This window comes from Amphiprion ocellaris, chromosome 10, assembly GCF_022539595.1.
Source record: "Amphiprion ocellaris isolate individual 3 ecotype Okinawa chromosome 10, ASM2253959v1, whole genome shotgun sequence".
NCBI classification, from domain to species: Eukaryota; Metazoa; Chordata; class Actinopteri; family Pomacentridae; genus Amphiprion; species Amphiprion ocellaris.
In genome coordinates this window covers 13,466,363-13,587,542 of record NC_072775.1, presented here as the reverse complement: position 1 = coordinate 13,587,542, position 121,180 = coordinate 13,466,363, and the positions used below count along the sequence as shown (strand labels likewise).

Below are 121,180 nucleotides of genomic sequence, written 5' to 3'. Positions count from 1 at the left end.
CCCTGTGATGAACCATATAGGATCCAGTCCTCTGCAACCCTCTAGAGGGTAAAGCGAGTATAGCTTAAGGATGAATCAATTACTTTGTTTTATTGTTTTCAGTTTAGTTTGAGATTTTTTGTTAACGTTTATTTTACTTTTATTGTAGTTTCAGTCTATGTGTAGGTATGGCTCAAACACTAGAATTATGTCCATATACTAAAATTTGGTCCCAAAAAAGGGCAAAACTGTTAAATGTCAGTTGACCCCCAGTATGCTGCAAAACACAATTTATCCTTTTAAACACCCACACTGTAAAACAAACAAAACAAATAAGCAAAAAAAAAAAAAAAAACACAAAAAGACGCTAATATTCCAGCTGGTGGGGTGGCTAAAAATACTGCAAAAATAATTTAAAATAAACATCTCATTAAAATATAATAATTTTCCATGACTGAAATACATAGGCTTTTCATTGTTTAATGACCTTTATGTACATGTGTAAAAAACAATAAAAATGACCTAATACATAAATATTTTTCCTCCTTTTCTGTTAATTGTCAGCATTTGTACTCAGATTTAGAAATATATTCATGGTAATACACTCGAATGTCACAGGAAATATTTATGATATTCTGATGAATTTGGAAATGTATTTTAACAATCTGTATACACACACACACACACACACACACACACACACACACACACACACGCACACACACACACACAACCGTTCAAAAGTTTGGGGTCACCCAGGCAATTTCATGTTTTCCATGAAACCTCACACTTTTATTCATGTGTTAACATAATTCCACAAGGGTTTTCTAATCATCAATTAGCCTTTCAACACCATTAGCTAACACAATGTAGCATTAGAACACAGGAGTGATGGTTGCTGGAAATGTTCCTCTGTACTCCTATGGAGATATTCTATTAAAAATCAGTTGTTTCCAGCTAGAATAATCATTTACCACATTAACAATGTCTAGTATTTCTCATTAATTTAATGTTATCGTCACTGAAAAAAATGTTGTTTTTTTTTTTTCAAAAATAAGGACATTTCTAAGGGACCTCAAACTTTTGAACGGTACTGTATCTATAAACAAGTTTGCTAAAACACAATCAGTTTTTAAGGTCAGTCACAGGTACAGGTTATTTTATGCTACATCAAGATTCATAGTCTATTTCCATAACATTATTAATGCTATAAGAAATTTCAGACATTCAGACAATCTAAACATGCACATCATTTCATATACTGAGAAAACAGTTTTTGTCAACTATAAGGTTTCACATTTTGGATAAAGGCAGTTTAAATTTCCCACAGACTGGTCCTGTGGAAGTTTGTCTTAATAACAGCAACAACAGACCTTTTTCACAGAAGAACAACAGCACAGCACAACTGATAATGATAAAAAACCAACTGCATTCCATTTAGGAGAGCTAGTATCAGAGTCTGAGCATGCTGGCTCACTGCCATTCTTCCTACAGCACCATTGTTAATGACATTTGTTCTACTTCTGTTTTCCTGCTATGACAAATAAAAACATCTCTGCTGGTAAAAATCGCTTATGAGCTCCTTCAGTGCTTCTTTTGGGGGGGGAAGTATGAAAACCATGAGTGTTACTAACAACATGTATTACAGCTCTGTTCTATTCAAGCAAATGACAATATTTGCACGTTCCTCTTTCTCAGGAACCTAGTTATCCATATTCCTGATTAAATTATCATTACAGCACACAAGTTTCTGGCTGTCTGTGTTAAAGTGCTTCGCTTCCCAACATCTTAACCACCACTTATTTCTGTGCCAACGCTGTTTACAAACTATTTAGAGTGAATAAAGGAGAGTTTCTGCCTGAAATGGTTCTTGATCAGATTAACAACAGAAACTAAGAGTGACAAACTGATTTTTCCATGAATAATGTACTTACTTCAGCATGTTGATAATAATTACACATTTTATTATCCTCTTTTTTTGGTTCTCTAAGACCTGCATGAGTTGAAGACACAACTGAACCCACGGCAGCAAATGATCAGAAACCGAGATAAGAGACCTCCGGGAAGCATACCCTGATCAAGACAAGGATAAGAGCCTTGCAACTCGAAAAACCTGATCATAACAAGGATACTCCTGCCCATGTTTATCTGGACATAAATATCTCTGTCATTCCTCCTGGGCAACATGTATGGTCTCAGGATAGAATATGTAGCAACATGGAATTCGGTCATCCTCAATTTTATTATCTATTTTTGTGTCAAAATGTCTTCCATGAAACTGGAATATTGCTTATTAGTCTAAACCTTCCCTGTCTGAGGAAAAATAATGACCATTAAAAGTCATATTTGCCTCCACAGGTTGTGTTCCATCCCTGCATATACTGAAAACAGCTGTACAAAAGAGTAACAGTCACTGAGGAATCAGCGGCTCAAAGGACCAGAAACCTGATGACAGCAGTTCTAAGTGATCCATATGTATGACAGCAAAGTCTAAATCGCTTTTCATATTCTGCTTGATCTCCGCCACTCTATCCATATAAGGCATTAGGCGAGCAAGAAATGATGGAGCTTCGAGTTGGGCATCTCTCCGTCCTGTCTTTGCCAACAGACTGTCACAGTTTGGGCATGCTCCAATTCATCATGATGACTCCATCTTTCCTTTTATCCATCCATCCCTCTCTCTTTTAACGTCTTTGATATGATGCGACACTGGCAGGAGCGAATAACATAAACCTCCCGACTTGATAACATTAATTTTGCAGCCGACATAAAGACAGATATTTGCCTTTACGAGGAGGGGGGAGGGTTTTGCGAATGACCATTTTCTGGTATTCAAATTATTGTTCCTCTAATCTCCACAAGTGAATCTGCATGTTTTCTCATCATTGGCTAATAGGTCAGCTCCAGCGGGAACGTGATACAGGAAGGCAAGGTCAGTTTTCATTGATTGTTAAATCGTTCCTCTGTTTGAGAAGGACATGATTGAGATGGTAAGACACTGACTGCTCTTCCCCAGCAGACTTACGGTAAATATCCTTTCTCTGGGCTCAGCTACTGTATATGCCAGACAACATTCACTTTGCCTACGAGTCAGCAGTTACTCAACGCGCGTGAGTGTGTGTGTGTGTGTGTGTGTGTGTGTGTGTGTTAGAGTGTGTGTGTCTGTGAGTGTGTAGTAGTGGATGCACTCAATAATTTGGTCGGCAGCTACCAAAAAAACAATCAGGTGTACAAGTACAGGCCAAATGAGAAGACACTTGGAACAGTGTGAAAATCCTCCTCTCTGCCTTTCTATTTGTCTGTCTGTCTGTCTGTCTGTCTGTTTGCCTCTCTGTCTGCAAAGCTGGCGTCAGTCTCAAGGAGATCCTCCTTCTCTCTCCTGCTCCCTTTTTGTGGGCCGAGCTGGCAGACACAAGCAGATTTTCCTCCCTGAATAGCTGTTTTTATCTCTTTCTCCCTCCCTCTGTCCCACAGTCTCTTCCTCCCTCTATCTCTCTGGCTGAATGGCTGTCTGGACTGAGTTAAAGGTTTTTTTCGGGGGGCTTCAGAGGCCTGATGTTGAGATATTTTGGCACGCTATCTATGAACTTACATACATTTAGGATCGGCGGCTTGAGTAAAAATCCCTCCTGGGTGTGTTAGTGTTAAAGCCCCAGCTAAGGTGCACTGCATCATAAAATGAACAAGTAAGCTGGAGATACGGAAGGATATATCTGGGTTTAGGGAGAATGGTTGTGTTTTTGCAGATAGGGGCCTCGGATGCTGCAGGGTGGGGGGATGCTGAAGGAGCTCTCGACTCGCGTATGCAACCGAGACAGTGAGACGTACGGGGGCAGGGAGGGCTTTGTGCACCAGCCCTTTCCCACACTCCCTTTCACCTTTTGTTGTATGGCAGCACCAGGGCTCTGACATGACGAATCGCTCTGCCTGCTTAACTGAGACGGTGGCGGTAGGAAAGTAATAGAAGTGAGGTGGAATGATGTCTGTATAAGTGCATAAATATATCAGCATATACCCATATATACAGTATGTGTGTGTGTGCGCTTGTTATTTGTCTTTGGTACCTGAAACCACCTCTCCCTCCCATTCCCAGACTTGCAATTCTCTACAAGTTTGTCACCGATCTGGAGCTGAAAACTCGCTCAGTGCTTCAACCTCTTCATGAGCAGATTCCACAGTGGATGAGCCAGACAACAGCCACACACACACACACTAACACACATGCTCATATGCACACACATGCCTCTGCCCAAATGCCAGCACCAAGCTGTTGCCCATAAAGCGTTCAGGCTGTCACAATAGAGACATTACCACATGAGTGAGTGGCTTTGAATAGGGCTAAGGGTGTGTGTGTATATAAAGTGTGGTGGCTGAGGGGGGAGTTCCTGGCAAGGCAGACGACCCTGTCATCACCTCTGAACCTTGTCAGACAAGTGATCGCCACCAATGGCACATGCATGCAGCACGCACACACTTGTGCACGCTGCCGCTGCGTCGCCTGGTGTGCTTATCCAAGTTTATAACTGTCCTTTATTAGAGAAGAAGCTCTGACTCTGCGCAATGTGTTTATTTGTTAGTGAGGGAATAACAAACAGAAATAGGTTACTTGGTTAGAGAACCACTGTGGAGAAAGTGAAAGGCTGATCCAGAGAGGCCAAGCAGGGTGAGGAGGTGAAACTAGAGGTCAAAAGAGGAGGATAAACGAATGAAAGAAGAAATTCTTTGAAGATAGATTAAATGTTAGGAAGAAATCAGTGCTTCCTTGTGGAAATGAATCTGCAGAAGGACCGAGGCAGATAAAGTTATGAGCACAAAGGCATAAGGAAACACATGACACATATCGAATGCTTGCTAGGCTACTGTCACTCAGCTCTGTCAGCGAATTGTCACTGCATGTGTTTGTGTAGCCTTGAAATGTCATTATGCAAAACCAGTCTCTTCCACAAGGTATTGCAGGCTGTGTGTGTGTGTGTGTGTGTGTGTGTGTGTGTGTGTGTGTGTGTGTGTGTGTGTGTGTGTGTGTTTGGGTGCATGCATGCATGTGTGTGGTGAAGGGAATGACAAGGGTTTAAGGGGCCGTGTCACTCTGTCGCCGCTGGAATGCATGACAGCAATGTTTTGTCACCGCATGGATGAATGCAGCATCATGGCAGCAGAAGAAGAAGGAGAAGAGGAGAAAGAAGGAAGAAGTGAGCATAGAGGGAGGAGAAGAAAAGAGGAGTAGTAGTTTTTTTTTCTTCCCCCCACACTCAATGAGGAAATTAGGTCATCCAAGTAAAGCCATTGCAGGGAACAAATCATCATCATAATTGGACCCTTAACAAATGTGTGGAGGTGGCTGCTTCACACACACACAAGGAAAAAAACACAAAATCACACTTATATAGCTATACACATGGCCGGGAGGGGGTAAAACAGAATTTCAGCATAAATCAGGGTATGTCTGACAGTTTTATAGCTCTTTCAGGAGCCTCATTTGGGACGGAAGCGTGATAGAAGAACGTTACTCGTGGCAAATATAATTGTGGTCACGATCTTTCCATAAATCATGGCATGGTAACGCTGTATTTTGCTTGGTGGCTGCTGGGGGGAGAAAAAAAAAATCCCAGTTCATCAGGTGACCTATGAGAACTCTTTATGCATTCTTTCATTTTTCTCACTGGGCATTCACAGCACAGGAAAAATGCCAAATTAAATATGAAAATGGGCTTAAATTTCTAGACATTAAAGTAGGCACTCAAATGTTAGAATCAAAGAAATAGTCTTACATTCAGACGAATATGGTAATTCTCTCTCTTGCTGAGGGTTAGATGAGAAGAGTGATACTACTCCCATGTCTGTACAGCCAAAAGATGAGTAAAAAGCCTGAAAACATAGAAATGGCGAGCCTGGCTGCATCCAGATGTAATAAAATTCTAATGTTAGCACTTCTAGAGCTCGTCCTTGTTTATAGTCTTTATCCGGAGTTAAGCATACAAGCATGAGAGTGGCATCAGTCTTAACTTGTGGTAGGAAAGCCAGTGGGCATATTTCTTTAAAGCTAAATAAGAAGAAAAAAAATGATTTAAAAAACATTAAATAAAGCCTCCTCTCAGTGTTCTGCTGCTTTAATGAACTGAATGGGTCAAATGAATCATGAGCCTCAGTTAACTGCCAGGAGCAATTTTCTACAAGCCCAATCCCTGTGATTTGTTGGTGGTTTTTCACCGCTTGTACATATGTATGTTAAATCATAATTTATATTCTAATGTACCTTCTGTATCTGTATACACATGCACACACAAAACGTGTCTTTTCCCATCTGGGCCAAAGGTTTCACCACACCAGCTGTGCCAGTGGTCCGTGTTAAAGAAGTGAGAGATTGGAAGGTTGACCTTGCTCACTCTCAGCTCCTCTTCACACATTTCTCATGACAATCTGCACACATTTCTTATTCATGTTTAAAGACAGCCTTCTTGAGACATGCCAAAAGCCACAAATTCACCAGAACACATGCAGCACAAAGCCCACACATACATGTGATATAGGCTGAATAAATCTCCATAAAGTGTCAGATTGAAATCTGTTGTGCGTGTCAGCGTTGTCTGCTGCTGTTAGCATCCAAAGGAACGACATCAACAACTGGGCAAAGACAGAGAGAGAGAGAGACAGCCTCGTGTCACTTATCAAAATAATTGACAATATTTTCTACAGTGAGATGGAAGCGCCTGTCCTGGTGTTATCCAGACTTTGGATTCCAACAACTGGATCACTAATGAGAAAGCTGCCTTTGTTTTGGTTTGTTCTGGCAAGGCATGTTGGTTCTAGGTTTTTTTTTTGAAAAAAATAAATCCTTGAATGACTATCTCACCTGGATGTAGGCGCAATGTGAATCACTTCAGTCCCTGAATGTGGAATATTTTTCGATTTGGCTGGAGGTCATTGTTAAACTAGCTGCATTCCTCTCTAATAGTGTCACTCCTGCAGTATCAGATGTCAACTGATTGCATTTGTTCTACATATAACTGAGCTACAGATTAGATCCAAACTTATCTTTGCAATAAATGCATGTTCTTTAAAATGATCTGCAAACTTAGAGAGAAGTTTGCTTTTGCTGCGTCATTTAAATCCTGTTATTGCATTTAAAGCTCCACTGCTTTTCAATGTGACAGCTTTGGAAGGAAGAGATTCATTTTTATGTCCTTGAAGCACTGACAAATGAATGACGGCGTTACTGCTAACATTCTGTGAGGCTGAATCTTTTGATCAGATGTTTATTTTTTTGCAGTGTAATCTAGTCTCCGCAGGCCTCTACATCACCCCCGGAGCCAGGCGGCTGATTGACAGGCCTTGGCTGACTGGACCCTCCTTCCCAGCTTCTCCTCCTCCTCTCCCTCTCTCTCTCTCCTCGCCTGTCCTCTCCTCTGCTCCCTCTCTCCTCAATCGCAAGGCTGCGCTCACCGACTCGACACCGCCAACAGGGATGCAGCGAGGGCGCAGCGCAGCCTGAAAAATGGCACCACCACGCGTCCTGTGGATCTATCCATCCCTCTCCCTCCTGTCCTCCCTGCTTCTTTTTCACGCGTTGTCGCCGTGCCGAGCCTTACGGAATTACCCGGAGAATGAAGGTGAGTGAAGCCACCTTCAAGTGTGGAGTTGGATGACTTTGGCGGTGCGTTGTTGTTTAAAGGCGGACGAGGGGAGCTCCACATCACCCATCCCGCGGTTCCCACTTTGCCGGGAAAAAGGAGCGCAGCGCAGCGGCGGAGACTCCCGTTAAGTGCTCGGCTCTGGTTATGAATCATGCATAGAGAAAAAGCGGAGAAAGGGGAGTGAGAGAGGCAAAAAAAAAAAAAAAAAAGTGTTCGTCACGTTTTTCTTTTCCCGACATTAAAATTGTATGACAGATACACACGGGCAGACCTTGGCACAGCAGAGAAGGCTGAGGTCGACGTTTCACTTTGTGACATCGGGAAATCCTTCTCATGTGCATGTTATGAATCGGTTCTTGCGTTAAAGTAGCTCAACTTATTATGATTATGCCAAAACAACATTGACATCTCTGTCCAAATCCTTCTTAATTACTGATATCTCCACGATTACGCACTGATAAATGCTGTTTTTATGTGGAGCCTCTTGCTTCTGTGTGCAAATGAGGAGCAGCAATTACATTAAATTTGTCACACGCTGCTGCTGAGCCTCTCTCAGTTATTGTATTAACATCGATGCTCAGCCTGAAATGAGCCAATGAATTTACTTACTAACTACTCCTGACTGTTTGGTGGCCTGAAACATGGGAGCCTGTTTAATGGGAAGTTGGGAAAAAAATGCAGAAACCCCCCTGTGCACAAGTTGTAATTAGTTTATGGAGCAAGTTATTTGAACAGAATTGGAAAAGTGTTTGAATGTCTGACTGGGGATGGTGCAGCTGTCATTTCTGTGAATCATTTCATTCAGTTTCCCACCGAAAACAGCTCCAGTCAGTCATGTTCTGAAGCTCAACAAAGCTTTCCATCTCTATGATTTGTCTTTCATTGATATTTTCTCAGTTTTTTCCTCAATCACTGCCACACAGACTTTTAACTCCAGGCTTACAGAAGACAGATGAAACAGTGGGATGATTCAGTCACACCATGACAGGCCCCACTAAGGTTTTTAATCGGACCTCCTGTTTCTGGCTGACTTAACTGTATAAGCTGTGTGTACATTGTCCTGAATGTATATCACAGCCCCGAGGAGTTCACACAGAACAAAGGCTCTGGAGGTATAGATAGGCAGCCGGAGAGTCAGGAGAGAGTAGAGGAGGAGGAGGAGTGTTCTAACAGCAGGAGACAATGCATGTGAGGGAGACACTAACACACTGCTGAAATATTCATTGAAATGAGCATGAATGATGAAACCAACTGGAAGCCAAAGGAAACTCCTGTTGATTTAGATAAATGCGCAGAGGCATGTGAGGTGCTGCAGATGTTTGTTCACGGATCATGTTGTACTTGAGGATTTTTGAGGTGACCGACGGGTCAGATGAGGTTCTCATTTGCTAATACGCACTTTCCAAACAATGATCCAGATAGTGTGTGTGTGTGTGTGTGTGTGTGTGTGTGTGACTCATTTGGTGTTTTATCCTCCAGTTCAATCCTTGCTGTTTCAGTTTATTGTCATAATTGGCACCTTAAGCCCACTGCCCAGCTTGTGTATACGTGTGTGTGTGTGTGCCAAAGGGACAGTAATCCAATGAAGATATTTTTGTCAACCACTCCATGCTTTGCTTTTACCTTTCGGCCTGCCAGTTTTCCTGCTGCGACCACACACTCAGCTGGGGGATTGCGCTTCTTCATGCCAGTGTGTGTGTCTGTCTCTGTGTCAGTGTGTGTGTGTGTGTGTGTGTGTGTGTGTGTGTGTGTGTGCCTTGTTTTTGCCTATAAGTGTGCATATTCTCCACCCACGCATCTCGGTAGTCGTGTTATTCCAGGAAATCCTCCCTCTGAGTCTGTCTAGTAGCAGAAGCGAGGCTGTCATAAAAGCAGAGATACGACTCTCAAGGCTCAATTAAGAGCACAGTCCTTTGATAGAGCCTGATAGCGTTAGCAGGAAAACAGTGTTAAGCTGTCAACAAGCTTAGTTTACTACCAGAGCTATTGATCTGCTCCAAAATTGTTTGGCATTTACAAGAAACTCAGTTGTGAGGGTGGACCGGCGGTACGGAGTGCTTCAGCGGAATTGATAGAATTGCTTGAAATTGTTGCCATAATTGCTCCTGCACTGGCAACACGGTGGAAATGGGTTCATTCATAAGTTGTTGGAAAACACTGTGAAGGTCTTTGTTATCAACGGTAATGGGAAGAAGAAGAGTGGGTGAGTTTTAGTCCACCAGCAGAGGGAGCCCAACACAGCCTCTGTCTGGACCCTGAGGGCAAACTGATGTAACAGCAGGGTGGATGCTCACAGGTCTCCCCTTGGTTCCTTTTTGTCGCGTTGTCTTCATCCCTTCCTTACTTTCCATCTGTGTTTTCTTTCTGTTTGTTGTTGCTTTGATCCTACTTCCCCTTGTACTTCTTTTGTTTTTTACCGCATCCTCCTTGTGCAGAATTGTCCCAGGGAAAAGAGCAGACTAGTTCTATTTTTGCGCCCTCCCACTGTCTCTAAATTTACCTCCTCAATCCTCGAAAATATGGCGCCCTGTGTTTCCTTCTACCTCATATGGATGTTGATAAGGAGTATGCTAATAGGGGCAAATGAAAGATTTGATGCCAAATTCTGGCTTAAATCCCTGTGCAAATGGATATAGGATTGCATTAATGGGTAGGAGGGTGGGAGAAAACATCAAAACTTGGAAAAAAATGTGACTCATCTGCGGTTTACAGTAATCTGTAAACGCTCTTGGAAATACGACCCACTTTGAGCTTTTCATTGACCTTAGGGTGCTGAGGGAAATTGCCATATTACTTCTTAAGGTTAACATGAGGGTGAGCAGTTAGTGCAGAGGCAAGCATATGTAAAGCATGCCCTCTACTTAGACACACACACACACACACACACACACACACACACACACACACACACGCCTTATGATTCACACAAGATCCTGACTGCGGTATAATGTTGGGTCAAAGGCCTCATCTGGTTTAATTGCTTTAATCTATAATGGCTGCTTGTAGTTATCGGCAAAGCCATACCTCAAGACGTGTGTGTGAGTCCAAGAGATTGCTCTGCTCCCATGTAACAACCATGACCTTGGACTGAAGAGGATATAGATCTCGGCTCTCATCAGAGAGCAGCAGCAAGTGCGAGCACCCTCCTGTTTTTCTTCTCTACCTCCACTCCGATCGCTCCCTAATCCCTTTCTTTTATAGCTGCCCTCCTCTGTTTTCTATCAGCCTCCCTTGTGTCTTCCATCTCCCTCTCCATGGCTGCTTTTATTCTGTTTGTCTTCTTCTTCGCTGACCTCCAATGCAACAGTGGGACAAGAGCTGGGAGCCACTGTATATTTTCTGTAATGAGGTCCAGCTCCTATATCTGCTTACCACAGGCCCATACACTAGCACAAATGGATGCACATGCACACACACAGACACACTCCCATGTACGCTTTATCCTATCTTAATGTATGGCTGGGGGGCAGTTTGGTGGTCTCAGTCCAGAGAATAGTGTCACATATCAGGGGGGCTGCTTGATAGATGGGGTTATAAATACAACCCAGTGACAGAGAATGATTCTGCTGTGAGGGCTTCACCTCATGGATTCATTGTGAGTGTGAGTGTGTGTGTGTGTGTGTGTGTGTGTGTGTGTTAATGTGAATGTGTGTGTGTGTGTGTGTGTGTGTGTGTGTGTGTGTGTGTGTGTGTGTGTGTGTGTGTGTGTGTGTGTGTGTGTGTGTGTGTGTGAGAGAGAGAGAGAGAAACCGTGAGCGAGCAACAGGGGAGGAGAGACTGAAATTATAAATAAAAGACAAATCCACAAGAGAAAATCTGTGAGACAAAACAAAAGTGATAAGAAGAAGAACAAAGACAGTTCAAAATAAACTGAATAGCTCAACCCTTTCTCTGTGCTCCGATGTATCCATAAATGCACCCACAGAGCCTTTGTGCTGTTTTTAATGGTAGTCAGCAGTTGCTAAATATGCCTTTGTGTTCAGCCCTACCAATTCAAATCATTTCATTTGTGTTTCATATTCCGTTTTGGTGTGTTGAAGGTAGTGGGGGTTACACATTTTTGGTTGCTTTGTTGCCGAGAGGTAAATGAGAAGACCAGTCTTATGATGTCTATGTCGTAACTATGAAGAGACAATTGGAAGGTGGTTAGCTGAGCAAAAAGACTCATCAAAGTCTCATCATCATTTTGAGGTCAGTGTGTTGAGCCCAAAAGTAGTATCACACAATGCTCAACATTAAGTGGATGGCTCCTCTTTTAAACAAGACATAAAATCTTCGTTAGTGACCTCCATCACTCAGCCACAACATTAAAACACCAACAACTGAAGTGAGTAACACTGGTGGTCATGTTGCAATGCAATGTTCTGCTGGGAAACCTTGGGCACTGGCATTCGTGTCCATCCTACTCTGACACGTAGCATCCATCTAAGCATTGTTGCAGACCATAACAATGGTATTTCCCAATGACAGTGACTTGAGGAACAAGACAAAGAGCTTAAAGTGTTGATCAGCATCCAAACTCCCCATATCGCAGTCCGATAGAGGATCCATGGGATGCACCTACTGCCAATGTCCCAGAACCCAACATCACAGGACACCTTCAGAGGTCACATGTCCATGGCTTGATTACTTGGAGCTGTTTTGTTGGCACAAAGGGAATGTACACAATATTAGACATTTGGTTTCAACGTTATGGTTGATTATGCTATGCTCAGCTTTGTATTTACGACACAACCATCAGGGTGGTAAGCATCCTTATCTTACTCTCAGACACAAATGGAAAAAGAATCCTCAAAAATGTTCAACTATTCCTTTAAAGTGAAAAAAAAATTCATGGTAACTTTGTTGATACAGCACTTTTAAAAAAGTGCTGTATCAACCCAGAAGTTAACATAATAACAATTAAGGAACAGTTAAAACAAGAAAACAACAGAAGCAAGATTGCAAAATGCAATACGTCAATATTAGTAAAGCCGCTGTTATTTATATAGCACATTTAAAGCAGCAGCTGCTAAGCCAAAGTGCTTTCCAGTGGAGAAATAAGATTTATGAATTTCCCCTATGAGTTTGAATATCAAGGTTAAGACAATACAGTGTTGTTTGCTATAGAAATTTACCTGAGTAAATTAAATAAAAGTAACTATTACTGCATCATTCATGCCACAATTCCATTGATTTCACCAAAAAACAAACTTACTGAGTCAATTAGGCTAATCTGTATACTTTGGATTTCTTAAAGGGACAAAACAGTTATCTACACTGCATGCATATTTACAGTTTATGCATAAGTTTGTTTCTTCCGTGTAATGTGAACAAATGTAAAGCTACATGAACTACAGTGCAGCCACAAATTATATTACTTGCACATAGTATGGATCTTTTTTTTTTTTTACTTTGTCTGTAGCGTGTGTTTAAATTCATTTTACGTCCTCCCACACATTGATATACAAGACAAAACTTATTTTTTACTGGCCGTGTTATTTCAATTCCCACCATGACGGTGAATAGGGGTGTGCCTTGTGTGCTACAGCTGAACTTGAACAGTTTTTAGGCCTGAATGATTCCCGTCAGATTCTGAGTTCATTAATGTCAGAGGCAGCCTTCCTTAGTGTGTGATGTCTGATGGCTGTAGTAAAGTTTGGGCATAAGTGGTCTCTCTCTTCCCTCAGCACCACCGTGTCTGCTGACCCCTTCCCCCTCCGAACAGGCCCTTAACTGCCGGTCAAATCACTGATCACTGGGCCTTGACCGGTGTCTGCTCTGACCTTTTTTGGCTAAATTGAATTTGGTTGTTTCCTTACCTCCACCCATTTCTCTCGCTCTGTTTCTCCTGTAATTTGATGTATTTTTACAGCTTTTCAGATGCCTTGCAAGCCATAAATGAGAATATTTTTTGTTCTTTGTTGACACTTTGCTGAGAATTTGTGTGATTTGTAGACCTGTGCCTATGGGTTTTGAAGTGGTTTGTCAGCTAACAAACAATTTATCTGTTGTTTTGGGGCATTTTGCTAGAATAATTAGCTCATGAACATATTTCCTTTGTCATACATTTTAACTGCAGTTTAGTTATGCTCATTCTGTCTCCATTTATAAGATATCGGTGGCTAAATAGGTGTAAATCATTTTAAATTTGATGTAATGGAGGCACCAGGGCAGACAAACAAGCTGTTAGACAGTCTTTTACTGTAGGTGTGTATGTGTATATAATATTGAGTGCATCAGCTGCAGAAACCTGTCTAAGTACACTTTTATCTGACATGTGATTTCCTATCCACCGCTGAGGCTCACTCCTGAGGTTCCAGGCCAATTTACCCTCCTGTGACCAACCACTGTGTGACAGCTGCATGTGCGTTTATGCTCTTGGCTTAAGAGTGAAGAGAGCACGAAAAAGGTCAAGAAGAAGTAACAAAAGAGAGTAATATGCATTTGCAGTGGGAGAATTTAGAGGCTTTCCTGTGTTTTATTTAGTAAAAAAAAAAAAAAAAAATAAATCACCTCTCATTCCCTTTATTCATGGAGCTGGTTAAATGCAGCTCTTTAAATGAATGCTGGGATACGTCACAGTTTCAGTGTTTTGGTGGAAGTGCATGTGCAGAGGCGTATGTGTCTGTGGTTGGTATTGCAGGTTATTCTCAATTCTCAAGGTCTGTGTGTGCACATCATTATGGTTGTGTGTTGTGTATGTGTTTGTTGTTCTTTGGCCTTGATGAGTTGGTTGCATTACTGGTGGAAGAGGCTTATTAAAAAACAAGTGTCTGGATCTGACTGGATGTCACAGTTCAACACTGTAAGCACTCAACCAGCATACACAGACAAACCCATGCAAACACACACACACACACACACACACACACACAGGCACACACACACACATAGACTTCAGAGCCTCTTCAAGCGACAAACTAGGGCAGTGCTCCTGTCACAGTCTGTCAGAATATCATCTTTTCTGTCCTGCTAGTGCTGCCAGTGTATGAAAGAGCAGAGTAGGCTAATGTGCCTTCTGCTACAGTGGAAGTCCAAAAGTGCAAGCTCAACCCGCAACAGTTCATCACATACATGAATCTTTTTATAAACATTTCGAGCATTGTGCACCATCTGCCTTTTAGATTGCCGCCTTTTCTCATATGCATCAAAAGAACACTAAAGTGACTGCACTGGAAAAATGTCTTCTTAGCAATCATTGCATTTTGACTGCCTCGTAGAAAGCTGTTATTTTGACATATATTTTTACCTGCTGTATTCTGGAAAGTCCTGCCTCACAGTTTACACACACAGTCAGTCTTAGGTAAATAATGTAGGCGTTTTGCTCTTTGTCAGGTTTCATTTTGCTGCAGAAGGCTTGTCTGGTTGATCTGAGTAGGCTTGGTGTTTGTATCAATTTAACAAAGAGATGAAGACAGAGTGGGTAGATACCATGTCTTGTTTTGCCACGTCAAATGACACTAATCCCAGTTTATTTTACTCAATGTGCCTTGCTGTAAAGTGCCTTAACTGCCTATTTCATACCATAATATTATGTGAATCATACATGATTATAGTCCAGATGTCTGATTGTCCGTGTCATCCTTTGATTCCTCGGCATTCCTGCCAGTTTCTGTTATTTCTGTAGCAAATGAGGCACCAGTTGAGTATTTACCTACTTTACTTTGTGGCTTCCTGGATGCTGCTGCATTTTCTGCTCTGTTGGATTTTGGTTTTTCCATCTTATCTCAAGGGAAGCAACAGGCTGTAATCAGTTAAGCCTTTGCATTTCTGGTGTCTGACTTTTCACTTTCACTTCAGTGTGTGTAAAACACATGCACAGACAGAATGGGATCAGAAGCCTCAATGACTTGTGTTGAAAGACGATTTTCATCGGATCAGATTTGTTTATACAAAGTAATTCATGTCAAAACAAGAGCAAATGAATCCAATCAATCACATTTTTATTAATTTTTAGGGAGCAATTTAAATGCAAATTATAGTTATGATTTCTATTATATTCGAATGGACTCTTTTTATCATTTAATTTGTGTACTAAAGGCCAGACAACCGATGATTCAGACACCAAAACATTTAACCATGCATGTTAAAAGCTAATTGAATCTTATTTGTTTTGCAGAACCAGCTTTTACCTTCAGTTATCTGTTCCAATCTATTACTCATTTGAATAGTTATGGGCTCCTGCAAACTAATCTGGGATGATGCTGAACATAACTGATTTTAATCAGTGAAATTCAGTCCAGCTCAAAGTGGAATTTAATTTTGTGCTTGTTGAAGTGCAGTGGATCAACATAACATATTTGAGCAGAATGGGCAGAGAGAAGGCAGGGGCAATTGGACTGAATCAAAGAAGAATTAGGATTACAATTTAATTTAAAAACATTGAATTATTCATAGATACATTCAGCTTGCAGACGGCTATCACAGTCAAAGAATAATAACATTTTCCCTCTCGTGCTTGACTCCACCTCCTCCCAAAAGAAAATATCTCACATACAAAAAAGAAATTAAAAATACTGCAGGATTGGATATTCCAGCTTCAGGGGAAACATATCCTACATACTTAAACAGCACATAATATTCTGTGAAATGTTGTGAAGTCTAAATGTTCCATATAAAACTCAGTGTATACAGTTATGAAGGGGAGTATTCTTTAAATTTATAGGGTTAATACAGCCTTTAGTGGGAAGTTGAATGATATAATGTCTTGGCGTGGCTGATTACATTAAAAAAAACATTTTAGATGGCATTGAAACCAATGGAAAGCTGCCTTCACTGCTGCTGATTTTATTGTTCACATACATGCAAAGGTGCTACCTAACCTCACCTAACCTGACTGATTAATGCATCCATTTATTCCTCCAGAAGTGGATGAATGAATTAAAGCACCTGTGAGGGAAAAGCAGAGTTTGTGTATACCATAGAAGCAGAAATAAGATTAAAAGTTATGAAGGATATACAGTAACACTCAGCTTCAATAAAACGACATTAACGGAGGATGAGAGCGCAGATAGGGAGAGAAAACTAGAGGACTGATTGAGAGCCTCCGGTGGTTTGTGGATGAGTGGAGAGAGGACTGATGAAAAGGCAGCACATGAAGCAAATCCTGGTACGGTGCCAGTTTGTTCCTAAAGTTCAGGGCTCAAGTCTTCCCACTCCTTCATCCTGCTCTCCGTCAGCTCATTTGTTGCCCTGACAACGCTCTCACTCGTTGAACTGCACTCTCAGTGGAGTGGAAGCAGAGGAAGGTCTGAGTGTGTGTGGCGGGACTAATACTGACGGACTGGGAGTGTGTGTGTGTGTGTGTGTGTGTGTGTGTGTGTGTGTGTGTGTGTGTGTGTGTGTGTGTGTGTGTGTGTGTGTGTGTGTGTGTGTGTGTTTGTGCTGGTACAGTGTTGTAAAGCTGTCTTATTTGTTGCATCTGCTGCAGAGATTTGTCCTGCTAGAGGTGGATTTTGCATTTTCTTGTTCACATTTGCAGCATTATTGACTTGTTGATGAACTTAAAGGAGTAGTTCAACATTTTAGGGTACCTGTTTCTGCATTTTTTCAGCCTTTACTCGACTGGTAATGGAGTTGCAAAGTGGGGCAGCTGTTTCCAGTCTTTCTTTAAAGGATATCCTTGATGTTACTGCACAAAGAAACACAGTACTGTCCTCAATATTAAAACACTACTATAGATTTATTTGCAAAAATCATTTATTGTCCTTCATTTTGACACTGATCTTTGAGTGCTATTGCCATAATTAAGAGGAAAATGGGAAGTAGTTGTTGCTAAATTCTATCAAACCTGGCACAGAATTCAAAAATGAACCAATTTAAGCTATGTTTAAGTGTTTTCAGCATTCGTGGTGGTGCCATCTTTAGCTCTTGCCTGTCGTTAGCGGCTCAAATTAACAGAATTTTAACAGACTCATATTTGGTAGTCATAATTATCTTCTTCTCTTTGTGACTTCTCTTTTTAAAATGTCATGTTTGATGAAATCTTTATCCAATAATGAGATACTTGGTAACACAGTCTGTCAGAGGACCTTGGGTTTTTATTTTTTATGTTGTATTGGTTATGTGATGCTCCAAGAGGGCAAGAGAGAGAAAATGATGCAGGATATTTGCAACTGCTTCTGTCTGATTCCACACAAAAGAAGGCACAAACTGACACACATTAATGTATTTTGTATGTCTCTAGCCCACTAAAAGAAAGCCCTTTTACTTATCAAGCCCATCTGAGGTGCCTGGAGCTGGATTTATATGCAGTTTTTCTGATTTGTAATTCTTGTGGCCTCCTTAATCATTATTTCCTTTTATGAGTGGCGGTGGTTTGAGGGACACCAGCAGCGCTCCTGTCACTTTACTCCTTTACAGCTGCTAATCACGTGGACTCATGATTTAAACAACATGATGAGAGTTTCATTTTGATGCAAGCGTTAGAGAGGCTCCAACTGTGAGTCACCTAACACCACCACGGGCCCCAGAATAGCTCCTCCAACTCTACACCTTCATGTTTAGCTAAAGTGAGTGGGATCAATCTTCTCATGTAACTGTCAGCAAGAAAGTGAATAAGCTGCAGAGCACACGTCTTAATCGTGAAATAAAGCTTTGGTTATGGATATGAATGCATGAAAGTGTACAGCGGATTTTCTATTATGAGAAAGAGTGCAACTTATTATCATTTTGATTATTTCTTGTTATTTTGTCCTCCTGGGTGTGCGGGGCTTAACTGAAAAAAAGCCGGCGAATAAACAAATTTAGTGGGGTTTATTTTGAATAGCAATAAAAAGGTGAACGTCAGGTTGAAAAAAAAAAGATGGAAAATCAGGGTGAAAATTAGACTTTGAAGAAACACTGTTTACAACACAACCACTGCTGTGCTGCAGTTTATCTTAAAAGGAATGATCAGCATCTCATTTGCATTTTCGTCCAATTTTTATGTTTGTCACTAGAGGACCTTGATTACCGTAAACTGGAATCAGCATTTTCTTGCAGCGAGAAAAACAACTTCTTGGTGTGTGGGGACACTCACTGAAAGTTGAGTCTCCAGCTGCAGGAAAAATAGGAATAGAGCCTGCATGAAATTTAGCTTTTAACAGATCTAGTCCTTTTCAAAGGGTTTTGTATTTGAAGAAAAAAGGAAAACAATGAGCTATCAGCATGTTGAATGTCGTGTCAGCGTATCCTCTCAACATCTGCTTCATCTACCAGTTTCAGTTTATTCGTTGCGTTCTGAGATAAAAGATCTTATGAACTTATTATGTAGTCACATATTGTACTCTGTATCGAGTCTTTGCGCTGGTCTTTTTGTGCAGCCTTTTTCTTTGTGGCACATTCTTAAAGTGTGTGTGTCAGTTTTGTGTAGTGACTCGATGTGTGTACGCGCCCCGGTCTCTTTGTGCGCCAGTCTGGCTGTTGGCAGCGCTGTTTGATTCTTGGCAGGTGGCTCACAGCTTCTTGCAGCCCAGCTGAAGCAGTGGATACCGTCCAGCAAGAGAGCGGCAGAGAGACGTAAAGAGAGACAGAGAAGAAAAAGGAGAAGAAGCAGGAGAGGGACAGACACCCCAGAGGGAGGAAGCAGGAGTGCAAAGAAAAATAGACAGACACGGAAAGACATGAAGAGACAAAGAGATGTTTTGTGTTCACTTCACATGGCTCTATAAGTAGTTTCAGCATTTTATGGCACTCGTACAGGAATTTCTGATTCATAAGCTAACACCTTCCGCTGCCACCTTCTCCTCATCTTTCACTCTCACAATGTAAACCTCACAGTTTGGAGCTGAAAATCAATAAGTCAGCTTGTCTCTCTGTAACCAAACAACCCTCACAATGATCAGGACACGTGCATGACTGTGAATGTGTGCATTCGTGCTCTAACCTAACATTAGAGCAACATTTGAGTTAACATTGCTATAAAAAAGGTATATTTTAAGCTAGAAAGTCTGTAAAAAGCCTTGATCATAGATATAGTTTTGCAGGTAAAGCGATCATATTTCGAAGATGTGACGTGTCATGTGTAGCTGTTTACTAACCAGTGAATTGTGTGTCTGAATGTGTGTGTGTGTTCGAGAGAGAGACTGGTCATTAGATTGAACATGAGCCTAGTCTGAGTGACTGAGTGATGAGCTTGGTGTTTTTATTCTGGGCCAAAGCAGGCCTGGCCCAGGCTTAGATTTCACACACACACAATTTCGCCAGTTCCCTTGAGAAAGACAGGAGAAAGAAGAGGAAGACAGGGTGAGAGCATTTAGAGATGGATGGACAGAAAGATAGAGGTGTGGCTTCATGTTTGTTTGTGGAAGAACGCTACGTTTTTCTCACAATTTCACTGTTTTCTCCTCGTCTTTAAACACACACTCAGATACACACACAGATACTGCATGTGTCAGCAGACGGGAAACTAAAGCTAATACATAATTGATGAGTCCAGCCATTGATTACAAGTGATAAGTAGTATTGACAGGAGGTGTGAGGAGAAGAGAAAAAAGTGTTGATATGTAGCTTTATGTATCTGTATGTTTTCCCAGCGGGCTGCAAAATGGCTTTAGAATATGTAATGACTTCAGTAACACATTAGCTTAGGAGACATTTTTAAGATGATTTACTGTCAGAAGAGGAAACGCAGTGACTGCAAAAGTCCCCCCCCCCCCCCCCCCCCCCAATTTATTTATTTTTTTTACTGAACTCAGGTAGTTTTGGTTTTATTTATTCAGGTTTTCAAGTCTCAATGAGATTTTGCCTCCACCCTGACACAGTGGGGGGATGGAATTTCATTCATGGTGCGTACAATTTTGGAGTACAAGAAATAGCAAAAAGTTCTAAAAAAAAAATCTGGAAATCTCATTTTCTGCTGAGAGTTAGATGAGAAGATCGATACTGCCGTCATGTTTGTGTGTCAAGCACAGAGCTGGAGCGTGATTAGCCTGAATGATAACTTTCTGTGGACAGGCCAAACAAATGAGATATAAGTAGAGCTTCAAAAGTGATGGAGTGCAAGGCTAGCTTCAACCACACATCAGTTTTTACAGCTAACTGTCAGGCAGAAAGAGATTCACATACTCCCTAAAGTATTGAGCTTTAAAAAAAAAATCTGCACCAAAAGTCTTTCTGAATGTGAAATGCAGCAAAGAAAGGCTCGGGGGAGTTGACAATATTACAAGTTGAGGTGAAAATTTGGGTTTATACTAGTGGTTTATTGCGAAAACTTTATAAACACACAGAAAAGAGAGGAAAAAGGAGAGTAACACTGCAGGAAAATGTCAGTGAGTTTGAGATAAGTTCAGACCATAAGCAGACACCCAGTGCATACGATGGTAGTGAGCTAACAGCCAACATGTGGTTATTCCAAAAAACTGAGTGTTTGAAGTGAGTGGAAACAGTTCAGCAGTCAAATTCACACAAATTACATGAGGTAAAAAACAGTCACGTCTAAATAAAGTAGTATCGGTAACAGCTATTTTGGTCCACTGGGCAAAATGTACTGTTTTTACTAAAGGGGCTGAAAACTGTGAGATGCTAGCCTAGTATTGGTCCCATTAACAACACAGAAAATAACTGATGCATTATGTTTAGTGTTTGCATGGGTTTATTTGAACCCAAAGTTGGATGTTCTCCTAAACCTAACCAAGTAGTTTCAGTGCCTAAACTTAAACAAGTATCGTCATTCAAAAAAAAAGCAAACAGTGACTGAAACTGACAGAAAATGCTGTCTGAAAATGCAAATAAACAGCACAAAGTAGTTGTCGTATATGGGACACAAACCTAGGCTCTGGGTGAAAATCTTGTCATTTATACCACCTGCACCCTTTCAGGCTCTTTAAGTCCTGATTATACTCCCTTATAGATGCACATATGAACAGCATGGACACGTGAATGCTGTTGTTATACTACTTGTCTTGTCCACAGAACTCTACTTGTAAGACTCTGTTTTATATATGTGTAGTAGGTTGAATCTTTGTATTAGGTGCACCAGTCTGTGTAGTTTGGACACGTGTGGACTCTTGGCTAGAAATGTATGTGTCAGACTGTCATATTCACAGACATGCAAAGTGTAACAGCAGCCTTATGCAGACTTTGTTGCTCTTTTTGTGTTAAAATGAAAGAAATTTGTAAGTCACATGACATGGATGCATGCCAAAATTGCAGGCATCTCACAATTTTATGGCCTTTACTGTGAAACTGATACATTTATGTGCTGTGGACCAACGTAGCTATTGCGCATTTTGGTGTGAGACAGTGCTGTGAAAATTCACATCCACAGAACACATCATCTACAATCTACAGCTGGGAGTCTGATCTGTGGTCTTTCCTTAGTAGAAAGCAATTCCTGAGAAAAATTACCACAGTGAGGCCTGTGTATCATTCACACAGAGTAACTTGGACTTGGGTTCGGAGGAGACACACTGATGCTGCATTTAAGCGGAGCTATTTTAAAATGTAGCCACTTCATATTCCATTCACCTCCATTGTGCTTGGATGGAAGTTTAAATCTCAGTGTCAGATATGTCAGAACTTTGACAAAGAAACAATATCCTGAGAAAAGATGCTTTTTGTAATTTGGGTGAATTGTCCCTTTGAAAACTGTCAAGGCTGCACTTAGTATACTCTCTGTGAAATGCATTAAACAGTGTAACATTAAGTGAATCAGAGTGAATATCATTTTCGTAACTGGATGTATTTGAAACTTCTAAATTCCCCGAACCTTGTTGATAGGTGGCTTTTATCCCTGCTCAGAGATATAAGTGTGTGTGAAAAAAGAACGTGTGTGTGCGTCTCTCCGTTGGGTCCTGAAATCATATATTATTATACTATTATGTTCCATTTCTGTATGCCACTCAAAAGCCCATGAAGTGAGAAAAGCAGTCTAAATGGTCTTTAGTTTCTGTGAATACACGCACAGGCTCTGACCTTTAGCTGCACAGCACCTCTCCTCCACTGCCTCTGTCTCATCCCTCTCATTTAATCTATGTCTCCCTCACCTCGGCTCCGCTGTGCAGCGCCTCGTTCTCTGCTTCATTATATCGTGTGCACTATTTTCTCAGTGGCTTTTTTCCTCCTCTCTCTCTTGCTTAGACACCGCTTTTGTGCGACATTGCGCAGACACACGCAGATATGTGTGCGCATATACACACATACGCTAATACAGCATGACATGCCTCCCCGCTGTCACGGTGTGCTGAGCTGAGGAGAACGGCTGGGATTCAGTTAGGGCTGGTGAACAGCGTGAGCGCGAGAAGAAGAGAAAGACAGGGAAAGATAGGAAATGAGTAGGTTGGACCAATTTTACAGTCCCTTTGTTATACCTAGCAGCAGTATGGATACACAGAGGGGCTTGTAAACAGACACTTTCAACCCACAATTCAGTGATTAATCTTATTTGCATTCAGAAGAGCAAACTTTCTAGTACAACTAAATAGTTTTTCCAGGTCAGTGCTGCTACCTTATACAAACTGGAGTGAAAACCAAAAAAAATGATGCAGTCAGTTTGAATTGTGTCAGGTCAACAATGCACACGTCTGATTTGGAATCTGTGGATTGAAAGCAACGATTTCAACCTGCAAGAGCCACAATGAGCGTGTGACTGAGAAAGGAGAAGAAAGAGAGAAGCAGCAGTCTCTGCAGATGGATGCTGATTAAATATTGATAGTCAGCCGTGTTGAAGGCTTGATTAGGACATGAGTGAGCCAAGCCTGAGCAGGCCCACACACCTACGCATGCCGTAAGAACTGACAAACACACACAGGTGGAGAACCTTCCTCCACACTCTGAGCAGGTTTTCATTATGCCTCCTGCTGGTCGACCTGCCACTTCCTCCCCTCACTTTTCACTCTCACCTTTGTGCATCCGTCCCCCACTTCCTCCTGTCACGCAGGGATCACACGCTAGAAACAACATGTGCAAATCAGAGTGCAGTGTATACACTCATTATTCTGTTGCACTTTGTCCTTGATGAAATTCGCCAATTAAAGTGATAATCCAACAAAATCCTCAAAGTGTTAGCTATGGATTTCCATACAATTTGAGTTAAAGGATCGCAATTCTTGCAACCTAACATCAATTCTGTGTCTGTTTGTGGACTTAATGAGGTCATGCATGAAAGTTAAGACCGAAGCAGAGTGCTAAACCACCGTTACTTTCAGATTTTCAAACATACTGAGAATACAAATGAACACCAGAGTAGCTGATTATTATGGTTTGAAGTTTTCTTTAACTTTTTGATAGGTTTTATGTGCCAAGTTGCATTTGTCACTGTGACAGGGTTCCTTTCACCTTAAAGAACACAAACTTCAGATGTTTAACCACCACTTTTCAAGCCCCGGAGGTTGAAACTCAAAAGAGAGGTTTTGGATTGGATGTCGAGTATCACTTTAATGTCTAAAAAGTCAAATTTAACTGTAAAATATAGTTTCTCCTCCACATCTTGATGCCGTTTCACTGACTGACTTTGTGTCTGTCCCCTTGAACCGTAACAGCTGCAGCACAACCACAGTAATCTTACAGTTGAAATTATAGGTTTACCCACTCCTTGTGATTCCACTGTTGGTGTACTCCAACAAAACAAAAGACACACTTGTATGAAACATGAAAACATCTTGGGAGTTTCTCTGCGGAAGGTTCACAGTGCAACATGATGTTATACGATACATTCAAGACATAAACAGACCACATTTTAAGTGGAAAGTATTATCCTTTCCTTGAGGGAAATGTGGATTGAGAAAGGAAATGCCTTGGAAATAATCTGTCTTTGTGTGTTAACTTGTTTGTTCTTTGTCTCTCTGTGTTGCAGTTACATTGCTGGACTCCATGTCAGCCTTGGCCGACCTGGGCTGGGAGGCTTATCCTAATGAGGGGGTGAGTATCTGCAGTACAGCACACACACAAACAAACAAAAGCCATCCTGTCTTCATGCTGGAGCTGACACTAAAAGCATAAATCTGATCAGAACTAGCAGGTTGTGTTGACATGCTTTATTTTCAGGGAACAGGCAGGGACCCAGAGTTAGCAGCAGCGCTGGAGTGTGTGTTTTAGAGAGCACTGGGTTCTTCAGCGCTCATTGCTAAATCGGGAGTCTGCAGGGGGAATTTACAAATTATTTCTGCTGTGCTGAAAACGCTGTGCCACTGGAGCTTCCATTTATTACGGGTTGCGATTTTTTGTATTTTTTTGTGGGGATGGAGTGAAGGGACATGGTGGAGGAGTAAATATTCTTATGTAAGAGGAGATGGCGCATTCTTGCTGGCATTATTTGCATGTGTGTGCATGTGTGTCAGGGGGTGAGGAGGGGTGAGGTAGGGGGTAGAAGGTTGCATAACCAGCCTTTTGCAGGTATAGGGACCGAGGGAGTCTGGAGTGCAGCCGCCATGAATCAAAAAATGACACCAGAGAAGTGAGGAGAGGAAGAGGGTGAGAACGTAGAGAGGAAGGACGACAAAAGTGCATTCAATAGAGCGGCTTCTGTATGTCACTGTAGTGCAGGAGCTGTTGAATGGCACTGAATTAATTCTATTTCCTCTTGAGTCACACTCCTCTCTCCTTTCCCTCTCCACTATTCAGCATCAGTGTGTTAAATTGCAGGATGCCACACGCGGTTTCATGGTTGTGTGCAGCAGCGAGGCAGCTCAAGTGAACAGAGCTAAGCAAGGTTGTTTTCTCAAGCAATCAAGGGTATCAAGTTCACTTAATTGAAACGCTCCGATTGTGTGGTCATACTCTGGATGTTTGTGTAGGTTACTTTTTTTCACAGGGGTTCTTATAGAAGAGCAGAACGTATTCCATCTGTGGCTCAGCTGAGAGGTTCAATTTAATTTTGTGCACAAGCTACTTTTATTGAACATATGGTTCAGGTGGCTTCCTCGTGGTCCAGAAGAGCACATGTGTTGCTAGTTTGCCCTCAAAGAAATGTGCTGGCTTGAAGGTAAAGAATATATAATGAGCTCCATCCGTAATATCTTTATTCGTGGACTGTCAACACAGTGTGCATCTGGCATCTCCTCCCTGAGTTTGTACAGAAACTTAGAGGAAATTGGTTCTATGGTCCTCCATGCATCTTCTCTGTCAAATACATACTATAAATAGATCTTTTATAATATCAACTGAGACAGTGTGAAAGTAAAATTGTTTAAAGTGTCCTTACTTTAATGCTCTGGGCCCCAAAACCCACCAGTAGGTTTATATTTTAAATCCCTAAAGTTAGACCATTTATCAGAGCCAAAAACTGTAAAAGCGGAAAGAATTGTCGGATTTTCAGCAATCAATGCAAAGTTCCAAATCTAAGCTTAAAACCGTTACAGTTTATCTAAATCGCTTTTCTCTAGCAATGTAAGTCCAAATCATTTGCAGCAACAAGACTCTGTAAAGCACCTAAAAATTCTGCAATCCATGGTGCAACTGTGAAGCCATTGGTGACTCAGCTGACACTGACAGTCACAAGACATAAATTCAAGGACTTTTCAGTTGACCTGGAGGCTGCGTTTACACAAAACAAAACTCTCCATTATGTAGAGACACCATTTTTTCCAGTCTTGGTAACACCTGTGGGCACTTGAGGAAATTAAAAACATTTGAATTCCAAGTTTTTAAAAAATCTTTGTAAAGTAAATAATGAAAGAAATTTAACTTCATTTTTTCATTTTTTTTTTGAGTTTTTGAAAACTTATAAAACTACTTCTAGTCATGGTTGTAGTGTTTCCACAGAGGTGAAGGACTTTATATTTTAGTGAAAAATGAGCCCAAAGTGAATAAAAATGTGTCAATAGCCAAAAACTGCTTGGAGTTGAAAGGGTTAAACTCGGACACAAACTCTGTCGTTCGCTTTATCTGACCAAGACAATAATTGAATTGGTTAAAGCTAATAAAGACTTCCCATGAATGGTCTTGGCTTCTGGACTAAATGGATTCGTATGTTTGTCATTATGTATGTTTTCGTGGACATGCTTCAGTCTGCTTTGATCACACAGGACCGATCTAAAGCCTTTACTCTGTGGCCTTACACGGAGGACAGACAGGCCCACGCTACTATTGTGAAAATACAATGTATTTGTCACGGAGTTAGCAGAGCTGTTTTGTGATGCTACTCATAGAAGGAAAAATGCTTTTACCTTGTCGCCTTGCCTGAGGAAAACCACCGTGCCAGCATGACTTGAATCTTCACTGTGGCTCGCGGCTCAGCTCGGCCAAGTATCCTAACCTGTGTCAAAAAACAGCAGTAGACGATTATTCTGGATGCAGGATGCTGTCTGGTTTTGTGAGGCGAAATGATTGTTGCCAAAAGAGAACGTGCTACTACTTGACATTCCTGGATAGACAACACTTTTTTTGTATCATGATTAAAGAAAAGTCTTGTAAATGTGTCCGTTTTTGTACCATGAAATAATCCAGGACATTTCTATTAAAGCTCACCAGGTGGCATAGAGCATAAAAAGCAATATAGAGACTAGCAGAGGCTGCCAATCCAGTTGGCAACAGCTCTGTTAACTGTGATTATCCATATGTATCAGAATTAATGTGGTAGTGTAGTAATTTATCAATGCTTTGTCGATGTAATGTGAAGGAGGAGAAGTGGGGTAGAGGGTGATACGAGAGTGATATACTGTGAGAGGAAAGGTGCCAGGGCTGTGAGAAGATCTTATATTTCATATCGAAGGATTATCTAGTTGACCTTCCAACTTTAAACCTGAGGATTACTCTGACTGAGAGGCAATTCCCACCAATATGAGACCACTGTCTACCAGAATTAGTCCAAAATGACACTTGACCCCCACAGGTCAGCCTTAATCCAAGCCGTGCAGGGCCGGATGTGGCAGAGACTGAGTGGAGCGACCCACTTCTGTCACCATACAGGGGTGTTCCTCGAGAGGGACACAAAACAGATCTGTCTTAATGATGTTTGAAAATGGGAGGCCCCGCAGCCTCTGAACTCCCCCAGAGGCTCCACAGCACTCACTACCTTCCTCCCCTCCACCATCTTTTCCCATCTTCCATCTCTGGTTCTCCCCTACCTTCTCCTTCTCTATCCCTCCATCACTAAGCCAGAGCTTGTTTCAGAATTTGGAGGCCAATTATGTCCCCGTAGGTGTACCCATCAGATGATTGCAGAAGGAGGGATATTATGTTAAGCTGGTGAATGGTTGAACTTAAGCCCCAATCCGACGTCTCTGCTTCACTTCAAAGCAATCAAGCAGGCTCCGTGCTGATTGGCCAAGGTGATTGAGGGTTCAGGGAGAAGGGTTCCTTTCTGAATGTTAATTAGTGCTCAGACTGAACCAACACAGCCCTGGCAACAGTTACAGCTGTGTGTGCGTGCATGTTTGTGCACGTGTGTGTTGAACAAGAAACTCTTGAGCCTATCCAAACATTCTCCTCGTCGTAATTTCAGTAGGCTTTCTCTCAAGCGACTGCCGTATCATTAGCAGATATGGAGGAAAGCAGGTTGTTTTCATGTTCTTAAACACACCTGTGCTTTGCAGCAGGCAAAAGTGACAATGAACAGACTCGCCAACTGGGGAAATAAGTCACTCACCAGGAAGTGGCAGTAATCCAGCCACTCCAAACTTTGCCTACAAAGAAATAAACAAAGACATCATAAAGCCCTCTTTATCCCTCAATGACTATTCCCATAAATGCTTTAATCACCACTCCCTGGGGACTTAGCTTTGTGTGTTTGTGTGGGTGGGTGTGTGCGACCGTCCTGTGATGTCCGACTGGTCTCGGCTCTGCACAGATGGGTCTATTTAGCTGCCAGGCGTGCCTGTAATTTACCAACATTCATTCCCCCTCTCTCCGCTTCTCTCTCCCTTTCTCCCTCAGTCTTGGGTTTTGTTCTTTTAATTGAATTGAGTGAAGCTGATCACAATGACTCTCAGTTGCTGTGTGTGTACATTGTCGAACAAGGCTCCAGTGATACATCCTTTATACTGTATGTAATCTTCCAATGCTAAACTGTCTGTCAGGGACGTTTGTGTCAGCTGCCTGCAGCAGCTTAAACAATCTTCTGCCTCCCTCTTCTTTGTCTCCTGTTTATTCCTGCTTCTTTCTCTCAGTTTCTTTGTTGAAGGACTGTTGGGTCGGGATCAAGAAAGAGCTGGTTTTGTTCGAGCTCCAACTCATACACAGTAGACGAGGCTGTGGAGATTAAAAGCATCTGAGTGTGCGGGAGAGCTGGAGAGTGTGCGCAAGTCTATGTGAGAATGTGTGTTTTTATGTGGATCTGTTTTAGTGCTCAGGACTTAGAGGTGAAATGCGTCAAGCTTTTGCCGGGTTGTTGGGCTGTCACATCAGATTAACCTCAAGAATTCAACCTTAGCTTGGACTCGGCTTGTCTGAAAGTTTCTCTTTGCATTTTTACTGCTTTCTTCATTCTTACTGACCTGTTTTTTTCGTTCTCTCTTTGCATTTTGGGACACTTTAAAGTTGGCTGGTAGTTACTTTGGTGGGTCAGTTCATGCAGGTGTAAACACGTGTGTATCCTGTGTGCTCACACCATGCACCTACTGTATGCATTATGTGTTTACATGGTTGGGAAAGTGTAAGAGGATATGTGCTCATCAGTCTGGAGCTCAAAGCTTCAGTCTGAAGATGATGACAGGAGCTAAGAACAAAGATGGTGGTCTTCTCATCCCTCGCCACAAACTAGAACTCACCCAGTTTGTGTGTGCATGGATTTTGGTGTGTGTGTCCCAGAAAATCCAGTTAGCTTCCTCTTGAACGGATCAGATATCTTGAGACACTGAAACCACACTGGTTTATTTTCCTTCTCTTTAAGGAATAGAAATGTTCTTTCTCCTTGTGTGTGTGTGTGTGTGTGTGTTAATGGTATATTCATGTGTGTACGCCTGTCTATGTGTGTGTGTGTAGATAGAAATGTTTTCCTGCTCATGCGAGAAGTGTTCTCAATTACAGCCTTAGTCAGAAGTGGAAACAGATGGTAGCAGATGACGGGATACAAAGTAGCTCTGTCCTACCTACTCGTTCTCTCTCTCTCTTTCTCCATCCTTCTCTCGGTGACTCTCTCTCTCTCATGCACACACTTCTACCTCTTAAGTGCTAAATCACGCATTCATTTTAGAAAAACATGCACATGTGCAGCACGGACAAAGACAGTCCTTCAGTCATCTTGACACAGATCATCACTCATATTCACTGAGACATGAAAACACAACACGCAGGCTTAGTGTTGGTTTGCACTAAACCACAGTTCACTGAACTCGGGCCCAGTTTCCCCAAAGCCAATCTTTGAACTAAGATCTTCTTTGTCCATTGCCTAATGCTGAAATAAGATGATCTTACAGCTGAGCGTTGCTGTTCTCATGTTGGCCCTGAGCTGCTGAACATCACTCCACTTCAGCTTCACATCCACTCTGTCTTTGATTTGAAATTTATGTTCAAGATTTCCCCTACAAAGCAAATGTTTCTCTACAGCTCACACCCCTTCTATTTCCCTTTCTCCGTCTCCTCATCACTCATCCATTTACTCTCCCATACATTCCCGTCTTCATTTCTCTTTCCCCTCTTATTTATTACTTTTTTCACACCTCTTTGTTTTATTAGCGATTTTCTTCCCTCCTTTGCTTTACGTTCTCCTTCCACTCACCCTCTCAGCTTCCCCTCTGCTTTCTACCATCTTCCTTCCTTTCATCCCAGTTCTTGCTCTTATCTAAAAATGTTTAGTGTCCTTATTTGAACCCTCTGAGCCCCAAAACCCACTTTATTACGGTGTTCTCATGTAAAAGTTTGCAAAAAATAAACCATTTGTAGTAACCTGATTCTGTAAAATAAATAATTCTGCTATTCTTGGTGCAACTGTGAAGCCAATAGTGACTCAGCTGCAACTGACAGTCAGGAGATATAAATTCAAGGCCTTTTCCATTGAACAAGGATGAACTGCAGATTGTGTTTACACAAAGCAGAGAAGACACAAGCATGGAAACAAATTAAAAATGTGTGTAGTAAAATATCTACAGTAGGTGGAGCCACCATTTTTTCCCAGTCTTGGTAATACCTATGAGACATAGTGGGGAAAAAAATACACATTAAGTCCAATTTAATTTCAATCTTTATAAAGTAAATAATGAAAGAAATTTTACTTTATTTTTTTTTCTTTTATAATGATTTTTTGCATTATAACAAAATAAATTCTTCAGTTCTCTCTACTTCTAGTCATGGTTGTGCTGTTTCCATAGAGCTGTTAGACTTTGTATTTCAGTAAAATAAAAGGAGACCACAGTGCATGAAAATGTAAAAATAGCAAAAAATGCCCAAAAAGTGCTTAGGATTCAGAGGGTTAAGGTGGTACACAAACTCTATCAGCTGCTTTGTCTGACCAAGGAAGTAATATAGTTGGTTCTTCCATCGCTTCATCCTGGTTTTTGCTTTCTATAAAAAATGACATTGAATAAAAACGGAATCTGCCTCTATAGCTTTATATGTGAGACAACAAGGTAACGTATTGCATTGCATTTGTCATCCTCAGTGGGAGGAGATCAGTGTGATGGATGAGAGGAACACCCCGATGAGGACCTATCAGGTGTGTAACGTCATGGAAGCCAATCAAAACAACTGGCTGAGGACGCGCCACATCAGCCGGGAAGGAGCTCAGCGCGTCTACATTGAGATCAAGTTCACCCTGAGAGACTGTAACAGCCTGCCCGGCGTTCCTGGCACCTGCAAAGAGGTCTGCATCATCATATATACTGTTAATCACACACAGGCAAGCTTTTGAACTCATAAGCAGCATGGGGCCTTAGTGGTTAGATAACAAATACCCTTGCAACTGGTGTGTGTGTGTGTGTGTGTGTGTGTGTGTGTGTGTGTGTGTGTGTGTGTGTGTGTGTGTGTGTGTGTGTGTGTGTGTGTGTGTGTGTGTGTGTGTGTGTGTGTGTGTGTGTGTGTGTGTGTGTGTGTGTGTGTGTGTGTGTGTGTGTGTGTTAAAGCCCTCCTGTTGCATTTGTGCTGCTTGTTTGTTCCTCATGGTGAGCAAAACATTGAATTTTCGCCTCATGGGTGCAGTTGTGTAGCCTTCTGCACTTTGAAATCTTTTTGGAATGACGCAAGTAAAAAAACATGCTCCTTTCTTTTGGAGATCAATAGCACCGCAGTAAGTTAGATTTGAAACATGGTGGAAGTTGAAATAGTTTGGAGCGCGGGGTTTATTGCAGGAAAATCATTTCTGCAATCTAACTGAATATCCTCTGACTACGCAGCACTCTTAGACTTTGAAATACAACAAGTTAACTAGAAATGCAATCAGTATTTTCTTTCACTTTTTAAGTTGCAGTTTTAGATAGAGACATATTGAATTTCTAATGAAAATGTCAGATTAATTGGAACACAAAGTAGGACATTTACAAACTGAGACAAATTGTTCCCACAGCACATGTAATGGTAATTTATTGTGTTGTGAACTGCAAGAAACCAGTTTACACCAGTAAATGAACATTAAATAAGTAATAAGGAAAGATTTGTGTCCCCACATTTTTGTAGAATATTAGATTAGACAATGGCAGCATTCTGCATGTTTTGCTGTTTTCAGATGTCAACATATTTAGCAACATCAGGCCTGTCTAAAGCTAGTAGGTATTGTTTGGAATATTATTATAGCTTGCATGAAATCAGAGCTTCTTTTGAACATTCTAATCCATTTTACCGCAGGGCAGGCAAAAGACCATTTTAATTATCCGTTTTATTATTTTATTATCCTGCCTTTTTTAATACACGCACAGCACAAACACACACAGACTGAAGCTCACTTTGATGGATTATGAATAGATGAAAAGACAAGAGGCAGGAAAAGAATGACATGAGAGGATAGCTGCAAAATGAAACAAACGATCCTCTCGAGGCTTTTGTGTCTCCTCATATATTTTACCATCTGATATATTTTTTTACTGTCCCCCATTCTCTTATATCAGCCTGATAACGCTGCTCCTCTGTGCTCATTTCTCTCTACTACACCCTGTTTGCTCTCATTACATCTGCAGACTGACTAGTGGACTTAATGTGACACAATGTAGAGCTGCACTTTCACGAAACTGCAGACAGTGTTGCTGACTGGTCATCCAGACAGATGGACTGAGATTTGAAGAGAAGCAGCTACAGAGCAGTGGAGGCCTTGTTAACATTCCCATCGGATGGGCCCTCTTATATCTGTTTTGTTAACTGTGCATTGTTCTGTTTTGTCTGATAACTTGCATTTTTACAGCCTGAAAACTAATGGACGCTGTTTGTTTTGCAGACATTCAACATGTACTACTATGAATCCAACAATGCCAATCTGTGGTTCATCAAAGAGAGCCAGTATGTGAAGATTGACACTATTGCTGCAGATGAAAGTTTTACACAGGTATGAACACTCACAATCACACACAAGCACTTAAAATATACAGTACACAACAGAAGTGTGTACCCTACTGTGCAAAATCACTTAAATAAAAATCGAAGAGATGGGTATTTTCTCGTGTAACATTAAAAACCACCAATTTATGTTACTATATTAAAAGAACAGGTCCCACAGTCTCAACTCAGTGCAGCAAAAGTCAGAGATTAAAATCTTTTTGTTGATCTTTATTTTTGGAGGATACAGATTTTGTAGAGAGCGGCTGACATTCTTCAGAGACTGTTATTTTGAGCTGCTCTTTGCTGGAGGGGTTGCGTTGCTTTACCTTTCTTTTTAAAATACTACAAAGGTGTTAGATTAGATTCAAGTCAGGCGACAGACCTGGTCAGGTCATGGTTTTCACTTTTTTCTTCCTGAGAAACTCTTGAGTAAAGCCTATTCTGCCAGGCTTTTACAGACTGGGAGTCATCTTGTCAGCCAGTATTTTCGTATATCCACTGGTATTCATGGAACCATCTATAAATGTCAAACCCCCAACACCTTTTGCACTCATGCAGCCCTATTTTATCTCACTCCCACCTCTGTGCTTCGTTATCAGGAATTTGCATTCACTGTGGTAGTCCTGGCCTGGTTTATCTTGGTCTCATCTGAACAAAGAATGTGCTCCCATTATTGATCAGGCTTCCTTTTATTCATTTATTTCAGTTTAGTGATGACAAGCAAGTAAGGGTATTCTCTTGGATGCCATTTATAGAGGTTCACAGTATGTACTATCCTTCACACTGTCTGAGCTGTCACAGAAACTCAAGTTTTAACTGATAACTTCTGTGCCAAGTCTGAAGCACGTTTGTTTTTCACAGCTAGATTGTGAAAGTAGTGCACGTTTAGAAGGATGGCCACTGTAGCTCTGATTACTGTTACTATGGTTTGTTCTATACCTCCTGATTATTGCTATAACTGTGTTTATCCTTATTTTTAGTTTTCACATTTTTTTTCTGCATTCTTTTCAAATATTGTAAAGTCACACAATAGGATTTTTTTATTCTTTTGGCTTTTTTTCATGTGGAGTCATGCTGGAGAAATGCAAATAGACATAGCCTGTAGTTACAAAACTGAAAGTTCTTGTCTTCATATCACAGCTGTACTCAATGTTGTTTCAGTGATTGCAGGTTTACTAACTTATGTGTCAGTGATCACAAGTGTTTCCACTTTTGCTGCACTGAGTCTCTACTTTAGAGGCTATCTTAAGTATATGTTTTTGATTACGCATGAGATGAAATATTTTATTTGTCAGCTTAGAAATGATGCAATTATTGAGAGGTGATTCAATTTGAAGGCTTTGACATTTAGTTGATTTTGCACAGAGGTGCACTTATTTCTGCTGGATACTGTGTATGTACATACATTGTTAAACATTCACATATGTGTGTTGTGTAAGCACGAACAACACAAAATAGGGTAATGCAAAATACACAATAATGCAACAAGTTAATAATAAAGGATCCCAAATTACCCTTTAAGTATCACTGAACTGAATGTGATCAAGCTTTGATCATAAAACTATTTTTATTTGATTTCAATCAATATTCTGCATCCTACTTCTTTACAAGGACTGAAGCAATGGTTCGAAGTGTTTCCCCATGCAGCTGTATACTGACTTTCTCATACTTTTTATATAAAGAGATTTTTTACTGGTCTTACCACTAAGCTCCATCTGTTTGTATGTGGTCTTATGATTGTCTTAAAAGTGGCATTCCAAAATTACATCACTTCCTACCAACTAAATTAAATCTGGGTTTGAATGTGGATTATATTTTAAATTAGTTTATTCTATTTTCTTGCCAAATTGTCAGGACAGTGTTATTTTTGTCTTGGAAATGCCGTTTCCTTTCAGGTAGATCAGATTAAGTTTGAATGTTCTGATTAAATGAACTAAGACATATAAAATATGTCATTTCCACAGGTGGATGTTGGTGATCGTGTGATGAAGCTGAACACGGAGGTGCGGGACATCAGTAACCTGAGTAAAAAAGGTTTCTACCTGGCCTTCCAGGACCTGGGTGCCTGCATCGCTCTGGTTTCAGTTAGGGTCTTCTACAAGAAGTGTCCGCTCACTGTGCTTAACTTGGCCCAGTTCCCCGACACAATAACGGGTGGAGACACGGCGCTGGTCGAGGTCCATGGTGTGTGTGTGAATGCCTCCGAGGAGTTTGAAGCTCCCAAGATGTACTGCAGTGCAGACGGAGGCTGGCTGGTTCCCATCGGGAGGTGTGTGTGCAAACCGGGCTTCGAGGAAAACAAGGACGTCTGCCAACGTGAGTGGGGGGGTGGGGGTCTGGAGGCATGTGTGGGCTGGAGTTGTAAGTGTGTGTGAGGGTGACAGACAGACAGACAGACAGACAGACAGACAGAGAAGGACGAATGAGGAGAGTAAGAAGTGTGTGTGGTGCAGTCATGTTTTAAAGCTTGTGTGTATTGAAATAAGCATTGATGCCTTCTGAAATGAAAAAAAAATGTCTCAAAGTATGTGAGAACTCTCAACAAGAGAAAAGGAAGGAGCATATACAGACAAAAAAGGCCGAATTATGTCCACTGCTCTATACAACATGAATATACCTTGGAGTAAAGAGTGAATATCTAAATATATAATGTGTGTGTGTATGTATATGTGCATGTGTGTCTTTCTGGAAGTGTTCGCAGAGACATTTTGGTCAATTTTGCTGTGAAACTGAGGATAAAATGATGATGACTGTGTATTTACGGTAGGTCATGGATGGACTTTGTGTGTATGCACGCGTGTCATCACTCCCAACACTGCAAGGACAGCTTTTTCATAGGGAAGGGTATGAGTTGCTTTAGGGCATCTCCTCTTTTTATTTTTTTGTCTGAATATCTCATGTTCCCTTGTGCGTAGAGCAGAGCAGTGTGAGAAAGTGCTTATTGATGTGTGTTGCGTTGTAGGAGGAGAGGAAAAGGTATGCCTTAGGAAGCAGATTATTGAGTTGTAAAACTCCCCAGATGGTGTGTGTGTGCAGTATGTGTGCATTTGTATGTGTACTATGCATGCATGCACCTGGGTGAGCGAGCTGTATTAGGCTCACGCTGTCACCTGTCCCTACGGGCTCGCTTCCTCCCCGAAAAGAAAATGGAATCACAGATATTCATCGCCGCAGACTTGAAATCGGTGCACATAATGCAATTTCAGTTCTTTTGGAGAATCAGCAGCCAAGATGCCCAGAAAACTTGGCAGTTGGGCCTTGGAGACAAGGGAATAAGAACAAGCTGTACTCTGCAGTTTGCAGACTGGTAATGTGCACAGATTGTGGCAGAACTCTGGCTGCATCTCAATCATGAAACACAGACTGTTGAGCTATACGTCTGTCTTGCAAACTGACAAGCTGTGGTTACTTGACAGGTGATCTCACTGACAGGTTTTCAAATGATTGCGCTGCCTACACTGCGCAGGATGCATTCTTTGTAGTAAAACTTTATTTAAAGTCGGTCTGACGCAGCAGAGCGGCTGACCTCAGTGATCTCTATGACCTCATCAGTCTGCTCCCTGAGTCTTATCACTCCAGAGAGAATAAACAGAGCAATGCAAGAGCGTTTAACAAGCTGGCTTTAACTCAGTAACAGTATGCATGTGTGTGTGTGTGTGTGTGTGTGTGTGTGTGTGTGTGTGTGTGTGTGTGTGTGTGTCTGCTTGTGCTACAGTCATGTGCAGAGGTAATGATGGAGTTTTACTGACAGTCTGAGGTCAGAGGTCAGGAAATATATGTGTCCCTTGTCTAATAAGTCATGGTCACTACCTGCTGCAGACATGAAGGCAAAACAGGTGTCCAGTGTCTTTAACACAGTAAGGAAGGTTTCCAGTTCATCTGAAGATGTATTTTGTGGTGTAGTAATTATTATGGAAGCAATCAAAAACATTTTTTAATAGAATTGAATTCCTTTGTGGTGAACTGAAGCCTCCCTGCTGCAGGGATGTCTGCACCACCTACTCAGCATTAGGGAAAACATTTTTGTGGGATCTTGGAAAGGATTTGCATAGCAATGAAATTTCCTTCTCATACAGCAGGAGAATTTGCTGTCCCACGTATGACAGCCAAACATATCTCATGTTTGTTTGCTGCCTGCGAAATAAAGCCAGATTTACACTCTGGAAAACTGGCTTTCTTTTGTTTAAAATGACTTTAGTGCTTGTGCTGTTTTTGCCTCTATTTTGATATTGTTTCCCCCTCCTTTGTAAGAATTCACTTAGCCGGCTAATGCACCAAATCCGTAATCAGCTTCATTTTAACAGGCAGATTCATGAAAAACATGAGAGGACACAGAGAAGTACAACAACACAGTGCGTTGCGCTTTAATGTGTCCCTGAGAGAACAAGGGCCAGGCTTTTAAAGAGTCCTCTTAGCGCTCGGCATCAGCTCCAAACAAAAGGTTCCTGCCCTGACACAGTCTGAGGTCTTCCATAGGGAAAACGCACTCCGCTAATGCATTTAAATCATCCTCTCTCGCTCGCTGTCACACAAAGAGATGAAGGGGTGAGGTGGGTGAGGGAGAGAGAGCTACAGAAAGGACTGGAGGGGAATTTGTAATTGTCATCATTGTGCAGGTGAGCAAGTCATTTAATGGACGCCTTAGATTCACTTCCTCTTGTTCTTTTTCTGTTGTGCTTGTTGTTTTTTTGGCCATTTAGCTGCTCGCTGTTGTCTTCTAATGCTCTATGTGAATCTTTTCCTGCTCTTTGGGCCTCTCATTCCTCTTCTTTTTGTTTCTGTGTCACTCTCCCTCTCTCCTCTGCCTCCCATTCTCTCTGTGTCTCTCTCCCTCGGTGTGAAGCGCTAATGGAATCATTACTAGTCTCTCTGTGTTAGACAAACACCAGACACCTCCAATTACAGCCTTTTTTTCACAATCTCTGCCTCTTTCCCCTCCCCTCTGCTATTTTCTAACCTTGCTCTGGTGTCTGCTTCTATAATGGGACTGTTCTCCACCTCTCGCACTCTACCAGCCACCCATTTTGCTCCTCACCCATTTCTGCTGGTATTGTCTTCCTTTTCACTATTTTTCCTTCTGTCTCCCTTCTCCTCCTCCTGGCAGCCCTTATCTCCTCTGTCTGCACTCGTTAAACATTTATAGATCATGGGTTCATCTTTCTCCTTTTCCCTCTTCCAACTCAGTGCTTCTTATTTCCTGAAGGATGCCTGTTTAAATGTGCATGTATGTTTTCATGTTGTTATTGGTGGACACTCACTAGATTAAATCTGGTCAGTTATTTTGTGGCAAAGGGGGAAGATGCTTAGAGAGACTGAGGGACACTTTTCTTCTAGTATAAACAGAGCAACTATCAAGAGACTGTGAAATGAGACACAATCAGATTTATGGGAAATGAGTAAGTGAGTAACTTAAACACAAACACACTTCTAGGTTGAGACGGAAACTGTTGTCTAATGTGACGATTGTGATATATTAGTTCTTCGTATTGAAATCTTATTAAAGGAACAAATCAAATAAAATTCTTTAAAAAAGAGGCCATAAATCTATAATCTTATATGCTCAAAGAGTTCCTAATAATTTGCTAGAACATTTTGTGGAAGAAAATTGTACTTTAAGATTATTTATTGGGAAAAGACCCTGCTCTTACAAAGCTGACACTGTAAGTAGCACTTCTTTAACTTGTGTTTTGAATAAAGAACAAAGAAATATCCACAAACATTACATAAACTAGCAGGTATTTGTTTGTTAGGCAGATTAAGGCTCATTTGTTTCCTCAGTGATTTTAGGATGCAGCTGAACATGTATGTGGGATTCAGTCAAAACAAACTACTTTATTACCTTTTCATTGGATCAATTCTTTATTGGTTTCGGTCTTTCTATGGATTTATTTCTGTAAAATGAATAATACAGAATGTCAGTGTTTAACCCATGTTTTCTTTTATTCGCCTCGATGTTATTCTGTCACTTTAGTTTTTTTCTTTTCGTGTACTGAGCCATGCACTAAACACACTGTTGCTCCAATGACCATGACTGCTCTGCTCAGTCCCATGAAATCATACTCATCGGCCTTGTCACCAGTGCAGTTGCATAATCTCTCTCTCTCTTATACAAACACATACTCTCTCTCCCCTCCTCTGTGTCTCTCTGTCACTTTGCACACCCTTGTCACTTCTCCTCCATCTCCCTCTCCCCCATGCTGAGGCTTCTGTCTATGCAGCCGAAGCCCCCCGCCTCGCTCCTTCCCTTGATTTCTTTACTCTCTGTGTCTTTGTCTCTTGTGTATTCTGTTCCTGTTTGCCCTCTCTGTTTCTGTCTGCCACTGTTTCCTCTAACCCCTCCATTTCCACCTCGTACTCCCCTCGCTCTCTGCTGCTGTCTGCGTCTCTCACAGCTGGTAGGGAATGTAGTGAATACTCCTCTCAAACCTCTCCTGCTTTAAGCCCTAGGGGTACATGCTGAAGGGCAGAAGTGTGTGTGTGGGTGTATGTGTGGCTATGACTGGGTGTGTGTTTGTGTGTTCTGTCCTTCTCTGTGTGTCTGACAGCACCAATTACTGCCTCAGATGCCTGAGAGATGGAGGAGACCGAGTGAAGAAGGACAGACACCTGTCACCTCAACACAAATTCTCTTGCTCTCATCTCCTCTCTCCTTCTGAGCGGGCAGAAGTAATATGGGTCAGCATGACATGTCTGCCTGTCTACCTGCTGGCTATACCTTCCTAATGGTCTGCTTCTTCTTCTTTTCTTCTTATTCATTTGTCTGTTTGACGCTGCCAACATGAAGCGAGAACTTAGTTTACAAGAGGAACTTTTCAAAGTCACACCACACTCATACTGATTCCACTTAGCTCTCCTGCTGTTCTTTTCACTTCTCAAATTGGGTCGAAACCAAAGTGTGAATCACTGAGGAACAAGTCTAGTGTGCATCTGATCCGGTGTGAATTGTCCGATCAGCTATGAGCTCATTCGCAACACTGAGAACAATAGATTTCAACTCTTAACTTTTGCAGGCTGCTACGTGACTTAAAGTAATACTTGATAGAATAAAGTAGATGAGCATTTTCAGAAACATGTTTGGTTTTTTTTGCTCTTTCTGACATCAATCTCACTTCTCTGTTCTTATCCTGTGACCCCCAGTCAGTTTTTCTACTGCAATATAAAGTCATGAACCTCTATGGAAACAGCACAGCCATGGCTAGTTGTCAGAAATGTCATTTGTGCAGTATGAAAAAGTTGCATTGCCATAAATCACAAAAAAAAAAAAATTGAAAGCAAAAGTTGGATGTCTTTGATTCAGCTGAAAAATCCTGGATTTTTGAGATCTGACTGTTGGTAGCAGCTGAGTAACTAATAGCTTAATGGTTGTGCCTATAACTGCAGATTTGTTTTGTTTGCAAACGCTTCATTTTTGGCAAAATTTGAAATGAAACATGCAGAATGAAGTGAAATGACTGAACAGCATGTTCCAGATAAGTGTAAGGACTCTCTAAAAACTGAAAATGTGATGATTCTTTCTGTTTTCACAGTTTCTGGTTGTGATAATTGGTGTAATTTTGGCAATTTTTCAATATAATAAGTCGTTCAGAGGGTTAAAATCATAGTTTAACATTTGAAAGATCTGTTTTGGTAAAGCCATTTTTGGAATATATTTTAATAGTTTTCCATATAAATGAAAAAGGCAAACAGCCCACGACTGCTTTACTTAACTTGGCATAAGAACTAGAAACCATTCAAAGATAATGAAATCCACCTACGCGCACCACTAAAAGTTCACTAATTACCATGCTGTGTCTCAAAATCTGCACACAAATCAACAGTAAAAACATGTCACACACTATTTCTGGTCTGGGCACAGTAACTTTCTCATATGCGGCTGCCAGATTTGGTATCATTAAGCTCAAAGATCAAAACTAAAATCTGTGCTGGGGCAACTGTCAACAAAAGATGCAGCACAGAAGTACTAGCAAGGAAACATCAACTTTTGTTATCCATGAAAGAGCTGCCAATGTTGAATTTGTCCTTTAAGGCATAGAGATGTACAGAAACCAGAGAAACAGCACACCACAAGCAGCAGTCAAAGGCCTCCAGCTCAGCTGTTCAGTCAATCAGACGTGGCACTGACCACAGCCCAGCAGGAAATAAATTAAAAAGCCTTTGTTCTCGGCAAGAAACCTTGCATTCGCGACAGAAAAATAGTGCAACTTGTGCTGTAAGGGTTCCATAAAGATATGCTCTCAATTGCATTTAACGAAAAGAAACACTTGAGTCGTGCATAAGCACTCATAAGACCGGATGACATGCATAGACATGCACACAAAAGAATTTTAAACTTTATATCTCATAAGAGGATTGTTGTATCTCTTCATAATGAAAGGTCTGGGCAGACGTAGGAAAAGGATAATCTTCACACCTATGTGAGATCTTTGTGTTTGCACTGAAAGCTCAGTGGACTTTGTTTGCGTCTATCCTTAACAACAGAAGTGTGTGTGTTGTGGACAGTGGAGGCAGTGGGTAAAGTGAGCATTTTTATGTTGATCAGATACAGACTTTTGAAGGTCAAGGCCTCCCTCCTGTAGTATGTTCTTCCTCCCTCTCCCACACAAACGTTTTCTCATTTCTTTGCTCCTCTCGAGGTGGCAGCTCGGGGAGCTTGACAGCTCAAAGGTGTGGGTAGCAAGGTGGTGGGTGGCTAACAGAAGGATTTAGGCAGCTAGTCCAGAGATTTTTGTGTAAATACAGTTCATGCAATTTGTGAAAGGATGTGTGTGTGTGTGTGTGTGCACTGCTGCAGGCATTAGGGCATTAAGCTGCTGAAGTGTCAGGCAGCAGGGTGTTATTACAAGCCAGATGTTCTTAAAGGACAAACGGATATATGGGCCAAGTAAAGGCCAATCATCTGTCCTTTTACCTGTCTGTGCGAGTGTTTGTCTTCTTGCTGCTCTGTCTGACTTCACTTTTCATTTATTTGGGTAATGACAGCCACCTTTTACTTCATTTCTCTTTTATTCTCCTTTATCTGCTCTCTCACATGTTCGTCCTAAACTCCATCCCCTTTTCCCTGTCCCTCTTTCTCATCTCCTCTCTTTTGTGTTGGAATAAATGACACAAAATCACAAAGGCTTAGGCTCTCGCTATATCCTCTATACCACGTAGTCCCCGTCTACATACCCACACAGCACTGACCCAGATTATGTCTATTCACACAGAGTCTCCACGCACAGTTCCTCTCTTGCCATGGCCGATCATCGTCGACACACAAGCTGAGTTGCCAAAAGCCACCTTAGCACCAAGATGGTGTTTGCACCAAGGAGGTGTTAGACACAACAAAACCTGAGGACATAAAGGTGACTTTGGAGTGACAGGACCTTGTGTGGCTCGGCTGAGTCTGGTGCAGTGGGTTGAGCTGTGTGAACAAACCCTAAGAGAACAGAGGGAAAGCAGGCCAAGGACTGAGAAACTGTTAATGCATGTTTCAACTCCTCACATCCTTATATAGCACTATTCCTCACAGACAGAGGCGGTGAGAGAGGAGAGAGGTGTAGAGGGGAGAGCGTGTCTCCTTTGGGTACAGTTCCCATTAATTGGCCGTGTTCCATATGCATTTGAGTTCCAGTTAGGGATAAACATGTGCGCTCTCATGGGAAAGTTCATAATCTTCACATTTCCATAGGGTTGAATTCTCTCCATTTAAAATCTTAAAGTTTCAAAAGAGGTAGAACAGAGGAGCTGTGCAGGCAGCCAGTGGGTCTGCAGAACAGGAAACATGGCAACAGGAAGGCAGCCATTGACCCCTTCCCCTTATCCCCTCCCCTTCTCTCTTTCTAGTTTATGGATGGCTTCCAGATGTACGATCAGCCTGTCAGGCTGATTGGGCTGCTGCTGCATAGGCATTATTGCTCAGCGCCGACGTACAGATGTAGTCGTGGTTGAAATCCAATTTGTTGCTGCTCTTGTATGTATTACAGCTGCGCTATTGTACTGGAACCAAAAGGAACCATTCACAAAATTCAAAATGACTTTTCAATCTGTGGTGTGAGCCAGAACAAAGACCAAAGTTACACAGAACCCTGTTGAGAGATGTGACAGATTCTGATTCATTTTTAATCATCTCTGTTTAGACCAGCTGCTGTGGTATTAAAAGCTATAGATGGAAAATATCAGCAGTGCCTGTAGGCTCGAACGACGCCTCGCATCAGGAGCAAAACATGTTTACTTGTGAGCATGTGTGTGTGAGTTGCATTTTGGCCCGCTGGTTTGGCCTGCTAATCAACATGGTCAGCTGCCAGTTGAGTGGCAGTTATGGTACTTAAAAACCCTTAACATCTGATCGACACAGTTAGCGGCAGAAATCACTGAGTCAAATATCACAGATCTGCACAGATTTTTTACATTCTGTATCTGTCCTCTGAAGGCAAACATCAATAAATCTTATCAGTAATCATAGCAGACAAGATGCTCCTTGTAACTCTAGACCTTGCCTGATACTAATGTTTCAAAGCTTTCTAAGTGATCTGTACTTGACAGCATGACACACCTACACAGACAACAACAATTGCTAATAGCTAAATCATGATATTTTTAATGATGTCAATTTGCCAAAAACTAATTTTTTATAAGGGGTTTTAAGGTGGTAACGGGGAAGATCTGAATAGCTTAAAAAATATGATTTGCAAATTCTGCTGATTAATGCCTGATATGTTGTGCCGCATTATTATTGAGCAACAAGAAAACAATATATTCTGTAAGTTAAACAAAATATGCAAGTTTTAGGAAATAAACTCTTACTTAACACAGCTCATGCAAATATAGAGCCTGACTATTAATCATTTTAAATGTAGCTGAGAGTAAATGGGGCCAAGAATAGCAGCATAAATCATAAAGTCTATGTCAGACACTAAGATCTCTCTTTAAGTTTGCTACCCAGCTGCACTGCTATGCTAAAGGGCATCACTGAGGTCTATGAGTGTCATTACCTTTCAAGGCTGCTTCATAAGCAGGTCTGTGCATAGACCTAATTTTTTGTCGATATGTATTCACATGAAAAGCTCCTGCGAGACTGAGTTTTTCAGATTTTGTTGTAGAGAAGTCAAAGGGGACCCGGCGTGGCAATTTTCCCAAGTGGGAACTCTTTTGTGTGTGACGCCCTCAACTTCCTGCATGCTGAGTAGGTGCAGAGGTCTCAAGGAGGTATGAAAGGGGGAGTATTATTTATGGAATTGCAAGGCAATTCTGTATCTGTCAGTTGAAGGATGCCACTTGAGGCGTACACATGCACACACATAAATACTTATATTCATTCATAGAGTTGTGTACACACTCAGAAACCAACTGAACTCGACTCCTTTAGAGTCTACCGTGACCTTGAGCGAGGCAGCAATCCTAAGCATCTTCTTCAGCGCCTTCTTCAGTGTTTTTAAAAAAATAAATCCTGACTATGACGTGTCCACTATAGATAAGGATAAAACATGCGAGAGGAGAGTTCACCGCGGTTTCAAGTCAATTTGCTGTGAGTTTGGTTGACAAAGTCAGCCACTGCCCACCCACAAAATAAAGACAGCAAGAATACGGCCTCCCACTTGACAGGTACATCTGCGAGAGTGTGTTTGTGTGTGTTTGTGAGTGACAGAGAAAAAGGCACGGGGCTCTCCTTTCCATCTCTGCCTGAGAGGATGAATTATTGAGAGTGATGAACTGAAAATAACGTGGGTGAGGAAAGGAGGTGCACCGCTCCTCCTACACACACTCTGCTGGTCACGGGGCCGAGGCTGATGTGGGCACGTTTACTGCCGCGATGTGTGCGGAGGCTACATCAGTGTGTTTGTAATGTGTTAAAGCTCTGTGGGCTTAAGAAGATGTTTAAGCTATGTGCGTCCAGGGAGAGAAAGTGTGTGTGGGAATAGTAAAAGTGTAAATCTGCATATGGAAACTTGTGCTGTGGTGGTCCGCCTGGCTAAAGGGAGATGGTGAATCCTTGCGTTCCTCTGGCCTTGGTCTTGATAGCAAAACAGACAGAAGAATAAGTTATTCAGACTGTGAACCAAACTCCCAACAGACTTCTATAGGCCTGTCATGCTCTCTCCCTCCCTCTCTCCCTGTCCGTCCCTCGCCCATGACCTCTTTCAGACAGAAACACACATGCACCTGGTATCTATTTAATCTGTTTTTAGACTGCAAGATAATCACACAGGCTCAAAATTAGTGAGCCATCAGCTTGGGTTACCACTGGAAAAGTGTGCGTCTGTGTGGATGTGTGTTTGCTTTAATTGCACTGAAATTGAGCTTGTTCTCTTTCCCTGTGATTTTTTTTCTTTTTTTTTTTTTTTGAAAAGGGGTTTGTGTATGTGTGTGTGCCTGTCAGCGAGAGAGTAAATATTTGTGCAGGAGCTCTGGAGAAGGTCAGGGTCAAAGTATGACAGACAGCCCATTGGGAAATAAAGACACACACATACAAAGGCAGACTCACTCACACACACACACACACAAATAAAGAGAATCAAGCAGAGATGGTGAGAAAGGAAGACAGAGACAGAAAAACAGAGACAGACAGACAGGAGGGAAAATAAGAGATAGGGGAAAAACAGACACCAGAGAAAAACAGAAAATGGAGAGAACAGGAAGTGGGAGAGCCTCGTCCCATAGTTCCCCTTGGCCGCTCTCAGTAATTGGCTGGTATCCAGAGGACAGAGAGTAGATCAGAAAGCAGTCTGAGTGTACTCATGTGCTTCATGTAGTGGACATCACAAACCATTTCAGATCTGCTGACCGTGTTCATAAGCATGTGTGTGTAGGTCAGAGGAGTCATGAGACGCCATAAACAAAGTGAGGGTCTGTCCTAAGGTGTCAATCATGGAGGTCTATGTGGTCACGGCTCATGCCTCATGGACGCTCTGCAAACACGTGATCCAGACTGGTCTTCTTCTAATAATAATCTCTTAAAAATAATTGCTGCTCTATGAGTCTCAAAAGAATACATCAGAGTTTGAGGACATAAGTCCCTGTGTTGTCTGATCTCTTGTGTGATGAACAGTGGTGGCTGATTTAGGAAAAACTGGTGTCAATTATGCAAAGTAGTTTTAGAATATAAGACACACACAAATCTTTTTGAAGTTAACAAAATTCTACTTTTTTTAAAAAAGGATTCTTTCAGTCATTTTTTTTAATATGCCCACACATACAACAGGATCACGCACAGGCACATTTGAAAATAAATGTGTTAATCAAAAATTTGTTAAAAGGTTTTTTTTTTTCCCCACATGTTACAGAAAAAAGATGCTTTGGAAAATTTAAAATTTGAGTCATCACATAGTTTATCCAGTAGAACGGCTCTAACTCCATTGTTTACAACACTCTCAGCACTGTCTGCAGCACATGTAGCAGAGTACATAACATGGAAGTGGTACGGAGTCAAGCAGTGTCTTGATAGGAAGTGGCTGACTACTTTAAGATACACATTGGTAGAGAGATGAAGGATGAACATCTACATAATTTTACCTTTTCAATAAAGCTCAACCAAAATGTTACAAAACGTTGGTTCTATAGTTAAATGACTGTACAGTAAATAACTTTATTTCAGGCACCAGTGCATCCTGTACATTTCCTAATTATAATTTAAGTTCATTTTTATATCCTTCTTCTACTAAAACAGCTCAATTTCTGCATGTCTGATGTAAATACGGCCAAACACTGAGACTGCAGATACTGGAATGAGTCATGAAAGTGTTTTTGTAAGCAAACATTCTCATAAGATTGCTGTAAATCAACTGGCGTTGCAAGTCAGTGTATGCACACTGACATGCAAATTATGATTACAGGAGACATGTAATATTAATGTGTTACTGCTTAATTAATGTGTAAATGTGGTAAACTTGACTGAACATAACCTAACCTACTATTTTTAAACAATGTGCATTCCTTCTTTCTGATGTATGTTTATTTTCTCAAAAGAAAAAAAGACAGAAAGAAAGAAAAGAAAAGAACAAACGCAACATCACTGGCTTGCTCTGGAATTGTGTGTGCGTGCGTCTGTGTGTGTGTTTCACAGGATTAGTAGTAATGGTGAATATTATGGTGTTAAAGGTTGTTATGAACTCCGATTAGGGATTAAAGGATCTCAGCAGGGGGCTGGACTTTGATGCTGACATCTTTATCCCACACAAACCTCTTCATTACCACACATGCAGACGCTCACACACATTTGCTCTCTGCTCTATAAACACAACCTCATATCACACACAAAAACACACACACACACATATTACTTCCACTTATCAACGAAGGAAATTGTTAACAACACAAACACACATCTAATAAAGCCACATGGGTCGCAATCTTATGCAGCTTTTAAAAGCGACACTTTGGTGTGCTGAGGTAACACACTATTGTACGTCCAGTTAAGGAATTTAAAAGGTTTTGTTTATATTGTAAAATACTATTAACACAATGATTTCTCGGGACCTTTATGTGTATGCTTTCACACACCAATACGGCATTTCTTTAATGTCTGTCACGACTTTGTTTAGTATGACAACATGTGAATTCGACCGAAAGCGTGTTTCACGGACATGTACACATGAGGACAAACACACACACACACACACAGATGCGACCCCGGTGGCCGTTAAGGACGTCAGATTCAATCTTGTCAGATTTCTCCACTGACGCTTGATGTATCAATTTTTAAGTAGCTTGCCTCAACTAACGTCCGTATACACACACACGCAGACACACACGCAGACACACACGCAGACACACACGCAGACACACACACACACGCACACAGGCTGCTCTGTGCTCCAGGAGCTGTGGCACTCGAGGGGTACTCGAAGGGTTCCATCTTGAAAGCCTGTTGCCATGGTGACCATTATGGAGCTCATCTCCCGTGGGCCAGCAAGCTTTACACAACTTCCCTCCCTTCCAACTCAACACACTTATTCACGCACGTGCACACACACACACACACACACACACACACACACACACACACACACACACACACACACACACACACACACACACACACACACACACACACACACACACACACACACACACACACACACACACACACTCACGATACCCCCCACCCATCCACGAATACACACACAGAGTTTTCTCCTCTTTGTGCCCTTTATGGTAAAGCCGGCGGGGAGCCAATGTTTGACTTGAACCAAGTGCGACAGAGAGCAAGAGAACAGAGCAATTAGCAGTTAAACTAGTAAGAACGTCTGAAAGGGAAGCGGAGGAGAAGAGAACGCTCACAGTCTTGTTTCGGAAAAATGCAGCTAACGTGATTTTGAAAATGTGCAGAGCTGCCTGGATGAATATAATTAGAATGTAATGACTTTGACTGTGAGATATCGAGTTTGTGTTTCAAGAGTGTGTACTTGTGTCTAAGTCTGCACGGGCCCCATTGAGCATCAGCTGAATACCTGTTCTGAAGTCTCACAATCAGCAGCTTCTGTTATTCACACAATCAATTAAACATTGCTTAAGCATGATGTAACCGCTCATATGTAAACGCAGCTGAAGTCTTCTAGCGTGTCCTGAACTGACTGGCGGGTTCATCGCAGATCCAAGGAATTGGAGGTGTCATTCACTGCATTAACTAAAACATTATAATTTTCCACAGTATGCAAGTTTCTGCCATTAGTTCAGAGGTTTTCCTGTTTTGCTACCTCATTTACTCAAGCATAACAGACACCGGCTCATTTAACAGTCACAAGTAACAGGATACATAGGTTTCTGTCAAGTAAGGTACCACAGACTCATTACCTTTACTGTATGCACACCCATCATACTTACTGTCATGCATAGTCACCCCCTGAAGGCCAGTTGTAAGCCAGGAAAAGCCCTGTAGTGCTCCTGCAATGAACAGCTACCTCATACTTCTACATGACCCCTGCACAGTATATTTCAAATGAACTGTAAAGGCTACATGTGTAAAAGTGCCTTGTAATATAGAAGGAGGTCACACCCCTAAAAAGGTTAATATATCACATTAATGCCATGCTTCCTGTTAGAGAACACGTATAATAGAATTCGTTGACACTGCTATTTTGATAATGATTTAATCTGGTGGGTCATTAATCAAGACAAAATGACGAACATTCACAGGTCCCAGCTTCTGATGTGTGAAGATTTGCTGCTATTCTGTCTTTTAAGTGATTTTACATAAAAAGACAAGTTGTTTTTTTCCTGCTTAAGTCAAAAGCAGAAACAGCTGTACTTAAGTCTCCCTCCAATTAAAATCAAAAATTTTTTTTTTTGTTTTGTTTTGACCTTATTAATATGTCCATATGGTATCATTTTAATGTTAAAAGACGTGTCATAAGCAGCCAACGCCATGGCTGAGCGTTGCTGCCTTTAAACTGGAGTGTACGGATGACGCACGCAAACACAGATTCAGACTTCTGGGGTTTCATATGTAACAAATCCAAGGAACCAGCCCTGTCAACTCACAGGATGGGGCTTTTTGTGTCATTATTAGTCTTTAGGATCAGTTTCCAGTTCATACACGTATATATGTCTGAATTATTCCAATATTACAACTTGCTATTGTGTGGTATAGAGTAGTTTCACAGTGTTTAAGCATAGTGAGCTGCTCTGCTTGAACTGCAGCAAGCAGAGAAGAATATATGGACTTCATAGAGCATTCTGAAGGAGGCAACAGTGCTGAGTTTACATCAGAGCCATTTAAAGGCACAGGGGGTTTTTATGGGAAAAAAAAACATCTCAGCATATGTAATTCTGATACACAGACATGGGTTTTTTGGTACTTAATCAATGACTGAAGTCATTTTTATTTTTTGGTCACTTAATAAGTGAACCAAGCTGTAAACACAACAGTGACAGGTAAACCCTTTAAAGTTAACATGGCTGACACTCTTGCAATCCTCTGACTTTTTACACATCCAGCAGAAACTTGGATTCATTTGAAACTGAGATGCAAGTTACCTGATGAATGCTTAAGGTTTCCTTTACCTCTGGTTTGCTTTCCACCACTTCAGCTCCTAAATGCTTCACTAGTTTGACAGCTGGATTCTAACTCTCTGTGTTTTGGTGCTGTGCAGGTAGCTTTCAGTGGGTCAATAAAAACTTTTCACCTGAAAACAGTTGCCTGCTATGGTGGGTAAACACTGCTAATGTGTGCTGAGATGGAACCAGAAGCTGTGAGACGTAAACCAAAACAATCAGCTAAGAGCTGTTGGGTTCATCAGTGCAACTGACTCTATACATGTGGTCATCTGATCCACTGATATAAATATATTGATTAGTACAGCATCTCTGTGATTTGGAAAATTGTAATGGGCCTATTAAACTCATTTCTGACATTTTGCATTAGATTAATGGAAATAAGTGTTGGCAGACCTAGAAAGAGTAATGTATAGAACATAATACTACTACACAATAAAAACAGAAGTGAACAGAACTAAATCAGCTCTTGTGTTGTCTTTTCCCAGAGGAAGAGGTTGGGCTGTTCCCTTCTCAATCAGTGGTGACTGAGGGTGTGTCTTGAGTAGCAGTACTATATCATATCTAAGAGCTATCGATTGGCATAAATACACTGACTCTCTCTGGTGACCAGATGAATAATTAATAAGACACTGGATCTGAGGCCACTCTTTATCTTTAGGAGAAACACATACACACATCTCAAACACACCTTATGTACAGCACTGTCAACCCAAGATAATACAAATCTGCAGTTAGCTCGTAGTTGCACAACATAGTTTTTGAGTCTAAACTTTTGCTCTCAAGTGTGTCTGCTTTGTGTGCAAGTGCATGTTTATGCGAGCACTGTCTCACTGCTTCAGCCTTCTCGTCCCTTTTTCATATCTGTGGTAAATCATTAATCATAAGGGAACCAAGTCAAGTAACACATTTCCCATGGGGCAGACACTGGGAGTAGCTTGAGAAAAAAGAGGCAAGAAAAGCAAGCGAGAGAGAGAGAGAAAAGAGAGAGAAAGAAAAAAATGGAGTGAGAAAGAGGTGGAAAAGCAGAGTAGAAACCAGCAGATCAGGAGAAGGAAGCTCTACTCCCATTAGCCGAGCCCCTGTTCTCGCTGAAAGTTTTTGATCAGGCAGCTGTACATATGCCAGGCCTGGCACCGGGTGCCCCGTCTGTCCTCTAGCATCGAGGTCCTTTGTGCCTCTGTGGCTGGCCAGCGCCCGAAGCCAGGACTCTCCGGATGCAACATCCCCGGAGAAAAGCTGCTTTTCCACTCTGCTTCTACAACCCAGCCAACAGGAACACACACACAGTCTCCACAGCACAGCACCATAGGCACCCATTACCTTGGAACCTGACAGGAAGGAGAGCTGAAACCCTTTGAGAATTATCACTCCCTTTCATTTCCTTGATTTTCTTTTCTTTCTTTCTTTCTCTTTCACACCTACACACACGCTTACTTTTTTTTTTCCAGTGTTCTCTCGGGTCTTTGGGGGATTGTGCTAGTGGACTTTGCTCCCCTATGATGAATGATTTGCCTAAAAATACTGTCTGTATGCGAGCGAGCACAGCATCCAGGTGGAAGAACTTACCTCCACAGTGAGAAATCATACTACTTTGAGGCCACTTTTCCATTCTGCTATCCGTGGGTTAACCACAGCATTGAATATACGTGTGTGTGTGTGTGTGTGTGTGTGTGTGTGTGTGTGTGTGTGTGTGTGGGTGTGGGTGTGGGTGTTGGTAATATACAGCCTTTCTGGGACAAGTGACGTGTAGCTTGATTAAATCCGTGACCTTCACCGGCAGCACAAGCAATCAGCAGGCGAACACACGCATTCACACACACACGCTGCATACTTAACACCTTCTTGCACACAAGCGCTTTGGCACACGAACACGCAATCAGCACCTGGTGGAATCTGTCGCATCATTGATCCACCCTATTCATACACACGTGTGCATATGCGCACAAACACGCACGCACATGGAGCATCTCTCAAATTGCATTTGAGACACCCTCATTTTCCTCACATAGGATTCTGTACGCCGCAATACTATTTACCACTGTGGCAGAAAAGGCTCGCGAGAATGGGAATACCAGGCCTATGAATGTATAAATAAATACATGCATAATCTATATTCAGATTACCAAAGGGAAAGTCAGGAATTCCATTTTACTGCCGAGGATGCAAAAGGGAAATCATTCAAGTCCCCAGGTCTATTTCGGCCGGCTGCTCCTGTTGAGTGGTAACACGGTTTTCCCTCCCCAGTTTTATGACTCCACATAATGACTAAAACGCAGCCACTGAAACAGCCATAGCAATAGTCATGTTATGTTATTGTGACTATTGCTGTGACTGCCGTTGTATATTTTTGTTCCCCTGGTTGCCTGAAGATGTAACGCTTATATAACAAGGCTGACAGTTGATCTGCTGTTGCGCTGTGTTATTGTACTGTATGACCCTGTGGTTATACCGGCCCTCAGCCTGATGTAACTGGATCTCACGTAGACCAAACGTCACAATACATCAAATCAAACTTTGCTTTCTTGTTCTTTGCTGTGGGTACTGCACGGCACATCCTACGACCCATCAGCGTCTGCAGTACCTCTTTTTTTTTTTTAGCAATATTCTGTTAGAGTGGAGCTCTTTGCCTTGTTAGTTGGGCTGTTTTGTACTTTTTATACCTTTTTGAGACTCTATTCTCCATTAAACTCTTGTGAGTCTATTTTATTTTTATACAGGCTTGACAAATAATTCTGGTTTATGACTGTGCAGCCTTGGTTTTGCAGTTTGGGACATCATTTCTGTAGTTACTGCAACTCTTGAGGATACACAGTAACTGTGAAAAGTGAATGCACTTGAAGTTTCTATAATAATTCCTCATGGCACAGAAGCAATGCTTGTATGCACAACTACACTGAATATCAAATTTTGATGAATGTATAAAATGGCCAATTTAAATAGTCCACAAATTTCCTTCTTTCAGTTAACCAAATCCAGGGGTTTGTTTAACACTTCTGTGCTGATCTGATTGCTCATATTTCTTGATTTGTGTCTATTTTAAACAATATTGCCATGTACCCAGAGCTCAGCAACTACTTTTGTGAATACGGTGTTATACTACGTAACAGGAATAATGGCTGAATCTACAGAACTAAAACCCAAGTTGTAATAAACTGGAATTATCCGTTAAAAGCATTTATGGCAGAGAAGGGATTTCTGGCACAACTACTGCCAAGATGCATGAGCAACTTCATTCTGAGACCAATACGTCCTGGCTTGTAGCCTTCATCACAACATTTATTACATTACGAACAACATTTCAGTGGGCTGTTAAATAAAGTGGTTCTTTATACTACAAGTGTTGCTGGATTTTTGATGTTTCAGGGGATGTACAGCTGCAACAGATCATAACTGTTTTTACAGCAACCGTCTTCATGGTTAATGAACACTAAATGCATACGCTGTGCTTTAGCGTTGGCATGTTCATTTATTCTGTGTTTATCTTCTTTGCTTTCTCCAGCATGCAGACCTGGAACCTACAAAGCTTCGGCCACAGATGCCTACTGCACCAAATGTCCTCCTCACAGCTCGTCGCCGCAGGAGCAAGCCGTCGAGTGCATTTGCGAGAAAGGTTTCCACCGCGCTGAGAGTGACCCACGCTCAATGGCCTGCACACGTGAGTGACGCAAACACCGGCAAAAAAGCTGCAAAGCACATGCAACTCCTATCAGTTATCACAGCCATAGTATTCACTGTGTTCATTTCAGTGATATACTTGCATTTGGATGTTTGTATTCTATGTTATGAAATGATTGGATTACATTTCATTTAATGAGTTTGTAATGTACTCCTGTAAGGCTTCACATGGCATGGCTGTTTTTCCAATTTTCCATTTCATCCGGTTCATATATATGTGCACCTCCATGCATTTTCCTCTTCCTAGCTGCTGTTAGTTTACACAGCACAAGAGATGCATACATAAAACATATATACACACACACACCTCCATGTGTATTAGTTTTGTGGTTACAGTTCATGGATATCCGAGATGAGAACACAGATAAGGCTGATACTCTTCACACACACATACACACACAACCAGAGGGATCAGACCACATATTCATGAAAAGAGACAGAGGTAAAGAGAAAGAATGAGGAGGCAAGATTGAGCGTATGAGAGGGACAGAATGAGATGGATTGAGATAGATGGAGGGACGTGGGGGCTGGGGAAGGACAGTGACATGGTGGAGGAGAGAGACCGAACTAGACAAAGTATGGAGGAACACACACACACACACACACACACACACACACACACACACACACACACACACACACACACGCACACACACACACACGTGCACGCACGCACACAAGTATGCACACACATACTCAAACCCATTATCAGGTTATGGTAGATTACACTCATTAATCGTTGTAGCAGGTGAGATGTGACAAGTGTTATCAGCTGGAAATGAGTAACGGTTTGTTCAAATATGTATGGGCACACACACACACACACACACACACACACACATGCACATGCACACACTTGCTCTCCTGAATGTTGAGCAGAACTACTGAGGATCAAGGGAAGAGCAATGAGAAAAAAAGGAGAAAAGGTGAAAGAATTATTCACGGAGATATGGAGAATGACACTTAAGACACAGAAAAAGAATAGAACAGTGGGGGAAATAGTGGACTATCGCAGACATATAATCTAAGTGTCATAAAAGGCCGATCAGCAGCAACGGTGATGATGGACGGTTAAGTGCGGCCTAGGGTAGTGGTGGGATGGAGAAAAGAAAAAGACTGAATTAGCAGGATCAGCCAGCACACCCTTTCAGCAGATTTATGACCGACAGCCTCAATTATACCCAGCATGGCCTCCGTCCTCCACGCCCAGCTGTCCCCCCATCCCGCCTGCACTTTAGAGAGGCTCGCCACTGGGAAGGCTAATCAGGAAAGTCCCAGGCCCTGCTGGTGGCCCCCTGAGGCTCACTGCTCAGTCAGGACCTGATGAGATGTCAGACTGAATGGGCACCTACTACCAAATTTCCATATGGTTGAGATACCTGCACCATGCTGTGCTGTGAGCTACTATAATCAGTCATTCGTATATGAGTGGCTCCCAGGAGGCAGGAATGGCATGGTAAGGGTTTACCTTGATAATGTGATTCAATCGAATGGTTCTTCAAGATTTTAAACTGATCATCCGGTCATAAAGAGCAGAAAAAGCATCAAACGTAGATGTATTTAAATAAAAAAGTTAGACCTATTTGGTGTGACTAAAGGCTGCAACTAACAATTATTTTCTTTGTTGATTGTTTTCTAAATTTATCAATTAGATTTTGCTGAAAAATGTCCATCACAGTTTCCCAAAGCCTTAGATGACATGATGAATCATACAAATGAGGATATGGGCTCACAATTTGAGTCAACTCAACATGAAAAATGACACAGGAAAAATGATGAAAGAGAGCCTATGTAAACAATCCAGGTTAATGCCACACCTCCACACAACTAGTCAATCCAGACACTGACCTATCTTGCCCTCCAACCTCCTCACACTCCCAGTACCGCTGTCAGAAAGGTGTAGGGGAAGGAAGTATCAGCTGCTGTGAAGTAATGTCCAATCTCTTCAAATTATCCAGTCTTGAAGTACATCAACTTACAGGGATCACAGTATTAGTAATCTATGTCATGGCTATGTTAGGCAGTCACAGCACTTTGTTAGAGTTAGGAACAATTGTGGTTTCATTCAGAAAGAGTCCTTGACTTAAGACAGAACATATTTATTTACATTTAACTAATGATTATTTTCATTGCTGATTAATCTGCGGATTATTTTCCACATAAATTGATGAGTTGTTTGGTCTCTGAAATGTCAGAAAATGCTGATCACTGCTTCTCAGAGCTTAAGATGATGCCGTCAAATGTCTTGTTTTGTGCTGAACAAACAAAACAAGCCTAAAGATATTCAGTTTTCAGAGTAAAGAAACGAGAAAAATTTATATTTAAATGGCCACAAAAAGAGAATTTTGACTAAAAAAAACTACTTTTCTTTAAAAAACTACTCTAACTGAATAATCAATTAACAAAATAGTTGAGTTACTTCAATAGTTGACAACTAATCGATTAATTGATAAATTATCGCAGCTCCAGTGAGAATGTCAGCACTTCTTATGTTTGCTGTGTGAAATCCAAAGCCGCCTCATTGCAGCAGGGTGATCACATTAATGCAGCGGGTTGCTGAAGCAGAGGACTCTAGAGGTCTCTGGCACTGTGTTGGCCGATCAATTAAGTGCATGGGTAGATTCCTGGTACATTTCTTGCTGCATTTCTACTGGTCTTCCAGTTTGCCATGAGAAAAAATCAGTGCACATTGTTGTCTTAAAAGCCTCCAGACTTATACATCTCCTACTCAAACTGGATTTCTTGGATCATATTTCACCATTTTAGCAGTACCAGAAGCAACACACCCTTACATCACAGTCTCTTGATGTTTTAAGACTGAAGTTAAACGCCCACTAAAAGTATTCCACTGGTTTGATGGTGGGATGTTTTAACATGAATCAAAAGTAGGATAAAGCTGCAAGAACAGTAGTTTTTAAAAGCAACAGACTCCAAAAATAGCTAAGCAGAGCGAAACAGGCCCTACACATTATAAATGGATGTATCTTTTAGTACGCAAACATTTTTTGCAACTGTAAACAGAATTATATTGAATTTAAACCAAATATATTGAATCTCCGATTTAATACAGGGGCCCTGACATATACATTTTTACACCTTAAAGCTTTTACTACCTGCTGGTTAGTTCACTTGTGCTTTGACTTGTCTCTGCTCCACGGTATTTGTCATTTTGAGTACATGTAAAATGCAAACTGTGGTGCAAAATATCACAACATAACGCACATGTGCCGTCTACAAGGGTGAGCATGTGGCTGAGAAACAAATGTCCAAATACAGCAAAATTTGACCTTTTGAGTTAACTCAAAATGCCCCTGTCCTTTGGTTAAAAATAATCACCATGTTGCTTCGAGTACAACAGAACCATTTCAAATATTATTCCCATATCACATTAACTCAAGACATTTTAATTTATCAACATGAGCCCACTTCATCTGAAGGTGTTACAAAGAGCGTTTTCGTGTTGCTGTTTCTCAGCTTCCTTGAGAATGATTAGTGAAACACTTTTTGGACACTGACTCTGTGATACACTAATCATTCCAGCTGAAGCTCAAAGTAATATTAACTGCCCTAAATCATAAAATGTACCTGACTCATGAGAAAATTACTCTGGGCACTTTCTATACATCATTGTCCACTCACTATTTATTATCTGCAGTGCAGCTCCCGAGTGTCAACTTCACGTGGTAAAAAATCCTCGCTGCAGTCAAGCATCAACTATTTAACATCATGTGAATTTCCTTTAAAGATGGATTTAAATGCGCAAGTGTAATATAATATATTATTCTCATACCGTCACATTTACAACTGGCCAGACTCCTTTAATCTCTGTCCATTCCAAAGCTGTTCATTAATCGAGCACGAAGTGTCCACCCCCTGAACGGAGTCAGTTAATACATTTTTAATTTAATCACTCTGAATTTCATTCTTAATAGAAACTGCTATTAATTTGCTAATTAACATACAGACAATGCACATTTAAGGAGCATCCATTTGGGGAAAAATAATATTCATCAGTCTGTGTTTCATGAACTGGCACTGATAAGGAGTGGTGGAACAGTTCAGCACTGGCCAGACTGTGACTTGTTCAGCTTACACCATGTCTCTCACCAGATGCATGCTGGGATAGCACAGTTTAATTGGGTACAGAATGACAGATATTGCAATATTGTTTTTCAGATGAGCATCTCTTTAGTTCTACATTGTTAAAACCTATGAGATTATGAAACATTCTGACCATTCACAATATAGAGTTCTACTAATTTTGTGTCTTCTCCATCCTGCACATTGTTTACTGTGTTAATGTAGCAACTACAACTACATTAATAAGAGTGACTAATTCTAGAGCAGTAAATACACGTTTTATACATTTCTCGATAGCATCTGGTTTAATATGTGAATAGAGAAGTGTTCTATCTCTGAAGGAGATCTACTTTGACCGCAGAGAAAGGAGCAAGAAATATATCACCTCTGTTGAAGTGACATATTTCTGCCTGTTGTTTTCCATCTTTGTCAGTAACAACTGGCAGGATTGTCTTGATTTGCTTTTGTGTTGTGAAAATCCGCTTTAATCTTCTTTTTCATCTTTTTGGCATCCAGTTAGTCGCGGAACCTCCAGTTTATTTTTTGACCCCTGTTCCTGTGAGATTAGTGTTGGGTCCAGTGGAACCCATGGTACTTGTGGGATTCCAATGCAAAAGCAGACCTCTCCCACAAATTTAAAAGTCAAAAATGCTGGGGGTAGAGTTAGAAAAAGGTGAGCTGCTACGTACCAGTTGATGAACCAGTAGTTATCCAGCTACAACTTTTTCTATTTCTGTTGTCAGACAACAGAATGAGTTAAAGACAATGGCTCCACTGTAAATTTGCTGATATTTCCAGATAAAATGATCATTCACTTGTTTGAAGTCACAGAAAGTCCTGGTCTCGCATACAGATTCATGTCTGTGTCAGCTCTCAACTAGTAGCGCTGTTAATGACAGATACAGGGACAGTCTTCTTCCTGAAGGGGGTGGGGACAGCAGCAGCTCAGCTGCATTTAAAGCTACAGATGCAGAAAGAGCATGTTCAGAACAGGAGTAAGACCAGGATTTATACAGTCATGATAAAATTAACCGTCTTGAAAATTGAAAAACACATTCTGGGGACATGTGAGAGTTTAATTATTTGCTGAAGAGGAAAAGAGGGACCCAGTATGGGACCCTTAAGGCTGGAAGCTGAAGAATAAATTTGATTCTATTAGTAGTTACAGTTACTGAGTGAACAATTGGTGAAGTTTTATTGTAAGCAATGCAAGTCCTAGTTTTGACAAGAATGCATGGAATAAAAAAGACCTCTGGCTCTGGTCCTACTTCATTCATTTATTTTAATACTTATTTTTAAATATCCAGTGTTTGGGATATAAGGTGATCTATTTGCAGAATAGGAATATAATATTCAGAATCATGTTTTCATTTGTGTATAATCACTTGTAACTATGAATTGTTATGTTTTTGTAGGCTTAGAATGAGTCCTTCATATCTACATGGGGAGCAGGTTGTCTTGTTTAACCAACGTTGAATCATCGTGTTTCTACAATAGCCCAGAATGGACAAACTAAACACTGGCTCTAGAGGGTCTTTTGTGTTTTATGTTGAAGTGGCAGCCACCGTAGGTTGTCCCTCACACTTGGAAAGGAATGGTTGAGGCAAAGGGTTTTCAGTTGATTGCAATCTGCAAATTCACCGCTACATGCCACTAAGTTCGACACACTGGTCCCTCAAACATATATTAGGCTTTAAGGACAGAAATGAAACTTTGATGAGAAAAGGAGACACTACTTTGGTTACCAAAAACTCAAATTCACTCCAGTCATTTCCCAGAGGTTGAATAAGAATCTCTTGACAAAAAGGTTTTCTATACTTTCTATATTAAATTTTAAAAAACACAAGATGGATAGACATAATGAACATTTTATCTTCCCTCAGGTCCTCCATCAGCTCCAGAGAACCCCATCTCGACAGTGAACGAGACCTGTGTCACCTTAGAGTGGTCGCCACCCAGAGACACAGGAGGCAGAGGAGATATCACCTACAGCCTCCACTGCAGGAAGTGCTCTGGTGATGGCAAGAAGTGCACACCATGTGGGAGCAGCGTCCATTTTGTTCCCAGACAGATCGGTCTGTCATCGGCCACCGTGTTGGTCACCGACCTGCAGCCCGACTCCAACTACAGCTTCACCATAGAGAGCCAGAACGGAGTGTCGGACTTGAGTCCAACGCCAAGAGGAACGGTAGTCATAAATGTGACAACGTCGCAAACAGGTGAGAAAATACGCACATGTTGGGAATAATGTCACTTTCGAAAAACATCCAACTACCACACTTACACCATGAATGTCAAAACACCCATATTTGTTGACACAGACAGCTCTTTCACTGAGTATTTTTTGTGCAGCAGGGTATTCTAGGATTTAAATTGCTGCAGAAACTTTAGAAGAAAGGATTTTCCATGATATCCTCTTTTAAAAGCTGATAAGAAAATGAAATCCTCTGGGGAAGAACATCGTCATTAGCCTGAACTAGAAATCTGTTCGATACAGAAAAGTCTATTTTCTAAAAACTGATGGCAGTGTAGTCACAAACAGTATAAATCTCTTATATGAGAACTTTAACATCACCTGCTGTGATGCATCACTCTGATACAACAAAATGACACCTCTGCCTGCACATGTATAATCACATGTGCATCTGCATCAGTGAGGGGAATTTGTGTAAGAGCTGTGTGTATGACAGGGCGGTGATGACTAATAGGCAACATACTACGAATGTGTGTGCAATAACCGGAGGGGGGAAAGCAGTGTAAGAGGTTGTTAACTTCACCCAGATCCACACATGCTGCTCTCAGCTGTAGACTGCATTAAAGACGCACACATTTATTCACACTTTCAACCCACACGAACAGTCGCAAGGTTTTGGGTTTACACATTAGTAACACGAGATTATACAGCGTGCACATGCGTCACACATCGTAGAATGCTGTAATCACACATGTACAGTATCTTACACCTTGTGAGCTGTTTCATTAGCAAAAATCACATGACACACACATTGCATTATGGGTCTTCTCGTTCTAGCACTTAAGGTATTAATCTGAAGTCTCTCCTCCCTCCCACAACCAGCTCTCTGTTTCTCATCATGATCTTTTTCTCATCTTGTTGAATTTTATTCTCTTTGATGTTAATGATTTCTCCTCTCGTTTTTCATTTTTTTACAGTGAGCGTTGTGTTGAAGGAAAGGCGGAGCAAGGACAGTGTGACTTTGGCCTGGCAGGGACCTGAGAGACCCAATGGAGCGATAGTGGAGTATGAGGTCATCTATTATGAGAAGGTGAGAGAGACAAACACACACACTCTCTCACTTTTAAGCTCCACCAATCTGACACATGAAGAGCAAGTTACTTGTGAGCTTTAACTTTAAACAACATGCATGTGTAACAGAAAGCGATTTGACCAAGCAGGACGTTGCATTCTGGCAAGCGCTTCCTCAAACATTTTTACAGCTGGACCCAAACTTGGAATGAAAAGTGTGAATTTGCTGCTTGGGATTTTCTCGTCATCTGTCTCTTGTGAATCCCTCAATCTTAAAGGACTAGCTTGACATTTTTGGAGATACTTGCACAGATGTTCAAGTTACATATACCGTATTAATCCTCTGAACTCCAAAACCTGCCAGTGGGTTTAAAAGGCATGTTGTCTTAAAAAAATCATCACAATTATGCTGTTTATTAGAGAAATAAACAAAAAAAGGAAGAAATGTTGCATTTTTAACATTTCAATGGTCATTGAACTTATAAAATGTGAATTTCATTATTTTTTTCAGGAAAGCTTGAACTTGCCATTTCTTTGAAATCACTTTGCGCTTTAAGTCTCAGGTAAAAATCTGCAAAAAAATAAACCATGTGCCGTAAACAGATTCTGTGATTTTAAAAAAATTCTCCACTACTTGGTGTAAACAGGAAGATATGTCTGACTCAGCTGTGACCAACAGTAACATGACAAAATTTAAGGGACTATTTGGCTGAAGTGCAGGCTTTATTTACGTGGAGCAGATAGCAGACATGTAAGCAAAACAAATTCACAATGTCAGCAGTAAAACACTGAAAGAACATAGAATACCTATTTTTTCCAATACCGGTAACACATCTGGGCTCTTGAAAAAATGTTCTACGTGCCATTTCCAGGATTTAGGATTTTACAGTTTTAATAAAATAAATTATCAAACTTTCATTTATTCGTTTTTTATGATTCATGGCGTTATAAGTGTGTTACATTACACAAAATACATGACTGAGCTCCCTTTACTTCTAGCAGCAGTTTCCATAGAGGTGCAGGACTTTATATTGCACCGAAAAACGAGCCCACAGTGAGAAAAAATGTAACACAAAATGCCCAGAAATTGCTCGGGGTTCAGAGGGTTAATTACTCACAGTTCGAGGTGCTGACAGGTGGATTTTGTAATATTAGACAGAGCTGTTGGAAGTAGCTTCATATTCATCGAACAGATATGAAAGTGATGTAAATTTTCTTATCTAACACTTGTCAAGAAAGAGAGTGTATCTTCCAAAATGTCAAACTATTCCTTTAAACGCAAAAATGAATCACCGGAGTACACTTTGAACGCAACATGTTCCCCTCTTTTCCCTTCTCTTCCTCGCACATGTTGCCTATGCTGGTAGGATGTGGGTTTAGCCTTTGGGCATGTCTGTAATGACTTGTTCATCACAAACATCTCTCTCTGCTTCTTTCAGCCTCTCTGTCTTTCTGTTTCCACTGCCTTATCCCTCCCGTCTCCTCTCCTGCTCACACCAAGCTAATTAACCACACATCTGTCGAACAAACCTTGTAAAACACGACAGAGGTGATGAAATTCAGCCTGTGTGTGTGTGTGTGTGTGTGTGTGTGTGTGTGTGTGTGTGTGTGTGTGTGAGACTGTCTGAGCATGTGTGTTGGCAAGCATTAACTGTAAAATAGTGTTAATCCGTGTTGTAGAGTGTCTTGCATTAGGTAGAGATCAGCCTCTCAGCAGGGAATCAGCTTACTGACAGACACACTTATTCTTTATTCATCCTCCTACAGACACACACACACACACACCTAAGTGTGCACACACACCTAGATGGTAGTGGAGGAATGAAGTGAAGCGGGACTAGTAGCCACATATTGCCCCAGAGTGTAGAGAGGATAAGATTTAGGACCTGACAGATGCTCATGTATAAACGCGACCAAATGGTCCAGTGATGAACAAATGAAAACTTAGTGAGGTGTATTTGGCCCCTGGAGACATTTAAATTCAGCAATTTGAGGTTTCTATTATTTCCAGACTTTTCCTATTTTTTCTGTCTCTCTCGGTGCCACAGCTCATTACTCTATATGAAACTCTTAAGGAATTTTTAAAATTTCAACCTCTTTTCATCCAGAATCACTTCATTTCTCAGACACACTGTATGATCCATTGAGCTTAGTATTTGATTTTCTTACTCGCTTGGTTTTTTATTCTACTTCAGAACCAGCGGGAGCAGAACTACACAGTGCTGAAGACTCGCTCCAACATGATGACAGTGGATGGGCTGAAGCCTGGGACCACCTACGTGTTCAGGGTCAGGGCTCGAACCGACGGGGGCTATGGGAGCTACGGTGGAGAGATTGAACTGGAGACCAGCCACGAAGGTAAAAGGAAAAACAAAAACTTGTTGTTTATTCATAATGAAGTAGTAATTTAAGTTTACATTTGATTTTTGTATTGTTGTTGTTTTGTTTCTCTCTAAGCAATTGGTTTGTTACGTTTTGATTTATTTTCCACGGTTATAAGTTTCCCCGTGGTTTTCAGGAATAGAAGGCAGCGGCTGCATTTAGAGTACATGGCAATTCTTTTAAAGCATTCTGCAGTGTCAACACAAGAAATACAAACTAAAAGTGCAACTGATGAAGAAAGACAAAGCTGAACTGCAGAGCATAATGTACTACCCTATTATATCAAATGAAGATTTTAAATCAGTTAATTCAACAAATGGTTATAAAATGGCCCTTGGCAGTCGCACAGGTTGTCATCTGTGGATCTGAATCAGTGGTTTGAAAGTATCCCAGAACATTAAGAAGGTAAAAGGAAGAAAGACAGGAAACAAGAATGGCTCCCTGGATTGGAGATCTTGATTCACACAGACCACCGGAGCAAAATCTAAAGCATGGAAGAAGTTTGTACCAGGCAGAGTGATCAAAACAAGCACAATTTCAAAAGACAGGGATGAAACTGGCTTTCTCAGGTGTTTTGTAGCCATTCAGTGAATTAATTCAGTCCAATGCAGTTTCTAAGTTTTTTTTGTTTTGTTTTTTTGTAGCTCCTGTCAGTTTTATTCACTGTGTACTCCTTTTTCAATGCAATATAAAGTCCTGTACTCCATGGAAACAGAACATTAGCTAGAAGTAGAGAAAAGTCAGAAATGTCTTGAGAGAGCTGTAAATCATTAAAAAAAATCCAAGTTTAATGATTTCACTATTAAAAAAAATAGAATCAACATGTATAACATTTTTCCAAGTTCCCCAGGTACATGCCATAGATCTTTTGCTAATTACTTTCAAAATGCGTTTCCATTCTTCTTTCCAATCTTCAAACCAAGCCAAAGCCTCACAAACAGCTCCATACAAAATGTGTTGCATCTCTGTTATGATGTCTCCAAACTCCCTGTCACTGGTCCATTTCTTCTTTGTTTGCTGTCATCCACTTTCATGATCACTTCATTATGCGCTCTAGGATTTTCTGCTTTAGAGGCCCCATAATGTGCTCTTCAAAGTGATCATTGATTGCTACTCGGGCAGGCAGAGGGGGATAAATCAGTAAATGTATAGCACTGCACCATAGATGGCCTGTGTAGCATACAAAAGGCACACATTAGCCTACAAATCATTCAATAGTCAATAAAAGTGATTCGAAGCTTAGACGCCATTTCTGTCCTGCAGCGAATAGCTAGATTTTAACTGTGAAAGGTCATTGGTGTGCCTTAAGGTTACCAAGATGCAGCACAGGTTTCTCCACTTTATAGAGCTGCTACTGAGCCTTCAAACAACAGGTTCACAGTGAAGTTCACAGTTGTAAAATACAGGATCTGTGAGATGCAGGTGACCCCATAGCAATCATATCAAGGTTATCTAATCAGATCAATGGCATTGATCGCTAAATAAGAGTGTGTATGTGTGCACCACTAAATGTAATAGGAGATCAATCCTTATCTGCGCCTGCCTTGAGGCATTAATTTGCCTCTTCAACACACACACACACACACACACACACACTCATATATACAGTACATACACTCACAGACACACGTGTCCGCTCATGCTTAGCTAAGCCAGATAAATGGGGTATTTGTTTTGAGTAATGGCTCGATTGGTGTGGCGTAAAAATCGATGCATCTTTGCAGAAAGTTCTTGGCGGTAGCCTTGTTATGTGCGATGTTAACATATCCATTTGGACAGCGTAGCTGAATGGGAATGGCTTTCACGTCCGCTCTCATACCCTCATAGGCGATGCAGAGAGGGAGAGCGCTTTTCATCAAGGACCTTACTTACTATTCCATCCACCTCCCTTTCTCTCTTTTACTCGTTGCTGCTCTCCCTTTTTGCTTCTCCTTCAGCCTCTGTCTTTTATCTGCTGTTTCTATTGATATGATGTTTCATTCTCTCTCCAGCTTTCCCTCGCCACACTCACCGTCTTACTTGCTGTCTTACTTGCTCAGTCTTTGTTAGTTTTATCACTTTTTCTCCTTCAGAAAACACGTTTGACTATGCTTCATTCTTGTTTATGCTTGCTTTAATAATCCACTGTCTTCACCTTCTCTTCTCTGTAGATGTTCTGGCCATCGGGGATCCTAACCAGTCCACCATTCTGGCTGTGTCCATCGCTGGGGGAATTGTTCTCCTCATCTTCCTGGTGACCTGCTTCGTTGTCAGCGGAAGGTAGGGTCTACATACAAGAAGTGACTGGAAATCACCCTTATCTGAGTCTTCTTGTCAAGATAGTAAAATGATGGAAAAGTAGAAGCCTTCTTAAATCCTATGAAAACACCAAATCTATAGAGGAAATGATTTTATCAAGTAAATCCATTATAACCAAAGCCTTGTACATATTTGGATTTCTCTGTGCCACAGGCTTTAATCATTGTCCAAAAGCTATTTGAAACACAACCACGATTTACACTGTTGCTCTGGGTGACATATTCTTTTGTTACTGAGGGCACTCCACTTTAACTGGAGTCAGTTTCACACCCTGTTGCTCACGAGTGCACCACATCCGCAACTGAAAATAGTCCCCAACAAATGTACAATGCCCTATTTACACCACCATCGATGTACTGATTATGAAGTTCCATCCTTTTGTAGTAACATTTGTTAAAAGAACAGCTGTTTAAGGAAATTATTAAGGATTTTAGATCATTTTTTTGTGTTTTTAGTTAGTTATGTCTACAGTAGGAGCCAGTGGGCTTGGAGAAGTCTGAGAAGAAAGATGGACCAATGCAACATCATTTCCTGACTGTAACAAGAACATAGAATATCTCCAACTTCATACTTTAAATTGGTTTTGTACAGTTTTGGGACCTCTGACAGTTATGAGCGTTTCATCAAACATAGCTGACTTTCTCATAAAACTACTGACAGTTGTATTCTCAATAGTTGCACATTATAGGGACGCCAACAAAGAGAGCTGAAACTCAATGAGCTTGGAGTGCAACATTCAAGGTAGCACTGCTGAAAGTAATCAAGTGCAGAGGGACAATCTGGTAAAATGTATTTGTGTAACACTAAATCTGGTCTCTCTTCATATCTCTCTTTGAGGGATTACATGTGGGTGTGCCAAAGCTGGGGCCTCCAACTTTGACATTTACACGGCTGAAAAAGTTTAACTAAAGGCTGTGTTATTCTGTATGTGAAGAGCATGGACTCTCTACGATCGCCGTCTTTGAAGGTTAGACTGCCGTTAATGCTCCGTCTCAAAGAAGGCCACATAGAGCAAGGAGATGAGAGGCAGGAAGGAAAATAAAAAGAATGCCGAGTGGTGAGAGGCCAGAAGATGAAAGGATTTAAGTTTTGGAGATGGCTTTTGGGAGGAGAAGAAATGGAGAGGAGAGGAGAGGAGAGGAGAGGAGAGGAGAGGAGAGGAGAGGAGAGGAGAGGAGAGGAGAGGAGAGGAGAGGAGAGGAGAGGCGGGATGACAGGCGTATGTGATTTACCGTCCCTATAACCAAATGTTTATCCTCTATGAGTTCCAACTAGATTAGCCACATTTTACAGACTACACACACATACACATGCATGTAGACACGCACGTACTAATGTACACTCACTGAAAACATTAGTATTGATTCAGGTGATTGCTTATCAGGCTGAGTGCTCTATTCACTATTGACTAGGAGGGATGTAATCAGCAGAGACTGTCCTGTGTGGCGTGCGCGCGCGCACACACACACCACACACACACACACACACACACACACACACACACACACACACACACGCACACACACACACACACACGCAGCACTCTAGGCACATGAAAGCGAACACATCAACATTTTTTTAATCAGAGTGGGATTATGGGCTTGTCCGTCGAGGTAAAAAAAAAAACACCAACATTTTGTGCTATGAACACACACGATGACACAAACACACACTCGTCTAATCAGGTTTCACAGGCTGGGGAGGTGTTAACTAGGTTTTACTGAGGGGGTCGATGCACTGCCATCAATTTCAGGTCTCCCTCTCTTCCTCTTTCACTCTCTCTGTATCTGTCGTTCTTCCATTTAGAGGTGCGGACGCTCGGGAGGAAGCAGTGTTGATTACTGCTTTCTATTAAACCACATTTGTCAAAATGAGTGCGTGTGTGCACGGGTGCATAGGTGGAGTGTGTTAGTGACTAAGGGAAGGAAGCGAGGATCAAAGCTGCATCACTAGAGAGGCATCAGTGGGGGGGAAAGAGAAGGAGAGGGAGATGGACAGAAGCGAGGTGAGGGAGAGACACAAGTGGAGAATAAACATATCAGATAGGCAGTAGAAATGACAGACTGCAGCAAAGAGAGGGGGGAGGAAGTATATCTGAAGTATGTTTGCGCCACTAGAGAGCTACATTTTCAGATGGTGTGAAAGATAGAGAGAAAGAGGAGGGGGCTTGAGAGAGATGGAGAGAAAAGTAGATTGATGGAGGGAGAGGAGGAGAGCCGGGGGGAGAGGTGAGAAGATGAAAAGGTAGATTACAAATGAAAGAGGAGGAGGGAGGGCAGGGGAGATGATGGGTGGGCGATTGCACTGTTAGGTGCAATAGGATGGAGGTTTTTTGAGGAATTGGCAGAGAATCTGAGAATAATCTCTTCCTGAGTTGTCCATACCTCCTTCCTTTTTATCTGCTCCGTCTTATCCATCAATCAGTCAAATTCTCACTCTTATTTCACTCTGTGCTTCTGCTTTTCTCTTCATTTACATTGTTTCTTGGCTCTGCAGCTTTCATTTCCTGTTCTGTTCTTGAAATTTACATTTGGATGAACCCCTCTTTTACTCCGACACCCCTCATGGATCAGGAATCTGATGTATTTGCTGAAAAGGGTTCACTGTGGACGATGATTAAACTGGGACTGAAACTGACACGGAGAGTCAGCCAGGTTTTAATTGATTCTCCGCCAGACATTTGTCAGGCCCCTTTTCCTCCCAACATGCCAGCTGTTTAAATAATTTCCCCAATAATCACTAAGCCGCTCTGAGGGTTTTGTTCCTGTTTTACATCTAGTTCACCTATTGAATCCACAATCCTAAGCAGCCTGACAGAAGGTTCCTATCACTCTTGCCTCACATACCTACATAGGTACCCACACACTCCCTGCAGCCTTTGCTGGCAGCGTACTGAACAGCTATGCCTCATAAACGGCCTGATTTGCAGGCTATTCTGTTCTGTCCTGTTCCCGTTTAATAAAGTGCTGTTATGCTATTGTTACCGCAGGAGGGAAAACATGAAAAAACATCAAAAGCTCCTCAGACACAGCACGGCGCTGACAAATCACACCAGTTATTGCTGCGTGCGTGCCATTATTGCTCGGCGAGTATATGCGCACAAGTGTGTGTTTGTGTGTGAAGTTGGTGCTTTTGTCCTCCTGAGGGTGCTTTGGCAGGCTGGCAGGTGCAAACGATGGGAAGCTAGCGAGCGACTGGCATAGCCATGGATTCAGCAGATGGCCTTTCACTCAAAAAGCGCTCCCTCCTTCGGTCCTCACTTTCTCTCACTCCTTGTTAAACATGTTACAACTTCTGCCTCCTAGCATCAGCACTGGTGTGTGTGTGTGTGTGTGTGTGTGTGTGTGTGTGTGTTTGTGCCTCTGTTTTGTCTGCAGTCTAATGATTCTCCAGCCTTAAAAACCTTCTCCCTTGTTCTGAATAGCTGCAGGCTTTGGTTTTGTGCCAGATTCCTGTGTGTTTTTCTATCTTCGTGTTTTTTAATGTGGGAGTTTTTGGTGAGAAGTCAGTGTGAAGTTGTTCCATCCATGTCATGCCTGTTTTTTAAGCCATCTCATCTGCTATGAATCTCAAAGTCTGCCTTTATAGAGTGCATCTGTTCTCAGAGCTACAGATATTCAGGAGGGCGTCAAAGGCCACAATCTGTTAAAGAGAATGTCTCAAAATCAGTAAAAAGTGTACACTTGGTTCAAAATAAAATGTAGAGCTTTTCTGTTATTGAGGTGAAGCTAGACAGAAAGTGTGGTTCAATATATTCCAATTCTTTTTATTTTTATTAATATGCAGCATATTAAAAAAATACTATCCATATTTGAGAGGGAGAACAAAAAACATTTTTGAGCAGAGCATTAAAAAAAAGGCATGAGGCTAAGAGAGAAACATGCAAATTAAATGATGCTGATACTAGCAGAAAGACTTTTCATTCTCACTAACAGAAAGCGGTAACAGCTCTACCTTCCGAACACAATAGCATGTCCTGTTGATGTGAGCGAATGTTTGTGTGCGTAAGCTGTTTTACCTCCGCAGCATCTGTTGTGCAGCCCAGGGTTATTCTTAAAAACTTAATGACACAAAAGAGGAGAGGAAGGATGAAAAAAAGGGAAGCATGTGTTAATGAAAACACGCTGCTGAGAGAACAGAGCAGAGTCAAGAGGCAGTGAGAGACTCCTAAGAACCTCAAGAACTACAACTCTAATTGAGTGTAAAATGGCTCACAAAAGTGTGTGTAGGTGTCTGCTTGTTTGTATTTCAAGACAATGTGAGCAATTGAAATGAAAAACACCAACAATGGAAAATAGGGCAAGGTTTGTTTTAGATGGGGGAAAACAATCCTAAGGAAATGGAAAAACAAAGAACAAAAGGCACAAGTAATAGACTCCTGATTGCCAACTGGTGAATTTGGTGTAAGAAGAAATCCGCCAATGCATTCTCTTCCCTGTGGGTGGTGTTGGTCTGTTTGCTTGATAATAGCACTAATAATGATTTGGCAGCCAAAGGACTCTGTGCATAGAAACCAAAAACAAAACCGTGTGCGGAGGTGTGTGTGCATGTATGCGATGATGATGATGATGATGGTGATGTGTGTAATGTCATTAGACAGATTTGCATGTGCTGCTTGGATGCCGGGTGCTTTCAATTAATGCAGCTAAGCTGTAGGGTGTAGCCAAATACAGCTTTGTCTGCAGAAAGCTTAGAAAGTAGATTACAAACATTGCAATAATAGCAGCTACTAGCCGCAGGTGCGAAAGTGTCTCACACAGGCTCTATGCAAATGAGCAGATGTTGCTGTGGGATTTATCAAATGTCCTACAAACATCACACAAATTGAAAAACAGTTTTTGTCCAGGGTTTTAAAGTTCACAGCGCCTGTGAATACATTTGTCGGATTCACTCGCACAAGCGCACGTGTTACGATCCTGACCTAATCAAGTTATATCGGTGTAGCAACATCATTAGGGAAATTAGTTTCGCACTGATCTACACACACCGATCTGTTGGCAAATATAAAGACACACTTCACTTAATGATACAGATGACACGCTCCTCTCTGTCTCTCTTCCCATCTTTTTGCGTTTGACCTTTCACCAGGTTGTACATTACGCCAATTACCACAGACCTCGCTTCTGTTTCTTCACCTTCTACCTTCCCTCTTTTCCTTCCTCCTTCCCTTCCATTACCACTCTCTTTAATGAGAGCCACCGAAATGAGATGTATCCAAACAGGGTGTTAATGAAACATAGACAGATTTATTAGTCATAACTCCTCAGCTAATCATTTCCCCCCTTCTTAATAATTAGCCCGAGCTGAGTAAATCTTTTCACAGTGTGGTCAGAGAGTGCTGAGCCGCTGCCAGACACGTCCAACATGAAGCGAGAGGAGGCCGGGAGTAGAAATCTTACTCACTTCGATTCCTGAACGCTCGGTTACATCAGCCGGACTTTTTGTCAGAGTTTGTTTTTCCTCTCCATGCCGTTTTGACTCTTAATTAATTATCTACAATCAGCTCTTATAAACCTCAGTGTTTATTAGCAGCCGAGCAGTGAATGCGTTTTTGTTTTTCGGCCTGGCGAACGAGGCTTAGTTTTGCTGTGAAATAATGAGAGAGAATTTAATCCATTGATTTCATTCCCAGTAATTATTTTTTATTTAATATCTTGATATTAAATGGAATCACCATTATCATGAGTAATGATGTGAGCAGATGTCCGCAGCAGGCTGTGTGTTTGTGTGTTTATATGCGTGTGAGTGATGGAGGATAGATGTGTCATTTCATTGTGTCATGCTGGAGGGGTGACTAATGATTTACTGATTTCATTTTTCTAGTCATTCTGATGAGCAGTGGGAAAATAATGTGGAGAGACAGGAAATGAAAGGGGAGAGGAGATGAGAGGTGACAAGAGAGGACAAAAAGGGAAGGAGAGGAGATGAGAGGGAAGGAAAAGAAAAAGAAGCGGAAGACGATATAGTATATTTCTGTATGAATGATCCCCTCTGACTCTTCCTGATCTCAGACTGTATCAATTTCTACTCTTGTTTTCCGGCCAGTAGTCAACCTTTAACCCTATAAAAGATGGCTAATCATGTGAAATAAATCCGCAGAGAACTGCACACACTTAATTAGCTCTTTTCCCATACAAGTCTAGTTTAAAAGAAGTCCAACACCACCATTCTTACACAACTCTGCTTGTCTTTGGTCCATCTCTTTATATTTTCAGTCTGTCCCACTTTGTTTCAAGGTTATTCCACCATCCATATTTACTTCACTCGCTTCCTTTCAACCTTTTCATGCCTTTAGTGCATAATCAAGCTTTTTATTCTGTCCTGCCAGAGTTTCCCTTCATTTGATGTCCTTTTTGCCTTCCTTTTCTTTTACTTTTACTGTGATCTCTCTATTTTCCTTGTTCCTCCACTATCTCACTTTTCTTCTGTCCCTCAATATCCACTGCCTCTACCCTCCCACCTCCATATGTTTTTCTTCTTTTCTCCTTCCCCTTTCGCTTTATCAGTCAGATTATCTCTTTGGCAAATCACATTTCGTGAACTGTAGGCTCAGATAGAGTATATTACACAACACAGTAGCATATATGTAATGTGATGAACCAGACCATATCTGACAGTGGTTATTCTCTTAATTCCACACAGCACCGTCAAGCTCTAGCAGCCCCAGCACACTAAAATGACAGCAGAATCACAGAGTACCCGTTTTAATTATCAGAAGAAGTAAAGATCAGCACAACTCGGTGCTGCAGATGTTGTTGTCTCTCTCTCTCTCGCAGCAGCCTGGAGTCAGACCAAGGGGGAAATGGAACCAGCAATGGAGCACGAGGCTAATAGACCAGTAAATGAAGACTTGGCATAATACAGAAAATATCAGAAAAAGGAGGAGGCCCGCTTTGTCACCCTCGCAAGCAGACAAATGTACAGCCGTTATATTTGGGTCAGAAGATAGAATCACATTTCCGAAGTTTTGTTCGCCGCATTCAGTTTGTGCAGTGAAGATACACGTACACAATACTTGCAACATATATATCTTACATAATATATATGCAGTGGTAGAATGTAAGCAAGTACATTTACTCAAGTACTGCAATTAAGTGCAGCTTTGAAGTACTTTACTTGAGTATTTCCATTTCATGCAACTTTATACTTCTGCTACACTACATCTCAGAGATAATTATTATACTTCATAACCCCACTAGTTACCTTATAGATTGAAAATTTTTATACCTTTATTTTCCAGTGAAAATCATGCATCTCCAGCTGTTTTGATTTTGAATGTTTCTGTTCCTTCATGGGTTAGGAAAATTCTTCTACTTCTAAAGCTGGATAGACTATTTTTGAAAACTCCCAGTTGGATTTAACTGGAAAATGTCATTAGGATGACAAACAGGATGTTTGCCTGAGCTCTTGAAAATCTTGACTTTTTAGAAATATGTGGTTCTCACACAAAAGCACAGTGATGACCTTGTAGATTATGTTATACAGTTATACTGTAAATTAAAGTACCCAGCAGTATATAAAGTAGTTTAAAAAGGGGCACCCTTCCACACCTACAGAAGTAAAATGCGTTATCCACATAAATGCAGCATTTAATATATAATAGTAAAACACTGTCAAGGAACATTTCATTTAACTACAGAATAAATACTTTACTTTTGATATTTTAAGTACATTTTAGTTGTAATACTTACATACATACAGTTTTCATAGTGTTTCTATAGTAGTTTTAAGAAAAACAATCTTCTTCCACCACTGCATATTATATATTCTTGAAACTGGAAAGGCTAATGTGCAATAGTTAGAATGTGTAAAAATAAGAAATAGAAATGAATCCAAATATATGTAAAATTAAAATGTCAAAATGTAAAACGGCCCAGTAGGTTAACAACATACATCACACGTGCAAAGCAAACACAATAGGTGGCCTACAACAGTCTGTACTGATGACCTGCAATAATGATGTTGTCAGACTGAATATATTAATTCCAAATTTACAATCGTGGTAGATTTGACCACATGTATGGAGGTATCAGCTGATGGAGAGAGAAAGCTTAACAGAGTCGGAGACATTCAGTATTCACTTTATGAGTTGACCTCTGTGTGCGCCTGTTTCCTCCAAGTCAAGTGGACTGAATACTCCAAATTGTCTGTTTGAGTGAATTTGAGTGTTTATTCATCTTGTGTTTGTCTTGTGATGGACTGATGACCTGTCCGAGGTTTCTCCTTAGTCTCTGGGTAATATATGCTGGATCCACTTTACTGTTATCTTGAGCCAACATAAGTGGGTAAGAGCAATGAATAAATATGGCATTTTTTGAGTGAGTAAATGAAGGTTTAATTTTAACTGCTCCTCCACTGACTGGCCTCATCTTTTCCTGTTTACTGTTATGTTGTGCTTTAGTCAAGAGGAACAGAAGTAGATGTCATTCTTCCTTTCTCAGTCTTAGGACATGTCCTGCAGCCATTCTGTTTCCTGACACTCTTCTTTTTGTCATCAGCTCTTAATCTGCCCATCGAGTCTGCTTTCTCTTTCCCCTCTCTTCCCTTCAGGGATGAACTATGAGTTGATAATATTGTACTTGTCCACTGTCCTTGTTAATCCTCCATCCATGCAGCCTATATTTGACTTCTCCATCCTTCTTCGTTTGGCTCATCCCCATTGTAAAGATTTTACATCTCCTCCTTGTTGCTTTTTCTATTTAGCCTTTTTTCCTCTTCGTACTACCTCTTCTTTCTCTTCCACTTTACCTTCGGCTCTTGTTGCTGCAGCACAAACACTGCCCCACCTCTCTTTCTGTCCACATCCCTTATGTTAACCTTCCAGTTTCTATTCCTATGGCTGCCTCCACATCTCTCCTCGCTCTTCCCCTCCATCTGATTGCTTGTTAGTTGGTATGCAGGCTTGGACCCCTATTGTGCATTCTTGCCTGTCAGCACTCTCTTTTTCCATCTCCGTCTCCCCCTTTCTCTTTATTCCTCTCTCCAGCTCCTAGTGTCCATTCTTTCTATCAAACAAAACAAAACAAAACAAAAAAAAAGCACAACCACATAGAGAGCAGAGGACAGGGCCTGTTTAAAGAGGATAAATGCTGTCTTGTAACTAGGAAAGAAAGAAAAAGAAGATATATGGGCTATTGGACAGGGGAATGTTTTCATGTGTAAGAAGAATTTAAAACGAATTAAACACCCTGGAGAGATAAAGGGCAGCAAAGGAGAGGAAGAGAGAGGGAAATGGGGGAGTGGCCCCAATGACAATAATATATGGATGGAGGTCTATGAAGGTGGAGGCTTGCTAGCAGAATGACAAATGGGTCTCGAGTGACAGAGTATAATATTAAAAAGTAAATTGATATGCAAATGTGGAGTGTGTGGCTTTGGAGGACAGGGATAGCCTGTTGTCCTCAGTGAAGTGGAACAGAGAGGCAGAGGGAAAGGTGAGAGCCCGGCTGTGATAGTGATACTGCAGCTCATTAATATGTGTGTGTTTTCGCGTGATTGGTGGAGGTGAGTGTGCTTTAAGTCATGTGAATACACAGCCGTGGGACGGGTATTTACACTGTACGAGCTGGCAAAGTGTCATGCAGGACGGCAGTGAAATGGAACGGTGAATGGTAGTGTTTAATGTCACACTGCAGTACGGCAGAACAAAGAAACAGCTGGTGGGAAATGCAGGGAGACTTTCTCATTATAAAGTCTGTTCCAGCTCAAGACCCAATGAATGCTCATACAGTAAATACCTGTGGCATGTAAATCAATAGCAGGACAGCAAGCCATTCAACAAGACTGTGTGGTGAGTGCGGCCATGGTTTTTTTTTGCAGCTGCATAAAACTAAATCAATTTTCAGTACATCTAAATAAAATTCTGTGATGTGCATAACCACATATCCGACGAATCATGATTAAGTAGAACATTTAGTGCTATGTTGCTATGTCAGTTAGAGAAGCTTAGGGTTTAGGTAACTAACTAGCCTCCAGTAAGTGACAAAAAGAGGTTAATCTTGTTAGTCAGGACCATTAATGCAATGAGAAAGTATACTGTGTGATCCTGTGTGAACAAAACACAAAATCTTAATGCAAACAAGCATTTAGAGGCCTGGAAGGGAAAGAAGACAATGACGTTAGCTGTGAGGCCACTTAAATAAGCCGAGGCCCAAGCTACAGATTAACATTTTGCTTATTGGCTGTTCAAATGAGATGCCAGAGTACACACACTAGCAGCAAGCGGATATTCGAAGATAAACACATTTGGTTAATGTACCAAAAGAAGACAGTTTTGGTTAAATGTTGACAGCAAGTCAGGGTTGACTTTGCGTATTTAAGACTGAAAACTTTCCCAAACATTAACTAAAGGGTTTGGGTTGCTTGTGACATGTTTAGTCCAAGCATTTTGCCCAGGCAGTGAATCGTTTCAGCACAATATACTACATACAAGTCCCCCATAACAGCTGTTGGTTTGCAGTTTTCCTACTACTGCTCTGTTGCAGTTTCAAATGTGAAAACTTCGTAAAAATGTCAAGTGTAAAGAAAAAATACCTGCGGCATCAGAAAATGGCCTCCACATTGCCCTCCCGAGTCCAATTCCAGTGTCTTTAATAGATGAATTACAAGTCAGCTGCATTTAGTCGAAGATATTAAATATCTGTTTCAAACACACACACCCAGACACAGCTGTCGGGGGAAAACAAAAGCCACAGCCATGTCAGGTTTTGCGCCATGTTTAAGACTGCAGCGCTAATGATTCATGACACTTCTAACTGGAGAGGAGAAATGAGTTGCTCTGTAATTACTATGGAAATGTGTTCATTTCCCATCAGACACACACATACACACACACACATATGCACCCATGGAGACAAACTCACATTAACACCGAAACACATCCAGCAGTGATGTGAAAGTGCTTCAAACGTGGGTGTTTTTGCAGAACACACACACGTATGTCTGTGTGTGTGTGTCTGTGTACGTCCCGACGGGATTATCACAGTTGGAGCAGAGGTGTGACCCATGTCCCCATTCCCCATATGTTTTAAACACATGCCCCAAAGCACTGTGTGTGTGTGACTGTGTGTCAAGGGGGTAATGATAGTCCCTTGGTGTTCGACTGGCTTGAGCCCAGCTGATAACCAGGTGGGGCCCAGTCCCATTTCACCAGAACATTATGCCCCCTCCTCTTTATCCCCAAATACCAGCAACCGGTCTCTACCCATATGCATGTGTGTGTGTCTGTGTGTGTATTCCCAAGACAGCCTATTGATGTCTGGGTTACACCATGCATTCAGCTGTGTAAAATCAACACAAGGATTAAACACCAAATGACTGAGATTTACTGAGCCCCGCGGAACCCCACCTTTCTCCATTTCTGCCGCACAGCGTGTCTCATTTGCAGTCATAGCGCAGCAGCCCATTTCTTCTCCACTCAGTATTCCTCTTCTATATTATTTTTGTGTTTATCTCATTTCGGCTCTCCTTTTCTTTATCAAATCTTTGCTTGCCATTTCTTTCAGTCTACATTTCTCTTCTGTCTTCCTCTTCACCACCGTCTTAAATCACATACTGTGCGGTGCTGCAGATTCCCAGTCACTCCTGGACCTGAGCCCAAATCTGTTTATTTTCATGATGGACAGCCATTCTGACTGAATGCTGCTTTACCTGTATAAGACGATGAAGGAGGACGGGGTGAAAGGGAGGAGAGAAGACTCATGACCTTTAAGTCCTCTATGGGTCCTTTTTAAAAAAAAAAAATAAAAATTTAATTAAACTTAAATCACCTAAATAAACTACAGATTTGGGCAGGAAAACAAAGAAAAATAAACAATAAACACAAAAAACCCAGTGTAATTTTGATAGACATTTAGTGTCCCCACCCCCGATACATTTGTTCTTAATCACATTATAAATTACAGCCTTTTGTTTTCATGGAAGAGAGTCAGAATGTGAGGAGAGAGGACAGGAGACCGTGCAGTATTTATGGTGTAGTTAGTATGATTCTGCTGTTAAATTTTATGCCTTTTGTCTCAAAATGTTTGTGCTGACTTTAAAGGAGCAGTAAATCTCAGAGACAGTGTTATGGATGATTAGCATTCTTAACCCTGTGAACCTCAAGCAGTTTCTGAGCGATTTTTTGCTCCTGTCACATTTTTACTCACTCTAGGCTCATTTCTCACTGCAATATAAAGTCCTCTATGGATAAAGCACAACCATTGCTAGAAGCAGGGGGAGAACTCAAAAATGTGTTGTATGTAGCATAACAAAGTTATAATGCCATAAATCACAATAAAGGGGAAAAGAAGTGAAATTACTCTGATCATGTATTTTACTAAGTTAAAAGAAATGGAATCAACATGTACAACAAGGGTCTGCATCAATGCTGGTAAAAATGGTGTCTTTACAAAGTAAAGATATTTAATACTCAACTTTCTAATTTGTTTCCGTAGGCATCTACTATCTTGCTGTATAAACACAGCCTGCAGTTTGAAAGAGCTCAGCCAAAAAGTCCCTGGATTTCTGACTGAGAAGCCATTAGAGACTGTTTGAGTCACTAATGGCTTCTCAGTTGTGCAAAATCTTTTAACCTGTACAGAATCTGGCTCATGTAATGGTTTATTTGGGGATTTTTTCTTTTAAATAAGATATGCAGAATAAAGCAATTCTAACAAAACATAACTCTTTTAAGCCTAAATTGTGTTAAGTTTTCCAACAAAATGGCACATCACAGATGACTGGTTCAAGGACAGGAAAGTTAAAAATCCGCAGATTCTTTTTGTTTTTCTAGATGAATGATAAATGGTGTAATATTAGCTAAAAGAAAACATGCCCTTTAAACCTGCTGGCAGGTTTCCAGGGTTCAGAGGCAGAAGCTCAACAAAGTAACTAGAAAACAGACTGTTAGAAACATAAGACTCACACAAACACACAGGCATGAATCCCCCCGTCGGGTCTATAAAACAGAATAAGTTTAACACTTCCTCACAGCTGCTCTGCAGGATCAAGCTGATCAATTTGTCAATATTTTGTCTTGATCGTTGGACTGACCCTCCCCGCAGGGTGTGTGCATGTGCACAGAGGGGGGTGAGAAAAGGGCATAGAAGAGTGGGTGTGTGCATTTGTTTGTGTGTGATTTGTGTATATGTGTGTGTGTGTGTGTGATTTGTGATATTATTGAAATCAGTGCTTGATGAGCAGAAGGGTCCATAGACAGGTAAAGAAGAGTGCTTTAATGCATAGGTTTATGACGCACATGCGCGCACATGCACATTCACTCAAACTCAGGCAAAGCAGCTCTGAGAAAGGGTGAATTGAGTGGTAGCAGAGAAGATGTTTTTTCTCCTCCAGGCTTGCCTTCTACAGAGGAGAGGGGTGTGCAGAGACAAAAGGAAATATCTGGTTGTTCATACACACAGCTACTGGCTGTTCACAGTATGGGGGTTTCCTGGAAATATCATAGATTTAACATAGCAAACAGATGTGCAACTACACACGCACACTCAAGGATTAAAGTAACGTAAACTTCTATGTATGTCCTATAATGATATGGAACATATTGATATCTTTGTAGCTGAGTAACAGTCTCTACTGTGTTATATAGGGTTACATCCAGTGCAGCATCATAAAACATCTTTACATTTCTTTTTCAGGCATTGTGGATATATCAAAGCCAAGCAGGACCCTGACGAAGAGAAGATGCAATTCCAACATGGCCGAGGTAAAAGCACAAACACGTGCACGCACACTGAAACAAGGAAACTGTATGACATTTGTCTTAAACTAAACCTCACACCCACCTGCAGTTAACCACTTCACTGCCTGTATTTAAAGCCGTAAACAACAGACACAAGGTGGAATATTTTGAACAAAGTGAACAAAGGCACTGCTTTTTCTTCACATAAAAGAGTCATATTTTGTTTGCATATCTCAGGATGTATCATGAGAACTGAAAGCAACAGAACATAAGTCTCTGACTTTGTAGCATTCTCAGCTGAATTAACCACATTGTTTCACAGTTTCGTGCTCAACTGTTTGCTGGCAGAGCGAAGCTCCTTATGGGTTCCTGTTAAAATTATGAGTCATTTTAACACCATTGCTAACAAAGTAGCTATGTGTTTCATTATGTAATAATTTGTAATGTCACTCAAACAGAGTACCCACACTCAAGATCCCATTTCAACAGGAATTCACACTAAATCCATGCTAGCTTCTGAAGGAAAGTGTTTCCCCAAAGGCATCAATAAAGCATTATATTAATAATATGACCTATTTAATATTCCTTTTACATACCATTAACCCAGCATGGGCTCATTTTCTTCCACTGTATTTGAGGAACACTCTAAATGAATTTAATCCTTTTCCCATTTCACTTTTCCACTTGTGCAGTCAAGCTTCCAGGCAGCAGAACTTACATCCATCCTCACACGTACGAAGACCCCAACCAGGCCATCAGAGACTTTGCCAAAGAGATAGATGCTTCCAATATTCGCATAGAAAGAGTCATTGGAGCTGGTGAGTTGGCAGTAAAACAGCAGTAAGCTACTTTAATAACTAGAAAAAAACTGTAAAAAATGAAGTTGTTTAAATTCAAATGACTGAATCATTTTAGGAATCATTTGCATGCAAGGACAATTCTCCTTATTTTTGAGGAATCGTTAGTACCTGCAAAATGTAATAATTGTGGAACTGGATGCAATTTAGAGTCAATAAAAGAGCGTAGAAAACTTCTGAAGTCACAGATAAGAGAACCCAGATATTCATCAATTGTACAAGCGCTTATCTTTTAACAGAAGCTTCAAAGTTTTATTATGCTTTTGTGTGTGTGTGTGTTTGTGTGTGTAGGAGAGTTTGGGGAGGTGTGTAGTGGGCGACTTCGTGTGCAGGGGAAGAGGGAGATCTACGTGGCCATCAAGAGTCTGAAGGCCGGATACTCGGACAAACAGAGGAGGGACTTTTTGTCTGAGGCCTCCATCATGGGCCAGTTCGACCACCCCAACATCATCAGGCTGGAGGGTGTCGTCACAAGATGTGAGTAAAGACCTTTACTCTATCAAGTGTGCGTGGGATTGTGACGAATCACACACTCCCCTTTCCTTTCTCTGCATTTGTGTGGGAGTGTGTTTAGATGTGCGTCTGTCACGCACCTATTTGAGAAGCAGCAGAGCTGTTGGTGATGTAAATATCAGTTGACCCTGGATCAGATAAAAGCTCCATCACCATGGTAACGCACTGGTGAAGCATGGCAGTGTGCATGTGATGCAGCTGTCCACCTCTCAAAAGGCCACTTGTTTACTTCACATGATTGTGTTTGGGCAATTAGAGTGAGTGTGTGTGTTCATGTAGGTGAGACAGACACAGGCCTGGTTCAACAAGATAGCTGATTCGTTATCAGTGGGCCTCGCTCGCTCACAATCACTCACTATCTCTCTCTCTCTCTCCATCTATCCTGCTCTCATCTCATATCCCTATCTGACTCTCCTCTCCCCATCTAACCTTCTCATTCAGTCGCTCCCTCTTTCTCTCCTTCTCACTCGCTGTCTGTCTCAGTCAGGCTCCTCTTCTCACCCTCCAGTACTCTCTCTCTTTGTCATTGTAACTCAGTGTCAGAGTACGTAAATGCTAAGCCGGCTAAATTTGAACATCTTTTCCCTCTGCGTTTTGACCCACGACCGCACTAATGCTGCATGCACAACTCTGACCAACTTCTTCTCTTGATCTAACCCTGGAGCGCTTCATAGAATCGGAAGGTGCTACCAAAACGTGATAATGGGAACCTGTATCTGGGTATCCCTGCTTTTTAAATTTTTTTTTTTTTTAAAAGCAACAGCCTTTAAGATTGAAATGCAAAAGGAAGAATTTCAAGCATTTTTGAGATTATGAGCCTCACAATCAACATATAATGATGGATTTTGCATAATAATCATCATTAAGATCACAACATTTAATTCTGGAAAAATAATGCAAATCTTTTCCATCATCCAACTGTTACTACTGGGCTTTTGCAGCACTAGAAGATATTGTTGCTCTGTTGTCCATGAGTGAAATGAAATATTTAAGTTACAGCCATAATAAAAGCAGGTCATATTCTCTAAAAGCTAAGAAAAGGTGCCTCAGTGTTTCCTTCATTGTCTCCTTTAGTCAAGGATACACTGGTCCATCCTTTACCAGAGAAAAAGAGATAATGCTGTCCCACAATTCCCTGCAACAACAACTTTCAAAGCGACCCACGATCCATGGCAGACTCATGTTAACAACATTTACTGTCACATGACAACATAGCCTAGTCAGTGCAGTTAGATTCTCTTAGCATCATGGTTGTGTTTTCCTCATTGATTCTGCTCCCATAGTTCCTCGATCTTATGAGGCTTTCCACTGAGGTCAAAGAAAAGTGTTTACAGACTAAGGTTCTAAAAGTTCAGGAAAAGACTGAAAATAATTTATTGGACTATATGACCACAACCCAATTCTCCTTCACCTCCAATCCATTTTTGGATAACATTTTTTTAAACGTAAAAGTAGGTGATTGCTCAGTGCATTAATTTTTATGCCAAATTTGCAGTGCAGCAGCGCCTGATTAACAGGTATCCTTTATGACCCGCAATCAAATCCAGATTTTTTGCTTTTTCAGAAGGCAGATAAAAGCAGAAAAATGTGTCAACAATAACAACTATATTGCAAGTCTAGCTGTGTTGAAGCAGGTACAGGTGATCACAAAAAGCAGGGGTGGACAGACTGTAAGTGTGGAGCACTTTTTCAACCAAAATTACCTGTAAACACGAATGTGGACGTCTTGTGTTTCACATTAGCTGAGTCAGCGTGGACGTAGTGTCATTGTTCTCTCTCGCCTGCTGTTCATACTCCTCGGTGCTGCTGCTCTGTCCATCCTCTGATCTGACACCTTGTTATGCAGATGTTTGTGAGACATCTGCAGACGAGCAAAAGGAAGAGGGAGAGAGTCAGTACAAAGAAACAGAATTGTAAACAGACAAATAAACCTCCTTCTCTGCCCTCATCTCACTCCCAACTCCTTCTCCCTTTGTCAGGCATACAAAGATCATCAGTCCATCACACACCGGTGCTCAGTGGCACTTAGGCAAACAACAAAAGAGCAAATGCATATACACAGGCTTTTATCATGAATATTAATAATTCATAAAGTTAATTGGGTGTGTTTTTTAGCCTCATGAATATTCAGCAGCATGCATATTACGAATGAGACCCCACTGCATTTCTTATTCATTTCCTCCTATTCTGTCACTCTCTCCTGCTCTGTGTTTCTGTCTCAGACATGAAAGAGACGTGGAACATGGAGACGTGTAATTATGCCACTTTCTTTTCAGGAACTCTCACTATTCTGGTTCAAAATACCAGAATAAATTCAAAAATTACTGCCGAATTTTTGAAATTTCGAGGACAATAGCGCAGTTGACAGTGGAAACAGCTAAACACTGACTTGACAAGCAATTTATTTTAACACAAGAAAGTATTCTTTATTCTGCTGTGTTTTCTGAATATAAAATGTTTATGCACGTTCAGTTTTTTTTTTGTTAGGTGCATGTAATGAGTGCTTGTCTACTTCTACATGCGTTTCCTCATGTCTCCCTTCTCACCTGTCTTCACGGCACATTGAGGAGCTGATAGAGCCCCTCAGAAACAAATCTCACTAGCAGAGCAGTAATTTCACAGGTCACAGCTCAGGGTGTGTATGTGCGAGCAAAGGGGGTGAGAGTTGAGATGGGTCAATAATTCCTTCAGGCCCTTTTTCTCCGGCACCAGCTGGTCCCTTCACAGCGCCCTCAGTCTAATCAGACACGCTGACCCTAACTGCTCTGGACTCAGGTGTGCAGGATTGGTTTGTGTAGGTGTAAGTAGCTGCAGACTCAGGAGCCGTCGCAGTAATATTGGTTTAAGTAGGACTAGGAGTAATTGCTGCTCTGCTGTGGTAGGTACAGGAGAGATGCAGCAGCAGTAGCTGTGATGGCACAAAGTAACATCGCAGCTGTAACTATCTTAACAGTAGGAAAGAAAAAGAAGCACTAAAACAATGGCAAAGAAAAGGAAATGTGATTAAATATGAAATATTATCAGTAGTGGAAGTGCTTAGATCCTTGAATTAAGTAAAAGTACCAATGCTACACTGTAAAAATACTCCATTACAAGAAAAAATTATACCCAAGTAAAAGTAAGCAAGTATGAGCAGCAAAATGGAAATGACTGAAGTCAAAGTCCTGCTTAGGTTCTTCTGACTAATTTATTTTCATATATGAAGTCATTATATTATAATTGTGAAACATCAGTGTGTCAGCTGCGTGTTATTGTTGTTGCTGCTGGAGGTTTCAACTATTTCATACAATGAGAGTGGAAAGAAGAAAACACAAATAATACATAAACTGAAAACAGATCTGATACATAAATCTGTTTTCAGTTTCTGGACTTTTTTCTCTAATCTATGATTCATGGTGGCATATTGGATCATTTAAATATTTATTAAAATGAAACCATCTGAGAAAAATGACTATTTGGTGGAGCTGTTAACAAGCCATAGACATCTGAAATGTGACCCGACTACACAAAGCTGTTTCGATGAAACATTTGGAAACCATCGGTTTAGTCTCAGACGATGTGCTGGTATTAAACTTTACCAAGACAATGTAAGTAAAAGTAACTAAAACTGCCAAAATAAAGGTAGTTGAGTGGAAAGTAACATGTAGTGGAGTGGAAGTATAAAGTAGCATAAAATGGAAAATAAATAAACCACTTGAGTAAATGTAGTAAGTTACTTTCCACTATTGTTGATTAGTCATTTACTTGCAAAGAGTTGGATAACTGACACCACTGGCAAAAATAATAACTAATGTGATCCAACTTAAAGGAAAGCATATTGTACTGCACAATACTGTCAGGAAATGCACCGTAATAGAGCTGCAACTACTAATTATTTTCATTTGTCATCACTTTGCTTATTTTCTCAAATAAATGACTGTTTGGTCTGTAAAATGTCATTTAAAAAAACCCTATGAATAGCACCCATCAAAGTTTCCTAAACCCATCATGATGTCCTCAAATGTTTTGTTTTGTCTTACTAATGGCCCAAAATCCAGAGATAATTGGTTTACTATGATATAAGTCAAAGAGAAGCATCCTCATGGATAAAAAGCTAAAAATAGGAAAAGGCTTTTTTTGCTTAAGAAATTACTGTACTGATTAATGAAATGGCAAAGTAGTATCGGCTTAATTTTATGCTGTTCAACTAATTACATAATGGACTACTCATTTCAACTGTACAGGAAGCAGTTGGGTTAGTCAGGGCTTTCCCTATGTAGAAGAATTTTGGAGAGGTTTTAGCCGGCACCATGGGAAAACCACCAACAGTATGGATGATAAGAATTGAGGAAAAAAAAATAGACAACTTTTTTTTAAAACCAATTTTGCTAATAGACATTTTGTTTGTCAAATGGCCAGAAATAAAAGTAAAATTCATAGATATCTGTGAAATTAGGTTACACAGACTCATTGCCTTTACTGTATGTGGACAAATCATGCTTGTTGTAGTGTGTTTTGTGTATGAAGCCTTTATCACATAGGGTTTATCTACTGGCATCCAGTGTAACATAACTATTGCTTTCTGCCATTTCTTTCCATTCCAGTACAGCAGTTTCTTTGTTTCTGGCTCATGTTAAATATTTCATTGTTTCAGGTATTGTCTTCTTGTTCTTTCTTGACTAAAATCAATTCACTTACACTTTTTTGACTGATCTCCAAATGTCTATTCTGTGTAAGTGTTCTTGTTGATGTTAAAGAAGTGACTTTGTTGTAGGAATTATCAATATGTGCTATCTACAAGTAAGAGTAGTAAAGGGAGTGTTTCAGGAGGATTTTAAGTTGATTTATTCAGTGCAACACACATTGCATTGGATGGCACACGTGTTGGACCCAGTGAATCGACTGAAAGGAACAGAAGTTTCCAGCCGAGCTGTGGAAGTGGTCGCCATAGTGATTATTGTTGTAATACTAATGACTGCAGTGGTAGTAATAAAAATTTTGCTCTGTTATATTTTGTATTGGGTTTATGCATGAGTGCCTATCTTGGCTGTTTTTCATTCATTTCTGTGTGCACATGCACGTGTGTGTGTGTTCTCTGCTTAAAACCTCATAAGCCTTCAGCCGCTGCCATGTGCCACTCTAATAACCGACTCTGCTGTCTGTCACCTGATTGTTGCTATTGTCATGCTAATTAGAGCGCCACATGCGGGAAAAGAGGGGAGAAAAAAAATAGATCTTTCTTTTCTCTCCATGTCTCTCTACACATCAGAAAAAGTGCAGCAATCTGCCCCCAGCCTATCGCCCCCCTCCTCCCTCCCTCCCCCACCTCCATCTCCTTATCCTCCCTTTATCTCCCCCGTCCCTCATTTTATCCATCCGTCCTTTATGTGTTTTACAATCGCTGCAACAATCGGCTCATTTGGAAAACCCTCAATTACCGAACTCCATCTCATCTGACACACACATTAAAAAAAGAAAAAAAAAAGGCTGCTCTACAAAGGTGCCGTTAAAACCCGGCAAAACCTCGTTTTCCGCCCGTCTTATGTTTGAAGAAAACTAGTGATTAGTTTTAACTGTGTGTCTTTGTGCGCCAAACAATGAGTGTTTCAATATTTCCTGTCAGAGTGTTTGAAAGTATTGATGTTTTGAATATGCATGCAGATCTTAAGATTGGACTGCGCAGACAAATGAGAGAGGAAACTGGGAGGAGCAAAAAAAGTAGAGAATAGGTGACTACGGGTGCAGGATGTAGGGGAGAAGGGGGTATGGATGGATGAGATAGGATACAAGAGCGAGGAAATGAGAGGAAGATGGGGCTTGAGAATAAATGACGGTGACGGAGAGTGGTGGTGGTGGGGAGATGTGCGAAGAGATTCCAGGGAAAAGGGGGCAGACGAGAGGAGAGATGGCGAGGAGACAAACGTGAGGAAATGAGAGGAGATGAGAAAGCGAAGAGGGAGGAGGAGAGGTGAAGAGAGGCGAGGAGATAAGGTTATTGAGTTTCTGTCCGTCTGTTTCTCCGCACCCCCAACAACCTCACATAGCGCTTCCCAGAACAGAGATCTGTCCTGTGTTAAAAGCATTGTATCATTTAGTTCAGACCCTTAACATTAATCAATACAGCAGTTATTTCATTTTCTCGTTTGTACCTTGGGCAGCCTCATTCAATAATGTGGTAATGCGGCCCACCAGCGCACACACAGATAGCTACTCATAATGTAATTGTCCAGATGTATACAGAGTCTATCACTTTCGTTTACACTCTCACCAATGCGCACAGAAACAGCCTCTCGTAATGTAATTTACCCCTCAGACTGTATATACGTAGTCTCTATCACTTTCATGCACACACAGCAATTCTTAACTTCACGCAAGCGAGGCTTAAATGATCCAAGCTTTATTCCCGAGAAAAGCAGAGACAACACTTTCTACTCTCACTTAATAAAAAAAAAAAAAAGTGCAAACTCCTTTTCTGATCCATTCCATAACACACTCCACCTGGCAGAACATCAATACCCAATCTGCACACACTCACATCCATACACTGGGAGGTGCTTTTAGCTCCGTCGTGTTATTTCTGAAGGCGATGAAAGGCAATAAATTCGAATGAATATGAATGTGATTAGTTAATTATGTGCTTTCAGGAGGAAATTGAGGAGCGCTCGTGAATGTTTGTCGGAGCTGGAGAGGCTCAGTCCTGCCAGCGTCTGTGTGTGTGTGTTTGAATGGCATGTGACGAAGTTGCTACAAGAAGTGAAAGGGATTCATTGTGTCGTCGAGTATGTGTGTGTGTGTGCCGGCACCTGACAAAAGAGATGAAATGAGCTAATGTACTGCATGTGGGCGCGTGTGGTCTGTTTTTATTGGTAACCTCTGTTATCTCTTAGAGTCGCGGGGATAATTCTGCATGGCAGGTGTCCAGATGATGGCTAGTGATAACAGCAAAACTGTGTGTGTGGCTCACATGGTTCTCTAAGCCAAGACCACAGGATGAATGTGTTTCATTGTGCTTCTCTCTTGACCTGATAGAAAAAGTCTTCCCTTCATGCATGCTGCTTAACATTATCATTAGTTGTTATACACTACTGTTCAAAGTTTGGGGTTACTTAGAACTGTCCTTATTTTTGAAAGTAAAGCAGTTTTTTTCAATGAAGATAACATTACATTTATCAGAAATACAGTCTAGACATTGTTAATGTGGTAAATGACTATTCTAGCTGAAAACGACTGATTTTGAATGGAATATCTCCATAGGGGTACAGAGGAACATTTACAGCAACCATCACTCCTGTGTTCTAATGCTACATTGTGTTAGCTGATGGTGTTGAAAGGCTAATTGATGATTAGAAAACCCTTGTGCAGTTATGTTAGCACAAGAAGAAAAGAGTCATTCGTTTTGGAAAACATGAAATTGTCTGGGTGACCCCAAACTTTTGAACGGTGGTGTAGCTCAGACTCAAACACGGCACACAGAAAGCCACGAAGAGTCAGACCTCCATCCAAGTCAGGATCAATCCCATCGATGCTTTTATTTGCCCACAGAGATAAACGCATCCACAGCAGCACACATACGTTCTCCACCTCTGATCTGAGCTGAAATCAGGCCGTCATCATCCTCATTGTGCCGTCTCTCCTCACTCGCCATGTCCTGAAACCAGCTTTCTCTCTCTCCCTCTCCCACACTCACACAGAGCGATACACCACACACAACACAGGCCCCGTGTGGAGATAAATGTGACCAGCAGTCCTCACCCCCAGCAGAAGAAAATCCAATTCTCTTTCACTTTTATCCCTGAGACTAATGTTACTGTCAAAGAAGACACCACCACCAGAGACCAGGCGACTCTGCTTGTGTGTGTGTGTGTGTGTGTGTGTGTGTGTGTGTGTGTGTGTGTGTGTGTGTTGTGCTGCGGTGAGATAGTGAATTCATTTAAGGTGATGTATTGCTGTCTTTACCTACAATCTTACTGTAGGCCTCGGTGGTGTTGTTCCAGCCTTTCCATGACAAGCTTTTGACCCATCCTCCCACCATCCTGCCTCTCTATTCCACCTTTCTGTCCTTGCATGTCCTCTCCTTCTCCTCTTCTTTTTCCTTCCACATCCTCTTCATCTCTCATCTTCTCTAGTCTAACTCTCTTTCTCATTCCTTATTTAAAGCCATTTTGATTCTTTTTCTTTAATACATGTGCATCTTTCTATCAAGAAAGAGAGAAAGCAAGAAAGCAAGAGAGAAAGACATATGAGCAGTTTCATAAAAAGAACTTCCAATGAGCTCTTCTGGGATTTTTGGGGTATTTTTTTCTTAACAATAAATCTCACCCCCTCACATTTTTTTTCTCTTCAAAAAAAAAAAAAAATTCTGGAAGAACCCTTGCTATCTACACTTCTCCTGCTTCTCCCCCCTTCTATCATTCTGTCTTCATCTCTCCCCCAGGTTTTTTCCCCAGCATCTCTGAGGTCTGATTTAGGAAATGTGACCTATTCATCACAGCTGACATAGTCTGTGTGTTTACAAGCTGTGCACAAACACACACACACGCGCCGTCATTTGTAACCGCACATCGCATGTTTTTTTGTGATTGGCAAAGCCTGACTGTCGGGGGGCTGGTACCGAGGGAGAACCCTGTAAAACAGGGGCGGCTGCTGTTTCTTGTTGTGTGTGCGAGTGTGCACATGTGATTGCAGGTACTTTGTTAATCATTTGTAAGCCCCACCAGATGCCATGCAGGGGACCAAAGTGCGCGGGGCCTGTCAGTCAACCTCCCCTTCATCACGCACGCATGCACACAAACACACACTCATGCAGGTGCATAGCGATCCAACCGCAACCCCCTTCCCCTGAGGCTGATTAGTATTCATGAGATCTCAGGAGGCCCCCTTATACACACTCATACACACACACACACACACACATATTCTGGTGGATTGGTCTATTCTAATTATCTCCTGGCGTTTATGGAGAGGGCTGATTAGAAGCTGTCAGTGTGACTGATGACGACATGCCATGTTATCCCCCAGAGAGAGCCAGAGAGACAGAAAGAGCGGCTGGACACAGCTGTGGCCTCGGCTTCTTCTCCGTCCTCGTCTCTTTATAGTTTGTGTATTTCTTCCTTGTAACTCTGCCTCGTTAACAGCTGCCTTGTTATGTGCCTCCGTAGGTAAGCCAGTGATGATCATAACGGAGTTCATGGAAAACGGATCTCTGGACACTTTCCTCAAGGTGAGTCACGGCTCAGCTCCAAGCAACATAGCATTTGCATTTCCTCCAAGGTCAGGGCCACAAACCTTTTACAAAGGCCGCACAGCTACAAAGAGTTTGAAATTGTGGAGTTCATTTTCCCAAACTGCTGTACTCAAGGGCACATTCTTAAAAAAAGAAAGAAAGAAAGAAAGAATTACAGAAAAGTTGCCTGACTTAAATTGTCTTTCATTTCTCAGTGCTGGAGAAGTTGGCCTATATAAGTTCTACTAAATCCACCTAGGGCAAAGGTTTATGCAATCAAAGACTTAAATAACAAGTTTCCAAATGGTATTGAACCAGATCTTTCACATGGTTTGATCACAGAGTCCAAAATACAGCTACAAAACCTAAACAAAGAACTGTAGAGTAGACTTTCTCAACTTAAGGTCTGTAACAAAGTGACCCGTTTTCACTAAACAGTACAGAGAAGTTCTGGACATGACATGAAAAGTTGAGGTGAAAAATCACAACTGATTCATGACATTTAATACACATACACTGAACCTTTTGTTCAGTAAACAGGAACAAAGAAGTGGATAAGAAACAGAAACATTCAGTCGGATGTGTGGTCGCCGCACATTTTCCTTACATGATTTTTTGACACTGGGTCTGTGAAATGCACTTATCCCAGAACAGAGAACTGCAGCAGACTGCTGACAAATGGACAATAAAACAAAGAAAGTATATTGCTTTGTGTGCAACATTTGCTTTGTCAGGGCAAACAGAAGTCAACAATTCATTCCAAATGTAATGAAAAGTCATTTGGTTTTCATAGTGGAGAGAGTTCAGGATAGCAAATGGAGAGAAACATGTAAAGGAAATTGGCATTATCCTGAATGAACATAAGAATATAGTCAGCAGAAATATCACTTTTGGCATTCAGTATGCCGATCAAGTATTTGGTGAGGTTTGGAGAGAAGGAAATGTAACACAATAAAATAAATGGTTTTTTACCAATCCCCTATAACTGGAAACCAATTTCAAGCTCAAAGGAAGGCTGTGCAGTTATTGCTTTGTTATCGAAATCAACATGAAAAGAGAAGATCTGTATCATAATAATAGTAATTAATTTAAGAGTAATTCATCACATGAATACATGTTTTGAAATAATTATTCCTTCTAGCTATCCTTTCACAAACCTTCAGACATAATTAGTATATACTGTTCATTTTATCAAGGGATACATGAAAGTATATTTAATGAGCGATGCAGAGAACAAGAATATGCAATAACGCTGTAATATACGCAGAACTTCCTTTTCACTCTGTGTCTCTCAAATGTAGTAAAGATGCAGGATTGATTTAGCTGAGGAGCTCTGAATTAGGTTTTGCCTAAACCCAGATGAATAGCATGTTGCAGCCCTGGTGTGCCTCACATTCAACGTCCCCCTGATTCATATTCAGAGTTGTTTGTCATCCAGTAAAATCACTGCAGTGCTCCAGAGCCATTTAGGCTGTGATGATAGGCCCGCCGCTAAATAGACACCAATCCCACCAGCAACACTGACACAAAATGAAGTGACAGATAAAAAGTGGTGAAAGCATAATGTCCTGATACGCTCATACCAGCACACAAAAACACGCAGATCCATGTGCGTTTTCCTGCTACAATATGTATTGTCATGAGAGTCATAAAGAGTGTCCGCAGTGACTCTATATAATTATGGAATCAGCTTTATGGTTTTTACAGCTCATCCGTGCATCTGGCATCCATGTGTCTTTAATTATGCTGACCATTTATTAAGCAGATCTCCCTCTGAAATAACAAAGCCGCTCGTCTCCCTCTTCATCTCCTACACTGTCTATCTGCATCCCACTCTCAGATTTCCATCTTTCCCAGTACGGCATATAGAGTTTGTCATTGTTAATAAAAAGTAATGTGCCAAAATTGGCCCAAAATTCCACCTCTCTCATTCTTCATCTCCTCGTCTAACCTCCATGCCCTGCATTTCTCTAATCTCTCTCTTTCCTTGCCCTGCCCACCCTTCCTCCTCCTTCCTGGCAGTGCAGTGTGGTGGGCAGATTGATAGAGGAAGTCAGTAGGTTTGTTAGACAGTCCAATCAATCAGCATCTCACAAAACCACCGGCTAATTAACTTACTCCACAGCTGTCGAGGGGGAGAGAGAGAGAAAGACCAAAAAAAAGAAATGATAGAGGAAAAGGGGGGTGGGGGGTACAGATGCAGAAAGATGAAGGAAGATAGATAGATAGATGGAGACCGACTCAAAGTATTACAGAGTTCTCTCTCTGAGACAGAGACTGGGGGAAGACAGAGATGGATGGAGAGAACAAAGAGGAAGAGGAAGGGGAGATGATATAAAGGAGAGAGGGTGACTGATAACATGAATGGCTTTTTAACGGGGACCGTTGGCCCAGGGCAGAAATAATTGGCGGTGGAAGGTGAGTTGGACCGTCATCGATCAACAGGCTCCACTCTCTGCCAACGACAGCTCAAATCTGAAATCCAGTGAGCTCCGCATGGGCACACGGTCAGTATTAGAGAGGAAAGTTTTGTCTGCTCTGTCAGATCCAATCCTCTGCAAGTAGGGTTTTTTTGTGATCCTCCATTGATCCCTGGAATGAGAAATTCATCTTTTGCTTGCCACCCTTCACAGGGAGGTCAAAGCGCAGGGTTAGCAGGAGCTGAAAGAGATTCTGAGTCTTGCTCAGGGACACTTGAGAAATGTGGATTGCTGCCATCAGAACGCTTGAATCCTGGCCTAAACCTTCACTTCCAGCTGAGGTGGTTAAAGAACCCACACCTAATCACTGAGCCCCTGTGTTTCTCCTTGTTTCTTGCTCCAGAAACACGACGGCCAGTTTACAGTGATCCAGCTGGTCGGCATGCTGCGAGGCATCGCCTCAGGTATGAAGTACCTGTCAGACATGAGCTACATTCACCGAGACCTGGCAGCACGAAACATCCTGGTCAACAGCAACCTGGTGTGCAAAGTGTCTGACTTTGGCCTGAGTCGAGTTCTGGAGGACGATCCAGAGGCCGCCTACACTACAAGGGTAAGACACAGACTCACAATCTGCCATGAATAATTGTCTTCAATTATAGTTCATCCAGCCACTGACTTCTACGTTATTGTTCCTGAACTAAAACAGGCTGGTGGAAAACTTACTTGAACCAGATGGGCATGAATAAATCTTAAACAAAGAGACCTACTCCGAAGAAATGTATCTGCAGATAATTAGACCTGACCCAAAACACAAATGATCTAAACAGACATAAACAAAGCAAATGCTCCCACACAGGGAATGGATGTGCTACCAATTAGCTGGCAAACAAATAATAGCAGTACATGTCTCAGCAGTACATCTATCTTGACAGTCTTGCTTCAGTAAGCCTTCGGCTAATTTCTCAGTGAGCCTGAGTTTTAAACTGAAGATTCAGGACATAATAACTTAGAATAAAATTACTTTTGAAAAAGAAAGTTGGCTCTCAGTCACCATCACGTATTTGTTGCTGCCAAATTGGTTTGACTGAAGGTTTGAATTAGACAGTTAATGTACAATGGTGCTGACTCAGAAGATATTTTGGCTCTTTGTGTGAGCACATAAAATAATAAATACACTGTGCAGGACTGCATAATATATCAATTTAGCACTGCTATTGCGATGTGTGCAAACGAAATAGTCATTTTGCTTGAAATACGATGTAAAGCAAATCAACTAAAATACATCACGGTACAACTTTTTTGCTGTTTGATGCTAAAGAAAACTTTCATTGTTCTCATTCCATAAATAATCAGCACGAGAAGCGTGATATGTCTGAAGAGTTCTTGGATATAGTTTCATTAAACTTCATCTACCAGACATATAATTTGTTGATATGCAGGTTCCACATGTGAAACAAATTGAATGAGGAACAGGAGAAAAACACTAAAAAAGGAAGATTTGGTTGCAAAACAAATGCAACATCAATTGCATGGAAATATTTTAGTGACAGAAAGGCTGATGTTGACCTAAAAGAAGCACTCTGTTGTCAGTGTCTTGCAATTGTTACCACCAGAAGAGGCAACACGTCTAATTAGTTTGATCACTTATATTAGCGACAGAAAGCTCTGTATGTCAAATGCAAATTTTGGATGCCACAGCCAGTGTTGCACCACATAAGAGCAGTTTTGCAACAATTTACGAGCCAAAAATTTCATAGTTAAAATAATAAATAAAAATATTTTAAGATTTTTTTTAAAACTGGATTTTTTATGCAGATAGAAAATCACACCAATGGCTCTGGATTTTTCTTTTCCAAATACAGTCATTCAAAGTCATCTGGTGGAAAGTCTCGTGAAACCAACAGAACTGAGTTGGTCAACTGATGTGCAAGAATAATGAAAATTGAGTGTACTGCACCTTCGCATTCTCAGTCTCAATGTTGATGCACTACATACAAGTTGCCAAATTCATGCTCCCAAGGATGCATTTCCAAGCTTGACAAAAAACGATTTTTTATTTTATTTTATTTTATTTTATTTTTTTTTGGGGGGGGGGTAATGACTGTACAAAAGTATAATGCTTTAATACTGAGCTGCAGAGTTTTGCGAACAGCTTTGTATCAGGGCTCTACTGGCAGCTGCTGAATATGTGCTGTTAGCAAAATGAAATTCATGCACAGCATGAATACATACACCCAAATTTCCCCCCTCAATATTTTAGCCTATATATAGTCAAATCAGAGAAGTCTTTGTTCATGTTAACATCCTCTCAGAGAGCTCAGAGAGAATGAGGAAACTCAAACGTCAGTGAGTTAAACCACTGTGGAGTAACTCATCTAAAATGTCCACAAGGAGATGGCATTATTCATATTCATAGGAAGTGTTGGGGATGTTATTTTTAATATGGCATTAGCATTGCCCTGGGAGGAGTGTATCAGCCGCTGACTGCTCTATTGCAATCACACACAAACTCCCACTGATGTCAGGAGACCTAGATGGAGAGCTGCAGGCATTGAGGGGAGGGGAAGGGGGAGTAGGAGAGGCCGAGGCGGAGATGGGGAAGAGACAGAAAGAGAGAGAGGAGTGGATATCAAATAAGACGAAGATCCAGGGAGGCTGGGGGAGAGTAGAGAGAGACAGAGGGAGGGAGAGAGAGAATGAGAGAAGGCAGGAGGACGATCCAGCGAGAGCAGTTAAGAGAAAAAAAAGGAGATGGGGTTGGGGTGGACAGGGGGTGGTGGAAACAAAAGTACAGTGACTTGGCAGCTTTGTCTTTTATTTGACTTTGACCAAGCAGAGATGGGGAATGCTAGGTGGTGCAGAGGCAGCTGCCGCATGTTAAAAAGCTGAAGCGAGCCTATAGAGGTACACTGTGTGTTAGAGTGAAAGAGAGAGGGCAGGGGTTTCTTACTGCCTATTGTGTCTATACAGCCGGCTGTATGGAATCCTTTTGATCTGTGCATCAACAACAAAGGCAGGAAGAAAACGAAAAGTGATGGCAGAAGACAAGTGCAAGAACAAACACTGGAGCACCCTTGTGTTAGAGAGGAGTCCTTTGCTAAGTTGGTGTATAACCTCACCTGCTCTGTTCTTAAATATGCCGCTGTATCAGGCTTCTCTTCAGCCACCATCTTACAACTCCTTGTACTCTCCTGTATTTTGATTCATTGCGACACCAGAAACCAACTAATCAAACAGCCTTTAGGTATTTACACCATTATAGACAACAAAAAGCAGCCAGTTCAGTGTGGATAAATGTGTTAATTGATTTATGTATTCAGGGCGGAAAGATCCCCATCAGATGGACGGCTCCAGAGGCCATAGCCTACAGGAAGTTCACTTCAGCCAGCGATGTGTGGAGTTACGGTATCGTCATGTGGGAGGTGATTTCATACGGAGAGAGACCCTATTGGGAGATGTCCAACCAGGATGTGAGTCACAAACACATGCATCATGGCTCAGCTGCAGTATTACTCTTCACATTGCACTTATACAAATCCTACAACAATAAAGATGTACTTTTTCCTCAGTCTAAATTTGTATTTCTTTGTCTAGTGTTGATCACAGAACTCGATATGTCTGTCCTTGTAGGTGATCAAAGCAATAGATGAGGGCTACCGTCTCCCTGCTCCCATGGATTGTCCTGTGGTGTTGCACCAGCTCATGTTGGATTGCTGGGAGAAGGGGCGCAGCGACAGGCCAAAGTTTGGACAGATTGTCACAATCCTGGACAAACTCATCAGGAACCCAGCCAGTCTCAGAGAGCTGGCCAACAGCTCAGGATGGTCAGTGGGAGGAAGCTACAAATTAGAACTGTGAATTTCACTGATATGCACATGTAGCTTGGACGAACTTGGTTATGATTACTTGATCCTACATGCATTGAAGACATTCTAAATCTATTTTGTTGGTACTGAAAATTGTGCAGGTCCCATTTTTAACTTTTAACAGACTAATGAAGTGATAAACTATGATTATGAGATAGTGTGCTGATAAATCCAATGCCTCACACTCATTTTAGACTGCCTAAACGCCCAGTTGCATTGCACACACCAACAGAATATCATTTACATTTCACACTTTGAGCATTTAGCTGATGCTCAGAATGAGGCCAGCATAGAGATGTTTCAATCCCTTTCACAGACAGTACAACTGAAAAGCCAACAGAAGTTCAAAAGAACTACTATCAAGAGCTTCCATACAAAAGACTCAATGAGCAACATGACCTGAAAGGATAGTCTCACATACAGTGTATATGGTTAACTAAAGTATATACACTACTGTGCTGTACTAGGTTTAGTGCAGCATATATAAGGGTATATTTTATGTAAATACAGATGGAAAGAGAGCAAAATATTTTCGAAGTTTAAATATGAAAATTAACAAACACACAGATCATTTATAACAATTTAAAACAAAAAGAAGCATACAAACAAGTCAACAGAGTTCCACAAGTAAAACCATGTGCACTTGTGCTGAGGGGGGGCAGCAGATGATGAACCATTAATCATACTTACCCACTAATGGCTACGTTTAAAGTTTATATTTTCTTTTCACGGTGGATTTGAGGCTGTCATGCTGTGGTTGTTGCAGTATTCAAACTATTCTTCCCTAATGCAAATTCAGCACCATGAATGAGCAATAACTCACAAGCGCTGCCAATGTTTTTTTCTATTTTTATGAATGTCCATACAAGAGTTATATTTTTCATCTGTGCCAAGGACAAATAATTGACTTCAGCACTATTAAAAAGCAGTTATTCAGTCAGTTCACAGGCCAAATCTCCATTTTGTTGTGGTTGTGCTTTGTATTCCAGCAGGGAGGACCCGTCCACCCCAGAGTTCAGCGTGAGCACGGTGGATGAGTGGTTGGAGGCCATCAAGATGGGCCACTATAAGGAGAACTTTTCCAGTGCTGGATATGTCAGCTTGGACTCTATCCTTTACATCAGTGTCAGGTACGGATGTGCGATGTCTCACCCCTATTCAATCAAACACTTAAAAGGTCAAGATTGTCAGTAAGAGATGTACTATGTTCCACTTCAGGGCTATTAACAATTCCAACACGTATCTTGAACATGAAACCTTTGCAGCTGCTTGACATTTTAAGTATAATACAGAATCATTTCTCTAAAAATAGCATTAGCATTATTTGTGACTGTATTTCTTTTATGTTTTCCTTGTAGTGAACTAGCTAAGATGGGTGTGACCCTGGCTGGCCACCAGAAGAAGATTTTGTCCAGTGTGCAAAGCCTGCAGACCCAAGGGACGCACGTCCAAGTATAACAGTTTCCACATAAACACAGACAGAGTCAAACTGGATGCTCCTGTGAAGAGTTTCCACACTGACATGGAGCTGTAATGGATACTCTGTGCTTGGGCCTCCATTGATTATGAGACACACTGAGATGGAGCCAACATGGACGCTTGACTCCTTCACCTTCTCGCAGTTTCCCCCATTCTTCCCATCCTGGATGGGCACTACTGGCTTTAGCACTCAGAGTCCCAGCAACACGATCACCATTATGGAGCAACAGAGAGACACATTTCCAACAACAAGGCCACACTTAGAGCATCCCAGACTATTTCACATCATATCAGTTCAACAAAACAAGAAAAAAACTTTTAACAAAAGAAATGACAAAAAAACAAATTAGAATATAATATCATCACTGTCTGTGAGGTGTACAGTTGGTTTTTACTGTCATTTTGTTTGTTTTGACTTTTCACCTTGAAGAGTTTAAAAAGGCTCAGAAGATATGTATGTGTAGATATGTGTAGATATATGTTTATACGGGCTGTGTGTCCCACAACCGTAGAGATGGACCTAATGTTTGTATTGGTGGTGAGGTTTATGTTGCTCAAACTTAACAGGAGTTATTGCCCAGTACATACAGTATATGGCCCCTTACATTGCTCTCTGTACACAGAAAGCCAATGAATGAGCCGAGATTCTGAATGACATGAATGTGTGGGGAGAGGGCATCGGATAAACTGTACCTTTAAAGATAGAGAGGGATGTAGATTTTGCTAGCTCGTTTAGGATGGAAGTGTGATTTGCTTAAATAGCGTATTTGACCTGGACAAGGGCTTCCTTAGTGACTGCTCTCAGATACTTCCATAGCAACTAGACCCAGTGCACCAGCCTGTGTGCACTTAAATTGCAATTGACTGCAAAGAAATGGCAGAAATTGCTTCGGGTGCAGTTAGCACAGAGAAAATTTTACTCTTCCACTGTTTTTTTCCAAACAACATTGTCTGTTACAGGTGATACAGCATGATGTTGTCAGGAATATCTCAGCCCAAAAGTTTGCCTTCCCGTGTTTCAGGTGTGTTTAGAAAGTTATAGTGTTTTATGTAGAGCAAAAGTGACACAAAGGTCAGGATAGAGTTGACACTGTTAAGAACATATAACTTGTTTTTCCAGTGTTGTGCCATGTACAGTAACCTTGAGATGTCCATCTAGCCAACATACCACCATTCCAGCTGTATGCTTTCCTTTCATCAGTTCCCATGGCTGGATGGTTACACAAGGCCAGTCACATAATTAGTGTTCTGTGTTTTCCAAATAGTCTGCTCGATGAAAAGGAGCATTGGAATGGAGTCTTTTTCAGCAAGATGAAATATACACAGTGTTGATTTTCAGATGTGCCACCACAAGAGGGAAAATTTTACTTGATTTGTATGTCTGGTAGTGTCTCACTTTCTTGTTATCAGTCATGCCAACCTATTTCGAGCATCTCTTGTTTCAAACCAATAACACAAATTGACAAAACAATGTTTACAGCAAGAAGCAAATACATGTGTGTTTTGGTTTTCCCTTAACAGAAGGAAACTGCTGCTTATCACATTAAAAACACAGTTAAATATGAAGGGACCCTCATTGTGTACACTGTATTAATGGCACTGAACCTGCTTTTAGTGTATTCCCAAAACCAATTTTAATATATGTGGTACTCTATAGGACCAACAGTGGCATAAAGTACAGTATATATGATTGTATCATAGTGTAAAATATGTACAGTGTTAATTTCCAATGTTAGAATGTTTGTAATGATAACAATGATGATGACTATGATGTACTTTTATTGTGAAAAAGAGATTTCTGAAGTACTAGTTCAGGGTCGGGTCATACAGGAGAAAAGTGAAAGGAGGTGATTCGTTGGTCTGAACAAAGGAATGTAGCATGGTGCAAAGCTTCAGCTTTGATTGACAGGTGACAGTGACTGCAGTTTCTACTATAGCGTTAGAATGAGTAGAATGGACTTTCGTTATTGATACAATGGCTTCATGTGCATATCTACCTTAAAACAGTAATTACATGCACTTTTTAACCCTGTCTCTGCTTACAACACAGTTTTTTAAAAATGCTTGTTCGGAAGAGGGAGGGAGGAGGAATAAAATAAGGGAAAACTAATTTCTACTTGATATCAGAAAATGAACACTGGCTAAAGCTTAGCTTAGCAAAGGAGACCTAGGCTCAGCAGATTGGCATATCTCCGCATGCTGAAGTGGTGTGCGTAGAGTAAAAGTGAGAGCATTTAAAATGGTTATAGGATGGTGTTATTTTTCCACCTTACCGAAACCAAAACACTAGCCCAAATGTGTAAGGAATGGATTACACGGCATCCTTATCTGCTATTGTAAGCTCCAACTGTTGGCATGTTGAAGTGTTACTTCCAAGGTCAAGCATGTCATTTACTAACTAGCTTAGAGTAGTTTCTTTGGCTACAGATTATGTCCAAACCAGTACATGAAAACAACAAAACATTAAACAAGTCACCTGGAAACATCAAAAACTCAGCCTGAAAACACAATTTTTAGCTAATTAATTAGGCCAATGTTAGTCTAAATAATTGTCTATCAACAGCGGACAAAATCTGCCTATATTATAGTAATTTAAGCCAGTATTTTGCTAGCTTGAAATAAAAATTCTAGCTCTGTCAGGCATCTAGGACTCACTGTTATATAATTTTTCGAGATAAATCTGTCATGATACTTACCAATGTGAACCATATGTACACTACCGGTCAAAAGATGTAGAACACCCCAATTTTTCCATTTTTTTTAAAATTGGAAATTATGCATGTTCATGTCTAATTGTCCTCTGACATGAAAGCATGGAACAAATAAACAAATTAAGTTAAAAAAATTATTTAGAAACCAAAATGTATTCTAAACTTTTGACTCATCAAAGTAGCCACCTTTAGCAGATATAACAGCTGAACACACTCGTGGCATTCTTTCCACAGTGGAAATCGGATATTCTTCAGAAGGTTCTTCCCAACTCTGCTGCAGAAGTTCCCATAAATGTGCGGCACTTGTAGGTTGCTTTGCTTTCACTCTTCTGTTCTGGGTGTTATAGGTAATCAAGAAAAACTGGGACACCTGTAGGATTTGGTAGCACCAACTTTCAAGGCTTGATCAACCTTGATTGCTGCAGAGCAGCTTTATGTTGTTAATCCATTTCTTGTTCCCTGAAAAAGGCCTTTTCGCATAATTCTGAAATGTACATTATTTTTCAGCTTTGGGTAAACTTACCTTTTTTTTTTAACCTCTGGCAGTTCACCACTTACCTTTGTACCATTTCAAGCTATTCACTGGACTTGAACTACTTGAATTTCAATGAAAAACTGGGGTGCACTGAAGCTTTTGACCGGTAGTGTATATGGCATAACATGTGCCATGCTACCATGAAAATCTTGACAGGCATAGCAACAGCTACCAATGGGCGGGGCTTAATCTACTAATTGGGGTGAAGCCAAAGACGCTAGCAGAATGAAAATTTTAATCTCAATAACGTCTATATAATATAATCGAAAGAATAATTACTCCTTGGCAAGCCAGTTTGCTTTTTTGCCACATAAGCCACAGATAAAAAAATACAAATTCGTTGAGTCTGAAATTGTTCATTCTACTCTTGCTAACTCTATGATTTCACTCTAGCGGACTACCCATGACCGCTGGCCTTTTTGATGCCTTATTTACTGAGCTATTGTTCTTTTCTGTTGCCCTACACAGGCGAAATTAAGAGTAAAGTGTATATACAGGTAGTATTTATCTGTGTTCTTAAGGTGACCTCACATCAACACCCTGATTTTGTCACATCCCCTCCAACAGTACCGCCACTTTAACTCCTTTAAGCAGAAGAAAGTCATTCTGCTCTACTAAAAATATCATTTTAAATTGTAAATCCAATGACCTGTAAAAGTAGATGGTAAACATGACAGTATGGTTATTTATTTGCAAATTAGGGATGTGATTGGCTTACAATTTGATCATTTTGGTTGCATAATTCGCTATGTAAAATTTTTCAGAAATTTAAAGGTTAGACCAGCATTGTGTACTGCCTGAATAATAATGGTGAACTGTGACAAATGTCCTTCTTTTTATCTATTCATCACTCCCACTTCAGAAAGTTATGTCATACCTCTACTTTCAATTCTTAAATCCCAGATTTCTGTCACTTTTCACCTTGTCAAGGTTAGCTATGTGGGCTGGTTTGCTTGATCTCATATACAGTGTTTGTTTCCATTCCCCACCAGGTCCGTATTGTAAATGTTCATGGGAGATTCTCATATGAGACTTTCAGCTCTCTGTCTCTCTTTGTCCTCCACTCTCTCTCTCTCTCTCTTTCTTTAGCCACCATACAATGCTTATTTGTCCCCATGCCAGTTTCCTCTGCGTTGCTTGTTGTAAAGGGTGTAGGCAATTCTAATGTCTTTCATGTTGCTGTAATAAATATGCTAATATTTCTAATTTCTCACCTGAAGCCTGCAGTGTCTTTTTTTTCTTTCACACATTCTCTGCTTTGCTGTTTCTGTCTCTGGCTCTTTCTATTCAAAACACAATTCAACATGGCACAATTACAGTGGAACTATGACTGCATTAAATTCAAAGTGTGCTAACATGAAAGTGTTATGAAGTCCCCCCTTAATTACTTTTTGCCGTGTAACAAAGCCTGAAGGTAGAAAATTTTGTTGGCGAGCATCTGACCAGCATGAATTCATGGCTGAGAAATTCAGGGGTAGACTCATTTGTACTCTGCTCTCTCTAATGGCGATAGCAGTGGTGAAATTCCCATCATAACATTCTTGAATGACAAAATATAGCGGTCCGGCAACCACATCTTCATTATCAGTGAGTGTGTGTGGTGTGTGTGTTCTTACTGAGAGATAATTCTGTCTCGGGGGAAGGGGAAGGTCAGCGACTCCTGGCCTTGGTTAACCCCTTAATGCACTCGCCCAGTTGCTGTCACTCTATGTTACCGCCATTACACCTCATTTAGCCCATCATATTAGGCTCCATATTCCCCTATCGCCCGTTCCCTCCGTCTCTCTCTTTCACCCACACACATAAGCCTTGACATACAAAAAAAATTCAGGGCCTGTTCTCCATTTCCTCAATATCTATCTCCCCCCACTGCCCTGCTCTTAATCTTTTCTGCTGGCCTCGTGCATCCCAATTTTTTTCCTCCCCATTCCTATCCATCCTGTGCAGACAGACAGAAAGGTTGTGGCTAGTTCTCTGACCTCGACTACGCCATTATCTCCCTCTCCTTGCCTTTTCCTTTTCTCATAGCTTTTTAAATTTCCCCTACCTCCATCAATCCATCCACCCATCCACCAATTCATCCAAAAGTTTTCTCCGCATGCAGTCCCCTCTTTTAGGTTCATTGCTTCTTGTCTCACTGTCTCACTGCTATCACCACTGGGTTTCCTTTTAGCATCAAAGGCCAATCCATAACTTTGGGCTTTTGTCTCCAGGTGTCTCAACAGACAGAATGTCATCACACATATTTACTCTGGATAACAGAGGCTACCAGGAGCCAAAGGCTTAGGCGATTGATTCATCATGCAGCTGCTATTGGCATCATGTGAAAAGGTCAGATGTCCCTATGGAGAACACTTTAAAAGGCCATTGGTGACTGATGAGCCTGTCATGTTTGTATCACATACATGCACAAGCACTCTGTCTCTTATTCTGTATCTTCTTTCTGTTCCTCTGATTTGCTCTCTCTCTCTCACACACACACACTCACACACACACACACACACACACACACACACACACTCCCATGGGACTAGTAATTGGGCCCCTCTGTCATGCTGTCAGGTGTGGGCTTGAGTGTCCTCTCATGTGCAACAGCAGACATTAAAATAACACAAGGGACCTAACAGCCACAGATCCACCCTAACCTCTGCAGGGTCAGCCATATGTGCACGTGTTTCATGTGTGAGTGTTACCTTTGTGTGTTTGTCAAGCTTGTGAAGCCAAATCCGATGCCTGTGTGCAAATCAGCAAGGTGAATTTCAAAAGCAGAGACAAAATGAGAGAAGCAGATCAACACCAAACCAGAGGAAAGATTTCATCAGTCGCCAGTTAAATTCGCTGGAGTTCCTGCTTTGTCGCTCTTGATTGCATTGCGTGTGTTCCCTCTAATCAAATACGGCTGAGTTCAGACGGGCTCAGGATCTCCCTGGCCCGCACACACATGCACACATCAGTGCTCTTCTGTCTCATGAGGTTTTAGTTTGCTATCAAAGCGATTTCCTGTCTCAAATTTTCATCAGTAATCAAAGTTCCTGATTGAATTTGAAAAGTGAGCCCGGCTCTATAAATCACATTACATGCCTCACTCCCATCATGCCTGCTCTCATCAGCCACAGGAATGAGACGCCACCCTGGGTGTATGTCTGCATCATGGACTGTGTGTGTGTGAGTGTGTCTTTTGGATGCAAAGGGAGAGGAAAATGGATGTTGACAAGACTGTGATTTGATCTGTGCAATTTTTTTGTTGGGACAGATACTACAGAAAGGAGAGAAGAATGGTGAAATGGCAATAAAGATAACACACCTGGGTCTGATTGTATGAGGAAACAATTCTTGGCAGTTGTTTTACTGTCAGATTGATAACAGATAGGTGGAATTTATTGCATCAGTGCAGCTCAAGTCAGTACTAAAGCCAGGTAAAGTGGATTCAGTGCAAAAGTGACAAGCTTTTGTAGTTGGTCTAGATGGATTATTGAATGAGACTAGGGGCCCAACCACATTCAATCCAGCATTTCTTCTTCTATATTTTTACCTTCATTACAGCTGCACAGCTGACTGAACCTACAGTACTGTTTCATTATAATACAGTAAAATCATTTTTAAAAAATGTAAATCATCTGACAGCAAAATTGCTATGCTTTAACACAATACAACCTGCATCTGCAACATTCTAAATACAGTGTTTTGTATAATATTGTAGTGTTTCGTCTCACATCCACACATAGGATTGTCAGTATGAATCTGTTCTGACAGGAAACTGCACAAGAGTCAGACAGTCTCTCTTTATCTCCACATGAACTGAATACTGAAATTATAGTCACAAAACAACTACAAAGTCCCTGTATCATCCCGGAAAACATAAATCATTTGGGACCTGTCCATACCAATTAGGATACTTTGCAAAACAAACATTTTCCTCTACATTTGGGCCTCTCAATCCACATGCATGCTACACTTTGTCACTGACAGGATTTTTTTCTTTTTCAAACAACTTCTGAAGTGCAAGTTTTTGAAAACTCCAGTTTACAAATATCCATATGGACATGAAAAACAGAATTTTGGGAGCAGTAATGTCACACCTCAATTTATACATGGCCTTTGTTGCTTTATGGAACAGCATTTACTGGAAACCACAACAACAGTGGATATATGCATTGGTTTCTTTACATTTGGTTACTACTAGCAATTGCAAGTTTACAATTTAAATTGGCATTGATGTCCTACCTCTCAGGTGCGCAAAAGCCTCTGTGTCTACAGTATTCTGTATTACTTCGTCCACAGCATCCATAGTTTAAAGTCTGCAGAAACAACAAAATGACAGAATGTTCTTCTCTGGTGTATCACTCATATATGATTTGTGGATGTGGACTAACCTGGCTTATTACAGCATTTATAGTTTTTATTGTGTTCTTGTGTGTACACAGATATTTTGCAAAAAGGTGTTTGTGCAGATAGACTTCTTTTTAAACAGAGGGAGAAAATATCCACCTAAAAAATATATCCTTATTAGTGTGAACAAGGCCTTGACCCAGTGACCTCCAAGCAGTTTCTGGGCATCAATTGTAAGTCATTTTTCACTGCAAAACAAAGTCCTGCACCTCTACAAAACAGCACACCCAAAGCTAGAAGCAGAGAGAACAGAGAAATGTCTCCTGTTCTATATGACAATGCCATAAATCATTAAAAAAAAGCTGAATTTCTTTATCAATTTTGCAAGAATTGAAGAAACCTGGAATCAACATGTACAATATTTTTCCGTGTCTCCAGGCGTTAACAATAACTTCTGTCATGTGTGCTAATTTTTGTCATGTGACTGTTGGTTGCAGGTGAGTCACTAATGGCTTCCCTCTTACCCACAGAGTGCAGAATTTTTTAGGTTTTTACAGAATCTGGAGAGCGCAAATGTTTGTTTTTTTTAATGAGACGTAGGACAAACTGATTTTGATGAAATGTTCTTTATACTTGGATTTAGTTCATTTTCCTACAGAACCTAGTTCAAAGACAGATGGAAAATCCAACAAATCTTTCTGTTTTTACAGAGTCTGGCTCAGATAAAGGGCTTTGGCCATTTTTTAAAGATAACATGCCTTTCAAACCCACCAGTGGGTTTTGGGATTCAGATGATTTAATGCAGATAGGACTCGGGTGGAACTTTTCTATAAATTCTACACAGAGTCAATAATGTCTTTCCTAATTATCTGCTGGTTTGGTAATCTCAGCGTAAATTATAAAAAATGAACAATCCGCAGCAATGTCAGAAATAGTGAGAAGATCATCGGAAACAAACTAAGAAGCCCAGGAGGAATCACTACAAATACTTGTTTGCTCACATTGCGACCAAACCTTTTAAAGTTTTAAATTATTGTTCATCATGTAATCCTCTAAGATCAGTTTTTTAATATTTATTGTATATATTCATTCGTCTTCCCCAAAACGGTATTGTGATGTGTAACTGTCGTGGTGTCGTACATGTTTATCTGTCTGGCTGTTAGGCTGTGACGAAATTGCCTGTACAGGATCTTAATAAAGACTGAACTAAACAAAGACATGCAAAACAGATAGGCAAAAAGTGACACAAACTTCTACTAAGATGTGTAAAATGATGACAGAGAAGAAAAACATAGAGGCAAAAAGGTGACAAAGAGACACAAAACACAGAGTGGTCTATGATTTTTGAAACCAGAAAATCAATAAACTGCAGCATTTCCAAATACTCTTTAGTTAGACACAAGGCAAATAGGTAGCTGAGAGAAAAGGAATCAGTGAGAACTCGTCCATATTGGACAGCTGTCACCACCTAAAATCAGTAACAGATTTTGAAATGAAGCAGAGGCAGATCGAGGATGAACAGAAAAGAAGAGGAGAATAAATAGTGTTTGAGTTTGGAAAAAAAAGGTGAAGAAATACTTGGAATGGGTTTGGAGGGCCTGAGATAATACTGACCACATAATCCCTTACAGATGTGGAAATCACAGTTTAATGCATGGCAGACATGACATGCAGAACTGCTATTGGCTGACTCCAGTGGGACTCGGACCAAAGACAGACTCGCTCTCGCTCAAACTGAGCTCTCTATCGATGGAAGAAAAGATGATGAAAATCTAAATTTGGAGCCAGCGTGGAAAGAAAACATCTTTTAGTCTATAAATTGGACAAAAATAAACCCACAAGCTGCACAGCTCTTCAGGGCTCAGTGACTCATACAGGGTGACAGTGTCTTTACAGGTCTTATTTATTTAGGTATAAACATACTGCTAATGTCTTCCTACACAGGAATGTACAGGCCTAATTCTGCTCCTCTGCGAAATCCTTTCATGAACTGTGTGTCTGTGTGACAGCTGATTGCAGTATATTGCATGATTTTCTGTGCCTGCTGCTTTGCGTGTGTACATGTGTTTGTGCGGTGGAGAGACACGAGTGTTCTTTTGTACATACCACATGTTTATGTGTGCTTCCTATCCTGTATAATCAAACACAGCACCCCAATTGCCATCAATCAAGCTTTGATGTTATGGGGAAGAGCTTAGAAACCGCAGCAACCCCCTCCGTGTGCTGGGGCTGAGCCAGGGAGTGCTGTTTAACTGTTGGCCGATTCATACGGATTGTTTTCTGAATTAAACAGAGGTGTAGAAGCTCAGGGGCTTACAAATAACTGCTGACATTATGCAGCCCATCAGATATGTGGTTATCTCGGGGTAGTCTGTAATGTCTTGGCTGGAGAAAATAGAAAAATGTCTCTGTGGTTTACATCTCCTGTTTTCTGTAACATCAAATCATCTAAACAATATGGTTTTGTCTGTGCAACGATCTGTATATTCCTGCATGCTCCTTTCATCTTCCTCTTCTTTCTCTTCATCATCTGATACAGTACTTCTGTCTTACTTTGTTTCTCATCTGAAAAGAATATGAAGCAATAACAATGCATTCACAACACTTACTGCAGTAGCGTAAGTGTTTTACTGTAGACAGCTACACAATGCACCTCACGCTGATGCTGTTTTTGTCACAGCGCTATTTTCAAGATCAAGAATTAACTTTACACATCTTCAAAAATATATTTGCAGCAAAAATAGGGTGTGATCTCCATGGATAAGAATTGTTCCAGTACATCCCACAGATGTTTAATGGAATTAGAATCTGGGGAGTTTGGAGGAAAGGTCTGCACCTTGGGCTCTTTGTCAAGTTCCTCAAGCCTGAGCAGTTTGTATACTTTGGTAAGGCACACTGTTCTACTGGAAGTCACTGGCATTAAGGAATGCCGTTGTCAGGAAGGGGGTTTGTTTGATCTACAACAATGTTTTGGTGGTTGGTATGTGTCAAATATTAACAAAAACGCCAGGAATCAAATTTTCCAGCAGAACATTGCATTGTAGCAAGATAATCAGTCCTATCCACTTCACTTGTCAGTGGTTTTAATGTTATGGTTGTATATGTTCAAAATCTTAAGTAAGTATTAGACCATGTCTTCGCTGATGAAGGTTTCAACCATCAAAAAAAAAAAAAAAAACAACTTCTTTATCATATGATCGCTCCATGAAGGTTGGGTACCACACTATGACATGATATTCCAAAGATGGTCCCTCGATGTTTTCCAGAGTTTTGAATGGAAAGTGCTGAACATTTTAGCAGTGGGTTGGAATGACTTGAAACAGGAGACCTCACTAGAATATCATTATTCGACTTTGAAAAACTGCCACTGTTATTTAAAATTAGAAATGCCTTCATATTGTGGTATTATTCTGGCTTTGTCTGGAGCTTAGATTGTGAAAGCTGAGAAGATCCTAAGGAACCAAAAATAAAGATTTTTACTGAAAGTCAGGCACATGCCAGTTTTCTTCCTACCTATAAAACACTACCTTTACTTTAATTATGGTTCTTGTCCTTTTCCAGGTCTCCTTCTCTTCCTCCAGCCAATTTGTCATCTACATAATGGCTGTTATTGACAAGTGGGCATGTCTACTTGGCATTGATTAGTAGGGGCCTCTGAGGATTTGACTTGTGGCATAACAGAAAACAAATCCTGGGTAAGTGGTGCTGTTGGTTGTGTATTTGTGTGTGTGGGTGTGTTTGGGAAATTACAGGGTACGAGTAAGGAAAGTTCGCATTGTGTAAAGTCACTGAAACACTCCAGAGTGCATCAAAATGATGCTGGATGTGCGACAAAACTCCTTCATGTGTAAAAACTAGCTACACTGACTTCCCTGTGAAAGAGAATTAGAGGAGGACAGAATGAAAGATTGACTGGTGACTGTGACAGGTTAGTCAATGAGCTGAAGCTGATGGAAGATTGAAGTTTTTTCTGGTCAAGAGTCAATAACCTATCCAAGACATTAGGTTTTCCATATGCATTTCTGCTAGACCACTCGTAAATATAAATTATAATTTCAGAAGTCATGTTCAATATGTTTTATTATTCGTTGAATGTGGTAAACTTCTATTTTTTTTTTTAAATGTACCTGTTGCTGACATCAAACTGAGATACTTGAAGCAATTCAGAACTCTTTCATATAAAGTCATTAGTGTTAGAACATCACAACATTGCATGATGTGTTTAATCTTTTTTGCCAACGAGTTAGTTAATCCACAGCTTTGGACCAGGCTGAAACATACTGTACTCTAACTTTTCTTCTCGGGCCAACATCAGATCAAAATTCAATGTGTTTAAAGGTCCCATATAATGAAATTAAGCTTTGGATTTTACCTGTCATTTACTGTTTTAAAAGCTGCTTTATTGTGCATGTAAAAGGACTTTACAAAACCGAAAATTCACTCCAAAGGCAGTTATTCCCTCCCACAGAAAACACTGTTCCTGACCTGCTGAAGCCTCTCGTTTGAAGTTGAGGCTTTTCTTCTGTTACTTATTCCGTCTTTTACATGTCTGTTACATCACTACGTAACACACATGCATGATGACTGCCTAGCAGCTAGATTGGCACGCCCTCAAAAACAAAAAATGATATTATTTCCTCACAAGAGTTGCATCTCTGCCTATGCTAATAGATCTGGTGTCTGAAAGAGACGTGCTAAAATGGAGCATTTTTTTGTGTTTTTTGAACATTAAAGTATGTAAACATATTCTATTAGACCCCAAAAGTAAAAAATTATAAACCTGTACATGTGGATAATATGGGCTCTTTAACCCTCCTGTTGGCCTGCGGTTCAAATTGACCTGTTTTAAAGTTTGAAAATGTGGAAAAAAAATATATTTTCAGAGTGAAACTTCTGATGTCCACATTTTCAATATTTTTGGGAAATTTTGGAACATTTTTCGGTGGAAAAAAAGATATGTTAAAAAAATGTTTAAGGAAATTCACAAAAAAAATCAACCAAAGTCCAACGAATTTGGTAGTGACTGCTGATTTCCAAAAAAATGTAATGACATTTGAATCAAATTAAACTAGACTCGACCCCTTAATTTGGCAAATGTTTGCACAAACGCAGTTGTTAGAATTGCTTGGGGAGAACTGAAGAAAACAAACACTGGAGATACAGAGAAAAAACACCAGCAGGACAGTCAAATTACAAGTTTGAGAGAAAAAAAATGTCAGCGGGTTTTTGTAGTGTAAAACCACAATCATATGGTTTATAAAAATGTCATGGAAAACTAACAGCAACTTTGGAGGCCCACCAGTATATCACACAGTCTCACACACACACACACACACACTGTCAAAACCACATGCAGTGAGCTTCCATGCTGCGATAGTTGATGTTTGACCACACAAGACGGGTTTCTAAAACAGTGTGCAAGTGCTGACTCAAACTCTACTTGTGGTCTGTTAACAAAAAATGAAAAACATTTAAGCCTTTCTCCCTGTCTAGATGTGTATGTTGTACTCTGTGTGATATGAATGAATGGTTATTGTTTATATCATTACAACAGCGCATTGTTTGGGCATGTGTGTGTGGTTAGGCGCATACACATATACACCGCAAATTCTGAGCCAGGGGTAGGCAGTTGAGGCTCTAAATCAGCCACGTGCTTACTAACAGAGGTTTGACCCAAATAACAGTGTAATTTATGAAGGCTTTTAGGCTCGCAGGCAGCCATGGAAATAGAACAGAGAATAATGTGAGTCTGACCGTGGCTACATCACTTCAGTTTATGTCCTAGTCTTTTACTAGGACACATGTCTGTGGTCCTTAATGATACAGAGACAGTAAACACAATGTTAATGGACACCAGGTTCACAAAGATGCGCTCAGCTGCAAATGCAATGCCGTGCACACAATTATAGAGGAACGGGAATACTAAACAGGTGCAGATACTGCCGGGTAAATTATAAACAGATGCAATCAAAGGGAAAAGCCCAGTACAGTAAATGAGTAAGTAGAGGCAGTGAGAAACATGTGGGAGATGGATGGATGGAGAAGGACACAGACTGAAGGAGTGAGATCATTAGTACTCCACTGTAAGGTGTTGGCCCTGGGCAGGGTCAGAGGCTGAAATGGACTGTTAGGAGCTGCTGGAGGAGACGACATCTCAAGCAGACCCAAAGGACGAGTTAAGACATCCCAAGCCCTCATATAGCTTTGTGAGGAAGCGTGTGCGAATGTGCCTGCATGCATATAATCCTGTGTGCTAACCTCCCTTGCTGTAGCGGGTCATTTGCCACAGTGCATGAAGTGGGGATGCAGCCCTGAGGATCAGGCTGCTGTCAGTGCTCCACAGATCAGTGCACAGAGCGACAGAATGCCATGAGAGAGGGGGAGAGGGCAAAGACGGACAAATGAGTTGACATGAGACGTTTCCCACACAAGATTTGAGCTATATCTGAAAATACAGTTGAGCGAATCATGTTGTTAATCATCTCCGTGTACGCTAAAACTGTCTATGCAATGGTTAACATTACCAGTGGACATCTAAACAATAGTAAAAACAACTAAATCCTTCTTCTGTCAAGCTAGCCAACCACAGTGTGCATCACAACCAACATCTGGTTAAACTTCACTATGTCCACAATAACTAGTACATTCTGAAAACAGCCAAAGCCAGGTGTAAAGAGCAAATTTTTAGGTTGAAATTTTCACTGACCGAAAAAGTTAACAGATGATTTTGTATGTTTTATGAGACTAAAAGGTAACAGTTCAGACAAAAAAAAGTGATCTTTTTGAGCTGTAAATACATGCTATATTATGTCACATAAGGAAGTCATCTTTGCCTATGCAAACTGTAGGTGGTTAATGAGACTAAGCAGATGCTATTTAGAAAGTTGTCCTGTTTCACTAATTACCTCACAGTGAATTATTGTGTTTCTGCATGTTCCACACACTCCAGCCTGGTGGGAGTGAATCCACAATTTTCCAAAACATGCAGCCAGCTGTGGTGTCTGGGTGTGTTTTGTGCAGGTGGAGAAACTTCTTTGCAACATCCATGATGAATAACATGGTTTCATGCAGTATTCATTTCAGACAGGAGGATTATGTTCCTGGAAATACAACCGAGTTCTTGACGGAATGCTTATGTCAGAACCAAGTGAAACAAACATTAAAATGAGATTCAGCATACACTGGATGTTCGCTCGGAAAGTCAAACCAGTGCAACAGAGCCATTTCTTTGTCTTTCTGACACAGACTCCATTGATAGAGAGCCGTGAGAATCAGGGAAACAAGCAGTACATCAGTAATGACATTACACTCTTCGTTTTTCATTTGATACACAGTCAGATGATTTGCTTTATGCCGTCAGTAGACTCATGACAGGAAAAACAGAGAGAGGAGAAGGAAAGGAGAGCAAAGGGGAAAAAACCAGAAGGGGTGAGGCGAGCGAGAGAGCCAATTTGTACGTTCACATATTTTTCTCAGACTTATCATCACGCAAATTAGGTCCTGCCTTCTGCTGATAAGGTCAACTGTCAGTCTAGGCCCATTTAAAGGAGTAGATATGCACAGACAGACACATACACTGCCACACGCACAATCCGATTTTTGAGCTGATCTTGCATCATTAGGACACTTATAGTACATGCACACATGCAGAAACATATTGCGTGTGCCTGACATGGATTTATTTTTAATTTTAGTTAACATTATGACTCATACTTTCTGCAAAGCTCCTTGTTTTTCTTGTCCTCTTTGGATTTATTTGATAGTCATGTATTCTAAAAATCCCTCCCTCTTGTAATCTACAAGTCACATGCTTATGAGTCATAAACTGCAAATTAAATTGCATGTTGCAATCCATCCCTGTGGAATCACTCGTCTGAATTGAGCTATGCAACAATGACACTAACAGTCAAGTGCTTTTCTGTGGAGAAATATTCCCATATGCAGGTGCCAGGCCCTGTCATTGTGACATATTCATTCTAACTATGGTGGAGAGGGTGCATAAAAGGTATTGCCAAAAGCTGAACGTTTGTTAAATGAAGATGAATGGGATGGTTTGGATTGAAGGTGATATTTTATTTAGGATCAGACGCTCTCTGTTTGGTAATGCAACAGCCACTCTCGCAACAACATGACAGCCCGGGGAAATGGATATTGATTAGAAAAGGTTGATGCTTTTTTTCCCCCTCATTTTTTTCTTACACTCCTTCGCCCTCCCTACACGCACCCCTTTCTGTTTTGCTCTTTTTAATACCCTCCCTCCCTCCCTCCAAAGCTGTTTCTGAATTTCCCTCCTCTCCATTTCTCCCCGTTTGTTGTCAGGCTGTAATGCGTGATGTACTATAAAGCTTGATGGATAGTAAGAGCTGATTTTAGGGCTACACAGACAAAGATGAGGAGGACACACGATCAAATTTCAGTCTTGTATGTGCTATTTTGTGCGTGCGTGTTTGTGTGCGTGTACGCAGGGTTTTTGAGCCAGAAGACACAGAGAGAATACAAAGAGAAAGATGTGTGTGTATGTGAAAAATACAGCCATGCAAACACCAAAATCTGAGTAAGAAATGGTTTTAGGCCGACTTGACTCAATAAAGTAGCAGAAAGCTGTGACTATCAGCCAAGGACTGATCTAACAGCCTACAAAAATACAGCAATGTTGTCTTTGACAAAGTGGGTAATTGTATGAATCTTGACCTCATAAGGCATCTGTCATTTAATCACAACAAGAAGCGACTTTGTTTATTGTGCTGTATCAATCCATAACTGACAACTGAAAAACAAAATCAATATGTTTGTGTTTTCCTCCGTCTCTCTCCCTGTGAGTACTGTATATGTGTGTGGGGAAAATACCACACCCCACACCCACTACAAAGTCAACACTCCAGTTGTTCTGTATCAGGGCTTCTCCAAGTCCGGAATTCAGTCTAGATGTGGACCAAATAGGAAGTCAGTTCATACCCAGCTAAGACCTCATACATGATGAAGTGTAACATTTCTTATTTTGAAATAAATCCTCTATCCATCAAAAAATTGTCAGTAAAAGTACAGTGTAGCTGGAGTTTTTCACAGTGACCCTGTCCCCAGATGAATTGCACTTTAATCTGGCTTATTTTCCTATTTTTGACATCGCTGTCACGGAAATATTAACTGCTGGAGTGCTGTGTGTTGTTGCCACCAAGTTCACGTACTTGTGTTACACCTGAGAATTTGCTGTCAGCTCGTAAATCGTAGATACGCAATGTGTCTCGCTTTATCCACAAGTTCTACAACCAGTGTAAATGTAAGACAATGTCTGAGTCAAACATAAATATGGCTACCTACCTGTTCACAGCGATGCAACTGATAAGCAAACAGCGTCATTTCTCCCACGAAGCTCGAATGTGTATAGATCATCTTGACTGTCTTGAAATTGATTGTACAGTTTGTTGCTGACCTTCAAAGAAATTCAGATGTGGACCTTTGAGAAATAAATCTGAACCCCTGGTCTACATACTAATGTATGGTACTGTCCGACACACTCACATAGACACATATTTGCTCATATTTACTCCCTTGATTCTTAACTACTCTCATCACTACTAGTAATAACAAAACTCAATAGTTTCATTATTATCATATTATTATATATATATTAAATCTAAAGTAAAACCCGCAATAGGTGAGATACAGTGACAAAAGAAAATATTCACACCCCTTACATATATTTAATAATTAATGGATAAAATCAACATTTTATCGAAATTTCCTCATTCACACAAGGATTCAGACTTCTAATTCACTACTTTTCAAGGGCCCATTTAGCACCAGTTACATCTATAAGTCTTCTAATGTATCCTCTTAAGCTCCATTGAATTGGATGGGAAGCATCTGTGAACTGCCGTTCTATGGTCTCTCCACAGATGTTCTGTGGGGTTTAATGCTGGACCAATCAAGAAACCACTCTATTATTGTATCTTTGTATTTTGAATATTTTGGGTTATTGTTGAGCTGAAAGATGACCTGACGCCCCAGTGTCAGGTCATCGCATTCTGAAGCTTTTACTGTATTCGGCTGTATTTATTCTTCCCTCATTTCCGACTGCTCACCCTGTCCCTGCCACTAAGAAGCACCTCAAAAGCAAAGAGTTATATTTTTGTCTCATCAGACGAGAGCATCTTTGGAGTTCTGGCAAACCAAACAGATTGCAAGATGCCTTTCATTCAAGAGTAATTTAGGTCTACTCACTGTACCATCAAGCTTTAACTGATGCAGTGCTACTCCAAACTCTGTCAGAGGGACCATTTGGTTCTTTGTTATCTCAGCTCTCCCTGTTTGTTCAGTCTGGCTGGATGTCCAACTCCAGAAGTCAAGGAGTCCTGGTTAGGAAATGCTTCTATTTCTACAAATAATGAGCCAGTGTGCTCCTGGAAACACTTAAAGCTTTAGAAATGTTTTTTTCTTCCCATGTCCTATGCTTTGCCAAATAAATTTCACAAAGGTCTACGGAGAGTTCCTTCAATTTCATAGTTAAGCAGATATAGTCCAATGAGGTTTGAGACACATCGCTGGGATAATTAAAACAAACCAGATGCACCAGTTCACAGCACGAGGTCTCTCTACTTTTGGAAATAACATATTTGAGTTTTTGGTTTTAATACACTTTCTAAAACACTTTAAGTATTTTTATGTTGTCACTGCAGTGTTATTGAGTGTAACAAGACTTGGCAATTTTATCCTTCTAACTCTGAATCTGTAGCACAATGAAGTACTGAAAGGGGAACGTGTCTAAATCCATTGTATCATCACCTTTTCAGTTGACAGGATAAACCTGTTATTAAGCAGGTACTTATTTCCACATCTGGCAGATTTAGAGCAGAATTCATTAGGAGTCCTGTTTCTCTCCACTTGGTGAGTTATAACTTAATATTCTCTCTCCTTTCAGATCAGCTTTAGTCTCTAGCAGCTCCTTAAAGAAATATCTGCCTCTTTTAGCTGCTAAATGTTCCAATATGTTCACCGGCTAGCTGATAACTGTATCTGTGTGCTGCTTGCTGCTGGGCAGGTTGTGAACAACGGGTTAATCAGTGCCTTTTCACTGAAAACAGCTGGCTGATGCCAATGACACAAAGAGGAGTGTTGCAAATTAATCAAAACAATAAAATCACACAAGACATTTATCTGTAGTTTTAGCACTACAAGTGATCCCTATTACATATAAGCAATCATGTGATCCATTGTCAATATAAAAATATTGATTATAACTCAATGCCATGTCTTAATCATAAAATTTAATGGATGATTTTGTGGTGACCAGCTTTATGTCCCCAAATTGGACATAAAGACCCTTAATGTGAAAGTGTGAACAGATTTTTGTCTCCATATTGCGATTAACACAAGTACAGAAACACAAAGAGGGGAAGGCAAAGGGAAAACGTGAAGAGAATGTATTGTGCTGGCGAACAATAGTGTACTCCGCAGTAGGTGGTGTCATCATTAAAATTCCAAACACACACACACACCCACACATATACAATCCCCAGTGTACTTCCACAGCACACATGCACCAAAAAAACAACAAAACAGTCTCTCTTTCTCACACACACACACACGACTCTGGCATTATCTCGTGTGCCCATACACTCTCATTACTATTCAACTCTGATCCCTGATGATAACCTCCCTGGGCTCATGCAGCCACATGGTGACAAGGATTATGGCTTTTGACAAGTCCAATTAATACAGACCTAACAACAGCGATCAATAGCATTGATTAAACATAGCAGCCCAATTCATAATTGCCAGGAGGTGAAAGGTTAAATGACTTATACAAAATAGTAATACACCATTAAACACTCCAAGGGCTCACTCTTTTGTCGTTTTATATGTTCACTTTTGAAGGCATAATTGACCCTGAACACACCACCTGCAATTACTGCAGCCTTTCTTTTTATGCTTTCATAGTTAGTTGAGCTGCAGTGTCTAGCACAGTCATTAATGACTACTGAGGACATAATTTGGTTGGTACAGTCATAGTTAACTCGTGGTATTGACCACATAGTATCTCAGTACCACATACTCCCAGAGGTCTGGTGTCGGTGCCCCAACTGGCCAGAGCTGTTTTGGTGGTGTGAAGGGAACCAACACAATATTAGGCAGGTGGTTTTAGTGTTTGTAGCTGGTTGGTGTAATGCAAAGAAGCGCTACTGATTAATTATGCTCCCTCTGAATGAAATCAATATATTTCTCAGTGTTTACTCCACTGCTCCATTCTCTAATTTTACTTTCATTTAGAGTTGTGTTTCTGACCAGCTGATTAATTTAAGTCCAATAGTCTCCCTCCTTTTAGCTCTATTTTGAGGCATGAGGGCTCTTAAGTTGCTAAATGCTTCGCTATGCTCATGTAATAGTTTCCAAGTTCAACACTAATGAGAGCTGTGAGACTAAATATAAATATCAATTTGTCACTACAAAATGTTTCAGTGACCATTTAACGTGTTTGCTAATCGTTTCTTTAAGTTAAAACACCACTGTGCCCTTACCAGATTGTACAAAAATAAAACCACTGACATACATTGTATAATGTTGCTCATTTTGTTACTGTGCCACATTTGGCTGGAAAATCGTGGGTCCTGGCATTAATGTACTTGATATTTTGACACATATCACCCACGTAAGCATTGATGCAGACCAAGCATGTACCTCATGGCAATGGCACCCCCTGACAGGAGGATAACACACAATGCCACACTGCAAAAACTGTTTGGGAATGGCTCGAAAAATACAACAAAGAGCCTCAGCACTGACCCAGTGTCCAAATTTCCCAGATCTCAATCCGATTAAGCATTTGTTTGATTCATGGAAATAGCCTGATCCAGAGAGGAGCCACCCTTCCACCCATAAGTCCCAAAAGAATTATTGCCAATGTCTCAGTACCAGACTTCACAGGACATCTTCTGAAGTACTGTGTCCATGCCCTGACAGGTCAGAGTTGTTATGGCAGCACGAGAGGAGCCAACATAATATTAGGCAAGTGGTTGTAATGTTGTGGCAGATCGGTGTAATACAAAGACTATAAAAAGAAACCCTACTGATTAGTTATGCTCCTTGGGAATGAAATCAATACATTCCTCAGTGTTTATGTCTGTGCCCACTGCTCTGCTGAGGGGATAAAGATTTCATGTGTTCACCGAAGCACAGTGTAGTGGTGGCAGTTTGACTGTGCAGGTAAGACTGAGTAAAGGCAAGCTAAGTGGCCATCACAGAAAAACAAATGAACCATACACTAACTTTACATCAGTTTGGAGATGTGATTCTGACCACCTGATTAGTTTAAGTCAAACTGTCACAATCCTTTAAGCTTTGGTTTGGTCTTTATTAGACTGACTGTATGTTGCTGTTTTCTTTGCAACCGGAAACAATGACTTGAAAAGAACCTACCACACTGATATTTTCAAGTTCTACCAAGGATTTTGATGGTGCAATAAGGCAGCCCTGCTAGTTTTTTCTTCATTCTTCGCTTAGTTCCACCATAACTGTGATTGGTTTAAAGAAATACAGATAAGCCATAGTGTTTTTTCTTCTTAACAGAATGATAACGAGGTGCAGCCATACCATTATATTCTGCAGAATGGGCTGGCAAAGCAAAACTAGGTCGTTATTGACTCCTGAGGAAAACATTCTGTTTGCTGCTGGGCAGGTAGTGCACAGTGGTTTGTAAAAAAAAATAATAATAATAATAAAAAAAATTCACAAATTAGTTTGATGCTGCAAATAAAATTAACACCAATGACAGTTGTGAGACTAAATGCAAATATCAAAAGCAGATTGGTCACTACAAAATGGTTTAGTAAACATATGACTGAAGTGTTCTGATGACCTTTTCTTAAAGCTTCAAACACCACCGTGCTGTTAAAAGGCAATTTCAGTCACTCCAGTCTAATAAATCTGCTAGCCGTCTACCTATGAACCTAGAACTGTTCAGCAGCTGATATCTAAATCTTCACATTTGAACTACACTCTGTTGTAGCACAGCAAGGCTTCCCCACAGCTTTCTCGTCTTCTGTACTCTGCTCTAAGCAGTAGCTTCACTCCTGAGATGAACAAGATGGAAAGAGAGAACCAGACAACTGCAGAGGCATGCTGCCCAGCAGCCAGGCTTTGATCAGCTCTCTGAGTCAAACAACATCCCTTTAGCAACCAGTGGGGGTCGACCCAGGTGTACAGTACACTTCTGCTTCTGTGATTACTTCTAGCAGCAAAAAATCCTGCAGTGTGAACAATGCTGAAAGGAACATAATGGTAAAATAATAGTAAAATCTTGTTTACCCAGTTCGTCACGAGTCTCTACCTTATTCAGTGCTACAATGTAACTACCAGATCTGATAATCTATCAACGCACTGCTTCCCATAAGATATTCTATTCATTTTGGAAAGAAATTTTCATCTAGTGATTCTGTGTAATCAAACCTCCAAATAACAAATGCATTGTTTCTTCATAGCAAATGATTTTCAGCCTCTCCTTAAGAATAGCTCTCCTTTCCTCTCCCCTTAGACGTGAAGATCAGAGCACAAAATCTGTTATTTCCTACTGTTGTCGTGGGAGTTTAAGCCTTGTTGTCATTGCCGGTCTAACATTAATAGTGCCATTTTCATTTTCTGTTATCAGACTGTGGGCATTGTTGCAAAGCTCTTAGAGCCTGTAAGTATAGTGAAGGGCTACACAAACAACCTTAACATAGAAAGACAGCACACTATAGAGAGGAATGGAAATACACATTATATGAATTATTCTTACTGTACCTTCAGGGTGTGTTTACAAACAGATAACAGTTTAATGATGATTTAGTCTTGATGCCACATATTATCTTCTTTATAGATAATTACTCATATTCTTTATTAGATTAAATCAGATTTATAATTCATAATCACAATAACATAATCAGTAAGGTTTTGGACTTTATTGGTGCCATATTTTCATCCTGTTTTTTCTCTTATGTCCACAAAAGTGGCAAAACAGTTTGTGCAATATATTAACAATATATAGCAATATATTGCTGATAACTAAGCTGGCATAATCCTTTCCTAAATGCATCTGTAAGGCTCTGAAGTAATAATTATGTGAAGAGCAACAGCATGTCACACTGAATCAAATGCTTGTTAAGGTCATAATATTGCATATGGTACTGTAAAATCAGTGTCAAAGCGAGTTTAGAAAGTTTTCGACAATACCATGCTGACTGTACGCTCTTTTTATAACCGCACAATCCAGAAACACAACATGTTACATCTTATAACAGATGTCATCTATTATGATAATGTGTGTGTCTCTATTTGTGGATGTTTTCATCAGTGTGTGTCTGTGTGCACATGTGCAATTCCTGTGTGTGTGTGTGTGTGTGTGTGTGTGTGTGTCTATATGTGCGTATGTGCGTACTCTGATCACCAGGGTTCCTTGTCAGTGAAAGGGCAGGGAGGGTCCCAGAGGTGTCAGGGGGGACAGCAGGGAGCAGAAAGAGGTGACACAGGGAGAGGACTCGGGTGACATTTGCACAGTGGGAACTGACTGCAGTCTGCATAGTGATGAACAAGGTCTGCTTTTACTAATGAGAAAAACAATGAGGAGAATGTGAGCAGAGAGATGTCCTGACATCTGCATGCTCACACACACTGATACATGCACAGATTTAAGTATATACTCTTCTTTGTCCAGAAAATACAGCCTCTTTTTCTGTTTGATTCAGATTTGACTCCTGAAAAGATTTTTTTTTCTTGCTTACACAGGCAATACATGCACACACACACACACACACACACACACACACACACACACACACACACCTGTATTTATGCAAATGCAAGCACACATAGACCTGGCACAAATCAAATGCCCTCTGGTCAAACATAGCTCTAATGTAGCATTTTCTGAGTATTGACACAGACTGGACCAGAGGCTACTGTGAAGCAGTGGTGCACAGACTCAGTTTGGACTAACCATTGGCAGTCTCTCTGCATCTCAATAACAGATGTCC

The 121,180-nt window shown here is 40.9% G+C and overlaps 1 protein-coding gene across 2 annotated transcripts; it reads left to right on the top strand.

Annotated features, from left to right (window-relative positions):
* Positions 1-7,387: 7,387 nt before the first annotated feature.
* Positions 7,388-102,060, top strand: epha4b (eph receptor A4b). Of its 2 annotated transcripts, none has more exons than XM_035946117.2 (19): positions 7,388-7,586; positions 24,367-24,431; positions 31,048-31,248; positions 32,809-32,916; positions 34,874-35,225; positions 53,383-53,538; positions 59,522-59,857; positions 60,810-60,922; positions 63,099-63,261; positions 65,436-65,544; positions 79,218-79,285; positions 79,954-80,079; positions 80,410-80,595; positions 89,769-89,830; positions 92,657-92,866; positions 95,577-95,726; positions 95,887-96,080; positions 97,115-97,252; positions 97,481-102,060. In XM_035946117.2, the coding sequence occupies exons 1-19, from the start codon at positions 7,472-7,474 to the stop codon at positions 97,578-97,580; spliced, it is 2,952 nt and encodes a 983-aa protein (XP_035802010.1). In that variant the 5' UTR covers positions 7,388-7,471; the 3' UTR covers positions 97,581-102,060. The 2 variants fall into 2 exon arrangements, with proteins under 2 accessions (XP_035802010.1, XP_023121372.1); XM_023265604.3 differs by having other exon boundaries at positions 7,389-7,586; positions 97,112-97,252.
* The last annotated feature ends 19,120 nt before the right edge of the window (positions 102,061-121,180 follow it).

Coding starts and splice junctions, on each gene's coding strand:
- epha4b (XM_023265604.3), top strand. CDS start 7,472: ATGGCACCACCACGCGTCCTGTGGATCTATCCATCCCTCTCCCTCCTG. Junction 59,858..60,809: donor TGTGACAACGTCGCAAACAG/GTGAGAAAATAC, acceptor ATTTTTTTACAG/TGAGCGTTGTGTTGAAGGAA. Junction 65,545..79,217: donor TGCTTCGTTGTCAGCGGAAG/GTAGGGTCTACA, acceptor TTTCTTTTTCAG/GCATTGTGGATATATCAAAG.